Source organism: Pongo abelii, chromosome 6 (assembly GCF_028885655.2).
Source record: "Pongo abelii isolate AG06213 chromosome 6, NHGRI_mPonAbe1-v2.0_pri, whole genome shotgun sequence".
Classification (NCBI taxonomy): Eukaryota; Metazoa; Chordata; class Mammalia; order Primates; family Hominidae; genus Pongo; species Pongo abelii.
In genome coordinates, this window is record NC_071991.2 from 28,735,889 (window position 1) to 28,880,067 (window position 144,179).

Genomic DNA, 144,179 nt, shown 5'->3' on the forward strand with positions numbered 1-144,179 from the left:
ATCCTTTGCAGTGATATGGTGTGACTTTCTGGCCCCACCCAAATCTAATCTCAAATTGTAATTCCCATCCGTGCGCGGTGGCTCACGCCTGTAAACCTAGCACTTTGGGAGGCCGAGGCAGGCAGGTCACTAGTTCAGGAGTTCGAGACAGGCCTGGCAAATATGGTGAAACCCCGTCTCTCCTAAAAATGCAAAAATTAGCTGGGCATGGCTATGTGTGCCTGTAGTCCCAGCTACTCAGGAGGCTGAGGCAGGAGAATTGCTTGAACCCAGGAGGCAGAGGTTGCAGTGAGCCAAGATGGTGCCATTGCACTCCAGCATGGGTGACAGAGAAAGACTTCATCTGAAAGAAAAAAAAAATTGTAATTCCCATTTGTCAGGGCAGGGACTGGGTAGGAGGTGATTGGATCATCGGTGTGGATTATCCTCATGCTGTTCTTGCAGTAGTAAGGGAGCTCTCAAGATACCTAATGGTTTAAAAATGTGGCACGTCCTCCCCGGTTCTCTCTCTTTTTCCACCATTTAAGATGGGCCTTGCTTTCCCTTCACCTTCTGTCATGGTCATGATTTTAAGTTTCCCAAGTATTCTTCAGACATGTAGGACTATGATTCAATTAAACCACTTAAAAAAATTACGCAGCTTGAGGTATTTGTTTGTAGCAGTGTGAAAATGGACTAATACATGCAGGCAGCCTGAGATTTCAAAAGGGAGGCAATCCTCTGCAGTAAAATATGAGCCACATGTAAATTATGAATTTTCTAGTAGCCAAATGTTAAAAAGTAAAAAGAAAAAGGTGGAGCCAGGCACAGTGGCTCATGCCTGTAATCCCAGCACTTTGAGAGGCCAAGGTGGCGAACCACCTGAGGTCAGGAGTTTGAGACCAGCCTGGCTTACATGACGAAACCCCTACTCTACCAAAAATAGAAAAATTAGCTGGGCGTGGTGACAAGCATTTGCAATCCCAGCTACTAAGGAAGCTGAGACAGGAGAATCGCTTGAACCCAGGAGGTAGGGGTTGCAGTGAGCCGAGATCACACCACAGCACTCCAGCCTGGCGACAGAGAAATTATGTCCCAAAATAACAAAGAAAGAAACAGATGGAATAACAGGTGGAATTGATTGCAACAATTTAATCAGCCCAATATATCCACATTATTATTATTTTAATATGTGATTAGCATGTAATGGTTAATAAAGCATATACATTTTTGAAGGTAAGTCTTCGAATGTAACCTTGTATTTTACCTTTCTAGCACATTGCAGTTCAGACCAGCCACATTCCAGCATTCTGTAGCCATGTCAGAGGTGTTTGAACTAGAGCGACTGCATCTAGAATAGGTGCTGGGTAAAATGGGGCTGAGACCTACAGGACTGCTTTTCCATGAGGTCGGGCATTCTAAGTCACAGATAAATAGGAGATTGGCACAAAATGCAGTTCACAAAGACCTTGCTGATAAAACAGTTTGCAGTAAAAAAGCTACAAAAATCCACCAGTACCAAGATGGAAATGAAAGAGACCTCTGATTGTCCTTACAAATCATTACACACTAATTTTAATGCAATAGCATGCTAAAGACATTCCCACCAGTGCCATGACAGTTAACGAATGCCATGGCAACATCAGAAAGTTACCTTACACGGTCTAAAAAGAAGAGAAACACTCAGTTCTGGGAATTGCCCACCCCTTTCTTGTAAAACTCATGAATAATCCACCCCTTGGTTGGCATATAATCAAGAAATAACTGTAAGTATCCTTAGTGGAGCGGCCCACACTGCTGCTCTGCCTACAGAGTAGCTATTCTTTTATTTCTTTACTTTCCTAATAAATTTGCTTTTGCTTTGCACTGCAGACTCACCCAAAATTCTTTCTGTTCTTTTTTTTTTTTGTCTTTGAGACAGTTGTCCTGCTCTGTCGCCCAGGCTGGAGGGCGACAATCTCTGCCTCCTGAGTTCAAGAGATTCTCCTGCCTCAGCCTCTGGAGTAGCTGGGATCAGCACTCCAATCGGCTCACCGCAATCTCTGCCTCCTGAGTTCAAGAGGTTCTCCTGCCTCAGCCTCTGGAGTAGCTGGGATTACAGGCATGTGCCACCATGCCTGGCTAATTTTTGTATTTTTAGTAGAGATGGGGGTTCACCATGTTGGCCAGGCTGGTCTTGGACTCCTGACCTCAAGTGATCCTCCTACCTCTGCCTCCCAAATTGCCAGAGTTACAGGCATAAGCCACTACCCCCAGCTCTAAATTATTTCTTGTATCAGATCCAAGAACCCGATCTTCATTTCTGGATTGGGACCATTTCTGGAAGCTTTTTTTCAGTGAATCACAAAGGGATGATCCTAAGGAAACCCCCAACCCAAAGGAAATAGATTGAATCACCAATTGGCTAACCTTTTGTAAGTGGTGGCGTACCCAGGTAAAGAATGCGATCAGGTTAGTAGCCCAATTTAGTGGAGTTAGAGTGTCTCCTAAGACAGATAAGATAAAAGGTCCCTTTTAATAAAAGGCAAGAACACTTGAAAAACTTGTGTTTGAGGTGCAACTTAGAAAGGTTAGAGTCTTTCCTAAGATTTAGGGGGTTAGAGGCCCCTCTCAGTAAAGTCCCTCTCAGCTAAGATTAGATTTGGCATTACGGAATGTTAACCACTATTGTCTTTGTGTTTGTTTGTTTGTTTGTTTTGAGATGGAGTCTCACTCTAGTCGCCCAGGCTGGAGTGCAATGGCGAGATCTTGGCTCACTGCAACCTCCACCTCCCAGGTTCAAGTGATTCTCCTGCCTCAGCCTCCTGAGTAGCTGGGATTACAGGCGCCCACCACCGCACCTGGCTAATTTTTGTATTTTTAGTAGAGACAGGGTTTCACTGTGTTGGCCAGGCTGGTCTCCAACTCCTGACCTCAGCTAATCCACCAGCCTCAGCCTTCCAAAGTGCTGGGATTAGAGGCATGAGCCACTGCACCCAGCCTTGTATTTGTATTAATTTGCCTTGCACTTTTTGCTAATGGCTGTGGCTGACAGAATTAGGTGAGTACAGAATCATGGAACATGTGGAGCTTTTTCCTCCCTAAAGTGGGAAACTTGAGAGCAGATGGGACTGCAAAAAAGACTCTTTCACAACCAAAAGGTGGCCACCTAAACTTTTGATTCAGTGCAATGCATGGGTCTTTCTCTGGCTTTCCTGAGCTCCTCACCTCTCCTGCCCTGCCATAGGCAATGCTTGTGTGTGTGTGTCTCTCTCTCTCCCTTTCCTATCTTTTCTGTTACTCTGGGCCACCATCTTGCCCAGAGATCACATGTTGAAACTTCTGGTCAGAAGTCCCTGTAACAGGCCAGGCATGGTGATTCACACCTGTAATCTCAGCACTTTGGGATGCCAAGATGGGCGAATCACCTGGGGTCAGGAGTTGAAGACCAGCTTGGCCAACATGGCGAAACCTCATCTCTACAAAAAATACAAAAATTACCCAGGGTTCTGGTGAATGCTGGCAGTTGCAGCTACTCAGGAGGCTGAGGCAGGGAGAATTGCTTGAACCTGGGAGGCAGAGATTGCAGTGGGCTGAGATTGTGCTACTGCACTCCAGCCTGGGAGACAGAGCAAGACTCAGTCTCAAAAAAAAAAAAACCCAAAGAAACAAAAAAGAAGTCCCTGAAACAAACAACAACAACAAAATAATGGATGAAGTTTCCCTCTTGTTTTATGTTCTTGGGAGCTTGACCCTGTAGCCATGTGGCAGTATTCTCTCTAGGTTTCTACCATGCAGCATAGAGAAATTTTGAAATTTATGTTATACTTAACTCTAAAAATGATCTTGAGCAGTTATAAACCTTTACGAGCTCAAAATTGGCTGCTGGAGGCTTCTTCTGGGAGACTCCAATGGAGACTGCTCCATGCTGTAGCTCATGCTCTGTCACTCAGGCTGGAGTGCAGTGGCACATTCTTGGCTCACTGCAACCTCCACCTCCTGCGATCAAGTAATTCTTCTGCCTTAACCTCCTGAGTAGCAGGGATTACAGACACCCACCACCACTCACGGCTAATTTTTGTATTTTTAGTAGAGATGAGGTTTCACCATGTTGGCCAGGCTGGTCTTGAATTCCTGACCTCAATTGATCTGCCTGCCTCTGCCTCCCAAAGTGCCGGGATTACAGGCATGAGCCACCACGTCTGGCCCAAAAGTCGGCTTAATTAATTGCAGATATTCAAGCTCTAACAGCTGGAGGTCCTTGGAAAAAACAGAGGCAGTGCCACGATAGGCATTTTGGGAAAAACATCTGTTTTCTTCATGAAACCCCAGGAACTGGAACTGGATAGATTACTCTCAAAGTCTAAGGCTCTGTTCCATTTTTGCATTGCATTATCTGATGGTTTTTACCTTCCGGGGTATCAGAAATTACTTCACATTATGAGACAATTTAGATATGTAATAAGTAGGTAGGAAATATACATTTAAGGATGGCTAATGGCAGCTATGGGGAGATACTTGGCTTTTTGCATATTTGAATCAGAGAAGTGTGCTCTTGGCCACCTAGAAGGCATGGAAATGTCCCCGCCCCCCACTGACAGGTAAGATGCCAATGGGAGATGGGCTGATTCCCTCTTTTTGGGATCCAGGTTCCAGTATGAAAATAGGAGTCTTAATTTGGGGGGATCTGTTTTGCCTTCCAGCTGTGCCTACTTATTAAGCTGTGGAAACTGCTTAGTTTTTGCTTTCCTGGCCCTGTTTCTCCTATGGATCCATCTTGAAGCCAGTGTGGTAATCCAATTAAGAAACTGACAAATGAAAAATCTTACAGGTACTTGATCCTCTTCCATCTGTGTATTTATATGTGCTGTGTGTGTAATATGAAGGATATTTGATTAATTGGTTTAAAAAAATAAGAGCTCAAATCAAATATTTTATCAGAAAAATAGAAACCATGGTGTATTTTAGTTTATATCACTTTAGTAATCATTGGGAAATAAAAACAGATTCACATGCTAGGTATGTAAAAAAAGTCAAATGTGTTTTTGGTAAAAGATTACAAGAAGTCATGGGAATGTAGATTACTTTTGTCCTAAATTAAAGGGTTAAAGGATTGTTTTAAGTTAGATAAAATAGCGCTGAAGGATTAACCAAGTTGTGAAAGGTTTGTAAAAATTTACATCTGGTAAAAGAAATTCTGTGTGTTAACATATTGGCTAAAGTTAAAGGGGTATTCGGTTTTTTATAAATTGAACACTGGAATAAAAGTACAACTGGTTTTCTTTAGAGCACTAATCTGCTCTTTCACAAAATTATAAAGTATTATAAAAGGGTTATAGGAATCTTACCTTATTGTCAAACTGATTAAGACTAGATAGATTTATCTATAAGGTTTTATTAAGAATTAGGTTTGACATCAATAGTACATTAATGCAAGGGTGAGATTTAGCTTTTTTTCATGAACAAGATTTTCATGTAATATTTAAAAAATGAAATATTTTTGTCTGCCCTTTTGAATAAACTGGAGCAAAAGGAAAGGAAAAAAAGATTGTGTGGAAAGTGAAGTCTTCCCTCTATTAGTGAGTAAAGGTTTTTGTCTTTTTAAAATTTTTGAGTTATCATTTTGGTTAGTAACCTGGGGTTTGATATTTGACAAACCTTTAAAAAATCAAATTATAAATTATGTATTTTTCTTACCTAAATATCTTTTAGATATTAGGTCCTCTAAAATACAAAAATGACATTTGGCTTATTTGGTATAAAAATCAAACAGGAAGAAATGTCAGAAAGCGTTGTCAGGCCGGGTGCAGTGGCTCACACCTGTAATCCCAGCACTTTGGGAGGTCAAGGAGGGTGGATCACCTGAGATCAGGAGTTAGAGACCAGCCTGGACAACATGGTGAAACCCTGTCTCTACTAAAAATACAAAAAAAGTAGCCAGGCGTGGTGGCATGCACCTGTAATCCCAGCTACTCAGGAGGCTGAGGCAGGAGAATCACTTGAACCCAGGAGACGGAGGTTGCAGTAGGCAGAGATTGCAGCATTGCACTCCAGTCTGGGCAACAAGAGTGATACTCTACCTCAAAAAAAAAAAAAAAAAAAAAGGAAAGAAAGAAAGCATTGTCAAATATGAAATGGTGTTTGGTTTTCCTTGGGCTGTATTTGTATAAATATGTTATTTGTATGTGATTCAAAAAAATGGAAGACTCCCATAATTCCAATATGACTTAGTGTATTTTATTAATAGTAATAATTGTTATATAAAATCATTGTATGCAACAGAAGTAACCAAAATTTGTCAATTGTAGCTTTAATAGTGGCTGTCCTAAGACTTCTTTGTCATCCACAGACAATTGTTGTCTTGTTTTAATCCTCTTTGAAAGGTGATTTATAATCAGGTTTACGACATTGACAGGTGCTCTTAAATGCAGATTTCTGATAACTTTGGAAATTTTGGCAATAGAATAAAGAAAAAACTTTCAGGACTCTCATGGAGAGGTGAAATGTTCATCAATATCAAGCAGAACAGGAGATAACTGCATGGAGTGAACTAATGTAAGACTAAAGTAATCTTTTTGACTTTGCTTAAAATATTACTGATCCATTGTTTTGTTTTTCAGAGTCCTGGAAAATTTTATTTTGAGCTATTTACAGCTTTTAGCAATTGAACAAAATATACTTCTGTAAACAACATTTGGAGCACATTTGTTTCTATCTGTTTTCTCCAGAATTTGGAAACTATTTGTGAGTATTCTTAACTTATGGCAATATAATTTGCATAAGTGCAAAATAATGTTTTCTTCTGCAACAGGACACTGTTGGAGAAATTAGTTATTTTGCCAAGGCTTTGGCTGGAATGACGTGCTTTCCTTTAAGGAATCAAACTTGACTTACAGAGCCAATAAAAGCCCCTTGGGAAAACTGGCTTTATGCCTTGTCTACACAGTCCCTATACAGGGTTCCTAACCTGGGGTAAGTAAATAATGTCACTTTTTGACAGGTTCATGAGCCCCAAGTTATCCCGTGATATCAAAAAAGAAATTTATGCAACTCATATTTGAGGGTATAGACTCATGGCTGGCTCAGCTTTAAAAAGTCTTATCTGAGATTCATTTTATGGAACAGTTTCATCAAATCCAATTTTTAAAATCTATGTAAAAATAATTATTCTTGCTGCACTTCTTACAAATAATCAGGCCAAGTATAATAAAGCAACTTGGTCATACCATGATTTGTCTTTAGTAAAATGGCAGATGGGGGAGAGTAAAAAATTATACTTTAAGAACTATGGTACATCTGTTATTAAATTCTAGATTTATCTGTTGTTGTTGAATTTTTTTTGAAAGAAGTTGAATCTTTGAATAAGCCAATAACAAGTTCTAAAATTGAGGCAGTAATAAATAGCCTACTAACCAGAAAAACCCAGGACCAGACGTATTCACAGCCAAATTCTACGAGAGGTACAAAGAGGAGCTGGTACCATTTCTCTTCTGAAAGTATTCCAAACAATTGACAAAGAGGGGCTCCTCCCTAACTCATTTAGTGAGGCCTGCATCATCCTGATACCAAAACCTGTCCCTGGTGGGACTGGTGGTAGTGCAGCATGAGAGGGAGTGGGGATGGGGTTTATCCATGGGCCAGGGGTTAGAGGATTCCCTGGGCAGCACACTGCCTGGCTCCATTCTCTTCATATTAGATATATTTGGAGGGTTCGATACACAGAGAAAGAGGAGACCCATCTCAAAAAGTGTGTGAATGGGGGACTGAAATCAAGGACCAATCTTTGGAGGAGGGCTGCTTGTATCCATCTAACTCTGAAAACAGATTAGGGCAGCATGGGATTGGAGGAGAGGAGGGAGCCTCTTAAGAGAAAGGCCCCAAGAGGCTGGGTCCCTGCTCCCTCCCTTCCCCACAAGGCCCCTTGAGCATCTTCCACGGAGGCCCTGTGAGTATCCTGTCCTTCCCTCTGTGTCTAGAAAATCAAAGTTCTCCAGGAGATGTAGCCACTCCAGGTGGCTGGAAAAAATGACTATTTTCAGCCCAAGGAGCAATTTTGGGTCTGTTTTCAGGCAATGAAGTGGTTAAGTGAGAATGAGAGAAGAGGACCCAGTAAATTAGCAGAAGGGAGGAGAAGACTGACCCAGAGCCTGGAGTTCCACCAGACAATTCTCAAACTAGGGTCTAAAAACTCTTCCTCAAAATGGCTAGTGTTCAATATTTGCAGCTTTGCCAACCCATGTCGATTGCAATGACTCAAATCTGCAGCTGTAGCATGACAGCAGCCTCTCGCAGACAACCCGTGAATGAAGCTGCATGGCTGCAATCTCATAGAACTTTCCTTACAGGCACTGAAAACTCCAATTTCAAAACATCAAGTATGATTCTTCTTTTGGTTTGTTCGACCATTTGGAAATGTAAAATTCATCCTTGGCTCATGGGAGACAGAAAAGCAGGCAGGTACAGGCTGCACTTTGAAAAGCAGGCAGGGACAGGCTGCACTTTGATGACCTCTGGCAGAAATGAAGGTCAGAGGAGGAGATGACAGGAGGGGGCAAGCCCAGCCACCTCACAGCTGAGATTTACCCCAGGAGGGGTCCCTGCCAGCACCACCCTACTTATCCCTCATCTTGGCTTCAAGAGCAGTTCAGGTGAAGAGCAGGGGAACAGAAAATATCTCAGCAATGAAAAGGAAGGAGATGCAGGGTCGGGCAGCCATGTGGATGGATGGCGCTCAACAGTGCATGCTACCACAGCCATTGTTTTTATTTTTTATTTATTTTTTATTTTTTGAGACACAGTCTTACTCTGTCACCCACGCTGGAGTGCAGTGGTGTGATCTTGGCTCACTGCAACCTCCACCTGCTGGGCTCAAGCAATTCTCCTGCCTCAGCCTCCTGAGTAGCTGGGATTACAGGGGTGCACCACCATGCCTGGCTAATTTTGTAATTTTAGTAGAGACGGGGTTTCACCATATTGGCCAGACTGGTCTCAAACTCCCGACCTCGTGCTCCGCCTGCTTTGGCCTCCCAAAGTGCTGGGTTTATAGGCCTGAGCCACTGCACTCAGCCTAATTTTTATATTTTTAGTAGAGATGAGGTTTTGCCATGTTGGCCAGGCTGGTCTTGAACTCCTGATCACAGGTGATCCACTCGCCTTGGCCTCCCAAGTGCTAGGATTACAGGTGTGAGCCACTGCACCCGGCCAACAGCAGCCATTTACACCAAGTTGAGCAAGGTGTGACCATCCCCAGGGGGACCGTGGTGGGGGCTCTGTGTGGTAGAGGACATTCTGTATTCTGCACTTACATGGAAGCTCCACATAGTCGTCATTACAGAAAACACACCGGGTAAAAGGGCAGTATACAAATAGGACACCAGTACTGGCCAGTTGGGTCTCACTGGTCGGTGGGGTAACGAGGTCCAGGTGGGCCCACAAGGTGTGGCTGGTGGTTGGCTTCTGTCTGCAGGAAGCCTGGGACGTGTGTCTAACAGAGGAGGACCCAGGCAGGGGTGAGGAAGCCATCAGAGTCACCGGGTGAGTGGGTCAGAGCTGGAAACAGAGCAGGCGGGGAGCCCTGGCCTCTCCCGGTGAGGGCTGAGAAGCTGGGGTGGGAACACAACCCATGGGCAGATGCACACAAGTGGTCCCTGGGCCCCTGCCGGTGCCCAGTGACTGCCCAGTTCCTAGGGAGCCACTGAGGCCTGAGACCCAGGGACACACCACCCGATCATCACCCCCAGGCCTTTCTGCCAAGACCAGACAATGCCCAGTGCAGGCAGGTGGTCTGGGATTGGGGTCTGGGGCAGGGCTGCATGTTCCTACCTGGCCGGTGCCCTGACCTAGACCTGTCTGAGCTGGCTGCATCATCTCTTGTTATTCTGCCTATGTATGGCCTAGATTCAAAGGTCCAGCTGGCCATTCTGGCCACACCATTCCCTGGCTCCTCTGCCAGGCCCAATTGTGCCTGACCTACCTAAGCCAGCCCTACCTGCCCTGTGATCACCAGAATCCTGCCAGCCAGAAGGACCCCTTTTTCCCCCTGAAATATCCACAGGAGCCTGTCTTTTTTATGCATCTATTTATCAAGACGGAGTCTTGCTCTGTCGCCCAGGCTGGAGTGCAGTGGTATGATCTCGGAGGAGCCTGTCTTTTGCAGGGGCCACAGCTCAGGGCCAGCTTTCTGGAAGCCCCAGAGTCAGATGTACTCCTGTCCTGACTTCCAGCCTTCCAGTACTGGCTATCATGTCTTTTGGGGATCACTCAGCACTGGGAGCTGCCTGAGGCCCCCGCATGGCAGAGAATATGCTGGTCATGACAGCCTCAGCCCAAGACCCTGGCCCAAGAGCAACAACCAGTTGGTTCTAGTGTCTGGATAGTGACAACAGGTGAAGCCATCTGCACAAACACTGCCTTCAATCTGGTCCAGTGACAGACTGGGGGGCCACAGACCAGCCCCCAGGCCAGCCCTGCCCAGTGTCTCCATCAGTGTGCCATGAAAAAAGGACCCTGTACTCAGCCAAAAGCTGAGCCCTGACCTGCCCACCCACCCTGCCCACGAGGGACTCTGACTTCAGGCAGAGGCAGGCAGCAGAGTTGTCAACTTCTGTGATTCTATCCCAGGGCCCACAAGGGCCTCAGGAGACCCAAAATGAGCTGAGCTGAAGGAGTCAGGGAGGGGCCTGCTGAGTGACGGGCAGTGTGGGCCTGGGCATGAGTCGGCACTACGAGCACATGGCCTGGATCCCACTGGAGAGGAGGCAGCAGGGGAGAGTCCTGCAGAGCCCTCACACACTCCACTCACCTCCCAGGTACATACAGGGCCCATAAGCCTCCCAGGAGACCCAGGAATGGATCTTTCTTGATCAAGAAAAGAGGCAACCCCACCCATACCCACACAGGCCCTGATGCCCACACACATCAGAGAACAAAGCTTTTGTGCCCACGGTGGGGCAAAGGGGGAATATCCACTCCTTCCCCCTGTGGATCCCATAACACTTGCTCCAACTGGTGCTCCACCCCCACCCAACAGGGTGCTGACTGCAACCAAAGTGCCCCATGGAAAGAACAGCCCATGGATGGAGCACAAGAGGCGCTATGTCCTGAATGGGCCATGCTGGGTCTAAGGTGATATTTCCCAATCACAGAGTCTCTAACTTTGCCACCCACTGGCCCTGTGCTTCCGCTTCCCTTGGTGGCCCAGGGTAACAATCCCACCCTGAAGGCTGGAGGACCACAGAGGCCACCACCGCCGGTTAAATGTCTGCATTGTGAAAGTGGGGGGCAAGAGACATTCCCCGCCTTGGGTCTCTTGCCTTGGGACTGATGTGCATCAGGCCACGGCCAGCCCAGCCTGCTGGAGAGGGCTGTGCTCCCTGTGCTCTGTGTGGGGAATGGTGCTCACAGTTCTGGGTCACTACCGTTGACTCCCCCAAAACACAGGGCAGATGTGCTCCATTATATAAGCCTTCGGTCAATACCAGAGAATGAGCATCAAATTCACTCCTGTCTGAAGCTGGCTGCCCCAAGGCATTTGGGTTTTGGGGTGAGATAAGGGTCTGGAGTCAGCATCAAAGTGTTCTGGTTTTGGAAACGCAAGAAGTTCTCTGCAGCAATCTGAGGTACAGGACATGGTGCTAGGTCTGTGCTTTAAAAAAGTCTAAGAGGAGGGGGTGCCTGGGAGGAACCCTGAAGCCAAGGGTAAGCGTTTCACCTTTCCTACCTCCCCACCCCACCAGAGACATTCCACAAAGTCTCATGACAAACTCAGAATAGCAAAAAAAAAAAAAAAAAGAGGCAGGATGCAGGAAAGTGGAGGGGAGGGAGGGGGTAATAAGAGATTACAGGGGATCATCTAGCCCAATCCTGAAACACCCCTGCCACATAATGCCCTATCAGTCCTCTCAGACACCTGTGGAATCTGAGGTCTGGAGGAGGCGCCCAGAGCCTGGATAGGCAGCTGGCAGTCTGGAGCCCCCGAGGTCCAGGCAGACACCCTCCAACCCTCAGCCGGAGGTAGCCAGACCCCTAGCTCATTCACTTGGAAATCACTCAAGTTGGCTGGGCCACTGCCCCTCCCTAGACCCTCCCCTTTCACTTATCAGGCAACAGCCTTCCTGCAAAGCTGCCAGGCTAGGGATGAGGATGCCTCGGTCCCCCTAGGAATTGGCTGTCCCCAGGGGGCAGGTGCCCGGCAGCCGCCCACCAGGCCACTGCTCTCTGCTTACTGCCTGGAGCCTGGAGCCCATGTGAGGAGCAGGTGGCTCACGGAGCACTTAGCCTGGCCAGGTACTGTAGGCACTGCATTATGGGTACCATGGTACTCCTGCAGGTTGGGGTTGGCACACCCTTCCCCGGCTGACCCCACAAACCCTTCTCGAAGACCCACCAAGTTCCACCTGACTTTGACAGCCAGGGGCCCCACAGCCCTGGGACACTGGCCCGCTACCCTCCTCCTAGCGTTCAGCACCCCTGGCGGGGAGACCCATTAGCTCGCCAGGTATGAAAGCAGGGTGGGGGCAGTGGTGACACTAGATGGTGTCACCTTGTCGTGCCGAGCACTGGGGGGCTGGACATGAGCTCACACACTCACACCCTCCAAAGTCCAACCTCTTGCTTTGGCCAAAGCTGGCCAGAAACTGGGGCCTGGGGACAGAGGAGATAGACATCTCCGTGCCAGCTTCCTGCAGTGTCCCCATGGTTGGGTGTCAGTTCTGCCGCTGCAGGTGCCACATCAACCGCTGCACCCAGGTGGCTCCAGCCGCCATCTTCAGGAAGCGAGGGCAGCAAAACCGGGCACTGGCCCCACGGTGTCACTCACACCTGGCAACCACTTTCCACGCAGGTGCCTCTTCCGCCTCCTCAAAGCCTCAACCCGCTGAACCCAGGCCTTTGCCTTGTGCTGGCTGAGTCTTTGTTCACCTGCTGCTCTCCAGGAGCTTTGAGGAGGCGCTGGCCACAGGGGTCACAGCCAGGCAGAGCACAATGGCGCAGGCCGAGACGCCCAAGGCGGAGAGGGGACCTTAGCATCTTTAACTGGTGCCCTCCACTACCGGAAGCCATGCTGCCCCCCAGGCCCGTCTATGGCATCCGCAGAAGGAGGGTTATGAGAAGCAGGCTGCTCATTATAACTCCAGTTCTGGGCCCCTTAGACGTGGGATAGAGGGGGACAGGCAGAGCTGGGATGTGACTGTAATGGAGATGGGTCTGTCAAGGGCTGGCTGGGAGCTCCAGCCTCCTCTCTCCTTGGTAGGGGGCCTGAGGCCCATCCGCAGCTCTCTTTGACTCCTTTTATTCTGCAGAACACCCAGACCCCAGCCTTCTCATGGGAATCATAAGACGCATGAGGCCCAGGGTTCTTTCTGCCTCTTCCCAACCATGGTCTTTGTATTTCCCCCAAGGAGTGTCTAACTCCTCGAACAGAATTGAGGCCCAGAGATCTGTATGCTGTAGTCATTGAATTATGCCAAGGTTCTAGAAAAGTAACCACACAAAATGAAGTGCTTAATATTTCTGTGTTAAATGAATGAATCCCAACCAGAACCTTCTTAGATATCTGAGTGGGCACAGGACCCCTTTTCCAGCATGCAGGGACCATGATCTGTCTATATAACTGTTGGCGACTAGCTGGAAAAAAGACAGTCACACTTTCTTTAAAATGGAAAACAGGTTATTAATTTGTCTTGATGAATAAAACAGATTTGCTTTCTATGTGCTATTTTAAATACAGTGTAAAAAACGTGGCAAAGCCTTTATTGTTCACACTTTACTCAACATCAGATAATTCATACTAGAGAAACACTATACATGTAATGGATGTAGAAAGAGTTTGATTTAAAATATAAACCTTAGAAATAACCAGAATTCATACGGAATTCTTCCATAGGGAAACTTTTCAAATGCACTAAATGTGAGGAAGTATTCAAAAATCAAGTCTAAATAAACATCAGAGAATTTCCACGAGAAAGTACAAAGGCATTAAAATTTTAAAACTTCACATTAAACAAGAATATCTAATATAGAGACTAATCTAAAGTCAAAACAATTAGATCATTTATTCGTATGTTTCAATGAAGCAAGGGCTTTGTATTTGGACAGGTATAATTATATTTCAATGGATACTCATTTTGTATTGTCATTATTCGCATTTTTTTTTTTTAGAAACAACTATTATTGATGTAATTCAACTTTCAATTTGGTTGACACTATCCCTACATTCCTAGTGTTTATATGAAAACATGTGACCTATTGTTGCTGCATCAGAGCTGGGAGAGGCCATTCTACATGAATTTCTCCATGGAACCTTCATGGCAAATGTAAAATTAAGAAATAAAAATAAAAATAAAACTGCCAGGCACTGTGGCTCATGCCTGTAATCCCAGAACTTTGGAAGGCCGTGGCAGGTGGATCATCTGAGGCCAGGAGTTCAAGATTAGCCTGGCCAACATAGTGAAACCTCATCTCTACTAAAAATACAAAAAATTAGCCAGAAGTGGTGGCAGGCACTTGTAATCCCAGCTACTTGGGAGGCTGAGTCAGGAGAATTGCTTGAACCCAGGAGGCGGAAGTTGCAGTGAGCAGAGATTGCGCCATTGCACTCTAGCCTGGGCAACAGGAGTGAAACTCTGTCTCAAAAAAAAAAAAAGAAAAAACAAATTTAAGGAGAGATCCTCTTTGTGGTTTACTTAAAGTCTGCATGAGGGAGGTGTTCTGGAAGTTATTCTTCTCTATTAAAGCAAGAGTGAAAAATCCTGAATTTTTGAAATACATAATTTTACCAATCATCTCTCCTTAAAGGATAAAAAAGCTGGCCAGTCTATTAAAATACCAGTGTATTACAGTAAAAATTTAAAGTCTTGAATATTATTCAGTGTGATAATTTTTTAAAAAATTACAGATACCAGAGAAAAGTAAAGACAACACCTCCATGAAAGATTTTAAATGTGTTTTAAATCAATGTTTCCTAAATAATTAACGTTAGTCTTTAAAAATAGAGAAAGGAAGTATCTAAGATAATTACATCAGAGAAAAAATAATGCTTATTCAGTGTTTGTGACTGTATTTTGACCAAGAAGAATACAGTGGATTTTGGAATGCCTTACTTAGACTATGTGTGAACTTAATTTTAATTAATACACTAAATGGTTTTCAATGTTTTCACAGTGATGTGCAATAAATGAAATGTTATCCTGCCACCAATGTTAAACTATTTTCTTTAATCAAGATAACAATATACTATTGGGTAACACAGTGAAATGACTTATTTAGTAATCATTTGTTCAGAGAACTTAAAACAAATAATTTGGTGACTATTATTGTCAAAAGTTTCATTTCTTTTTTTTTAACCTTTTGGTAACTACAGGAAGATTATGCCAGTTATGATAAAGATCATATAGGAATGTGGTCGGCCAGGTGCAGTGGCTCACACCTGTAATCCCAGCACTTTGGGAGGCCAAAGCAGGTGGATCAAGAGGTCAGGAGTTTGAGACCTGCCTGGCCAATATGGTGAAACCCCGTCTCTACTAAATATACAAAAATTAGCCAGGCATGGTGGTGCACACCTGTAGTCCCAGCTACTTGGGATGCTGAGGCAGAAGAATCACTTCAACCCGGGAGATGGAGGTTATAGTGAGCCAAGATAATGCCACTGCACTCCAGCCTGGGTGACAAAGTGAGACTCTGTCTCAAAACAAACAAACAAACAAACAAAAATATAGGAATGTGATTGGAAGCCATAATTTCTGAATTTTAAATTATTATTTATAAAAATTTACTGAATATTGGCTGGGCTCAGTGGCTCATGCCTGTAATCCCAGCACTTTGGGAGGCCGAGGTGTGTGGATCACGAGGTCAGGAGCTCAAGACCATCCTGGCCAAGATGGTGAAACCCTGTCTCCACTAAAGATAAAAAATATTAGCTGGGCGTGGTGGTGTGCCTGTAATCCCAGCTACTTGGGAGGCTGAGGCAGGAGAATCGCTTAAACCCACGCAGCAGAGTTTGCAGTGAGCCGAGATCACACCACTGCACTCCAGCCTGTGTGACAGATCGTGACTCTATCTCAAAAAAAAAAAAAAAATTCTCATCAAAAAGTGGGCAAAGGATATGAACAGACACTTCTCGAAAGAAGTCATTTATGCAGCCAAAAAATATGAAAAATTGCTCATCATTACTGGCCATTAGATAAATGCAATCAAAACCACAATCAGATACCATCTCATGCCATTTAGACTGGTGATCATTAAAAAGTGAGGAAACAGCAGATGCTGGAGAGGACGTGGAGAAATAGGAATGCTTTTACACTGTTGGTGGGAGTGTAAATTAGTTCAACCATTGTGGAAGACAATGTGGCAATTCCTCAAGGATCTAGAACTAGAAATACCATTTGACCCAGCAATCCCATTACTGGGTATATACCCAAAGGATTATAAATCATTCTACTATAAAGACACATGCACATGTATGTTTTTTGAGGCACTGTTCACAATAGCAAAGACTTGGAACCAACCCAAATGCCCAGCAATGATAGACTGGATGAAGAAAATGTGGCATATATACACAATGGAATACTATGCAGCCATAAAAAAGAATGAGTTCATGTCCTTTGCAGGGACGTGGATGAAGCTGGAAACCATCATTCTCAGTAAACTAACACAAGAACAGAAACGAAACATTGCATGTTCTCACTCATAAGTGGGAGCTGAACAATAAGAACACATGAACATAGGGAGGGGAACATCACACACTGGGGCCTGTCAGAGGGGTGGGGGGCTAGGGGAGGGATAGCATTAGGAAAAATACCTAATGTAGGTGACGGGTTGATGGGTGCAGCAAACCACCATGGCACGGGTATACCTATGCAACAAACCTGCACGTTCTTCATCCATGTCCCTGCAAAGGACACAAACTCATTCTTTTTTATGGCTGCATAGTATTTCATGGTGTGTATGTGCCACATTTTCTTTATCCAGTCTATCATTGATGGACATTTGGGTTGGCTACCATTCAGGACATAGGCATTGGCAAAGACTTCATGTCTAAAACACCAAAAGCAATGGCAACAAAAGCCAAAATTGACAAACAGGATCCAAGTATAGGTTTTAAATACCACATTCTGATCACTTAATTGAGGTGAGAGAAATATAATGCAATAGTCCAGAGCATCAGATCAGGCAGTCAGCACTGTGGCAGATGTGGAGACAGATTAAACATGATGATGGTGTCTTTCTTAGAGAGGTAGATGAGGCCTATTCCAAATATATATATAGCAGACACATTTGAAATTTGGGGTAGAAATTGAAGTGAGCTCTCTGTAATCACTCTGAGGTCTTAGGATAGCTAGCTACAAGTGGTGTCATCACGTGAACAAATGTGACAGAGATGAGATGGGGACTTGGGAAATATAAGTTTCTTTTTCTTTTATTTTCTTTCTTTTTTTTTTTTTTTTTTTTTGAGACAGGGTCTTGCTCTGTCACCCAGGCTGGAGTGCAGTGGTATGATCTCGGCTCACTGCAACCTCTGCCTCCCCAGTTCAAGTGATTCTCCTGCCTCAGCCTCCTGAGTAGCTGGGATTACAGGTGTGCACCACCACGCCAGACTAATATTTGTATTTTCAGTAGAGACAGGGTTTCACCATGTTGGCCAGGCTGGTCTCAAACTCCTGACCTCAAGTTATCCACCCACCTCGGCCTCCCAAAGTGCCAGGATTATAGGTTTGAGCCACTGACCCGGCCTAAATTGAGACAGCTTTAGAATGTTAAGCAGTGATAGAGTTTGGATGAGTTTCCCCACCCAAATCTCACATTGAAATGTAATCCCCAATGTTGGTGGTGGCGCCTGGGGGGAAGATTGGATTGTGGGTGCGGATTTCTTCTGAATAGTTTGGCACCATCCCTCCTGGTACTGTCCTCCCAATAGTGAGTGAGTTCTCAGGAGATCTTGTCATTTAAAAGTGTATAGCACCCCCGTTGCCTGCTTTACAAGCTCCTGCTTCCCCTTCCACCATGATTTTAAGCTTCCTGAGGCCTCCCCAGAAGTAGATGCTGGTGTTTTGCTTTCTGTACAGCCTGTAGAACCGTGAGCCAATTAAACAGCTTTTCTAATCAATTACTGAGTTTGAGGTGTTTCTTCATAGCAATACAGGAACGGATTAATAGAGTTTATTTGCACAAACAGCAATTTATGAATCAGAGAGCACTAAGTTATGGTTTCTTTGGGGGCTCCAAGGAGGGTCTCGTAAAAAAGGTTTGTGTAAAGGGCATCAGAAAGAAAACCAAATTCAATATCTGATTGGTTAGTTATATATTGCATTTGCACCCATCAGGTGGAAATGTCTTGGTCATGTAATGAGAGCTTTATTGGCAGCTTGTGCTTGGTTAAGCCTAATTTTTTTTCTCAAAGTTAGTAATTTACAGGAAATTCCTTTGACGTAGTTAGGTTTCCTTAGGAAGAATCCCAGGGCAGCATGGCCACTTCAGTGTAAGTGCCAGCTATTCAATTATTTTAACCCTCCACAGAGGGCCTGGTTTTCCTCACATTTTTCAAATGTATGGCAAGCAGGGTCTCAAATCCATGACTGTTCTCCCAGCCTAACTGTTCTAGGCCCTGTGGAAAATTCTAACTTTCCATTTCCTTTCCCACATTCCCAAATGCCAACCGTTCTTCTCCAAATCACAACATTATCAACTATTAGTCTTTTATTAAGTTTTAAAACAGACACAGCATTTTAATTGTTTATTTTTGTTTCACAGTGTGGTGGATGGCTCTTCTAAAAATATGTGTCTGTTTGTGAACATTTCACATGACAGGGAAGCAAAGGGTAATCACCTGACACTCTGCTGTAACAAGTCTTTGCGCGTCTAATTTTCCCTAGGCACACACACCTTACCAGAATATCTCTGGGTTGAGGTTTCTTTTTGGAACCTTTGCAGGGTGATGTGTCCTCAGCCACTGTCCTGTCTTTTCCTGGTTCTGAATATTACAACCGTCTGGGGATGACCCAAGATACCCACAAGAGCCATGTCTTTTGGAGTGTCCAGTAAATATCAGTCCTTCTGTCATCTTCCAGAGGAGAGTCTGAGATATTGGGTGGAGGCTCTCAGAGAAGCAGCTGGATGTCCTCATGCTGAGAGCAGTTTCCTGATATACCATTCCTCTAAAAAGCTAACTGCTTAAACATTAAAAAAAATTTTCCCTCAGCCCCAGTTTTTATTCCTCGCAGACATATTGGTGGTCAGCCAATCAGGTGCTGGTATTGAAGGGAAAAGGCGCAAATGCATCTTGCCCTCCTGTTTCTCTCAGGTTTGTGAAAGGAGAATATCCCAAAGTAGAAGTAAAATCCACCCTAGTGAGGTAATCTATGAACTTGCAAAGCCAAATACACATCAGACACACAGGGGGCAAGTGCATTGTCTTCCAGGAGGGTGGTGATCAAGTTCTTTAGTGAGCAGGATGTGGGGAGGAGATTCTCTCAAGTGATTGACAAATGAATCCAATATGTCTGTGTTCCAGTGTGGTGATTCCTCAAGGATCTAGAATTAGAAATACCATTTGACCCAACAATCCCATTACTGGATATACACCCAAAGGATTATAAATCATGCTACTCTAAAGACACATGCACACGTATGTTTATTGTGCCACTATTCACAATAGCAAAGACTTGGAACCAGCCCAAATGTCCATCAATGATAGACTGGATAAAGAAAATGTCGCACATATACACCATGGAGTACTATGCAGCCATAAAAAAGGGTGAGTTCATGTCCTTTGCAGGGACATAGATGAAGCTGGAAACCATCATTCTCAGCAAACTATCACAAGGACAGAAAACCAAACACCACATGTTCTCACTTACAGGTGGCAGTTGAACAATGAGAACACTAGGACACAGGGCAGGGAACATCACACACTGGGGCCTGTCAGGGGGTGGGGGGCTGGGGGGAGGGATAGCATTAGGAGAAATACCTAATGTAAATGATGAGTCGATGGGTGCAGCAAACCCACATGGCACATATATACCTATGTAACAAACCTGCATGTTGTGCACATGTACCCTAGAACTTAAAGTATAATAATGAAAAAAAAAAAGTCTGTGTTCCAGTCAGCACCGCCTCTCCAGGTGTTCATCACCTTGAATATATTTGTTCACTTATTTCAACTTCTGCTTTTCATTAACCGTATACTGTATTTTAACATTAGAGCTTGAAAGATAAAAAACACAAATGTTTTCTAAGAGAAAAATAGGTAGATTTCAGAAAAAAAATCATATTCCATTGGTTAAAAATTCTCATGTACTGCTTTTATTTTGCAGAGTGAGTGTAGTAAGATTCTGAGGTCTGTTCTGTTTTAGCATGATTTCAGACAGAATCGCAGGACTTGGTTTTGGGAATGCTACCTTGGAAAAGAAATAGAGAAAATGTCTCTCTCTTTACGCCTGTGTAAAAATAAATACATTTCTACAAGAAAGTGTTACAGATTAACACATGAATTACAAACGTTCATGAAAATGCCAGTTACACTCTTGTGCAGGGTGGAGAATTTGTGACAGTTGGTAATTCATTTTTTTCTAGATGAGTTTCTACTTCATACGGAATATTTATAGATATATGATAAAGAAGTATTTGCCACTACACATACACCTCTTTGCTCAGCTAGCATATAACCTAAAGCAATATGATTGTCTAGTACAAGCTTAGCCAGTGAATCAGTAGCTTTTTTGTTGAGCTACAATGAATACAACAGTTTCATCTGTAATTTTTTCCAAGGTTATAAAAATATTTTAAGTCACGTGTTCATGGGAACAACTCACCAAGGCAAAAGCATTTTTCCAATAAAATGCATACAGCTCTTTTGCTGTATAAAAGCCAAGCAGATAATTAGCAGATTTCCTCCAAATGGAGTCTTCATCTAAAACAGATTGGTGGCCAAGCTTGGGGAAAAGTTTGAGAGAATTTGTCCAGTGCTGGGTTTCTTCAGAGCTGTGTATAAATAGAGGGGTGACCAAATATCCTAAAAGACATTGCCCTTCAACTTAGCAGCACAGGTAGTGGCCAAGAAAACCTAATATGGTTCCTTCCAACAGGTTTGCAGGGTATCTGTTTCTTCATAGAAATCTTGTTTAAAAGAAAAACTCAAATTTTACTATTGTATTTTTGTATGATTAATATTAAAACTAATTTTAAGAAAAACCTTATAAATAGATGTATCTAATCTCAATCAACTTTGACCATACAAGATAAGACTTCTATAAACCTTTTATAACTCTTTTAATTCTTTTCTCTTTTTTTATTCTCTTTCTCCGACTTTTTATATCCATTTAGTTTAGCTCTCTTTTTTATTTTTTGAGACAGAGACTCATTCTGTCATCCAGGATGGAGTACAGTGCACCATCTCAGCTCACTGCAACCTCTGCCTCCCGGATTCAAGTAATTCTTCTGCTTCAGCCTCCCAAGTAGCTGGGACTACAGGCGTGTACCACCATGCCCAGCAAATTTTTTTTTTTTTTTTTTTTTAGTAGAAAACGGGTTTCACCATATTGGCCAGGCTGGTCTCAAACTCCTGGCCTCATGATCCACCTGCCACTGCCTCCCAAAATGCTAGGATTACAGGTGTGAGCCACTGCACCCACTCGAGTTTATCTCATTTTCTTTGGCTTTTATTCTTTCAATTTTATGCAACCTTTAAATAAACTCTAAACTCAGGAAAACTGCCTTTTAAGAAAAAATCACATCCTCATGTCTCCTTTTTAAAATAAATTTTTTCACCAAGAAACACATCTTATTTTCTTTGTACACTCTATGTAGAATTGTTTCTCTTCTTAACAATAGTTTTAGTTATATCTTAACCAGAATTTTAATTCTTAGTAATTTTAACTCATAGTGAAATTCTAAGAAGTAAGCAATTTTAACTATTAGTCATATACTAACAATTTATGAGTACATATTTTATGATTTTTTAGAAACGTAGGATTTTAAATGGAAACATCTTTTTTTTTTTTTTTGAGATGGAGTCTTGCTCTGTTGCCCAGGCTGGAGTGCAGTGGCGCAATCTCGGCTCACTGCAACCTCCACCTCTTGGGCTGAAGTGATTCTCCTGCCTCAGCCTCCCGAGTAGCTGGGATTACAAGCGAGTGCCACCATGCCCAACTAACTTTTCATATTTTTAGTAGAGATGGGGTCTCACCATGTTGGCCAGGCTGGTTTTGAACTCCTGACCTTAAGTGATCTGCCTGCTTTGGCCTCTCAAAGTGCTGGGATTATAGCCGTGAGCCACTGAGCCCAGCAGGAAATATGTTTTAATGTGGAACAGGATGTATTTACTTACAGATCTAAATATCTTTTGTTTTTGTGAAATAAACCTTTAAGAAAACTTTATAAATAGGTGTATCTAATCTCAACCAACTTTGACCATACAAGATAAGATTTCTATAAACCTTTTACAACTCTTTTTCTCTTCTCTTTCTCCAAATTTTTATATCCACTTAGTTTATCTCTCTTTTTTGTTTTTAGAGACAGAGTCTCACTCTGTCACCCAGAATGGAGTGCAGTGCGCCATCTCGGCTCACTGCAACCTCCGTCTCCCGGATTATATATATAAATTTGGGATGGAGTCTCACTCTGTCACCCAGGATGGAGTGCAGTGGCACTATCTCTGCTCACTGCAACCTCCATCTCACGAGTTCAAGTGACTTGCCTGCCTCAGCCTCCTGAGTAGCTGGGATTACAGGTTCCCACCACCACACCTGGGCAATTTTTGTATTTTCAGTAGAGACGGGGTTTCATGATGCTGGCTAGGCTGCTCTCGAACTCCTGACCTCAGGTGATCCACCCACCTCGGCCTCATTTAAGTTAATTTGATATCATGTAGATAATATACAAACACGTAGATAGACATATACATACATGTAGACACAAAATATAGCTTACACATGTATGTATCTAAAAGCCCTAGAGATGCAGGAGTTCATTGTAAAAGAGTAGAGCTTCAGACCTGAGAGCAACCTGTCTACCCACAACTCTTGGGGCTCCATGAGGAAAAATAGAGGTACCCTGCCAAAGACAGAGGAGCCTGTGGTGCTTTATCTGTGTTCTTCAAGGGGTCCAAGGCTGCTAGAAGTTTCCTTTAGGTTCTCTCACATGGTACCAGAAGGTTGCAAAAGGAAGATGAGATAGATAGAAGTAAACAGAAGAGTTAATTCTAGAAAAGGCAGTTTGAGAAGATTTAGGTTTCCAAAAAGCCAGTAAAGTTTTACATCATCCTTGGCAAAAATCATGTCAGCAAGAGAAGAGACAGAGGGAGCACACATAGTTAGCATGAGTTTAGGGAAAGAGGAATTGAGTTGACTGGGAAGCTTATATAAAAAAACCCACAGGTCTCAAATTAATATATACATAAATAGCCTGAATGTCAGTTATAAGTGGACTTTTGACGGTAGAGCTCTTAAATTTTTTAAAATTAAATTTTAGCCAAGTAAATAGCAAACATTACTTGTTTTTTTCTTTCTAAAGTTTACATCAAGATGAAATTTTGGAGGTGGGACATTTCTGTTTACTGGAGGTCTAGGGTAATTACTATTTAAAGCTGTTTGTCTTTGGGAAATGTTTAGTAAATGTTTTCTATCTTCCAAACCACAGTATATGGTTTTATTTATGTCAGGAGAGAAGGTTAAATGAAAAAAACAAAACAAAACGTTTCTGTCACACTCTAAATATGAACCAAAATTTTAAATTAAAGGTATACCTGAACTAGTGACTCAAAACCAACACAAATAAACGTGTGTGAGACCAAATCCAAGAAATCCTGCATAGCTTTAACTAAAGCTCCAAAAAGAGCATAAAAAGTGTAGCTTTTCCATGATTAAAACACCTATTAAAAACAGCTTCCTGCAAATGGGGTGCAATCTACATTTTCAGGCCACATATTCTAGTGTCTCAACTTCTCAGTTTACCATCAACCCACAAAGGCCAGTCAGAAGATGGAAAGCAATGGTCGGTAAAACAGAAGAACAAAAAATTTCTATGGGGTAGAAAAGGTTCCAAATGTGTACTCCAAATGGCCGAGAGTCATACAAATGATAGAAAACAAATAAATTAATCATTATAAATGTTTCTTGCCTAAGCTAGAGGTACTAACCGAGAAGTAAAATTTTGAGGGTGAGTCTAAAAACCTTCAATTTTTTTTTCAATTTGATTTCAGCTGCAATGCTGTTTTTCTAATTACCTGGACGTTAACATTTCAAATACATGGTAAGGTTTACATCTTTGAGGGACTGAGAAAGGCCTGGGAAAGGTTAAAGTATGTGTTGTAAATCCTGCAGCAAAGTCAAGCAGGCAATTTGAGCACGTAAAGGGTTTTCTTGAGGTGGTGAAAGAAGAGCCCTCTGAAAATGTTATGTAGTTATTATACAGTTAATAGTTATTCATCTTGGTCTTAAACTTTTCTGTGGCTGGATATTGTTTATGGGTTACACTCTAATTCACAGTTTCTGATGTCATTTCACAATGTCTAAAAAATATGACCTATTGAATGTCTACTTTCATGAAGTTACTGACATAATTTTGAACCCAAAATTTTAAATTTTTAAGTATTTTTCTATGGAATTTGAAAATAATACGTATGCTCTTTATACTAGTTAATAATGCTATCCATTTGTTCATATGATAACTAATCAAACTGTCTTAAATGTTAATGAACACTCTTTATGTTTACTTATTTGTTGTATCTAAAAACAGTTTATTTTTTGACAGTTTAATGTCACCTAATATTATTTTTAATGTTTCAATTTCTCATTTACATGAATGTTTGTGTTGTTCATTTTAGTCTTACAGGCATTAAAACTGTCTGTGCAAATGCCTTGGAATAGTGTGTAACACATCGTGAATTCTATGTATGTGTTCAGGGCTGTTTCATCACATTTTAATCTGTCATACCCTTCTTCATTTACCGTCATTTTGTGTTTGTCCTTATTCAAATTATGTTTGTGCCCTGAATACATATTCATGGAAGAGAGAAGGTAGACTCAGACTTCCATCCGGATTAAACACAAAGTTAACTAACATATCTTCTTAGTTCACTTTAGATAGAATATTATATTTGTTTTATAATATAAATATGAATTTTAAGTACAGCATGAAGAATAATCTTCCCCATCTTACAAAAGAAGATCATCAGACATTGGATCATTCATGAATTACCCAAAGCTGTATTCTCTCAACAATTCTCTTTATTCTTACATCTTAACCTCCATGAAAATCTAGAGGCATGAAGTGCTAGAAATTAGAAACAAATTTGCAGAAAAGCACAAATTGTCAAAATTAATCCAAGAAGAAAGAGAATATATTAATATACTTATAACAGGTAAAGAGATTGATAAGATTCCTTCCCAGAAAAAAAGGCTCAGATAGCTTCACTGGTAAATTCTACTAAACATTTAATGAATAATTAATACCAATTCTACACAAACACTTGCAAAATATAAAAGGGAAAAGAAAACAATTCATTTGTTGAGGCCGGTATTACCCAGTAAACAAAACCACATGAAAGCATCAAAAAAAAAAAAAAAAGAGAGACCATTATTCTTCATAAATATAGACCCAGAATTTTTTTTTTGAGATGGAGTTTTGCTCTTGTTGCCTAGGCTGCAGTGTCATGGCCCCATCTCAGCTCACTGCACCCTCTGCCTCCTGGGTTCAAGTGATTCTCCTGTCAGCCTCCTGAGTAGCTGGGATTACAGGCACCCGTCACTATGCCTGGCTAATGTTTGGTATTTTTTTTAGTAGAGACGGAGTTTCACCATGTTGGCCAGGCTGGTCTCAAACTCCTGACCTCAGGTGATCCACCTGCCTTTGCCTCCCAAAGTGCTGAGATTACAGGCATGGGCCACCGCACCCAGCCTAGAAGTCTTTAAAAACTCTAGAAAACTGAATTCAGCAACACATAAAATGTTAGACAAAACGACCAAGTGGAATTATCTCACTAATGGAAATATCAGTCAATGTAATATACCATATTAATAGAATAGAGGACAAAACCATAATTATTTCAGTAGACACACAAAAGCATTTGACAAAATCTGTTACTCATTAACAATAAAGCCTCCAGAAATCTAGGAATAGAAAAATCTGCTTAACCTGTCCTACAGAGCATCTATAAATATTTCACACATCCTAGTAAAATATAATAGAGGACATATTGGTATGTCTTACTTTATGGTTTTAAAAATTAACAACACATAATAAAGATAATTTATTTACCTAGAAAACAAACACTTTTCTAAAAACATTTCTATTTCATGTGATAAAATTGGAAATTAAGATAAAAAAGAGTAGTACTGTTGAGAATGACTAAGATTTGGTATCATTAATTTTCTTATTAGCAATTAAAATATTATCAATAATTCTAACAAGACACAGGTGCATTCTCCCCAGCAAAAAGGCACCATCACATAAAATCTTTATGTAATACATAACAAAAAGTATTTTATATTTGAAACATGGTAACATTGTCATAACTACATTCTACTAAAAATGTCACACAATACATACTCCAAAAAATTAGAACTTTCCTTGGGGACGTATGATTTTTCTAAAGATAATTGTGTTCATTATTCTGATAATCAATTCCTCCAAAGGTAAATGTGGCTATCTGGGATTCTGGGAATATCCTGAAAAGTTACATGTTCTAAAAATAGTTCCATTGAAAAAAAACACCATAAAGCCTAGACAATGTAACATGTGCTTAACTGCAGAGTTTAGTTCCAAGTGCTAAAGTAAAAATAAAAGGGCTGGGCATGGTGGCTCACACCTATAATCCAAGAACTCTGGGAGGCTGAGGTGGGCAGATTACTTGAGGTCAGGAGGTCGAAACCAGCCTGAGCAACATGATGAAACCCTATCTGTCCCTAAAAATACAAAAAAAAAAAAAAAATAGCCAGGCATGGTGGTGGGTGCCTGTAATCCCGGCTACTCAGGAGGCTGAGGCAGGAGAATCGCTTGAACCCAGGAGGTGGAGATGCGGTGAGCTGAGATAGTGTCAATGCACTCCAGCCTGGGCAATAGAGTGAGACTCCATCTCAAAAAAATAAAACAAAGAAAGAAGCAGAGCCAGCAGAAAGAAGGGAGGATGAGACAGTCCATCTGGCAGGGTGAGGCTTCCTACAATAGGTTGATAATAAAAGGGGCATCATTTCTTGGGTTTTTACAGCTCTCAGGGGTAGATGTGGTGCCATACTAGAATCAAAGTAAGGGAGATGAACCTGACCAGCCTAACTAAAGCCAAAAGCCTCAAGGTTCTGCAAATCTAAGAAAAGTGAGATAGAATATGCAGCCTGCAGTCAAAGTGAGATAAATAGGGAAGCTAGTCAGTCCCTGCCTTGGCTGATTTGGGAAGGAAGGCCAACTGTACTGATACATTGGGGTTTGAATTGACCCAGAGTTTTTGTAGAGAAAAATTTAATAAGTTAATTTAAATGTTTTCAGGTTCATGTAGAGAAGAAAACAAAAATTCCAAGACAATTTTTTTTTTGAGGAAAAAACCCTCAACCCGAAATACTGAAAATCTTATCAGTTCAGGCTTGTCAAGTATAATCACACAACGTAATTTTTTTAAATATGCAAAATAAAGGACACAAAAATTAATTTTGTTCAAAAATAACAACAATCATTAAACACTTGTACCACTAGACTTCAAGGAATTCCGAAGCAGATGTACAGAAAATATGTAAGCTAGGCCTGGTGGTGCTTGCCTGTAATCCCAGCATTTGGGAGGCCAAGGCAGTAGAATCACTTGAGGCCAGGAGGTTTAGGCTAGCCTGGTCAACATAGCATAACCTAATTTCTATAAAAATACAAAAATAAAAAATATATACATACATAGTTAAAATATTTAGATAAATATAAGGGATATGAGCAAAGTAAAAAATATGAGCTAAAGTATAAGTAAAAGAATGAGCTAACAATGCCAGGTGTGGTGGCTCACACCTGTAATCCCAGCACTTTGGAAGGCCGAGGCAAGCAGATCACGAGGTCAGGAGATGGAGACCATCCTGGCTAACACGATGAAATCCCATCTCTACTACAAACACAAAAAATTAGCTGCGTGTGGTGGCATGTGCCTGTAATCCCAGCTACTTGGGAGGCTGAGGCAGGAGAATTGCTTGAACCCGGGAGGCGGAGGTTGCAGTGAGCCAACCTGGCGCCACTGCACTCAAGCCTGGGCAACAGAGCGAGACTCCGTCAAACAAAACAAAAACTTAGATGTCAGGGCAAGGAGAAAAATGAGTGGAAAATATGCAAGTCAGAATAAGTTAAAAATGAAATAAGAGTGCTACGTCTAATGGTTTGTTGTTGTTGTTGTTTGGTTTTGGTTTGGTTTGGTTTTTGAGGTGGAGTCTCTGTCGCCCAGGCTGGAGTGCAGTGGCACGATCTCGGCTCACTGCAACCTTCGCCTCCCGGGTTCAAGCGATTCTCCTGCCTCAGCCTCCTGAGTAGCTGGGATTACAGGCGCCGGCCACCACAGCCCAGCTGATTTTTGTATTTTTAGTAGAGACGGGGTTTCACCATGTTGGCCAGTCTGGTCTTGAATTCCTGACATCAGGTGATCCACCCGCTTTGGCCTCCGAAAGTGCTAGGATTACAAATGTGAGCTACCGTGCCTGGCCTGGCCTAACGATTTTTTGAACAAAATTGAGAAAATATGGCATGCTTAAACATTTTAAAGAACTAATAAAACATCAACCAAGGAAAGTACAAAAAATATCTAAAAACATCATAATAACTAAAAAGCTTAACACCAAAATGAAGTGATTTAAAATCATTGAAATATAAAATGTGAATCAACTACAAAGCAACAAGAGATTTTTAAACCACATTTGGCATCTTCATAGAATTCACAAATCAATGGATATTATGTTCAAAGTTCTGAGTTAAAATATCTGTCAATTTTGAATTGCATACCTAGTTAAAAATTTTTTAAGATCAAAGATAAAATGTAAAATAATTCATATAAGTAATATAAACTAAGTTTACTTCAATTATTTACATCTTTAATAAACATTAATTACATTAGTCAATACATAAATAAAATGCTGTTTCCTATTGTGAAACATATAATTTGTGAAGCATTATATGTTCAAAATTTTGTCTCCAAAACAGGTAACATTTTGAATGAAGAAAACAAAAATTTAATGATTGGTATAAAAATAAATTTCAGGAAAATGAAAGGTTTGTATGATGACATAATTAACATAATAGAAAGGACAGAAATCTCAATATTTGTTTTTACACATTTTGGAGGGAAAGTAACCCTGAGATATTAAAGTGCAGAAAATAATATTAATTATATTCTTGAGTTTTCAAACCCCTCTTTCCTTGGTACTTACAGAACATCCAGCACAGGCCCAGGATTCCCTGGGTGTTTCTGCCAAGGAGACTGTCCAGTGGAAATAAAGCAGAAAGCCATGTGCACAAAGATGGATGGATGCTCACCTCTAAGAGATCAGTGGGTGCAGGTTGCAGAGGGAGCTGGGTGAGTGCAGTTTGTAGAGGGAGTTGTGTGGGTGCAGGTTGCAGAGGGAGTTGGGTGAGTGCAGTTTGTAGAGGGAGTTGTGTGGGTGCAGGTTGCAGAGGGAGTTGGCCCTTCTTGGAGGTCCAGGGAGGGGCTACAGTCACCATCCTTGAAGTGGGTCCTGGAACTCCACTGAGCCCTCCTGCCTACAGGGGCCTTAGAGGGTCCTGGGGGAGACCAGCCTGGGTGCCCTGTCCTGTCCGTGGCCCCTGAGTCCTACCTCACCCGCTAGCTTTTTTTTTCTTACAGAGGAATCAGGGTGGCAACCCCAAGGCAGCCTTGCTAGCGGAAGGATATCAAAAGTGTCGGGGTGATGGGAATAGCATTAAATCTATGAATTACTTTGGGCAGTACGTCATTTTCACGATATTGATTCTTCTTATCCATAAGCATGGAATATTTTTTCCATTTATTTGTTTGTGTCATCTCTTATTTCCTTGAGCAGTGGTTTGTAGTTCTCCTCGAAGACTTCCTTCATGTCCCTTGTGAATTGTATTCCTAGGTATTTTATTCTCTTTGTAGCGATTGTGAATGGGATTTCATTCATTATTTGGCCCTCTGCTTGTCTATTATTGGCATGTAGGAATGCTTGTGATTGATTTTGTATCCTGAGACTTTGTTGAAGTTGGTTATCAGCCTAAGGAGTTTTGGGGCTGAGACAATGGGGTTTTCTAAATATACAGTCATGTCGTCCGCAAACAGACAATTTGACTTCCTCTCTTCTTATTCGAATACCCTTTATTTCTTTCTCTTCTCTCATTGCCCTGGCGAGAACTTCCAATGCTGTGTTGAATAGGAGTGGTGAAAGAGGGCATAGTATCTGGACTGGATAGCACAGTGTCTCACCACTTCCCTTGGCTGGAGGAGGGAGTTCCCTGGCTCCTTGCACTTCCTGGGTGAGGCGATGCCCCAAACTGCTTCTGCCCTCCATGGGCTGCACCCACTGCCTAACCAGTCCCAATGAGATGAACTGGGTACCTCAGTTGGAAATGCAGAAATCACCCGTTTTCTGCATTGGTCTTGCTGGGAGCTGCAGACTGCAGCTGTTCTAAGCAACCCCACTTTCTCTCTTTTTGCTCCTCAAAGTCACTAAGGTTTTAAGAGCTAACACTGAAGATCAACTTTGTATTTGTATACATGTTTTATTACAGAAAATTTAAAACATATACAAAATAAAACAGTATAATACAACTGTTACCCAGGCTCAACAACCTGTGCCAAGTTTGTTTTATCCATACTTCAACCCATTTTCTTCCCAGACTTTATTATTATTTTTTTCTGAAATAAGATGTGCGCTAATTGAAGGTAAAATCTTGGCTGAGCAAAATGGCTTAAGCCTGTGTAATTCCATCCTTTTGGAATGACAAGACAGGAGGCTCACTTGAGCGTAGGAGTTTGAGAGCAGCCTGGGCAACATAGTGAGACCACATGGCTACTAAGAATACAAAAAATAAATGAGGCATGATGGTGCATGCCTGTATTCCCAGCTACTTGGGATGCTGACATAGCAGGATCCCTTGAGTCTGGGAGGGTGAGGCTTTAGTGAGATGTGATTGGGCAGCTACACACAAGCCTGGGTGACAGAGTGAGACTGTCTCAAAAAAAAAAAAAAAAAAGAAAGAAAGGATTAATCTTACTGTACCTTTTTAAACATCAATACACACATATAAACAATTTTTCTTTTAAGAATAGAAGTACCCAAGTTAATAATCATTAACGTGAACCCATTTGTTACTCAGACTTTATCTTTTAATTAGTTTTTTTTTAAATAAGATGTGAGCTCATTGAAAGGTCCAGTCTTGGCCAGGCATAGTGGTTTGCATTTGTAATTCCATCCCTTTGGGAAGCCAGAGCTCACGAGTTTGAGACCAGCCTGGGCAACATTACAAGACCTCACTTGGGCAACATAGTGAGACCTCATCTCTACAAACATTTTTTAAAAATTAGTTGGGCATGATGGTGCACACTTGTAGTCCCAGCTATTTGGGATGCTGACATGGGAGGATCGCTGGAGCCTGGGAGGTCAAGGCTGCAGTGAGCTGTGATTGCACCACTACACTCCACCTGAAGTGACAGATTGAGACGCTGAGAAAAAAAAAAGGTAGAATCTTAACTGTACCTGTTTGACACATCAATACATCCATATAAACAATCCCCCTCGTAAAAATAAAAGTACACCACTTAACAATATTGATATGCATGGGAATTACCATGCATGGGAATTTTTTATTTCTTTTAGTTTGGGTTTGTATTGAAAGGAAACACCTAGAAACATTACGTAAAATCTAGATTTTGAAAAAAATAGACCTGAACTTGGTTTGAGAATTTCAAAATAGACATGAGTTTTGTCTGAGAATTTGTCTTTCTAACAAAGTACAGATCTTACAGCACATGGTAGATACAAGGTCTCTTTTATCTAAAATAAATAAAATTTGATGAATAAACATTTTAAAATTTGACCTGTGGCTAAAGGATAAATCAAAACACCTGTGCAATGGGTTATCTGTAGAAGTATATTTTAATGACAAACTATTAATAACCAAAAAATGTTATAATAATTTATTAACTAGCATGAGCAAAATTCCTATTATGGTATCTATGAAAATGCTTTCTTAGAGTAAAATATTCTCTTATCTTGCAAGGGCACTGGTTAATAACAGCAAAGATTTGGAAGTCAATGTCTCATAAAGTAAGTAGCAGACCCCTTTCACACCCATAGCTGGCCTTCAGAATTATCGAAAAAATGGTCATTTACACAAGAGCAGATAATTTTCTTAGGTTCTATTAAGTTTATATGTTAATGTACAAAATTTAATTCAGTTTTCTTATAAGATTATCTGACAAAATTTTATATGTTATAATATCACAATATATTATGTAATATAATGTAATATAAAAAAATTTTGTCAGATATGGTGTCATATATATAATTGGTTATTTTATAAAACATATAATATATAAAAAACAAAATTCTGTCATGCTATCACAATGTATTATATCATCTATATTATATATGATTATATATCATGTATTTTATATCATATATATTATATATGATTATATATCATGTATTATATTATGATATCACAATGTATTATGATATATATCATATGTATAATACATGATATTATATCACAATATATTATGACATCATTATATATTATGTCTGACATATATTACAATATATTATATTATATTATATTGCATTATATATTATATTATATTATATAGTCCAGCTAATTGACATGGCCCAGCAGACTGCCCAGGGCGGGAACTACCTCCATGCCAAGAATATCATCCAAGGCGATCTCAAATCTAATAACATTTTTTGACACAAAGATGAGTGACTCTCGTCTGACCACAGTGAAGACACAGTGAAGCAGGGCCCAGCCCTTGGAGAAGCCTTCAGGTTCTGTTTTATGGATCACAGCTGAGGTGACTTTTTTGCAGAACCTGAACCCCTTCAGCTTCCAGTCAGACGTCAATGCCAGTGTGGCTGTGCTCTAAAATCTCATGACTGGCTCACTGCCTTACAGCCACATTGGCAGCTGTGACCAGATTATCTTTATGATGGGCTGTGACTCTTTGTCCCTGGACCTCAGAAAAATCTCCAGCAACTGCTGCAAGCCGTGTGGTACCTGCTGTCTGACTGCCTCAAGTTCCAGTAAAAGGAGTGACTCCTTTTGCCCCAGACTCTGACCACAATTTTTCTGCTTCAAGGGTCGCTCCCCAAGATCGAGGGGAATACCTCTAAACCTTCCTTTTATCAAACCCAAGCTGATGAGTTGCCTTCCTGGCTACTCAGCACAGGCTGTCTTGAGCCTTAGATCTCACTCTCAGCCACTAGGAAGCCAATCTTAGCCCGCCATGCCAAGGACCCCTGCCCACCAACTAATCAATGTTTTATCACTGTCCTGATGTTGCATCAGGATCTCATATCCCCCACCCTGTTAGATGAGGGGGTCCCCATGTGCTTTCCCAGTTCTTCTAAAATTGGAAAACTCTTAAGGATTGAGCCCCTGCCCACCTCCATCATGTTGTTTCTTGGCTTAGGAGATACCTCTAAATTTGGGGAACTCCTTCATCTCTCATGGCTAAAATTTGTAGCAGGGATTTCACTCAGAACCTCTCTGGAGTTTGTGCCTGATGGACTTTGGGGTTCTCAGCACGTCATGTATTTTGGGGGTTCCCTTTTTGTTTTCTTCTCCGTTCAAGGACTGCTGTCTTACTTCACCAAATTACAGAGAATTTTGATGAAAAAAACAATAAAGTGTTTCAAATAAAACCTTCCCAACCTTTGCCTCTGGGGAAAATATACTTTTTATTAAATTATTTATGTATGTGTTTGACCTATGCTCTAAGAAGAGACACTACTCACTTCACACAAGGTTGTTAGTTATTTAAAAACTTCCTTGAAAAGATTGTCCGAACAGAATCTTATATAAGATGTAAAGCAAATTAACCGACAGGTCTGTAAAAATTGTCTCCCAACAGAGTACAACACGCCCTTAAGATACAGAAATATTGGGACAACCAGTATAAAAAAACACTGTGAAGCTTTCTCAAATAATTAAAATAGAATTGCCATATTCTCCAGCAATTTCACTTCCAGATATATAACCAAAGAAGATAAAATTAGTATCTAGAAGAGACATCTGCACTCCTATATTCATTCCGGAATTATTTACAATGACTGAGACATGCAAACAATCTAGGTATCCATTAATAGATGAATGGATAATTATGGAATATTTATATAATGGAATATTATTCACCCATAAAAAAGAGAATTCTGCCATTTGCAACAATATGAATGAAACTAGAGGACATTAGGTCAAGTGAAATAAGCTAGACACAAAATGACAAATACTGTTTGATTTCACTCATATATGAAGCCAAAAAAGTCAAAGTCATAGAAACAGTGTGTCCACATGCAGAACCTGAACCCCTTCAGCTTCCAGTCTGACATCTATGCCAATGTGGTTCCTAGGGGGTGATGGGTGAAAGAAATGAAGACATGTTGACCAAAAGTGGAAAGTTTTAGATATGAAATAAACAAGTTCTGGTGATTTAATGTATAGCATGGATGTTCATGAATGTTGTCTTAGGCTATCCTTAATTCTGTAATAAAATACTTCAGAATAGGTAATTTATACAGAGTCTAAACTTAGTTCTCACAGTTATGGAGGCTGAGAAGTCCAAGACCAGGGCACCAGCAGGTACACATAATCGTACCTGCTAATTACATTAATTGTCAAATTAACTATACATATATATATATATATATATATATATATATCTCAAACACTATATATATATGTATGTATTGGAGCATCACATTTTAACCCTATATTCTTTTTATGAAAACGTTTCTCTTGCACAACTTTATTCTCTCTTTCCCTCCTAGTTTGGGTACTAATGATTAAATCTACATATGTTACAAACACAACAATATGTTTTTATAGTTATCTGCTTATATAATTTTATTTGTTTGAAATAAGCCAAAATAAGAAAAAAGAGCACTTGTATATTTACAGGTTTGTTTTGTTAAACCTCTTATTATTCATTGCATATTTTAATCCTTCAGTTTTACTAATTTTTTTTTAAATCTTTGTGGATACAAGTTATTATCTGGACAGATTTTCTTAGCCCAATATATCTTTTCTTGAACCCACCTTCTTTGTGATGTTATTGGCAAATAAGTTTCTTTATGTTATAGCACTGAAGATCCCATTACAAACAATATTACACAGTTGCTTTTGCCAATCAGTTCATATGAGAAAAAATATTTCTTACATTGCTTTAAATATTTGTTACATTTACTAGTCCTCGTTGTCTTTTTTGGGCATTGAAATTATCTGGAATTACTTACATTCAGCCCGAAAACTTATTTTTATTCTTTCTCAAATGATTTGTCTGCTATAAAAAATTGCCTCAGTTTTTATTTATCTGAAATGTCTTTTTTTTAATTTTTTTAAGTGATAGTTTTTCTGAGGATGAAATTTATAGTGGACAGTTTTTTGTCTTTGAGCACTGAAATATATATATTCTTAGAAGTTGAAAAGCTTTTAAGAAGAAAAAAAATTCAAGACCTGAGAACGTTCAGTGATTTGAGAAATTCAGAAAGGAAGGAAATGCTTCCTAAGGAGTGAGCCACAAGTACTGTATGGGTATAGATAATGTGCACCCTACATAGGTGTGATTGTGGATGTGTGGATGTTTATGTATAACTTATTTGTTGTAAAATAAAATGTTCAGACTATATTTTAAAGAATTTATATGAGACAGTCTGGGTTAATCAAGATAAATGGGTAAAATTAAAATGATAAGGTTGGTAATAATATTGACCACACAATAAATAATACTGATGATAGGATATCTGTTGTTTTTATCAGAAATATAAAATATGATTCCTCTTCACCATTAAGATGACCATGTTTCACTTATGATACTATTAAAAACTGCCCTTTTTTTCCAAGCTGATATTAGACTCATAGCCAACACCTTCCTCCTTTTCTTCTGTATCTTCACACTCCCTCTGGATTGCAGGCCTAAGCCCACTGACATCACCTGTCACCTGGACCTTGTCCACTTAATGATGCTCCTCACTATGAGCTTCTTGGCATCTCCAGACCTGTCTGAGTCACTGTATTTTCCGAATGATTTCAAGTGTAAGGTATTCTTCTACATGCATAGAGGGATGAGGGCTCTCCATCTGCACCACCTGCCTCCGGAGTGTGCTCCAGGCTGTCACCATTACCCCCAGCACCTCCTGGTTGGCAAGAATTAAACAGAAATTCACACTTTGCATCTTTCAATTCTTGGGGTTCTCAGTTTGTCTCTCAGTAGTAACCTGCCCTCCTCCACTGTGGCCTCTTCTAGTGTGACCAAGACCAATGTGCTAAGTATCAGTAAATACTGTTCACTTTCTTACATAAGCCACATCATCAGGAGCCTGTCTCTCATGCTGCCATTGCTTATAGATGTCTTCTTTGTAGCAGTCATGTTGCTCTCAAGGGCGTATGTGGTAATTCTTTTGACCAGACATCAGAGACAATCCCAGTACCTTCCCAGCACCAACCTCTCTGCAAAAGCCTCCTGAGAGAAAAGGGCCACCAGACCATTCCAATGCTGGTTAGTTGCTTTGTGGTCATGTACTGGGTGGACCTTATCGTCTCATCATCCTCAACCCTGTTATGGGCTTATGACTCAGTCATCATGGGTGTCCAGATGCTTATGGGCAATTTCTATCTGTTAGTCCTTTTATGCTAATTAGTTCTGATAATAGAATAGTCAAAATTTTGCATAATGTGTGATATAAATATCATAGGTGATTAATGTTATGAAAATAATTATCTGAAAAACATATTTTGACATCAGATTATTCAAGAAACAGATGATTTGATATATAATTTGATTACACTTTTATTTCATCTAAATACTTTTGAAACCTATGCTGCCAAGAACTTGGTGGTTTCTTTAGTTTAGAGTCCACCATCAGAGTCCTCTGTGTCCATAAGTTTTTTTATATTTTTTTGACTTTCTAAACTTTATATAAGACAACTTTTCTATCTTCTTGAAGTGTACACTTAAGATGCTCCTGTTGGTAAATAAAACTTCTTTTTTTTTTTTTTTTTTTTCTACTTTTGAAGATAATTTAGTTTACCCTTATTTATTAAAAATATGCTAGGTATGTATCCTATCATAGGTCGAACAATAATTTTTCAGCATTTTTTTTTTTTTGGAGATGGAGTCTGGTTCTGTTGCCCAGGCTGGAGTGCAGTGAGTGGCGTGATCTCGGCTCATTGCAAGCTCCGCCTCCCGGGTTCACGCCATTCTCCTGCCTCAGCCTCCTGAGTAGCTGGGACTACAGGCGCCCGCCACCACGCCCGGCTAATTTTTTGTATTTGTAGTGGAGACAGGGTTTCACCGTGTTAGCCAGGATGATCTCGATCTCCTGACCTCGTGATCCGCCCGCCTTGGCCTCACAAACCGCTGGGATTACAGGCGCGAAGCCACCGAGCCCCACCCCAATAATTTTTCAGCACTCTTAATATTTCCTTCTCAGTTTTCTGGCTCTGCCTGGGCTGTGGAGATTTTACTCTCACCTGTGTAGATTCTCTCTCTCATGGCTTTTAATGTTCTTCATTCTCTTTGGTGTTATGCAGTTTGAATTATTGTGTTGGATATTTTTCTTTATTGCTTCTTTTTTTTTTTTTTTTGGAGACGGCGTCTTGCTCTTTCACCCAGGCTGGAGTGTAATGGCGCGATCTTGGCTCACTGCAACCTCCACCTCCAGGGTACAAGCAATTCTCCTGCCTCAGCCTCCAGAGTAGCTGGGATCACAGGCGCTCACCACCACGCCCGGCTATTTTTTTTTGTATTTTTAGTAGAGATGGGGTTTCACCATATTGCCCAGGCTGGTCTCCACCTCCTGACCTCAAATGATCCGCCCACCTTGGCCCAAAGTGCTGGGAATTACAGGCATAAACAAAGTTTATGTGATATCAAATTTCTTCCAACTCGGCCAGGCGCAGTGGCTCACACCTGTATTCCCAGCACTTTGGGAGGCAGAGGCAGGCGGATCACTTGAGTCCAGGAGTTCCAGACCAGCCTGGCCAACATGGTGAAACCCCATCTCTACTAAAAATACAAAAATTAGCTGGGCATGGTGGTGCGTGCCTGTAATCCCAGCTACTCAGGAGGCTGAAGCAGGAGAATCACTTGAACCTGGTAGGCAGAGGTTGCAGTGAGCCGAGATCGCGCCGCTGCACTCCAGCCTGGGCAACAGAGCAAGACTGTCTCAAAAAAAAAATCTTCTAACGCTTTTTCCTCGTACCTTATTTTCTTCTGTGCTTCATACTTGTTATTTACATTTTATTTTTTGCAATAGGGTCCGGTTTATTCTTTTTTGGCAGGGTGATCCTGAGGGTGGTGTGTGTCACCCTCTCCTGGGCGGAGGGAGGGCCGGTGGGCCAGTTAAAACAATGGTGGGAGAAGCGCTGGTGGGGGGCGGGATTTGGTGGTCAGGGGTGTAACCCCGAGAATGCGGTGAAACCAGGCCGAGGCCCAGAGGCAGCTGCGGTAGGCCAAGGCAGGGTGGAAGGCAGTGGACTGGGACCGGGTCAGGGCGACAGTGCCAAGGACCCAGGCCACACGGGCACCCTGGGAGGCAGGGCGCAGTGTCACATGACGCAGAACATGAATCACAGGCCTAGGGCTCACAGTAAGCACATGGACAAGTGGGCACAGACTCACAGGCCAGATGGACCTCCAGCCACGGCCGGGCCAGACGTGTGGACACAGGGGCAGTGTCACATTCAGACCACGGGGAGACATGGCACTAGGGGACGCATGGACTTGATGCCACAATGCACACGGCAGGCCACAGAGCTCGAGGGACGTGGGCAGGGGCCTTCTGGCATTTCTGCACTGGAATCATGTGAGACAAGGGTGGCGGCCCGCTCTGGAGGTGCCTGCAGCGGTCCCCTCACGGCTCCTCCAGGCTTAGTCCGTCTTCCACACTGTTGAGCAGCTTCCCCACCTCATGGTAGAGGATAAACACTGTTACCATTATCCTTGGTAACATCCAGGCAGACCCGGCCCAGGTGGGGGACAGTGCGGTTGGAGAAGGCCTTGAGCCCCTCCTTCCTTAGGATCTGCAGCCACAGGTCCCTGTGTTCCGCTTTTGTGCGCCTCCAGGCCCCGCATCCGGGTCTCGATCCCGGCAGAGGAGCGTTTCCCAAGTCACTGGCTGCGCCTGCAATGGCCCCGAAGACGCCAGCGACCAGCGGGTCCATGGGCTTGCTGGGGTTGTCCCTTCGGTACCAGCGGTGCAGGGAGGTCAGGAGAAGAAGCGGATGGCCTGGTTCCAGCCCTGCTTCAGCGCGGGGGCCGTGAGGCCCCGGTGAGTCCCCTTGTTCCCGCACGGTCTCCCTAACCCGATGGGAGACTTCTCTGCACTGGAGGTCTGGGGAGGTCTGTGCGTTGATGAACTTCACTTTGATGGTGTCCATGGGACATACGACCACCACGGCCTCGGCCACGCGGCGCTCCGGCGCACCGCAGCCTGAGCTGCTATCAGGCCGTCCCTGGACATCCCGCGTGTGGCTGCTGAGGAACTGGAACGTGCGGGACCCGGGGCCGCCTTGGGGACTGAGCGGCAGAGTAGGGAGCGGAGTGCGAGTTGCCGGCGCGGGACACTGTAGCCGCGACTGTGCGCACGCGAGATCCATGCGCGGTGCCTGGCAGGTAAGAAGGCTTGTCTGGCTGCCGCTATGACCGCCCGCGCTCCGTGGGGAACTCACACGGATTTCGATGCCGCGGGCCAGGGCACCTGCTGGGGTCGCCTTCCCCGGAGCCTCCGCTGGGCCTTCTGGGACGCGGCGCGGCCATGGCGGGCGGAAGGCGGGCGCCAGGTGTGGTCTGAGGTCCCAGCCTCCTGAACTCCGTGCTGGGACCTTAATTTGGTTTTAACACAAATAAATATCTCAATAAAAATAAAAAGGGATGTCTTGGCTTCTAATTTTTGATAAAAGCAATAGCATATGTTGTATAGGATAGTGCATTGGGGTAAATGGGTTTTTTATTATTTTTATTTTTTCCTCAGCACACTGACATTGAAAGGGGACAGTTTTTAGGTTATTGATGAGCAGTTTTCCCTCAGATAGGCCTTAGTGTAGGGGTTTCTGGTCATGTAGATGAGAGGTAGGCTGGGATTAAAAGTCGTTATGGCAGTAATAACCTTCTGAGAACCAGAAAATTCAAATCCCTCTCATGATACTTTGCTAATATCTCCCGCGTTTGCTGTGCCTTCCCTTTGTGCCTCTTCCCACATGTGGTTTCTTGCACTTGGCCCAGCTATATTCCACTGTTCTTTTGACTCCATGCTTCTTAACCTGGTGGCAGTGGTGAGGGAGTGAGGAGATCTCTAACGTTCTGAGGAAGCCTCAGACTTAGCACTGTGAACTGGGGTGTGGGGTTACTGACCTTTGAAGAGTTTCCTGCCCCTCCTGTACATGCAATGCCAGGACAAGAGCACATTCCTGTCCCTCCTTGTCCATGGTAGGGGAAACATGCTTCTTCTCCATGCTCTTAACTCCCAGTTGAAGTGGGCCTTGAACAGTGCCCTGTAAATTAATGGTTTCTTTTCTTTATGGGAGATGCTTCTGTGCAGAAATTCGGGTGTTGGCCTTGTTTCTCCATCCTCAGTTCCGTTTCTCCCCAGTGCCCTCTGGCTCAGGTTTGGATGCTCTTTCTCTGCAGATTAGGCCTCGTGTTATATAGAGATGTGAGGGCTGTGTCTCCAGAGTTGTAGCAGTGGATGGGATAGTGGTCCCTCCTTACCCGCACTGTGTGGGAGCATCCTCAGGATTCTACCCCATCTTCCCTGACAGGCCTTGTAGGCTTCCTAGAAAAATTATACACAACGGTGTAAACCCTATGTCTGTAGACTCCAGGGTTTCTCATTCTCCTCACCTACCCACACACAGCCACCAGGAACTAGTTCAAAAGTTCTGGCTTAATTATACCAGTTTACATGGTCTTCAGCGTGCACTTAAAAGCCTGGGACCTGGCTTCTGCATCCCCTGATACTGGGTTTGTAGTCTGTCCTGTGACCTCAGTTCTCTAAAGGGCTCAGGAGAAACCATCCATTCATTTGCAGTTTCTCCAGGGTTTTTGTTTGTTTGTTTAGTGTGTAGGAGCAACTCTTTGTCACATCTCTACATCTACAAACTTAACTCAGAAACTAATGTTTTTAAATATATTTCTTTTCTGTCATACTTTTGGTGCTCCTCTATCTATGCTAATTGTTCTTCAGTATTTTTTTTATATTTGTATGTCTTTATTTTAAAACCAGGTTTAATTCCTTCTTAATCTAATTCGTAACTTTTCTTTCATTTATTTCCACATGTAACTTTCTTTTCGGACATTTAAAGTCTTGTTGTGTGCTTCGAGTGGAGGAGGTCAGATTATAATTGACATTTGTTCTTGACTACTGGACATATCACTTTAGCCCTGATTGCAGTTATACCTGAAGCCAGATCTACCCTTAACATGTATTTATTTTACTATTCAATAAATATTAACTTATCATGAATGGTATATATTGTTAGAGTTGTGGTTTATGGACCTGAATAGACAAGAAAATAAAAACCAAATTACATGGCTTCAGGGGGGTATAATTTTTTATTAAGTTTTTGGTTAATTAAAACATTTTTGTCTTTCTGTGATTTGCAACCTTGAGTGATTGCCTTGAAATAGGAACCAGAGTTAAAACTGAAGTAGTAGGTGTTGGTGAGATTTTGATGGCTAAGAGCATCAGGCTCATTTTGTAACTGAAAGGGAAATAAGAACACATTACCAGTTCCATCTGACCACAATGCATTTGAAATAATCACCATGGCAACCCATGACTTGTATTTCAGAAGAGAAGAATTGGAAATAAAAAGACCAAGCATAAAGCTGACCCAGTCCAACATGGATCTTTGTCTTTAAAACATATCTGCAATACTCATGTAGGCAGTGTGTAAATAACTTGTCAGAAATTAGCTTTTATGCCAATGTTCTTCTTGAATTTTCAGGATTTTGTTTCTCCAGTAGTAAGTGTGTTACTGAGCAAAAGGGGCTTTCTATCCAAAACACTAGAACTCAAAACTGTGACACTGGGTTTTTCTTTTTAAGAAAAAAAAAAGCTTCTTATTATAATTTTTGTTTATATTATAATTATGTAATTGTAATTGTAATTTTATTATGTTTATTATAATTTTATTTCAGTATCATTTAGAGTACAAGTGGTTTTTGGTTACATGGATGACTTATATAGCAGTGAATTCTGAGATTTTAGTGCACCTGTCACCTGAGTAGTTTATATGGTACCAAATAGGTAGTTTTTTCATCTCTCATCCACCTCCCACCCTCTGCTTCTGAGTCTCCAAAGTCCATTATATCACTCTGTATGCCTTTGCATATGTATAGCTTAGCTCCCACTTATAAGTGAAAAATAATAGTATTTGATTTTCCATTCCTGAGCTATTTCACTTAAAATAATGGCCTCACACCCCCTGCTCTGAAATTAACAGCCAGCAGGGGTGTCCTTAGTATCAAAACAAGTGGGCCACACAAAGCCCTCGAGGTCTCCAGGAACCCGGGTCCATGGGGTGAAGCCCTGCAAGGGCCAGATGGGCTGGGTGGAAAAGCTGACCAAGTCTTCCTTCCAGCCAAATCTGGAAGAAAGTCCCCTTGCCTGGAGCAGTGTTCCTGGTACCCACGCCTCTGTGGGCATCCCTCAGCACAAAGACCCTCTCCAAGGGGGATGGCCCAGCCCTTCTAGGGCAACCAGCCCAGCTCCAGAAGCCCATGGGTCATCCCCACCCTCACCTGATTGAGCTGCCCCTGAGGCTAAGGCCCAGCAGCATGAAGGGACTTCCACAGAAACCAGGGCAGTAGGCTGCTCTCTGGCGGCACTGGGGGCTCAGGGTCTGGCTAGCCTGTCCCTGGCTCAGGACACATGCCTGGAAATTAGGGTTTTCTCCTCTGCTCTTAGCATCTCCTGGGTAAACCAATAATTACCCTCCTTCATGTCTCAAAATTCACATCCATGTAAAAGGTGCTGCTGAGGGTGACATTTCCAGGAAGCCACAGCCCATGTCACCCCCCTGCAAAGCTGTGGCCTTGTCCGTGGGCAGGTCAGGCGGCAGAGTTCTCCCAAAAGCGAGTGAACTGGCGCTCTGGCTGGAGAGCGCAGGGCAGCAGCACAATGGACAGCGTCTGGGACCTCAGGCCAGTTACATGGCAGCTTAGGAAAGCCGATGGCTCCCTGGGCTGGAGGAGGCGCGATGCTCTGGAGGGAAACCAAGCTGAACAGCAGGTGGTGGGGTGAGGCTGAGACCCGCCCGATTTGGGCAAAAGCGAGGTGCACTTCGCAGCATCACACCCGCCTCACTGCCCAGCCCAGACCTGCCCCTCAAGTCCCTCTCCGGACTCACTCCCCTTAGTCAGGGGTGGCACAGAATCAGTGGCCAGCATAGGTTTGGAAACAGAGAGGTCCACACGGCTTGCCCCTTCCTCCGGGGATGCGCACCACCACTGAGCCTGGCGCTTGCTGGGACTGTAGGCTGATAGCCCCGCGACGGATGGCCGAAAACGGTTAAGAAACTACTCCTCCCAGAATGCCGGGCGAGGCGCGCTCCCCGCTGCCCCTTCCTCCGGGTATTCGCACCAACCCACCCCTACTCCCGTTGCATGCTGGGATTGTACTTTCGCAGCCCTGCGACAACATCCAGAAGCGGTTAAGAAACTACTCCTCCCAAGGCGGGCGGATCACGAAGTCAGGAGATCGAGACCATCCTGGCTAACACGGTGAAACGTCGTCTCTACTAAAAATACAAAAAATTAGCCAGGCGTGGTGGCGGGCGCCTGTAGTCCCAGCTACTCGGGAGGCTGAAGCAGGAGAATGGTAGGAACCCGGGAGGCGGAGCTTGCAGTCAGCCGAGATCGCGCCACTGCACTCCAGCTTGGGTGACAGAGCGCGAGACTCCGTCTCAAAAAAAAAAAAAGAAAAAGAAAAAACAGAAAAGAAACTACTCCTCCCAGTATGATACCTGGCGAGGCGCGGAACGCGCTACCCCTCCCTCCAGGTATCCTCACCAACCCCACTCCCGTTGTATGCTGGGATTGTAGGCGATCAACGGCCGGAAGCGGCTTAGACTACTCCTGCCAGCATGCCCGGCAGGAGCGCACCGCGCCATGTCTCCCTCCAGGGATCCGCACCGCCCGCAATCCTGTTTCGTGTTGGGATTGTAGTCCTGCAAGCCTACCACTAATAGCTGGGTGAGGATAAGAGACTACAGCTTCCCCCATTCCCAGCAAAGGTCCCTCCTCCACCGAGCTCCTCCAGGCTTCCAGTGCAGTTCCGCCGTGCGGGGGGAAGCTTTGCTATTCACAAACCTCTCCTGCCCGCGAGGAGACCGGCTTGGACGGGGAGGCTGATCTCACCTTGTAATTGTGACACGGTGTCTCCCCAACGTGCCGGCTTCATGACTTGTGCCCAAAGTTTGATTTCCCGTAGACCAGGCCAAGAGTCTCTCACAGCCTCCGCAGCAGGGTTGCCATGGTAACGCTTGTCCGCCTCAGTAGCCGGCTCGACCCCGCCCCTTTCCCCTCTGAGGGGCCGCTCCTTTTAGCCCCGCCCTCCGATTGTCCCTCCCCTGGCCACTCCCGTTCAGACATGCGCAGTGCTGCCCTTTGGTACCTCGCGGGAAGCTCCCTCGTGAGTGTCCGAAACAGTTTACTGCCTCATGTGAAGGTACCCAGTCTCTGGTAACCTGGCACTTCCCTTTTGAAAACCACCTTTTTTTCTGTCTCTCTGGGCTGCCACGAATCCCCCTGTGCTCCCCAGATGCACCTGTTGGACCCCGGGCTGGCTGCATGGCCCACGCCTGGGTCAGGCCTCGGGCAGGGACGCTCCTGCCACTGTGATAAAGATGAGAAAATGTCCCAGGGGAAAGGCCTGACCCTGCTGCATCCAGTCAGGAAACTGCCATGGGGAAGGGACCCCCTAAGCTACTTTGCCAGCCACATCCACCAGTTCTCTGTCCCCCACCCAGGCTGGTTCCCAGGCCTTGGGGTCCTAGTGTGGACCTCCCGGCCGTAATTAACGCAGGTGCAGGGCCAGCGAGGCGCCTTGGTCCCTCCCAACATATAAGGGAAGTTTGCGTGGTGAGGTTTGGATAGTGTCTTTGTTTTTGCCCTGAAATAGGGTGCCTTGGAAAAATGTTTATCCCTTTTTAAATACTCCCTGTGGAACCACTTTTAAGACTTTGCCGGTGGAAGTTAACAGTGATCACTTTTTGAATCCATTTTTCCATTTGCTTTTTTAGATTAACCCGTAAGTACTCTACACTACACGCTTCTGAAACTGGGGTAGGCACAGTGTCAGTTCTGTGCAGGGCGGACGCAGCAGGACAGAATCTCCCTGGGCATACTTCTGGAACATCTATTTTACTGCAAGATTTTGAAGAAACAAATTTAATTGATTTCCAAGGTAAGAAATTAAACCTTGAAAAATAGACTAAAGAGTCATCTGCGCCTGACATATCAGACTTTCGGCAGGAAGAAAACTCTTAAGGAGAGTATATTGTCCATTATTATAAATAGTGAAAATGAGAAATCATAGCAAGTCCCTTGAAAACCCTGCCCTGCCGGTTTTCTAATAGGTCCTTGGTATGGTTTTGAAGTGTGTTCACATTTTGAATACGCAAATTTGGGGTTTTGACCAAGCTTTGCAAGTTTTCAGCTATGAGTTGTTTATTTGTTTTTGTATCATATTTAATTTTTCTGTATCTCCCTCTCCTTCTCGGACTCAGTCATTCCACAGGTCTCCAAGGCTCTTTTCTTTTTCTTCAAACTTATTTCACTCTTCAGATTGGATGACTTCCGTTGCTGTCTTCTGTTTCTGCTCTGTTTATAAACTCAAAGGTCTTTTTAATTTTTCATTTTATTATCTTTCTATTCCATTCTTTTTATCATTTCCATTTCTCTGCTAAGGCTCCACATGAGTTAATTCATTATGAGGATATATTCCTTTACCCCCATGCACATACTTATAATAGCTGCTCTCAAATCCTTGTCTGCTGATTACATCGTCTTGGACATCTTAGAAATAGCTTCTGCTACCTGCCTTTTATCTTGTGTATAGATTACATTTTAACGTTTCTTCACGCATTTCATGAATTTTAATATTGTGTACTAGAAATTATAAATAGTATTTATAGAGACTCTAAATTCTGTTGTATTCTTTTGAAAAGCATTGTTGTTATTTGAAGAGGGGTTAATCTGACTGGATTCATACAGCAATGCCTACCTCCCCTACAGTGGACACAGTTGAAATCCTCATTCAGTTACCACACACACATGCATATATTGTATATAGTTGTTCATTTCCATGTAACTATATATAATATTTAACCAGATTTTATCACTGTTACCTGTGAGAGTGTTCAACAAGCTACTCTAGCATTACTGAAAGTCAGAACCTCAGTTTTGTTTGCTTATTGGATTTTATATAAATGAGATTATATATTATGGATACTTTTACATCTACTTTTCTTTTATGTGTTTTTTTGTGATATTCATCCTTGCTGTTGCAAATACCTATAGTTTGTTCATTCTAAAAAGCATTTTTTACACTGTGGTAAAATATACATAAAATTAACCATTTGCACCATTTTTAAGTATGAAGTATGGAGGAATTAAATACATTCATATTGTTTTTCAATCACCGTCCCAATCCATAGAGAACATTTTTTATCTTGCAAAACTGAGTCTCTGTGCTCATTAAACAATAGTTCCCAGTTGCCCTCCATCTAGCCCCTTGGAACCACTCTTCTACTTTGTTTTCCTATGAGTTTAATTACCCTAAGTACCTCATGTGAGTGGAATCATACAGTATTTATCATTTTGTGACTGGTTTATTTTACTTAGCACAATGTCCTTAAGGTTTATGCATGTTGTACTATGTGTCAGAATTTCTGTACTTTTGCTAAGTGAATAATATTCCACTGTATGTAAAAACCACATTTTGTTTATTTATTCATTGATGTTGATGATTCAAACACTACTTGGGTTGCTTTCTCCTTTTGGCTATCGGGAACAGTGCTGCTAGGAACCTAGGTGTATGTATATCTCTTTGTGTGCCTGCTTTCATATGTTTTGAGTATATTCCAGAAGTGAGATTGCTAGATCATGAGGTAATTGTATGTGTAACGTTTTTAGGGACAACCATACTGTTTTCCATAGCAGATGCAGCATTGTACATGCCCACCTGTAGTTTCCTAGTGTTCTAATCACTCCACATCCTCACCAACACTGTTATTTTCTATTTTTTTGATAGTAACTATCCTAATGGGTGTGAGGTAGTATCTCATTATAGGTAAGATTTGCATTTGCTAATGAGTAGTTGTCTTATCTTTTTATGTTTGTCAGTTTACATCTTCTTTAGAGAAATATCTGTTCAAGTCCTTTGCCCATTTTTGAATCAAGCAGTTTGTTTTTTTATTGTTGAATTATAGGAGTGCTTTATGTAGTGGGATATTAATCTCTTATCAGATATGTGATTTTTGTGATTGCAGATATTTTCACCCAGGCTGTGCACTGCCTTTTGACATTGTTGATACTATCCTTTAATGTGTAAAACTTTTTTTTTCCATAAAGTCCAATTTGTCTATTTTTTCTCTTGTTGCTTGTTGTTTGGTTTTCTATTCCTAAAATCATTGCCAAATCTAATGTTACGTTATTTTCTACCCATAATTTATTCAAAAATTTTATAGTTTAAGCCTTTATGTTTAGGTCTTTTATCCATTTTTATTTTTTACATGTAAGGTAAAGGTCCAACTTCATCCTTTTGCATGTGGATATCCAATTTCCCCAGCACCAATTGTTATAAAGACAGCCCTTTATCCATTGAATGGTCTTTGCATCCCTATGGAAAATCATCTGATAATATAAATGAGCTCTCTATACTGTTTCACTTGTCCATATGTGCGTCTCTATGGCAGTACCACACTATTTTGGAACTTTGTAGTAAGTTTTAGATTGAGTAAGTGGGGTTTTCTTTTTCAAGATTTTTTTGACTCTTCAGGGTCCCTTGAGAGTCCATATGAACTTCAGGCAGGATTTTTCTATTTCTGCAAAAAAGTCATTGGGGTTTTTACCTTCTTGGTTACTCCCCACATATTTTATTCTTTTTGATGCTATTGTAAATGGGTTTGTTTGCTTAGTCTCCTTTTCAGATTATGTATTATTATGATATAGAAACACAAGTGATTTTTGTATGTTGATTTTATACACTGCTACTCTGCTGAAATTAGTTGTAATACTTTTTGTGTGGATTTGTGAAATCTCTAGGTTTTTCTACATAAAATTATATTATCTGTAGGCAGGGGTAATTTTACCTCTGCCTTTCCAATCTGGATACAGTTTGTTTCTTTTTAATTCTTAATTGTTCTGTCTAGAACTTCCATTACTATGTGGAATAGAAGTGGCAAAAGCAGGAACCTTTGCCTTGTTCTTGAGCTTAGAGGAGAATCTTTTCTGTCTTTCGCCCTGGATTATGTTGTTTGCTGTGGGTTTTTAATATGTGGATTTCACAGTGCTGGTGTTCTCATTTTTAAATTCTTAATTTGTTGAGTGTTTTTACCCTGAAAAGATATAGAATTTTATAAAATACTTTTCTTCCTGCATCCATGAGGTAATCATTTTTTCCTTTCATTTTGTTAATGTGTATGCATTGATCAATTTTCATATGTTAAAAATTCATATGCTAAGGCATCCTTGCATTCTAAGAATAAATCCTACTTGGTCATGTTGGGATCATCTTTCTTACATGCTGCTGAATTTGGTTAGCTAGTATTTTGTTGAGTTTTGCATCAGTGTTCATAAGGGATAATTTGTAGTTTCCTGTAGTGTCTTTTTCTGGCTTTGGTATAGGGTAATGCTGGCATCATGGAATAAGTTTGGAACTAATCTCTCCTTTTCGATTTTTTGGAAGAGTTTGAAAAGGATTTCTGTTCTTTCTAAATGTTTGGTAGAATTAACTAGTGAAGCCATCAGGTCAAGGGCTTTTCTTTGTCAGCAGGTTTTTTATTTCTGATGTGATTTCCTCATTCGTTATGGACCTATTGAGATCCATATTCTTTCTATTCTTGGTCAGCAAGTCTTGGCAGTTTTTCAATACCTAAGAATTTGTCCATTTTATCCAGGTTGCCCAGTTTTTTGTCATACGGTTGTTCACAGTACGCTCTTTAAAACATTTTGTTTTTTAGAATCAGTAGTAATGTCCCCATTTCATTTCTCATTCTACTGTTTTGAGTATACTGTCTTTATTTTTCCTTAGTGTGGCTAAAAGTTTGTGAATTTGTTAACCTTTTTGAAGAACCAAGAACCAACTTTTGGTTTTGTTGGTTTTCCCTGTTTTTTTCTGGTCTCTATTTTATTTATCTCTAGTAGGATCTTGATTATTTTCTTCTTTCTGCTTATTTCGTGCATAGCTTATTCTTTTTCTCATTCGTTAGGTCATAAAGTTAGATTATTGATTTGAGACCCTTTTTAAATGTGCTTATAGCTGTAAATTTCTGATCTTGACACTGCTTTTGCTGCATCCCATAACTTTTGGTATGTTATATTTTCATTTTCCATCCTCTCTATTTTTTAATTTCCCTTGAGATCTTTTTCTTTTACTTATTGGTTGTTTAAGAGTGTGTGGTTTATCTTTTACAACTTTGTGAGGGTTTTAGTTTTCCTTCTGTTATTGATTTAATTTGTGACCTAACATAACAGTCCACCCTGGAGAATGCCCATGTGTACTTGAGAAGAGTGTGTATTCTCTTGTTGTTGAGTAGAGTATCCTGTATGTCTATATCTGTTAAATCTAGTTGGTTTGTTGTGTTATTCAAGCCATTTATTTCCTAGCTTATCTTCTGTCTGGTGATTATGTTCATTACAGAGAGTAGAGTATTAACATCTTCAACTATTGTTTTAGATTGTTGACTTCTCTCTTCAATTCTGTTAATTCGTGCTTTATATATTTTAATGGTCTGTTATTAGGTACATGCATGCTTATAATGTTTATATATTCTTGCTAAAGGAACCCTTTTTGAGTACATAATGCCTTTGTTTTCTTTTGTAACATTTTTCAATTCAAAGTCTATTTTGTCCAATATTAATATAGCCAACCCAAATCTCTTCTGCTTATTATTTGCATGAAATATCTGTTTTCCTCTTTTCAATTTCAACCTAGCTGTGTCTTTCAATCTTATGTGAGTGTTGTACAAACATGATACTTGGATCATGTTTTTTAGTCTGTTCTGTTCATCTCTGCCTTTTAATTGGATAGTTCATTTACATTTAAAATAATTATTCATAAGTAGACTTCTGTCATTCTGCTATTTGTTTTCTGTATACCTTATATCTTTTTGTTTTACATTTTCTACAATATTTTCTTCTTTTGTGTTGGGTTGTTTTTTTTAGTGGAACATTTTAACTTTTGATTTTCCTTTGTGTATATTCTATAGCTTCTTTTTGTGATGACCATCATGGTGATGACATTTAACATCTGAATTTATTTAATTGCTGCATAGTACTATATTCAATTACACGAACATAGTATAATTTTTAAATCTCTTCTACTTTTGATAGTCATCATTGGGATATTTAATATAATTTAGTTTTCAGGTAAGTATTGAGTGTACATTGAGTGGAATGTACAGAGTTCCATGTATCCTCTCCCCACACCCAGCTTCTCCTCTATTATTAACACCTTACAGTAAAGTGGCATATTTGTTACTCTTAATGAACTAATATAGAAAAGTTACTATTAACTAAAATCTAAAGTTTGCATTTGAATTCATGTTTTCTGTTTTACATTCTGTGGATTTTGACAAATGCATAATGACATGACACGTATCCATCATTGTGTTATATAGAATAGTTTTATTGTCTTAAAATATCCACTGTACCCCACCTATTCATCTTCCCTTTTTCACCCCAAACTTTTGGAAAGCGCAGATCTGCTTACTGTGTCCATGGTTTTGCCTTTTACAGAATGTTATATAGTTGGAATCCTATAGTATGTAGCCTTTTCAGACTGTCTTCTTTCACAGCCGTATGTATTTAAGGTTCTTCATGTCTTTTCAAGCCTTGACAGCTCATTTTCTTTTATCAGTGAAAAATGTTCTGTTGTATGGTTTCACCACAGCTAGTTTATTTACTTACCTGTTAAGAACATTATTTACCTATTGAAGAACATCTTGGTTGGTTCCATGTTTTGGCAGTTATGTATAAAACTGCTCTAAACAGTTACCTGCAGTGTTTTGTGTGGATGAAAGTTTTCACCTCTTTTGGATTAAGGCTAAAGAGTGTGATTGATGGATTTTATGTAAGTGTATATTTAGCTCTGTAAGAAACCAGCAAACTGTCTTCCAAACTGGTCATAGGACTTTGCATTTTCACTAGCAATAAATGAGAGCTCTTTTTACTCTACATCCTCACCAGGATTTAGTGTAGTCAGTGTTTTGGATTTTAGCCATTCTAATATGTGTGTGGTAGTATGCCATTGTTATTTTCAATTTCCCAATGACATAGCTGTTGAGCACATTTTCATATGCTTATTTGCCATGCTTATATGTTCTTTAGTAAGGTATCTGTATCTTTTGCCATTTTATAATTGGGTTGTTCATTTCTTATTCTTGAATTTTAAGAGTTCTGCGGTTTTTTGCACATTTTTGATAGCAGTCTTTTATCAGTTATGTGTTTTGCAAATATTTTCTCCCATTCTGCGGCAGTTTGTCTTTTTATTTTTTTAAGAGTGTCTTTGGCAGTGCAGAAATGTTATTTTTAATATGGTTCAACTTAGCAATGTTTCCTTTCATGGATCATGTTTTGTTTTGTTTTTGTTTGTTTTTTTTTTTTTTTGAGACGGAGTCTCGCTTTGTTCCCCAGGCTGGAGTGCAGTGGTGTGATCTCAGCTCACACTGCAACCTCCGCCTCCCAGGTTCAAGTGATTCTCCTGCCTCAGCCTCCCAAGTAGCTGAGACTACAGGCACATGCCACCATGTCCAGCTAATTTTTGTATTTTTAGTAGAAACAAGGTTTCACCATGTTGGCCAGGATGGTCTCGCTCTCTTGACCTCATGATCAGCCCACCTTGGCCTCCCAAACTGCTGGGATTACAGGCGTGAGCCACCGTGCCTGCCGTTTTTGGTGTTTTATCAAAGGAGCAAAATCTGAGGTAATTAAGATTCTGCTCTTTGTTATCTTCTAGGAGTTTTGTGGGTTTTCCTCTCACATAGGTCTATGATCCATTCTAAGTAATTTTTGTGAAAGTTGTCGGGTCTGGGTTTAGGGTTTTTTTTCTCTTGCATGTGGATGGTCAATTGTCCCAATACTGTTTGTTGAAAAATTATTCTTTCTCAGTTGAATTGCCTTTGTCTTTCCTCAAAGATAAGCTGACTATATTTTTATGGGTCAATATCTGAGCTTTCTCTTTTGTTTCATTGGTCTGTTTCTCTATAATTTTTTACCAATACCATGTTGTTTTGATTACTGTAGCTTTATAGTAGTACTTACAGTTGGGTAGTGTCATTCCTGTAACTGTTCTTTTAAAATAATTTCTTGGTTCTTCTGAGTCTTTTGCCTTTCCATATAAACTTTAGAATCAGTTTATCAATATCCACAAACTAACTCTGTGGAATTTTGATTGGGATTGCATTGAATATGTAGATGTAGTTGGGAAGTACTGACATTTTAACAATGTTGAATCCTTCTTTTGTTATGTTTGTAACTAAGAATTTCACTGTTATTGGTGCTAGTGTAAATGTCACTGAATTTTTAAATTTCAAATTCTAATTACATTGCTGATATATAGGGCAGTAATTGACATTTGTATATTAATCTTATATTGTGCAAAGTTGCTATAATTGCTCATTAAAATTGGTTATTCTAAGATTCTGTTTTGTCATCTTTTTGTATTTCTCCATAGGCAATTATATCATCTGTGTAAAAAGACAGTTTTATTTCTTCCTTCCCAATCTATGTACCTTTTCTATTCTTGTCCTATTGCATTACCTAGGGCTTTAGTACAATGTTATATAGGAATGGTGAGAGAAGACATCTTTGCCTTGCTCCTGATCTTAGCAGGAAGGAATCTAGTGTTTCAACATTCAGTATGAGGTTAGATGCAGGTTTTTATAGACATTATTTATGAAATTGAGGAAGTTTTTCTCTATTTCCAGTTTGCAGAGAGGTTTTCTCATGAATGGGTTTTGGATATTGTCAAATGATTTTTCTGAATGTATTGATAAGATCTTATCTTTTTTAAACTTAATATGATGAACTAAGATGAACTAATTTTTTTAAAGATAGAGTCTTGCTATAGTTTGCTGAGAATGATGGTTTCCAGCTTCATCCATGTCCCTACAAAGGACAAAAACCAAGCACCACATGTTCTCACTCATAGGTGGGAATTGAACAATGAGAACACTTGGACACAGGAAGGGGAACATCACACACCGGGGCCTGTTGTGAGTTGGGGCAGGGAGAGGGATAGCATTGGGAGATATACCTAATGTAAATGACAAGTTAATGGGTGCAGCACACCAACATGGCACATGTATACATATGTAACAAACCTGCACGTTGTGCACATGTACCCTAAAACTTAAAGTATAATAATAAAAAAAAATAGAGTCTTGCTATGTTGCCTAGGTTTATCTTGAACTCCTGGCCTCAAGTGATCCTCCCTCCTTGGCTTCCTGCTGCATTAGGATTACAGGTATGAGCCACCACACTTAGTCTAATTTATTTTCAAATGTTGAACCAGCCTGGCATGCCCGTAATAAATCTCACCGGGTTGTAGTATATAATTCTTTTATTTTTTACCTTTTTGGACTTAATTTCTTAATATTTGGGTGAGGACTTTTGCATCTTTGTTTATGTGAGATATTGTTCTTTATTTTTTTTTCTTGTCTTGTCTAAATTTGGCATTATGGTAATTCTGGCCCCATGGAATGAGTGAAAATATTCACTCTGCTTCTGTTTTCTGGAGGAGATTGTAGAGAGTTGGAATAATTTCTCTTAAATATTTGCATAAATATACTAGTTATCTCATCTGAGCCTGGTACTTTCTGTTTGGTAAGATTATTTATAATTGACCCAATTTCTTTAATAGATGTAGTACTATTCAAATTATCTATTTCTTATTGTGTGAGTTCTGGTAGGTTTCTTTCAAGGAATTTGTCTGTTTCATTTAGGTTATGAAATTTGTGGGCACAGAGTGGTTTATAATGTTTCTTTATTATTCTTTAATTCTTCATTGGATCAGTAATGATAGATCCTCTTTCATTTCTGGAATTAACACTGTGTCTTCTCTTTTCTTCAACTGAAACTAAAAAGGAACATTTTAAAAAGTGAAAGCTATTTTTGATAAACTATCGAATTTCCCATGAACAAGCATTCTGATAGGAAATCATAGTTTCTTTCCTACAACTGTCCGTGAAAAAATACAATGGTTGGCAGAAAAGAAAAGAAATAGGATAGACCATAAATTTACTGGAGAAGAAAAAAATAATAATTCCCAGAATTAAATTGTCGGCCAGTTTGAAAGCAGGTAAAATGTAGGTGCATTATCCCTACTCTTTCTGAATAATTTTACAACCCTCTGCAACAGGAGCTTCTGTCACTGCAGAACCAGAGTCACCTGTGGAAAGTCCTTGCTGAAGCCATCTCCCTGTCCACCTGTCCCTCAGGCCCAGGGGTCATGAGTCCTTTCTCCAATAAGTCATTCAGTTGGCTGGCAGCAAACCCTGGTAAGATTCTGCATGGCAGCTACTTTTTATCTTAGATGTTAACAGAAACTCATGATGAAAAGTCTTCAAGACCTAAATGCCCAAGTCCCTTACTGTATCATTTTGAGTATTAGGAAATCAGTCGGAGGTCTTTTCAGCATCTATGAAATCACAATGCAAAAATAGCCCCAGCTTCATACGGCTGATTCTTGGTATCTCTGTTCTTCAAAGTAGGGTAAGCAAGATGCCACAAAAGGCAGGCCGAATGCAGCATTATCCTCACTCCAACAACAGAACTATCACTCTTTAAGTAACCCAGCGGGTCTTTAAGATAAAGAAATTATAAAACATAAGGAAAAACTTATCTTGAGAGGAAAAATTTTACAAATCAGAGGAAAATCTTCTAGAACTTTGCATCATATAACAAATAAATTATATGTCCTATTTTCCTCTGAGTACATCATACTTTTAATTTTTAGCTTGAAAACATCAGTTGCTTAAAAAACACAGAGACACAAAACAAAATCCCAGAAACGTAGAATTATTTTTTAAGCTGATAAAGGAGTAACACACCACTGACTTCTCAGGGAAAAGCTTTCAAGCAAAGCAGTCATTTCTGGTGGGGATTATAAGAGGGAGTTCTCATGGTGAAATGGTGGAACTAATCCAGAACAATCCAGATTTTTAGTATTGACAAAGGGATTTAATCAGTTGCCCAGGAATACTCACTTGGAAATCAAACTTCCATCATTATTCTTGGAAGCATTTCTGGAATTTTCCCTTTGGAAACAAGTATTTATCTTCAAAAATACCAGACAATAGAAGAAAAGAAATAAAAAAGGAGGCAGAGGAAGATGAATCTTACTTAGGCAGGGACTGAAAGGGAATTAGTGCCCATAGGCCACCTTTTTCAGAGCCCACTGTGTGACGGCTTTCCCCAGGACCACACGTGTCCCGCTGAACAAGAAGAGTCCGCAGGGACCTTCACCTTATCCCTCCCCAACATCAAAACCAAAATGGAACAACCTACCATAAGAATACAAATATATATCACAACTTGCATTACATTTATAGCATGCAGAATATCTAATTGCAAATTCAAACAGTGGAAAAACAAATCTACTTGCCTCCTGGCTACAGCCTTACTCTTTTAAGAGAATGTGGTCTATGCTTTCTAATCCCATCACCAAGGATAACCACAGGTTAGTGTGGCATAGAACCACCTCCATGCAGAGGTAAATACGCATTTATTTTTATAAAATAAGAATCATACTCTGTACTTTTATACCATAATTTTAGAATATAACAGTTCTGATCATTTTATAATTATTTGAAACAACCTCTGTACCTATATAACATTAAATCAAAAGAACATTTCATAATTTTTCCATTTTCCTATTGGACATTGAGTTTGCTCTCATGAAGTTTATATTTGTGTGATGATTTGGGGAAAGTTTCTCAGCCTCGCTAGATTGAAAACCTTGTGATGGTGGTCACTGTTTTATTCTTTTTTTTTTTTTTTTTTTTGAGACAGAGTCTTGCTCCATTGCCCAGGCTGGAGTTGGTCGGCTCACTGCATCCTCTACCTCCCAGGTTTAAGTGATTCTCCTGCCTCAGCCTCCTGAGAAGCTGGGATTACAGGCACATGCCACTACGCCCAGCTAATTTTTGTATTTTTAGTAGAGACGGGGTTTCACCATGTTGGCCAGGCTGGTCTCGAACTCCTGACCTCAGGTGCTCCACCTGCCTTGGCCTCCCAAAGTGCTAGGATTACAGGCGTGAGCCACCATGCCCAGCCCTATTCTTATTTCATAAAACTACCTGAAACATATCAGGTAGATTGCAGCATCTGTTTGAATGAATGAATCAATCTCTCCTTCAAATCTTGGCTAAAATCCGCCTCATCCACAAAAGTTCCTGACCCTCACTTCAATCATGAACCTCTTTCTCTTCTATAATTTCCCCCGTAGCTGTTTTTTTTGCAACTTCCTGGCAGGAAAAAGAGGAAACATGCTATTTATTGAGCACTATTCTGAGTCAGGTATTTATTGAGCACTATTCTGAGTCAGGGACTGTGGTAAATACATTCAAGAAGAAGGTCAGCATCAGAAGGGCTTTACGTCAGTCTAGACAACGTGCCCCAGAGGGTCCTTGATTGAACATTTGGTGACAGGCATGTTGGACTTGTGCTCTAGTCTGAGGTACAGCTCTTATGGCACAGACTGACCCTGGATCAATTATGGCTCAAGTCCCACCTGGAGATCTCTGTTTCCCATGTCTAGGTTTCTCAAGGAGGACAGAAGCTCAGAGCACCCTGCACTTGGGGATCAGCCATAGGAGCTGCTCCCTGGATGGGGAGATGGGAGCTAGCAGCTCACAATGGGGTCACAAGGTAAGTTCCAAACAGCTCTGTCACAGAGAGTGTCAGCAGATCTTTGTGACATCAATTGCAAAGAAAGGGAGCATGTGAAGGAGAAAGCCCTGAGTGATGTCACAACTCATTTCTGGGCAAAGGGAGAAGAAATTAGCACCCTGAGGCCCTTCTGCCTTATTAACCCATTGCCCATTGCACTTATTCTCAGGGGCTCCTGCCAAAAATAGAGACATTATTCCACCTCCACCTCCTCAAATTATAAGCCAGAAATATGAGTGAGTTATCATTCAAGTTATATCCTTTTCTTCCTCCTTAAATGATATTTTCACCACTAATAAATTTACCAAAATTGTGCTTCACATGTGTAATACAGAAGAAACAGGGCTTCAACACTGAGTTAATGAAAAACAACCTAGGACATTTATTTTTCTTCACACCATAAATTTTGAAGAGCTTTTACATTATGCTGTGTGTGTTACAACATTATATGCTTAAGCAGTCAAGCAAGTATCTCATATCTGAATTCGAAAGCTTTAGAGTGTTGACAAAGAAGATGTACATATGTATGTGATGCTGCTGGCCTAAGACAGGCCACTGCTGCTGCACACAGAGCAATTGTATGTTAACAACTGCTGTGCTAGGGGCGTGTCCCCTGAAATTAGTGTCGCTAGCATAGAGTTTAAAATATTTATGAGTCCCAGACATGGCATCACGGTATTTAACTATTATTACATTAGTTACTTTTAGTCACTGTTTTATTAGAACATTTTAATGTACATTTGTTCACAGTATAAACAAACTAAAGTTTTTTGTTTTGTTTTGTTTTTTGCTTTGTTTCTGTTTTTGTTTTTAACTTTTATGGTTGTGTGTCCATGGACCCCTACAAGGGGTCTCTGTTTGATCTCATTTCTGTGCTGGTGATATCTAGGAGTCTCATAATATGGGGCATGTTATAATATACCTTTTAAAATGAAGAAAAAGTGGTTACATATAGATTCTCCTACATCAAAAAAAGACACAAAACCTGGCAGGTTTCTTTGGGTTATGAGAAACCAATTCCTAGTTTGAGTGATAACCTGGCCCATTCAATGAATGTAATGAAAAGCTGCTACTTTTAAACGGAGCACAGAATAATAGAAGGCCCTGCAAAAAGTCCAGAGTGCAATGCAAGCTACTTTGCCACTTGTGCCATATGACTGCAGATGCAATGGTTTTTGAGGTGTGACTGGGAGACAGGAATGCTGTTGTATCTTTCATAGGTTGGTATACATAAAGCCTGGTGTAGGTCCTTATAATTTTGGAGCAGAGCCTTAAAATCTTCTGCAGATAATTCTTTCTTCTTCTTCTTCTTCTTTTTTTTTTTTGAAACAGTGTCTGGCTCTGTCAACTAGGCTAGAGTTCAGTGGCATAATCATGGGTCACTGCAGCCTCAACTTCCTAAGTGCATGCTATCCTCCAGCCTCAGCCTCTTGAGTAGCTGAGACTACAGGTGCATGCCACCACATTCCATGGATTTTTAAATTTTTTGTACATATGGGGTCTTGCTGTGTGTGCCCAAGCAGGTCTCAAAATCCTTGCCTCAAGCAGTCCTCCTGCCATAACCTCCCAAAGTGGTGGGATTACATTTGTGAGCCAACACAATTAGCATTGCCTTTTGAAACTATTGTAAATGGAATTGTTTCTTCATGTCATGTTGAGATTGTTCATTGCTAGTGTATAGAAATTCTATTAATATTTTTATATTTATTTTAAATCATGCAATCTTACTTAACTCATTTATTATAGTGGGTGTTTGTGAATTTTCTTTTTTTTTTTTTTTTTGAGATGGAGTTTCGCTCTTGTTGCCCAAGCTAGAGTGCAATGGTGTGATCCTGGCTCACTGCAACCTCCGCCTCCTGGGTTCAAGCAATTCTCCTGCCTCAGCCTCCCGAGTAGCTGGGATTATAGGTGTGCATTACCACACCTGGCTAATTTTTTGTATTTTTAGTAGAAACGGGGCTTCACGATGTTAGCCAGGCTGGTCTCGAACTTCTGACCTCAGGTGATCTGCCCGCCCCGGGCCTCCCAAAGTGCTGGGATTATAGGCGTGAGCCACCACACCTGGCCGAATTTTCTAGAAATTTTTATATACAGGATGTCATCTGAATAGGCTTCCAATCTTTATCTGAAGGTCATGAATTTATTTTTGTTCCATGATATTTCTGGCCCAAAACCTCCAGTGTACTGTTAAATAGAAGTGGTAAAAATATATTCTTGTCTTGTTTCCAAACTAATGTTCTCACACCCAGGATTTCAACATTATGCATGATACTATCTGTAGGTTTTTAATAGATGTCTTAAAGCAGGTGTAAAAATTTTGCTTGTGTTTCTAGTCTACTTAGGGTTTTTTCATAAATGGGTACAGATTTGTCAAATGTTCTGTGTTTTTCAGAATGATCATTTTGATATTTTATTGTTTTATTAAGCTGTATTATATTGACTGATTTTTGGATGTTAAATTTGCATTGTGAGATAACCCCTCTTGGTAATGGTGTCCAATAATTTTCATTTGTGACTACATTTATTTTGTCATTATTTTGTGGATTTCTATGTCAATATTGATAAAGGATAATAGTCTATAGTCTTGTGATGATTTTTGCTTGACTTTTGTCTGGGTAATACTGGCCTCATGGAATGAATTGGTAAGTTTCTTCTGTTATTCAGTTTTTTTTTTTGTGGGGGAGTCAACTAAAAGACCTGGTTTTAACTCATTATTAAATATTTGGTCAAATTTACAAGTGAAACTATCTACTGAGCTTTTCTTCATAGAAAAAGTTTAATCTCTTTAATTGTTATGGGTATATTTATGTATTCTACTTATTCTTGAAATTACTGTAATAATGTTTGCATATTATCCAGTAATCAATTTCTAATTTGTAGCATCCCATCTTTTTATATTTTCATTGCAATAAAAAGTAAAAGAAAGAATAATGTGGAAAGACAAAGATTTTGGCAATCCATGTTTCCACAGTGTCTCAAGGCCCTCTGTTGTAGGGAGGAGATTATTGTACTTGTTGCACTTAATATTCACATATGTTAATGAAGTAAATGGGGCCCATCATCTAAAATAAATTAGAGAAATTTGCAAAATGTTTAACCAAAATGAAAGTTTGTGCCTACCTCTCTTTTAATCAATATTTACACTGGACGGGAATATAAATTTGAATAAAAACAAATACAAAATGATGCAGTAAATAAAGAATGGCATGAAAAGATAAAAACCTAATATATCAGAGTTGTTTAGTACAGTGGCACAATCTCGGCTTACTGCAACCTCCCTCCGCCTCCCAGATGCAAGCAATTCTCCTGCCTCAGCCTCCTGAGTAGCTAGGATTACAGGTGCCCGCGACCTTGCCTGGCTAATTTTTTGTATTTTTAGTAGAGACAGGGTTTCACTATGTTGGCCAGGCTGGTCTTGAACTCTTGACCTTGTGATCTGCCCACCTTGGCCTCCCAAAGTGCTGGGATTACAGGCGTGAGCCACCACACCCAGCCTAGAGTTGGTTTAAATTTTTTTAGAGACAGGGTCTCTGTTGCTCAGACTGGAGTGCAGTGGCAAAATTATAGCTCACTGCAACCTCAAACTTCTGGGCTCAAGTAATCCTCCCACCTCAGCCTCCTGAGTAGCTTGGGTCTACAGGCACTTGGCACCATGCCAGGCTAATTTTTAAAATTTTTTCTAGAGATGGGGTCTTGCTATGTTTTCCAGTCTTGTCTTGAACTCTCATGTGCAGTCCCACAGCAGCATCTCAAAGTGTTGGAATTACAGGTGTGAGCCATTGTACTGAGCTCCAGAGTTGTTAATACTTAGGATATATGATGTTTTAGGCACAATTCCAAGCCATTTGTGTGTATATATTTAATAACAAAGAGTTGAATGTATAACCCAAAGTTTCATGTAAGTGAGGAATTTATACCTTTGTAATCATATTAGGTGACATTAAAATCATTTTAGAGGCCAGGCACAGTGGCTCATACTTATAATTCAACAGTTTGGGAAACCAAGGTGAGAGGATAACTTGAAGCCTGGAGTTTGAAACCAGGCTGGGCAATGTCTACAAATTAAAAATTAGACATGGTGGCATGCACCTGTCATCCCAGCTACTTGGGAGGCTGAGATGTGAGGACCGCTTAAACCCAGGTGTTTGAGGTTATAGTGAGCCATGACCATACCATTGCACTCTAGCCTGGGTGACAGAGTGAGATCGTATCTCTAAAACAAACACACAAATATCAGAGAAAGAACTTTTCTTGTAGAAAACAAATAAATGAATACAAAGAGTGTTAAATAACTTTTTATAAGTTGTACTGATCAGGTAGACAAATATTATCTTTAAGCACTCAAAAGAAAATAAAATAATTTTGAAATATCATAGAAGATTATTAAAATCTCAAGAGTTTAGGCTTTAAAATGTACTACTAACTTTATAAAAGCAAAAGTCTTACATGTGATATTTTCTAAGTACCATGAAATGGCAATAGAAATAATCATTTAAAGTGTAACCAACCAAAAAATAAAGAAAAGAAAAAAGTGTAACAAGTAATATATAACCACATAGTAATTTTTTAAAGATCATTTTAAATAACTACTAGAGGAAACAGAATCCAAATGTGGTTACTTTTACAGAGTCAGAGTATTGCTAAGAAGGAGGAATTTTGACTGGAGCCAAATGACTAAATTCAGGTAATTAAATCTAACAATACTATCTTAATATTAAGGAAAAACAGTAATTCTGGCCATAAACATGTATTATTCCTTTCCATGGAGGATTATCTTTTAAAAGTTTCTGCAGTATATAAATATACATTCACGTAATAATAAAAATTACCCTGCACAATAATCCCAGCATATGGTAGATATTGGCGGTGGTGTTCTAAATGAAGAACGTTGAGATTTCCAGTGAGACATTATTCTGCAACAAAATATCAATGTGAAATATTTTACTTATGGATGCATGGTGAATATTTGATGTTTTAGAACAAAAAAGGTATTTACAAATCTAATTTGATGCAAACATCTGGAAATACTCAGAAGTTACAAGAATTCATAAAATACCCACCAAAGCTAATAGAAAACATGGGACCTTCCAGGACGAGAAGTAAATTAAAAGAACCCAGAGGAGAAATCAAAGTGAGAAACCAGTGCCCCCTTCAGGTACTGGATGATCACAGGGACCTCAAGACTGGGGATTATTCAACTACCTTCTTGGAATAAACAAAGAAAGTTCTGATTAAAGTTATTTCATGTAAAATCTCTCAAATACAAAACCAAAATTATTTTCAAATTATAATTTCTCACATACTGTGAAGTACAAAAGAAGCTAAGCTACCAAGATGAAGAGTTAGAAGAAATTAGACATCATACAAAATTCAGATATTGAAAATGTGTTTAAAATGTTTAAGTGAAGTAAATGGTAAAAAATAGAAAATGAAAATAATTTTGGCAAAGTAAGAAACTATAAACTGAACAAGTGTATTTGGAAAAGAACCATGAAGAAGCTGAACAACTGAAAAATAAATTCAATGCACAATGTTTGGGATTAGGCTGAACTGATAAAAATAATAGTGAATTATAATATTTAGAAGAATAAATATCACCAGATAAAGAAAAGGTAATAAAAATATGAGTATAATTATGTGTATTAAAGTAGAATAAAAACAATTAATTCACTAGAATACATAAAATAATCACAGTTGTAAAACAATTTGCTATTTTCTAAAATTGTAAACCAGACATAAATCCTCAAATGTATAATTGTACTATACCAAAAAGATATAAAAATACAACTCAACATAAGTCAACTAAAATACTAAAGATAAGCAGAAAACTTAACAGAAGTGTGAGAAAGAAAAGTGAAACCACCTACAAATGTAAGAGCAAAATGTTGAAAGCCTGTGTAGAGTCAGAAAGCAGAGAAATAGTGCTGAGAAAAATTATTATTGTTCTTATAACTGGATACCTGGCTAAAATATCTTTAATGAATTAGGGTAGCGTAAACAAATGTGTAGAGTAAAACATTGGTAGATTTTATAAATAAGAGGAGCTTCTTAACGATGTAACTCAAGAAGACAGAAAAATTTCCCTGTATAAACTTTACAAAATCAAAATGAAATGTAAGAAACTTCTAAGACATATGGGACATCAGTCAAAGTGGACATCAAACTTAAAAAAACACCCAAGTTCTTGGCAGCATCAGTTTCAAAATTATTTAGATATAATAAAAGTGTACATTTACACCTTTTAGTATTAATTAAAGTAAGTTATCTGCTACTAGAATGATTTAACTGATGGCAGAAGAACCCATTTTTCAGAGAATTGTTTTTATTATTAATTTATTTTAAATCTATGACACTTCTGTTGTATATTTTTCAGAATATTGGTTCTTCTTTTATCTGAACTGAGGAGCACCAAAGGACTGCTCATGGCATAGGCATTGACTACCAGACTCTGAACTTGCTGGTTGATCAGGCCATATGCCCACAACATTGCTGAGGAGAAGGAGATGATGAAATCCACCCAATAGATGACCACAGAGAAACTTGCCAGCAGCAGTATGGTCTGGATGGCCCTTTTCTCAGGGGAAGCTCCTGGGGAAGGACCTTCACCTGGTGAAGGTGGTGGGATCACCTCTGATGCCTGAATAAGAGAGTCAGCATGTATGCACTTGAGAACAGCATTATTCCTACCAGGAAAACATCCCTAAATCTTGTCAGAATAAGAAATGTGGCCCTGATGATTAAGCTCATGGGGAAAATTGAGCAGTACTTACCTATATTCAGCACATTTATCTGGGTCACATTGGAAGCAGCTACAGTGTAGAAGATCCTGTTACTACTGAAAGACAAGTTGAAGAAAACATGGATAATGTAATTTGAAGATTTATGTTTAAACCTTGCCTACCAGGAGGTGCTGGAGCTGATGGTGATGGCCTGGAGCACGCTCAGGAGGCAGATGGTACAGATGGAGAGGCCCCACATCGCCCTGCTCAGGTAGGAAAGTGCCTTACACTTGAAGTCATTCTGGAAGTTCAGTGATGCAAACAGGTGTGGAGACTGCAATAATAGTGCAATGAAGAAGTTCACTATGTGGACGAGGGTCAAGTGACAGATGATCAAGTCAATGGGTTTTAGTCTGTGATCCAGAAGGAGAGTGAAGATGTGGAAAAGGAGGAGAAAAGTATTGGCTGAGATTCCAACAGCAACTTGTAAAACAAAGCAGTGTTTAACGGTAACATAAATGGTACATATGTACATTGTAGTGGCAAAGAGGAAACATATTTGTATATCTGAAAAAAGGTTTAGACATCATCAGTGCTGTTCTATAGTTAAAATTATCACAACTATGATTATGTTTATTTCTCCCAATTATTAACACTTATGATGTGATATAAATTATTAGAAAATAATTCTTCAGCATTATATGTATTTATTTACACAATACTTCAATATGTGTGTGAGACACTATACATATATATGTCAGCATTACATATATATAGAATCAGCATTACTTTTATGCCAAGCAACATATATATAATGTGTTTGTGCATAATAGTTTGTTTTGTTTTATAGAGACAGCATATTTCTCTGTTGCCCAGGCTCGTCTCAAGCCCTGGGCTCAAGTAATCCTTCTGTCTCGGCCTCCAAAAGTGCTAAAATTACAGAAAGTAGCCACCATGCCCAGCCTAGGTACACACATACATATATACATATATACCTAATATATGTATACATATACAGTAAGTGATCACTTAATGTAATCATTAGGTTCCTAAAAACTGACTTTAATCAAAATGATATACTGTGTAATGAAGCCAATGTAACTATAGACTAATAGATATAAACAGGTGCTAAGTTTCTATGGAATAAAAAATACTTTTACACTTAAAATTGCACATTTCCAAAATCTATCAATGATATTAAGTGATGATGTAGTGTATGTAAAACACCAGCATATCCACTATCATGTCTATGTAATGTACTCATTTTCTATGCTCCTGTGGTTCTTGGCCTTACTCTTTAGAAAACTTTGCTTTCCTATTCTATATTTCACTGTTTAATATTCAGCACACACAATGGTGACAGGCATCTATGTGACACAAAAGTGTTTGTATGGCTGAGCTGAAGCAATGGTAAAAGAACCACCATATGCTAATGGTAAAAGAAAAGAACCACCAAAACACGCAACTGGAAAACAAAGAATGTCCAGGTGAGTCTTTGTAACATGACATTCATTTCAGCCTGCATGTTTCTGTTTTCTCCAAATTTGTATGTTAAAAGCAAACCACCAGTGTAATGGTATTAGAAGGTAGGACCTTTGGGAAGTAGTTAGGACATTTTCAACAAAAGCCCTAATAAATGGGATCTGCGCCCTTCTATAAGAGGTTCTAGGGAGCTGGCTCACCTTTCCAGTTGTGTGAGGACACATGTAGAAAGTGCCATCTCTGAACTAGGACACAGGCCCTCACCAGACAGTAAATCTTCCAGTACTTTGCTCTTGAAGTTCTCAGCCTCCACCACTGTGAATAATAAATTTATGTTGTTTATAACCTACCCAGTCTATGATATTTTGTTATAGTATCTTGAATGGACTAATAAGACAGCATCGCTCTGACACTTTCTCTTCTCTATTTCTCTTTCACATTTCAGGACCCTTGTGATTATATTAAGCTCACCCTAGTAATCCAGGATAACCTCCCTGCTTTAAAGTTAAGTGACTATAACCTTTATTCCATCGGCAATGTTATTTCCCATTGCTGCATGACCTAATATATCTGCAGTCTGGGGATTAGGATGTGGACACCGTTGGAAAAGCATTAGTCTGTTTATCACCAATCTTATTCACTATTTTTATTAAATATTATTCTGGCCGTCTTCTAATTTACTTTAAATTTGAGAGATCCATTATATAAACTATTTTCATCTCAGAAGAAAATTGTTAAAATCTAGCTTTCAATTTTTGGAAAGACAGTCACCATATTTCTTCTCATTTTGACATCTGTGAGGTTGTATCGAAATATTTACATGGCGATGCTATTCTTGAGATTTTAATGGAGGGATAGCCTCCCATGCCTTTAAAAATATTTAGATCTTCTATGGAAAAGATTCTTTTTTGAAGTTTAATCAAGATGTTTTCACATTAGAACCTTTTGTAAAATTTCACTGAATAAGTTTGCAATGATATTATCATGTTATTTTTCTAGATGGAGGCATTACTATTTCAACCATATAAATCAATTTAATGCTGAGAACAGTTTAGCTGATGACACCAATAAATAAATAATGGAAAAGTGCATAGGCATTCAGATCGTTTCCCTGAGATGAAAGGAAGTTTACTTATGTTTTCAATGCAGACATTCTGCTAGTGTTCTTGGCTTCAACTCAGAAGGTCATATCTGGTGTAGAATATTGCTCTAAAACTGACTAATATGTAGGAACATATAAAGAAAATATTGTATATTTTGTTAAATTATTATAACACTTTTCCTACATCTTAATCTACTGAAGGAATACATTTATCTTTAATACAAAAACCAAATAACTGATAATTACTACCAACGTATGGAACCATGCTAAGCACAGTTGATTTCTACTGCTATGTGGGAACAAGTGTAAGATTAGTATAAAGGCACAATAATTTCCACATTTTAAGAATCACAGTCCAGTACCAGTAAAATAATATTTGGGCACGAACCACTAATATATGTGTAATCATTTAGTAACTATATATGAATTATTTTACTAATATACTGCATCTATCACAAGTCATATCCCCAAAATAGTAAAATTTATCACATAAAAGAACATAGATAATAATGTTAATATTTTCATTTCTTACCTCACAGGGTATTTAGCTCATGACCACTAACTTTAGCTCCCTCTTTCTAAACATCACATACCACAAAATGAATGTATACATTAGATTTTAAAATGTTGGCTTTCTTGAATGTGACTCTCAAGAGCATTAGTGTTCAGCCTGGACAGGAGAGCACCATGGTTCTGTGAATTAGAGTTCAGAGAATAAAGCACAACACATAGTATTTAAACTTCAGGTAAAAAATGAATAACTACTTCAGTGTATGTATCTCCAAAGTATCACATACAAATATTACATTCAAGTATGCAAAGTATTTCATAGTTATGCTAAAAAGTTACGGTCATCTTTCTGAATTTCAAACTTAACTACAACTTGAATTGTTATTTGGTGAATCTGGAAACCCCACCATGAAAGAATTATGAAATTTAGATAACATGGTTAGTATCATAAAAACAAAATAGAAAAAAACATGAAAGTCATATCGGTCAGAGTATAAAGGAGAATTTGCCTCTAACAGCTGCCTTAAAATACATAAATCTGAATGTACATCTCAGCATTTACTGTTAGCAGTGACAACCAGATTGTTGGCCTGAGCGTGAAGCTCCTGAGCACTCAGATAATGCAGTTAAAGTTCGTTCTTAGTATTATGGCTTCACTGTAGGCTATCTTAATATTGTAAATTCAAAAGCAAGAACATAAGCACAGATAAAGGTGGAGAAAATAGCACCATCAAACAGACTAGGTAAAAAAGTTTTCTAATGTAGACATCCGAAGTAATAGGAAAACATGTTCAAAAGTAAGAAGCTATTTATAATATCCTAAGTGCTATTATGCATAAAAAATATTTTGGAGAAAATAAAATCTGATAAAATCTATTTTCTCATATTTATAGTAATATATTGTCTCATATTTATAGTAATATATAATTTTAGAGTTTTATCATCTTATAAATCATATTATTTAATACAGTTCTTTGTACTCTGCCTTTATGTATGTGTGTGTTTTGCTTTATTATTGTATTAATTAATGGCATTATTTTGTTAGTAAATTTTTCCCACATTCTATGAACAGCATTGCACAACCTATTGCTGTTCTTGGACAGCATAAGTCATAATGAAGTTTTCAGGTGACAAGGCCAGGGTGAGTTTGTTAACCCAATGGCAATATTTGGCAACCTGAGAAACATAGCTGACAGCAGCGGGAAGTAAAACACCTTTCCACCTAGATTAATTCCACAAAATTACCTTTATGAAATGCATAAACGGTGAAGAATAAATATAATAAACATTAGACAGTAGTGAGTAACTGATAAAACAGCTACTATTTTTTCTTGGAATTTGAAATTAGTGTAGGAACAGCTAGAAACACAGTGCTGCTGACAAGGAAATTATAACTTAAAGACATTTAATTCTCAGCTTTCCCAAGGAAAGGAGAAAACAGAATAAAAAAGCAAAAGTAGGAGACAGAAAAACACACAAAATGTTTGACCACAAATCTTGTGTTATAAATTTTGGGAAACCCTATAAACCTGTTTGGAAATATGTTTTTGTAATCAATACAACCTATTCCAGTGAAATATACAATTCTTATGTCAAAATGCTTATGTGGTGTTTTAGTATCAGATATCTGTGCATCACAATAATGAGAAGATCGTAGTCATACCAATTGCATTCAACTGGAGAATTTGGAGGAAAGTGGAGGGCATGCCTTGTGTACCTGAGGTCTCCGATTCAGGAACAGTCAAGGTCCTTCTCTTCCCAGACATTGTCTCCACTATGCATGGAAGCCAGGGGCTTTCAACACAAATTATTTTAAGACAAATTCATTCAAGTTCAGAAATATAGCAATTGTCCACTGAGTATGTTCCTTAATATTTTGATGCCCACATGGACCACAAATTTATTTTATCATCATTTGTTCCTTTCTGTGTTTTACTTATCCTGATTTCATCCTCTCTGTTTTCTATTTTAAAGAAACACACATACTTGATGACGATATGCCTGCTGAATACAGACAATGATTATTCGTGTTTTTAAAAACCAAATTTACTTGTCACATTTTGGACTGTGTTTTATTGAACACATTGCAGTTGGTAGTCTTCAGAGGTATAAGCAGAAATACTAAATCAAGAGGATGTTTTATAATAAGAAAATACCATTGTTTTAAATATTGCAAATTATTTTCTCATCACAAAATAACCTCACCCAAACTAATACACAGAGTACTTTAAAGTTTTGGTTTACTTAGAAACAATACCATACTAAAACAATTTACTTTAGGAAAAGATTTCAAAGCACACTGAGTATCACCTCCTCCCCATTTATACAAGGTAGTAGTTAGCTCAACAGAAATTTAATAAACAGCAGAACATTATATTTTCAGATAGTTTTAATATCACAAGAAAAAATCTCTATTGGCAATTACTATAATGAAATGAAACAAAAGAATCTGGGTATCTGCTAAAATCTTATTACTGTAAAATGTTAGACATATCTTGTGTTTTTAACATCCTAATTTGAAACAGTTCTAAAATATCAGAATTATATAAAGCAGTCTTCAAAGTTTAAAGCAAGAAGTATGACTAAATAATTTTATTAGTTCAGATTTCTGTGTTTACAAATTAACACTTCACATAAATGCAGAAAGTTGTAGTTCAGCTAATTATATTGAGAGTTCAGCTATTATATTGAGAAAAGTCAAATGTATACAAATTCAAGTAGAACATCCCAAAATCTAAATGTTTTTCTACAAATCTATAAATTTATTACTTCATAAGATTAATTATTTTGTATCTGGAAACACCTTCTTATGATAGTTAGAATTCAATGAACCACAGACTGAAATTATTAGGAGCTAATTCTAACAACTAGCTAATAAAATTCTATCTCAATTCACCACTCATCTAGACTTGTGAGCACCCACCGTTAATGAAGCTGAGAAGTAGACACCCAGGTGAGTCTTTGGAGTGAGTCTGTGTATGTGAGATCAGATCCAACAAGCGGTTATAGGGAAGTGATGTTGTCAACTCATCTCCCTCCAGGCCTACAATTGTCATGTCGCCTGTAGAAAAAGGATTAAGAGCAGATGTTGAGATTGGTGGAAAAAGGAGCCACCGAAGGGAAAAGTGAACTTACCTATCTGAGGAGGAGCAGCTGGGTTCCACGCTTTTCGTATCTGAAGATCACTTACACAAGTCAACTTTGCCTGGTGAGTTGGATGATCTCAGTATTTGTCAACAAAACAGGATTCTCCTAATAACACTCCTGTCTAAGTAATGAGAACATCATGTCAGTCTTCCCAGTGTGACTCTGGTGACTTAAGAATGTTTTCATAGTAAATACTGAAGTTTCTTATAGCAGTAGGAAGCCTTGCACCATGATAATTTTCTTTTTTTAATTGGCAAAAGTAATTGTGTATATTTATGTGGTACAATGTAATATTTTGATTTATAGGAAGATGCAGTCAAGCTAATTAATATATCACCTGACCAAATTGCTAACAATCTATTCTTTTAGCAATTCTGAAATATACAATATATTATAAGAACTCTGGTCATCATTCAGTACAATAGATCACTAAAACTTCTTTCCCCAGCCTAACTGAAACCTGTACCCTTTGATCAACATCTTTGCTATACCCATTCCACCCCCACCATAGCCTCTGGTGATCACCTTTCTTCTCTGTTTCTATGAGATCAACTTTTTTAGCTTTCATATATGTGAGATCATACATTATTTGCCTTTCTGTGCCTGGTTTATTTTCACTGAGCATAATGTCCTCCTGTGTCATCCATAGCCGTTCAAATAAAACAATTATTGTAATCCAATGACTTTAGGGTCCCAGCTGGACTATAACTACCTTTTTGAGAAAGAAAAAAAAGTCTCCTCTGACTGACATTCCCAGATATAGTGCTCTGTTCTCTAGGTGACACAGCCCTGCTCCAGGGTACCTGGCATTGGAATTCGAATGCAGGCTGCATTTTAACACTTATTTCCCCCACCTATTTCATCAATTTTCTTTATGGAGGGTAGAAAGGTTCCATCTATTCAAACAACACCAAGGGTTAGGATCGGCACTGTTCTTTGCAATACAGCTTATTTAGACATGGATTTCTAAATGGCCATGCCTCCCATGGTGATGTGTTCTGTCAACCCCAACCTTCAGTTTCCTCGGTTCCTTCTACTCAAGAGCCATTGGATCTCACATATCCAGCAGGAGAACATCCACATTTTAAACACTATTCGGTTTTGATTTTGTGACAACAACTAGCCACATCTTTGTGTAATTAACTCTAACTTTAACCTTAATTGTTGTTATGACTATCATATTTGTGGCCCAGTTTCTTAACCAAACACTATCTTGTGTTAAAGTGATTTCTTTTAACAAACCAATACATTTTTTTACCAGGGTACTAGATCAAACTGTTTAGTTTTATTTTGAAGTATCTCTCTCACATTTCATCTCTAATGCTCAAGCAAACAGTTCCCACACTCAACACCTGCCCTGCAGACTTCAAATGTTTGCAATTATATGTCTTCCTGCTTTCTCCAACCCGGTACACTATAATCAGCTACTATCACTATGTTATCATTGACAAATCCAGCTAACTTATTAGATCTTATTTGTTTGCCTCCTCCTCTCAAAATTCTCTCATTTCAAATAAAATAGATGGTTTCTAGTGCACTTCCCCAACACTTCTGTGTCTTTATTTGTGCCTGACTTTTCTTTCCTTCTTCCAAACTGGCTGGACAGTACATATGTCTGAATAAAGCACTGGGCTGTGGCTTATTTGGAAAGAACCTGGAACTGTGCAATAAATAGATGCTTGTAGTAAAAAAAAAAATCTGAAGCAGATTCTGATGAGTTAAAATGTATGTATTAAATCCTAGACTGACCAGTAATTAAATAACTCAAAGAAAAAAGCCATATAGATATTAAAATATAAGATAAAATGTATTTACTTAATGCAAAAGAAAGCAGTTAAGGAAAGAAAAAAATGAGACATGTAGAAAACAAAATTTAGAAACATTAAATATAAAAGTACTCAACAATCAACATGCAAGAGTTTGCCAACTGGGATGTTAAAATCAAGAACCAACTCTGGCCGGCATGGTGCCTCTTGCCTGTAATCCCAGCACTTGGGGAGGCCGAGGCAGGAGGATCACCTGAGGTCAGGAATTTGAGACCAGCCTGGCTAACATGGTGAAAACCCATCTCTACTAAAAATACAAAAGTTAGCCAGGCATGATAGCACATGGTGGCGATTCTCCTGTCTCAGCCTCCCAAGTAGCTGGGATTACAGGTGTACACCACCATGCTCAGCTGATTTTTGTATTTTTAGTAGAGACAGGGTTTCACCATGTTAGCCAGGCTAGTCTCAAACTCCTGACCTCAGGTGATCCACCCACCGCGCCCTCCCAAAGTGCTGGGATTACACGTGTGAGCCACCGTGCCCAGCCAGAGCATGCTTTTTATCTATCATGCAAGAACTCAGAGGGAAGATGGCTATCTGCAAGCAAGGAAGAGATAGTTCGCTGAGGAACTGAATCAGCTGGCACCTTGATCTTGGACTTTTCAGTCTCCAGAGCTACAAGAAAGAAATACCTATTGTTTAAGCTACTAAGTCTATGGTATTCTACTATAGCATCTAAAGGATACTAATACAGATTTTGATATGGAGAAGTGGGGTCCTGATATAATAAACACCTAAATGTGTAAGCAGCTTTGGAACTGAATGATGTGTGAAGGCATCAAAGAGTTTGGAAGTGCATATTAAAAATATGTAATCAAGCTGAATTGTGATGAGGGCTCAGGAAGAAAATACAACTGCAGAGAAAGTTTTCATCTACTTAGAAAATATGTAAATAATTTTGAAGACAATGTTGGTAAAAATATGGACATTAAAGGCCAATCTAATGAGGTATGAGACAGAAATGAGTAACATTAGAAACTGAAGAAAAAATAGCCACAAATAAAATGAAATACCTAGGAATGTACTTAATCAAAGAAGTAAAATATCTGTATAATGAAAACTATAAAACACTGATTTTTAAAAAATTGAAGAGGACACAAAATTTTTTTTTAAATTTGCTCTTTATAGATTAGAAGAATCAATATTGTTAAAATGTCTATACTGCCAAAGCAATCTCAGTTTCAATGCAATTCCAATCAAAATACCAATGACATTCTTCACAGAAAAAAGAACAAAATTCTAAAATTCATGTGAAACAAGACCCAGAAAAAAACTAAATAAAACAAAAAGAATAAAACTAAGGGAATCACATTACCTGACTTCAAATTATACTACAGAGTTATAGTAACCAAAACAACATGTAATGTGTATATTATTTACTGTACAAAATAACACAGGAGGTAGATTGTTCAGAATTCATATGAGATAAGGTTAATGATGAATAATGAAGATTGTCAAGAATTCATATGAGATAAGGTTAATGATGAATAAATGAGCAAAATAAAAATGATGATGATTGGGATAATGTCAAACAGTTTAGAATGAACATTGATGATGTGAGGTATATTGTTTCTTCCAGACATACAAAAATGTTTCTTCTATGTCATTAAGATGAAAACAATTTTTACTTATGTTGTCATTAACAAGTGCCTTTATTTTTCGAGTTGGCATTGGATTATTCGTCAACACCATTTTTTTTCTTTCAAATCTTTACATTTCTTCTGGATCCCAGGCCTAAGTTCCATGACTTGATCATCTGCCACTTGGTCCTCAGTCATATTCTAATGCTCCTTACTGCAGTGGATTTTTTTCCTCAAGATGTGTTTGAATCACTGAATTTGGGAATGGCTTTAAATGTAAGCTATTATTTTACACAAAAAGGGTGATAAGAGGCGTCTCCCTCTGTCCCCCCTGGCTCTTGAGTGTGCTCCAGGCCATCACCATCAGTCCCAGAAACTCATGGTTGGCAAGGTTTAAACATAAATTTACAAATTACATTACTAATGTTTTCTTCTTTTTTTGGTTCTTCAATTTGTCTTTTAGTAGTAGTCTAATCTTCTTCACTGTGTATTTTTCAAATGTGACTCAGACTGATCTACTGAATGTCAGTAAACACTGCTCACTTTTCCCCATGAACCTCATCATCAGGGAGTGAAATTATCCAGGGATGCCTTCCTTGTCAGAGTTATGCTGCTCTCAAGTGCATTCATGTGGATCCTCTTTTTCAGAAATCAGAAGCAATCCCAGCTCCACAGCACCAGCCTCTCTCCAAGAATCTCCTCAGAGAAAAGGGCCACCCAGACCATCCTGCTGTTATGAGTTGCTTTGTGGTCACGTATCCTATGAACCTTATTTCAACATCCTCAATCCTGTTATAGGTGTATGACCCAGTTGTCCTGAATTTCCGGAGGCTTGTGCTCAATGCATATGCCACTCTTAGTCCACTGGGACAAATTAGTTCTGATTAAAAAAAAAGTATTCTGCAGAATTGTAACTGATGTGCCACCAATTTTAACAAGCTATTGATGAAAAACATTTTCTGAAAAATAGTCACGTGCTATTATTTAAACTGCTCAAGTAGCTCATTTTTTATCTGATTTAACCAATGTGTATAAGATCACCTTTTAAAATTATATATGAATACTTCTGAAGCTGATATTACTAAGGACTTTAGAGCTCGCTAAGTTCAATGTCTACCATAAATTGATATTCTCATATCAAATCTTTTTCTCTTTCATTTTAATTTTAACTTTATATTAGTAAATGTTTCTTTTTTCTTAAAAGGTACTCTTAAGCTCCTATTGGTAATCAAATCTCTCAAAATTTTAGCTTTTGAAAATATTTTAATTTACCCCTACTTTAATAAGTAGGGATATTATGGTATTATGTAGGGGTATTAGGTATTATGACTATTCAATTGTATCTTTAATATCATGCTTCCTCATTAGAATTTTCCTGATTCTGTAAAAATTACGTCAATTTGGATTTTATATTGAAAATCTAGAATTTACTTAAAAGGGTCTAAATAAAATTTGCATGTGGCTAGACATTAGTTTGGTTACACTTAATTTTTCCATTTTAATTGGGATATGATTGACAAATAAAAATTGTATAAGTTGTATCACCTTACATATATGTTCTAATAAAGTTATATATTGTGAAATTATTAATATAATCAAGTGAATTAACATGTCCCTCACACCTCACCTAGTTGCCTTTTCCTGGTGTGGTGAGACTATTTGAGTTTTATTTTCTTAACAAAGTTCAAGTGTACAATACATTATTAATAACTATAGTTATGGAACAAAAGGCAGCAGAAACCTCTGCAGACTTAAATGTCCCTGTCTGACAGCTTTGAAGAGAGTAGTGGTTCCCCCAGCACAGAGTTTGAGATCTGAGAATGGACAGACTGCCTCCTCAAGTGGGTCCCTGACCCCCGAGTAGCCTAACTGGGAGGCACCCCCCAATAGGGGCAGACTGACACCTCACATGGCCGGGTACCCCTCTGAGATGAAGCTTCCAGAGGAACAATCAGGCAGCAACATTTGCTGTTCAGCAATATTCGCTGTTCTGAAACCTCTGCTGCTGATACCCAGGAAAACAGGGTCTGGAGTGGACCTCCAGCAAACTTCAACAGACCTGCAGCTGAGGGTTCTGATTGTTAGAAGGAAAACTTAACAAACAGAAAGGACATCAAAACCCCATCTGTACATCACCATCATCAAAGACCAAAGGTAGATAAAACCACAAAGATGGGGAAAAAACAGAGCAGAAAAGCTGAAAATTCTAAAAATCAGAGTGCCTCTCCCCCTCCAAAGGAACGCAGCTCCTTGCCAGCAACAGAACAAAGCTGGAAGGAGAATGACTTTGACGAGTTGAGAGAAGAAGTTTTCAGACCATCAAACTTCTCTGAGCTAAAGGAGGAAGTTCGAATCCATCACAAAGAAGCTGAAAACCGTGAAAAAAGATTAGACGAATGGCTAACTAGAATAACCAGTTTACAGAAGTCCTTAAATAACCTGATGGAGCTGAAAACCATGGCACAAGAACTACGTGAAGAATGCACAATTCTTCAGTAGCCAATTCGATCAACTGGAAGAAAGGGTATCAGTGATTGAAGATCAAATGAATGAAATGAAGCAAGAAGAGAAGTTTAGAGAAAAAAGAGTAAAAAGAAATGAACAAAGCCTCCAAGAAATATGTATTTGTTTTTATTCAAATTTATATTCCTGTCCCATCTAAATATTGATTAGAAGAGAGGTAGGCACAAACTTTTATTTTGGTTACATTTTGCAAAGTTCTCTAATTTACTTTAGATGATGGGCCCCATTTACTTCATGAACATATGTGAGTATTAAGTACAAGTACAATAATCTCCCTACAACAGAGGACCCTGAGACACTGCAGAAACATGGATTGCCAAAATCTTTGTCTTTCCACATTATTCTTCCTTTTACTTTTTATTTCAATGAAAATATAAAAAGATAGGACGCTACAAATTAGAAATTGATTAGTGGATAATATGCATACATTATTACAGTAAGTTCAAGAATAAGTAGAATATATGAATAGAACCAAAACAATTAAAGAGATTAAACTTTTTCTATGAAGAAAAGCTGAGTAGATAGTTTCACTTGTAAATTTGACCAAATATTTAATAATGAGTTAAAACCAGGTCTTTTAGTTTACTACCCCTGCAAAAAAAATAACTGAATAACAGAAGAAACTTACCAATTCATTCCATGAGGCCAGTATTGCCCAGACAAAAGTCAGGCAAAATCATTACAAGACTATAGACTATTATCCCTTATCAATATTGACATAGAAATCCACAAAAATAATAACAAAATAAATGTAGCCACAAATGAAAATTATTGGACACTATTACCAAGAGGGGTAGCTCACAATACAAATTTAACATTCAAAAATCAGTCAACATAATACAGCTTAATAAAACAATAAAATATCAAAATGATCATTCTGAAAAACACAGAACATTTGACAAATCTAGACCCATTTATGAAAAAACCCTAACTAGACTAGAAACACAAGCAAAATTTTTACACCTGCTATAAGACATCTATTAAAAACCTACAGCTAATATCATGCATAATGTTGAAATCCTGGGTTTGAGAACATTAGTTTGGAAGCAAGACAAGAATATATTTTTACCACTTCTATTTTAACAGTACACTGGAGATTTTGGCCAGAAATATCATGGAACAAAAATAAATTCATGACCTTCAGATAAAGATTGGAAGCCTATTCAGATGACTTCCTGTATATAAAAATTTCTAGAAAATTTGGCCAGGCGTGGTGGCTCACACCTATAATCCCAGCACTTTGGGAGGCCGAGGCGGGGGGATCACCTGAAGTCAGGAGTTCGAGACCAGCCTGGCTAACATGGTGAAACCCCGTTTCTACTAAAAATACAAAAAATTAGCCAGGCGTGGTGGTGTGCGCCTGTAATACCAGCTACTTGGGAGACTGAGGCAGGAGAATTGCTTGAACCCAGGAGGCGGAGGTTGCAGTGAGCCAAGATCACGCCATTGCACTCCAGCTTGGGCAACAAGAGTGAAACTCCGTCTCAAAAAAAAAAAAGAAAAGAAAAGAAAAAAAAATTCACAAATGCTCACTATAATAAATGAGTTAAGATTGCATGATTTAAAATAAATATAAAAATATTAATAAAAATTCTATATACTAGCAATGAACAATCTCAACATGACATGAAGAAACAATTCCATTTACAATAGTTTCAAAAGGTAAGGCTGATTGTGGTGGCTCACAGATGTAATCCTACCACTTTGGGAGGTTATGGCAGGAGGACTGCTTGAGGCAAGGATTTTGAGACCAGCTTGGGCACACACAGCAAGACCCCATATGTACAAAAAAATTTAAAATCCATGGAATGTGGTGGCATGCACCTGTAGTCTCAGGAGGCTGAGACTGGAGGATTGCTTGCACTTAGGAAGTTGAGGCTGCAGTGAACCATGATTATGCCACTGAACTCTAGCCAAGTTGACAGAGCCAGACACTGCCTCAAAAAAAAAAAAAAAAGAAAAAGAAAAAAGAAAGAAAGAAAGAATTAATTATCTGCAGAAGATTTTAAGGCTCTGCTCCAAAATTATAAGGACATACACCAGGCTTTATGTATACCAACCTATGAAAGATACAACAGCATTCCTGTCTCCCAGTCACACCTCAAAAACCATTGCATCTGCAGTCATATGGCACAAGTGGCAAAGTAGCTTGCATTGCACTCTGGACTTTTTGCAGGGCCTTCTATTACTCTGTGCCCAATTTAAAAGTAGCAGCTTTCCATTACATTCATTGAATGGGCCAGGGTATCATACTCAAACTAGGAATGGGTTTCTCATAACCCAAAGAAAGCTGCCAGGTCTTGTGCCTTTTTTTGATGTAGGAGAATCTATACGTAACCACTTTTTCTTCATTTTAAAAGGTATATTATAACATGCCCCATATTATTGGACTCCTAGAAATATCACTAGCACAGAAATGAGATCAAACAGAGACCTCTTGTGGGGGCCCATGGGCACACAACCATAAAAGTTAAAAACAAAAACAGAAACAAAGCAAAAAACAAACAAAAACTTTAGTTTCTTTACACTGTGAACCAATGTACATTAAAATGTTGTAATAAAACAGTGACTAAAAGTAACTAATGTAATAATAGTCAAACACCGTGATGCCATGTCTGAGACTCATAAATATTTTCAATTCCATGCTAGCAACACTAACTTCGGGGGACACGCCCCTAGCACAGCAGTTGTTAACATACAGTTGCTCTGTGTGCAGTAGCAGTGGCCTGTCTTAGGCCAGCAACATCACATACATACATACATCTTCTTTGTCACCACTCTAAAGCTTTCGAATTCAGATATGAGATACTTACTTAACTGCTTAAGCATATAATGTTGTAACACACACAGCATAATGAAAAAGCTCTTCAAAATTTATGGTGTGAAGAAAAATAAATATCCTGAGTTGTTTTTCATTAATTCAGTGTTGAAGCCCTGTTTCTTCTGTATTACACGTGAAGTATAATTTTGATAAATTTATTAGTGGTGAAAAATCATTTAAGGAGGAAAAAATGATATAAGTTGAATGATAACTCACACATTATTTCTGGCTGAGAATTTGAGGAGGTGGAAGTGGAATAATGTCTCTATTTTTGGCAGGAGCCTCTGAGAATAAGTGCAATGGGTTAATAAGGCGGAAGGGCCTCAGGGTGCTAATTTCTTCTCCCTTTGCCCAGAAATGAGCTGTGACATCACTCAGGGCTTTCTCCTTCACATGCTCCCTTTCTTTGCAATTGATGTCACAAAGATCTGCTGACACTCTCTGTGACAGAGCTGTTTGGAACTTACCTTGTGACCCCATTGTGAGCTGCTAGCTCCCATCTCCCCATCCAGAGAGGAGCTCCTATTGCCGATCCCCAAGTGCAGGGTGCTCTGAGCTTCTGTCCTCCTTGACAAACCTAGAAATGGGAAAGAGAGATTTCAGGGTGGGACTTGAGCCATAATTGACCCAGGGTCAGTCTGTGGCATAAGAGCTGCACCTCAGCCTAGAGCACATGCCCAACATGCTCATCACCAAATGTTCAATCAAGGACCCTCTGGGGCACATTGTCTAGGCTGATGTATAGCCCTTTTGATGCTGACTTTCTTCTTGAATGTATTTACCACAGTCCCTGACTCAGAATAGTGCTCAATAAATAGCATGTTTCCTCTTTTTCCTGCCAGGGAGTTAAAAAAAAAACAAAAAAAAAAACAGCTACATGGGAAATTATAGAAGAGAAAGAGGTTTATGATTGAAGTGAGGGTCAGGAACTTTTGTGGATGAGGCAGATTTTAGCCAAGATTTGAAGGACAGATTCATTCATTCATTCAACAGATGCTGCAATATACCTGATATGTTTCAGGTATTTTAATGAAATAAGAATAGGGCTGGGCATGGTGGCTCACGCCTGTAATCCCAGAACTTTGGGAGGCTGAGATGGGGGGATCACCTGAGGTCAGGATTTCAAGACCAGCCTGGCCAACATGACAAAACCTCGTCTCTACTAAAAATACAAAAATGAGCTGGGCGTAGTGGCGTGCACCTGTAATCCCAGCTTCTCAGGAAGCTGAGGCAGGAGAATCGCTTGAACCTGGGAGGTAGAGGTTGCAGTGAGCCGAGATCATGCCACTGCACTCCAGCCTGGGCAACAGAGAAAGACTCTGTCTCAAAAAATAAAAATAAAAAAGAATATAACAGTGACCACCATCACAAGATTTTCAGTCTAGTGAGGCCGAGAAACTTCCCCGAAATCATCACACAAATACAAACTTCATGAGAGCAAACTCAATGTCCAATAGGAAAATGGAAAAATTATGAAATATTCTTTTGATTTAATGTTATATAGCTACTGAAGTTGTTTCAAATAATTATAAAATGATCATAAGAACTGTTATATTCTAAAAGTATGGTATAAAAGTACAGGATAATTCTTATTTTATAAAAAATAAATGCGTATTTACCTCTGCATGGAGGTGGTTCTATGCCACACTAACCTGTGGTTATCCCTGGTGATGATATTAGAAAGCATAGACCACATTCTCTTAAAAGAGTAAGGCTGTAGCCAGGAGGCAAGTAGATTTGTTTTTCCACTGTTTGAATTTGCAATTAGATACTCTGCATGCTTTAAATGTAATGGAAGTTGTGATATATACTCGTATTCTTATGGTAGGTTGTTCCATTTTGGTTTTGATGTTGGGGAAGGATAAGGTGAAGGTCCCTGCGGACTCTTCTTGTTCAGCGGGACACGTGTGGTCCTGGGGAAAGCCGTCACACAGTGGGCTCTGAAAAAGGTGGCCTGTGGGCACTAATTCCCTTTCAGTCCCTGCCTAAGCAAGATTCATCTTCCTCTGCCTGCTTTTTTATTTCTTTTCTTCTATTGTCTGGTATTTTTGAAGATAAAAATTTGTTTCCAAAGGGGAAGTTCCAGAAATTCTTCCAAGAATGATGGAAGTTTGATTTCCTAGTGAGTATTCCTGGGCAACTGATTAAATCCCTTTGTCAATACTAAAAATCTGGATTGTTCTGGATTAGTTCCACCATTTCACCATGAGAACTCCCTCTTCTATAATCCCCACCAGAAATGACTGCTTTGCTTGAAAGCTTTTCCCTGAGAAGTCAGTGGTGTGTTACTCCTTTATCAGCTTAAAAAAATAATTATACATTTCTGGGATTTTGTTTTGTGTCCCTGTGTTTTTTTTTAAGCAACTGCTGTTTTCAAGCTAAAAATCAGAAGTATTACGGAAGTACTGATGATGTACTCAGAGGAAAACAATAAAGCATATGATTTATTTGTTATAAGATGTAAAAGTTCTAGAAGATTTTCCTCTGATTTGTAAATTTTTTCCTCTCAAGAAAGTTTTTCCTTATGTTTTATAATTTCTTTATTTTAAAGACCTGCTGGGTTACTTAAAGTATGATAGTTCTGTTGTTGGAGTGAGGATAATGCTGCATTCAACCTGCCTTTTGTGGCATCTTGCTTACCCTACTTTGCAGAACAGAGATACCAAGAATCGGCCTTATGAAGCTGGGGCTATTTTTGCATTGTGATTTCAGAGATGCTGAAAAGACCTCTGACTGATTTCCTAATACTCAAAATGATACAGTAAGGGACTTGGGAGTTTAGGTCTTAAGACATTTCTTCATGAGTTTCCGTTAAAATCTAAGATAAAAAGTAGCTGCCTGGAAGAATCTTACCAGGGTTTGCTGCCAGCCAACTGAATAACTTATTGGAGAAAGGACTCATGACTCCTGGGCCTGAGGGACAGGCAGACAGGGAGATGGCTTCAGCAAGGACTTTCCACAGGTGACCCTGGTTCTGCAGTGACAGAAGCTCCTGTTGCACAAGGTTGTAAAATTATTCAGAAAGAGTAGGGATAATGCACTTATATTTTACCTGCTTTCAAACTCATTGACAATTTACTTCTGGGAATTATTTTTTCTCTTCTCCAGTAAATTTATAATCTATCTCATTTCTTGTCTTTTCTGCCAACCATTGTATTTTTTTAGGGACAGTTGTGAGAAATAAACTATGATTTCCTATCAGAGTGCTTGTTATAATTCCATTCTACTTTTCTGTGAAAATGTGCAACCTTCCAACTCTCAGTCATCATCTTTCCCCTTTCTCAATTCTTATTTTGCTTCTTGCAAGTGTTTTTCTTTTCTTTTCTCTTTTCTCTTTTTTTTTTTTTTTTTTTTTTTTTTTTTTTTGAGACGGAATTTTGCTCTTGTTGCCCAGGCTGGAGTGCAATGGCATGATCTCTGCTCACTGCAACCTCCACCTCCTGGGTTCAAGCAATTCTCCTGCCTCAGCCTCCCAGGTAGCTGAGACTACAGGCATGCGCCACCGTGCCTGGCTAATTTTGTATTTTTAGTAGACACGATTCTTCTCCATGTTGGTCAGGCTAGTCTCGAACTCCCAACCTCAGGTGATCTTCCTGCCTGGGCCTCCCAAAGTGCTGGGATTACAGGTGTGAGCCACCATGCCTGGCTGCTTCTTGCAAGTTTTTGAACATGTTAGTGAAGAAGCAGTTGAGTCATTTTGTGAAATAAATTTCCATTTACAAACACAGCAAGATGACACATTCATGGACTCCAAACATAGGTAGAACTGTCCCTCCTTATTTCTGCATTCCTGGATTCAACAAATGCGAATCAAAAATATTTTAATAAGGTTTCTGTACTGAAAATTTACAGAATTTTATTTTTCTTTTCACTATTCCCTAAACAATACAGTATAACAACAATTTAGGTATTAAAAGTAATCTAGAGAAGATTTAAAGTATGCAGGAGAATATGCATAGGTTATATGTAAATACTATGCCATTATATATAAAGAACTTGTGTATCCATGCATTTTGGTATACAAGAGGACTCCTAGAACAAATCCTCCAGAAATAGCAAAGAAATATGATAAAGAGTTTACAGTGTTCATAAAACTCTAGCTGCTTACTAGAACAGTCCGATGAAATAAAAGGCAGACTTGAAACTGCCCTTGGCCTGTATGGCTTGGCTGGCAGCCCCTGGCTTGCATGCCCCTTCTAGCAAGATGCACGTTAAGGCCACTATGTGCAGCTGAGGGAGAGTCAGGTGGCTCTTCACCAGGAGCAGATCACATCCTTCTTTTGTCTTCACCAGGAGCAGATCACATCCTTCTTTTGTCTTCACCAGGAGCAGATCACATCCTTCTTTTGTCTTCACCAGGAGCAGATCACATCCTTCTTTTGTCTTCACCAGGAGCAGATCACATCCTTCTTTTGTCTTCACCAGGAGCAGATCACATCCTTCTTTTGTCTTCACCAGGAGCAGATCACATCCTTCTTTTGTCTTCACCAGGAGCAGATCACATCCTTCTTTTGTCTTCACCAGGAGCAGATCACATCCTTCTTTTGTCTTCACCAGGAGCAGATCACATCCTTCTTTTGTCTTCACCAGGAGCAGATCACATCCTTCTTTTGTCTTCACCAGGAGCAGATCACATCCTTCTTTTGTCTTCACCAGGAGCAGATCACATCCTTCTTTTGTCTTCACCAGGAGCAGATCACATCCTTCTTTTGTCTTCACCAGGAGCAGATCACATCCTTCTTTTGTCTTCACCAGGAGCAGATCACATCCTTCTTTTGTCTTCACCAGGAGCAGATCACATCCTTCTTTTGTCACCTTTCTGCCTCTTAAGAGTGTCATGCTGAGAGGCATGCCTTCTTGATGCAGAAAAGAATTTGCTGGCAAGCTCTGCCAAACATCCGTTTCCATGTACTTCCTATGTACCCACAGTTGCAGATCATGGGAAATTAGATAGTTTATCAAAAACAGCTTTCACTTTTTAAAATGTTCCTTTTTAGTTTTGGTTGAAAAAGACAAAAGACACAGTCCTAATTTCAGAAATGAAAGAGGATCTATCATTACTGATCCCATGAAGAATTAAAGAATAATAAAGAAACATTATAAACCACTCTTTGCCCACAAATTTGATAACCCAAATGTAATAGACAAATTCTTTGAAAGAAACAACCTACCAGAACTCACACAATAAGAAACAGACAATTTGAATAGTACTATATTTATTAAAGAAATTGGGTCAATGATAAGTAACCTTACCAAATAGAAAGTACCAGACCCAGATGAGGTAACTAGTATATTTATGCAAATATTTAAGAGAAATTATTCCAACCCTCTACAATCTCCTCCAGAAAACAGAAGCAGAGTGAATACTTTCAAACTATTCAATGGGGCCAGGATTACCATAATGCCAAATTCAGACAGAGACATTACAAGAAAAAAATGCAGGACAATATCTCACATGAAGAAAGATGCAAAAATCCTCACCAAAATATTAAGAAATCAAGTCCAAAAATGTAAAAAATAATTATATACTGCAACCCAGTGAGATTTATTACAGGCATGCCAGGCTGGTTCAACATTTGAAAATAAATTAGGCTAAGTGTGGTGGCTTATACCTGTAATCCTAATGCAGTAGGAAGCCAAGGAGGGAGGATCACTTGAGGCCAGGAGTTCAAACTAAGCCTGGGCAACACAGCAAGACTCTGTCTTTAAAAAAAAATTAGTTCATCATATTAAGTTTTAAAAAGATAAGATTTCATCAATACATTCAGAAAAATCATTTGACAATATTCAAAACCCATTCATGAGAAAAACTCTCTGCAGACTAGAAATAGAGGAAAACTTCCTTAATTTCATAAATAATGTCTATTAAAAAAACCTGCATCTGGCCGGGCACAGTGACTCACGCCTGTAATCCCAGCACTTTGGGAGGCTGAGGTGGGTGCATCATGAGGTCAGGAGATTGAGACCATCCTGGCCAACATGGTGAAACCCCATCTCTACTAAGATACAAAAAAGTAGCCAGGCATGGTGGTGCATGCCTGTTGTCCCAGCTACTTGGGAGGCTGAGGCAAGGAATTGCTTGAACCCGGGAGGCAGAGGTTGCAATGAGCTGAGATCACGCCACTGCACTCTAGCCTGGTGACAGAGCGAGACGACATCTCAAGAAAAAAAAAAAAAAACCTGCATCTAACCACATACTGAATGTAGAAACACTAGATTCCTTCCTGCTAAGATCAGGAGCAAGGCAAAGATGTCTCCTCTCACCATTCCTATATAATATTATACTATAAGCCCTAGGTAATGCAATAAGACAGGAATAGAAAAGGTACATAGACTGGGAAGGAAGAAATAAAACAGTCTTTTTGCACAGATGATATAATTACCTATGGAGAAATACAAAAAGATCACAAAACAAAATCTTAGAATAACCAATTTTAATGAGCAATTATAGCAACTTTGCACAATATAAGATTAATATACAAATGTCAATTACTGTCCTATATATCAGTAATGTAATTAGAATTTGAAATTTAAAAATTCAGTGACATTTATGCTAGCACCAATAACAATGAAATTCTTAGGTACAAATATAACAAAATAAATATAAATATAGAATCTATATGAAGAAAACTACAAAACTGTGAAAACATCAAAGACGATCTAAATAAATGGAGAGATAATCCACATTCAAGTAAAGAAGGATTCAACATTGTTAAAATGTCAGTACTTCCCAACTAGATCTACATATTCAGTGCAATCCCAATCAAAATTCCACAAAGCTAGTTTGTGGATATTGACAAACTGATTCTAAAGTTTATATGGAAAGGTAAAAGACTCAGAAGAACCAAGAAAACAGTTATAGGAATGACACTACCCAACTGTAAGCACTACTGTAAAGCTACAGTAATCAAAACAACACGGTACTGGTAAAAAATAATAGAGAAACAGATCAATCAAACAAAAGATAAAGCTCATAAATTGACCCATAAAATATAGTCAGCTTATCTTTGAGGAAAAAGCAAAGGCAATTCAATTGAGAAAGAATACTTTTTCAACAAACAGTACTGGAACAACTGGACATCCACATGCAAGAGAAAAGAAGAAAAAAACCCCTAAACCCAGACCTGACAACTTTCACAGAAATAGTATACTAAGAATGGATCATAGACCTATATAGAAGGAAAACTCACAAAACTCCTAGAAGATAACAAGGAGCAGAATCTGAATTACCTCAGGTTTTGCTCCTTTGATAAAACACCAAAAACGCTGGGGGCGGTGGCTCATACCTGTAATCCCAGCACTTTAGGAGGCCGAGGTGGGTGGATCATGAGGTCAGGAGATTGAGACCATCCTGGCCAACATGGTGAAACCCCATCTCTACTAAAAATACAAAAATTAGCTGAGTGTGGCAGCGTGTGCCTGTAGTCCCAGCTACTTGGGAGGCTGAGGCAGGAGAATCACTTGAACCTGGGAGGAGGAGGGTGCAGGAGCTGAGATCGGCCACTGCACTCCAGCCTGGGTGACAGGGCGAGACACCATTACAGAGAAATGAAAATTATAAAAAGAATGGGATACAGAGATAATGAAATGAAAAATTAAAAAAGACCTTAGAGTTTATAAACAGTAGAAACAGAAGACAGCAATAGAAATCATCATCATCCAATCTGAAGAGTTAAACAAGTTTGAAGAAAATGAAAAGCTCCTTAGAGACCTGTGGAATGACTGAGTCCGAGAAGAAGGAGAGACAGAACAATTAAATATAATACAAAAGCAAATAAACAACTCATAGCTGAAAACTTGCAAAATTTGGTCAAAACCTCAAATTTGTATATTCAAAAGATGAGCACACTTCAAAAGAAAATATACACAAAACCATACCAAGGCCCTATTAGAAAACTGGCAGGACAGGGTTTTCAAGGGACTTGCTATGTTTTCTCATTTTCACTATTTATAATAATGGACAATATGCTCTCCTTAGAGTTTTCTTCCTGCAGAAAGTCTGATAAGTCAGGCGCAGATGACTCTTTAGTCTATTTTTCAAGGTTTAATTTCTTACCTTGGAAATCAATTAAATTTGTTTCTTCAAAATCTTGCAGTAAAATAGATGTTCTAGAAGTATGCCCAGGGAGATTCTGTCCTGCTGCGTCCGCCCTGCACAGAACTGACACTGTGCCTACCCCAGTTTCAGAAGCGTGTAGTGTGGAGTACTTAAGGGTTAATCTAAAAAAGCAAATGGAAAAATGGATTGAAAAAGTGATCACTGTTAACTTCCACCGGCAAAGTCTTAAAAGTGGTTCCAAAGGGAGTATTTAAAAAGAGGTAAAGATTTTTCCAGGGCACCCTATTCAGAGCAAAAACAAAGACACCGTCCAAACCTCACCACACAAACTTCCTCATGTGTTGGGAGGAACCAAGGCGCTCTCTGGTCCTGCACCTGCGTTAATTACGGCCGGGAGGTCCACACTAGGACCCCAAGGCCTGGGAACCAGCCTGGGTGGGGGACAAAGAAGTGGTGGATGTGGCTCGCAAAGTCGTTTAAGTGGTCCCTTCCCCATGGCAGTTTCCTGACTGGATGCAGCAGGGTCAGGCCTTTCCCTGGGACATTTTCTCATTGTTATTATAGTGGCAGGAGCGTCCCTGTGCGAGGCCTGACCCAGGTGTGGGCCATGCAGCCAGCCCGGGGTCCAACAGGTGCATCTGGGCAGTACAAGGGGATTCGTAGCAGCCCAGACAGAGAGAAAAAGGTGGTTTTCAAAAGGGAAGTGCCAGGTTACCAGAGACTGGGTACCTTCACATGAGGCAGTGAGTGAGCTGATAGTTTCCGGACACTCACGAGGGAGCTTCCGGCGCTGGCCCAAGGGGAGCACTGCGCATGTCTGAAGGGGTGTGGCCAGGGGAGGGACAATAAGAGGACGTGGCTAAAACGAGTGGCCCTTCAGAAGGAAAGAGCGGTGTCGAGCCGGCTACTGGGGGGGGGGGGGGCAAGCGTTACCATAGCAACCCTGCTGTATCGGCTATGAGAGGCTCTTGGCCTCTACCTGGTCTGTGGAAAATCAAACTCTGGGCACAAGTCATGAAGCCGGCACGTTGGGGAGACACCGTGTCACAATTACAAGGTGAGATCAGCCTCCCCGTCCAAGCCGGTCTCCTCGCGGGCAGGAGAGGTTTGTGAACAGCCAAGCTTCCCTCCGCACGGCGGAACTGCACTGGAAGCCTGGAGGAGCTCGGTGGAGGAGGGACCTTTGCTGGGAATGGGGGGAGCTGTAGTCTCTTATCCGCACCCAGCTATTAGTCGTAGGCTCGCAGGACTACAATCCCAGCACTAAACAGGACCGTGAGCGGTGCGGATCCCTGGAGGTAGACATAGCGCGGTGCGCCCCTGCCGGGTATTCAGGCAGGAGTAGTTTTAGCCGCTTCCGGCCGTTGATCGCAGGCGATCAACTACAATCCCAGCATGCAACGGGAGTGGGGGGTGGTGCAAATGCCTGGAGGAAGGGGCCGCGTGGTGCGCGCCTCGCCAGGCATTCTGGGAGGAGTAGTTTCTTAACCGCTTTCGGCTGTTGGTCGCAGGGCTACCGGCCTACAGTCCCAGCAAGCGCCAGGCTCAGTGGTGGTGAGCAGTCCTGGAGGGAGGGGCAAGCCGTGTGGACCTCGCTGCTTCCAAACCTATGCTGGCCACTGATTCTGTGCCATCCCTGGCTAAGGGGAGTGAGTCCGGAGAGGGACTTAAGGGGCAAGTTGGGGCTGGGCAGTGAGAAGGGTGTGACGCTGCGAAGCGCACCTCGTCTTTGCCTAAATCGGGCGGGTCTCAGCCTCACACCACCTCTCGCTGCTCAGCTCGGTTTCCCTCCAGAGCATCACGCCTCCTCCAGCACAGGAGCCGCCTGCTTTCCTAGGCAGCTGTGGAACTGGCCTGAGGTCCCAGACGCTGTCCATTGTGCTGCTGCCCTCCGCGCTCTCCAGGCAGAGCGCCAGTTCACCGGCTTTTGGGAGAAGTCGCCGCCTGACCTGCCCGCGGACAAGGTCACAGCTTTGCAGGGGATTGACATGGGCTGTGGTTTCCTGGAAATGTCACCCTCACCAGCGCCTTTTACATGGATGTGAATTTTGAGACATGAAGGAGGGTAATTATTGGTTTACCCAGGAGATGCTAAGAGCAGAGGAGCAAACCCTAATTTCCAGGCATGTGACCTGAGCCAGGGACAGGCTAGCCAGACCCTGAGCCCCCAGTGCCGCCAGAGAGCAGCCTATTGCCCTGGTTTCTGTGGAAGTCTCTTCATGCTGCTGGGCCTTAGCCTCAGGGACAGCTCAGTCAGGTGAGGGTGGGAATGACCCATGGGCTTCTGGAGCTGGGCTGGTGGTCCTGGAAGGCCGGCCCATGCCCCTTGGAGAGGGTCTTTGTGCTGAGGGATGCCCACAGAGGCCTGGGTACCAGGAACACTGCTCCAGGCAAGAGGCCTTTCTTCCAGATTTGGCTGGAAGGAAGACTTGGTCAGTTTTTCCACCTTGCAGGGCTGCACCCCATAGACCTGGGTTCTTGGAGACCTCGAGGGCTTTGTGTGGCCCACTTGTTTTGATACTGAGGACACCCCTGCTGGCTGTTAATTTCAGGGCAAGGGATGTGAGGCCATTATTTTAAGTGAAATAACTCAGGAATGGAAAATCAAATACTATTATTTTTCACTTATAAGTGGGAGTTAAGCTATGCGTATGCAAAGGCATACACAGTGATGTAATGGACTTTGGAGACTCAGAAGCAGAGGGTGGGAGGTGGATGAGGGATGAAAAAACTACCTATCTGGTACAATATAAACTACTCAGGTGACAGGTGCACTAAAATCTCAGAATTCACTGCTATATAATTCATCCACGTAACCAAAAACCACTTGTACTCTAAATGATACTGAAATAAAAATTATAATAAACAAATTTATAATAAAATTAAAATTATAATTACATAATTATAATATAAACAAAAATTGTAATAAGAAGAAGCTTTTTTTTTTTTTATTCTTAAAAAGAAAAACCCAGTGCCACAGTTTTGGGTTCTAGTGTTTTGGATAGAAAGCCCCTTTTGCTCAGTAACACACTCACTACTGGAGAAGCAAAATCCTGAAAATTCAAGAAGAACCTTGGCATAAATGATATGTCTGACAAGTTATTTATACACTGCCTACATGAGTTTTGCAGATATGTTTTAAAGACAAAGATCCATGTAGACTGGGTCAGCTTTATGCTTGGTCATTTTATTTCCAATTCTTCTCTCCTAAAATACAAGTCATGGGTTGCCATGGTGATTATTCCAAATGCATTGTGATCATATGGAACTGGTGATCTTTTCTAATTTCCCTTTCAGTTACAAAATGAGCCCGATGCTCTTAGCCATCAAAATCTCACCAACACCTACTACTTCAGTTTCAACTCTGGTTCCTTTTTCAAGGCAATCACTCAAAGTTGCAAATCAGAGAAAGGCAAAAATGTTTTAACCAAAAACTTAATAAAAAGTTATACCCTCCTGAAGCCATGTAATTTGGGTTTTATTTATTTTATTGTCTATTCAGGTCCATAAACCTACAACTGTAACAATATATACCATTCAGGATAAGTTAATATTTATTGAATAGTAAAACGAATATATGTTAAGGGTAGATCTGGCTTCAAGTATAACTGCAATCAGGGCTGGTGTGATATGTCCAGTAGTCAAGGACAAATGTCAGTTGTAATCTGACCTCCTCCACTTGAAACACACAGCAATACTTGAAACGTCTGAAAAGAAAGTTACATAGGGAAATAAATGAAAAGTTATTAATTAGATTAAGAAGGAATTAAACCTGATTTTAAAATAGATAAAGACATACAAATATAAAAAATAATGAAGAACAATTAGCCTAGATGGAGGAGCACTAAAAGTATGATAGAAAAGAAATATATTTAAAAATATTAGTTTCTGAGTTAAGTTTGTAGATGTAGGGACCTGACAAAGAGTTGCTCCTACACATTAAACAAACAAACAAAAATGCTGGAGAAACTTCAAATGAATGGATGGTTTCTCCTGAGCCCTTTAGAGAACTGAGGTCACAGGGCAGACTACAAACCCAACATCAGGGGATGCAGAAAGCCTGCAGGTCACACAGGCTCCAGGCTTTTATGTGCACCCTGAAGACCATGTAATCTGGTAAAATTAAGCCAGAACTTTTGAACTAGTTCCTGGTGGCTGTGTGTGGGTGGGTGAGGAGAATGAGAAACCCTGGAGTCTACAGACATAGGGTTTACACCGTTGTGTATGATTTTTCTAGGAAGCCTACAAGGCCTGTCAGGGAAGATGGGGTAGAATCCTGAGGATGCTCCCACACAGTGCTGATGGGGAGGGACCACTATCCCATCCACTGCTGCAACTCTGGAGACACAGCCCTCACATCTCTCCTATATAACATAGGGCCTAATCTGTGGAGAAAGAGCATCCAAACCTGAGCCAGAGGGCACTGGGGAAAAACTCATGGAACTGAGGGTGAAGGAACAAGGCCAACACCCGCATTTCTGCACAGATGCATCTCCCATAAAGAAAAGAAACCATTAATTTACAGGGCACTGTTCAAGGCCCACTTCAACTGGGAGTTAAGAGCATGGAGAAAGAGCATGTTTCCCCTACCATGGACAAGGAGGGACAGGAATATGCTTTTGTCCTGGCATTGCATATACAGGAGGGGCAGGAAACTCTTCAACGGTCAGTAACCCCACACCCCAGTTCACAGTGCTAAGTCTGAGGCTTCCTCAGAACATTAGAGATCTCCTCACTCCCTCACCACTGCCACCAGGCTAAGAAGCATGGAGTCAAAACAGTGGAATATAGCTGGGCCAAGTGCAAGAAACCACATGTGGGAAGAGGCACAAAGGGAAGGCACAGCAAACTCAGGAGATATTAGCAAAGTATCATGAGAGGGATTTGAATTTTCTGGTCCTCAGAAGGTTGTTACTGCCATAACGGCTTTTAACCCCAGCCTACCCTCTTATCAACGTGACCACAAACCCCTACACTAAGGCCTATCTGAGAGAAAACTGCTCGTCAATAACCTAAAAACTATCCCCTTTCAATGTCAGTGGGCTGATGAAAAAATAAAAATAATAAAGATTTACCCCAATGCACTATCCTATACAACATAATGCTATTGCTTTTAACAAAAATTAGAAGCCAAGACATCCCTTTTTATCTTTAGTGAGATCTTTATTTGTGTTAAAACCAAATTAAGGTCCCAGTGCGGAGTTTAGGAGGCTGGGACTTCAGATCACAGCGGGCGCCCGCCTCCCGCCCGCCGTGGCCATGCCGCGCCGAGTCCGGGAAGGCCCAGCGGAGGCTCCGGGGAAGGCGACCCCAGCAGGCGGCCTGGCCGGCGGCATTGAAATGGGCGTCCGCTCCCCACGGAGCGCGGGAGGTCGTAGCTGCAGCAGGACAAGCGCTGGCACCAGCCGGGCACCGCGCATGGAACCCGCGTGCGCACTGTCGCGGTCACGGCGTCCCGGGCCGGCACCGCGGCCTCGGCTCCCTGCTCTGCGGCTCTGTCTCCAGGGCGGCGTTGGGTTCTGAATGTTCCGGTTCCACAGCAGCCAGACGCGCGATGCCCAGGGACTGCCTGACAGCAGCGCTGGCTGCGGTGCGGCCAGGGCGCTGGCGTGGCCGAGGCCATGGTGGTCGTATGTTCCATGGACGCCATCAAGGTGAAGCTCATCCACGGCCAGACCTCCAGTGCAGAGGAGTCTCCCACCAGGTTAGGGAGATTGTGCGAGAACAAGGGGACTCACCGGGGCCTCATGGCACCCACGCTGAAGCAGGGCTGGAACCAGGCCGTCTGCTTCTCCTCCTGACCTCCCTGCACAACTGGTACTGAGGGGACAACCCCAGCAAGCCCATGGACCCGCTGGTCGCTGGGGTCTTCGGAACCATTGTGGGCGCAGCCAGTGTCTTGGGAAACGCTCCTCTGGATGGAATCGAGACCCGGATGCGGGGCCTGGAGCAGCACAAATGCGGAACACACCGGCCTACGGCTGCAGATCCTGAGGAAGGAGGGGCTCAAGGACCTCTACAACGGCACTGTCCCCCGCCTGGGCCGCTGGACCGCGTCTCCCTGGATGTGACCAGGGATAAGGGTAACAGTATTTATCCTCTACCAGGCGGTGGAGAAGCTGCACAACAGTGTGGAGGACGGACTAAGCCCAGAGGGGTCATGAGGGAACCCCCCAGGCACCTCCAGAGCGGCCACCACCCTTGTCTCACATGATTCCAGCGAGAAATGCCAAAAGGCCCCTGCCCACGTCCCTCGAGCTCTGTGGCCTGCCCTGTGCATTGTGGCGTCAAGTCCATTTGTCCCCTAGTGCCATGTCTCCCTGTGGTCTGTATGTGACACTGCCCCTGTGTCCACAAGTCTGGCCCGGCCGTGGCTGGAGGTCCATCTGGCCTGTGAGTCTGTGCCCACTTGTCCATGTGATTATTGTGAGCCCTGGGCCTGTGATTCATTTTCTACGTCATGCGACACTGCGCCCCGCCTCCCGGGGTGCCAGTGTGGCCTGAGTCCTTGGCCCTGTCATCCCGGCCCGGGTCCAGTCCACTGCCTTCCACCCTGCCCTGGCCTACCACAGCTGCCTCTGGGCCTCGGCCTGGTTTCACTGCATTCTTGGGGTTACACCCCTGAACCCCAAATTCCGCCCCTCACCAGCGCTTCTCCTACCATTGGCTTGACTGGCCCACGGCCCCTCCCTCTGCCCGGGAGAGGGTGACACCCACCACTCTGAGGATCACCCTGCCAAGGCAGAATAAACCGGATCCTATTGTAAAAAATAAAAAATAAATAAAAAGTATGAAGCACAGAAGAAAATAAGCTACGAGGAAAAAGGGTTAGAAGATTTTTCTTTCTGAGTCAGAGTCTTGCTCTGTTTTACAGGCTGGAGTGCAGTGGCCGGATCTAGGCTCAATGCAACCTCCGCCTCCCGGGTTCAAGTGATTCCCCTGCCTCAGCCTCCCGAGTAGCTGGGATTACAGGCATGCCTCACCATGCCCAGCTAATTTTTGTATTTTTAGTAGAGATGGGGTCTCACCATGTTCACCAGGCTGGTCTGGAACTCCTGGCCTCAAGTGATCCGATTGCCTCTCCCTCCCAATACAGGCATGAGCCACTGTGCCTGGCCCGGTTGGAAGAAATTTGATATCACATAAACTTTGCATACTGGAAATATACTTATAATATTTTAAATGTAAAAAGTATTATAAATATATTTATATTTGTAAATATTAATATAAAATATTAAATTTAAATATTTTAAATGTTTAGGTAAAAAATGAGGAAAAGATGATATCAAAATAATTTTTGAAAGAGCAGGAAACTATAAACTGAATGAGGAAATTTGGAAAAGAGTCAAATAGAAATGGAATAATTTAAACAAAGAAATTTAATATACGATATGTGAGTTAATTATAAAATTAGACTACGTTGATGAGAGAATTAGTGAACTGGATTAATGAACTGGAATTTTGAGCAGAACGAATATAACCAAATAAAAGAAAGAGAAACAAAATAATAGTAATATGAATTTAATTATACATATGTGAAGAATAGAATGACAAAGAATAAAGCACAATTATTTCACTTGAATTCATACAAATAATAAGTCATACTAATAAATAATTATTTACAAATTTCTAAAAGTAAAAACCAGATATGTGCCTAAAAGAGACACTGTGCCTGAAAGCAAGCAATAAAGACGCTGGGTGTAGTGGCTCACATCTGTAATCACAGCACTTTGCGAGGCCAAGGAGGGCGGGTCACTTGAGGTCAGGAGTTCAAGACCAACCTGGCCAACAAGGTGAAACCCCGTCTCTACTAAAAATACAAAAAAATACAAAAAACTTAGCCGGGCATGGTGTCAGGTGCCTGTAATCCCAGCTACTCTGGAGGTTGAGGCAGGAGAATCGCTTGAACCCGGGAGGTGGAGGTTGCAGTGAGGCAAGACTTCAGCCTGGGTGACAGAGCAAGATTCTGCCACCAAATTCAAAAAAGAAAAAGCAATAAAGAAAGATATCCAACACAATAAGTCAAACTGCATAACACCAAAGAGAATGAAGAAACTTCAAAGCCATGAGAGAGAGAATCTACACATGTGAGAGCAAAATCTCCACAGCCCAGGCAGAGGCAGAAAACTGAGAAAGAAATATTAAGAGTGCTGAAAAATTATTGTTCAACCTATAACTGAATACACAGCTAGCATATATTTAATAAAGAAGGGTAAACTAAATAACCTTCAGAAGTAAAACACATACACACACACAAAGAGAAATTTTATCTACCAACAGGAGCATCTTAAGTGTACACTTCAAGAAGATAGAAAAGTTGTCTTATATAAAACTTAAGGGATCAAAATTAAATATAAGAAACTTGTGGACACAGGGGACTATGATGGTGGACTCTAAACTAAAGAAACCACCAAGTTCTTGGCAGCATAGGTTTCAAAAGTATTTAGATGAAATAAAAGTGTAATAAAATAATATATAAAATCACCTGCTTCTTGAATTATTTGATGTCCAAATCTGTTTTTCAGATAATTATTTTCATAATTTATTATCATCTATGATATTTATATAACACATTATGCAAAATTTTGATTATTCTATTATCAGAACTAATTAGCATAAAAGGGCTAACAGATAGAAGTTGCCCATAAGCATCTGGACACCCATGATGAATGAGTCATAAGCCCATAACAGGGTTGAGGAGGATGAGATGATGAGGCCCACCCAATACATAACCACAAAGCAACTCACCAGCATCAGAATGGTCTGGGTGGCCCTTTTCTCTGGGGAGGCTTTTGCAGAGAGGTTGGTGCTGGGAAGGTACTGGGGTTGTCTCTGATGCCTGGACAAAATAATTACCATGTATACCCTTGAGAGCAACATGACTGCTACAAAGAAGACATCTGCAAGTAGTGGCAGCATGAAAGACAGACTCCTGATGATGTAGCTTATGTAAGAAAGTGAACAGTATTTACTGATACTTAGCACATTGCTATCGGTCACATTAGAAGAGGCCACAGTTGAGGAGGGCAGGTTACTATGGAGAAAGAAACTGAGAACCCCAAGAAGTGAAAGATGCAAAGTGTGAATTTCTGTTTAATTCTTGCCAACCAGGAGGTGCTGGGGGTAATGGTGACAGCCTGGAGCACACTCCGGAGGCAGGTGGTGCAGATGGAGAGCCCTCATCCCTCTATGCATGTAGAAGAATACCTTACACTTGAAGTCATTCTGAAAATACTGTAACTCAAACAGGTCCGGAGATGCCGATAAGCTCACAGTGAGGAGCATCGCTAAGTGGACAAGGGCCAGGTGACAGGTGATGAGGTCAGTGGGCTTAGGACTGCAGTCCAGAGGGAGTGTGAAGATACAGAAGAAAAGGAGGAAGGTGTTGGCTGTGAGTCCAATACCAGCTTGGAAGAAAAGGGCAATTTTTAATAGTATCATAAGTGGAATATGGTCGTCTTAATGGTGAAGAGGAATCATATTTTATATATCTGAAAAAGCAATAGACATCCTATCATCAGTATTATTTATTGCACGGTCAAAATTATTACCAATATTATCATTTTAATTTTACCCGTTTATCTTGATTAGCCTGGAGTATCTCATATAAATTCTTTAAAATGTAGCCTAAGCATTTTATCTTACAACAAATAAGTTATACGTATCTGAAACTTCCATACATCCACAATCACACCTATGTAGGGTGCACATTATCTATACTCATAGAGTACTTCTGGCTCACTCCTCAGAAAGCATTTCCTTCCCTTCTGAATTCCTCAAATCACTGAACATTCTCAGATCAAAACTTTTTTTCTTCTTAAAAGCTTTTCAACTTCTAAGAATATATACATATTTCAATGCTCAAAGATGAAAAAATGTCCACTAAAAATTTTATCCTCAGAAAAACTATCAATTAAAAATAAATAAAAAATAAAGACATTTCAGGTAAATAAAAGCTGAGGCAATTTTTTGATAGCAGACAGATCATTTGAGAAAGAATAAAAATAAGTTTTCAGGCTGAATGCAAGTAATCCCAGATAATTTTAATGCCCCCAAAAGACAAAGAGGACTAGTAAATGTAACAAATATTTAAGGCAATATAAGAAATATTTTTTCTCATATTATCTGATTGTCAAAAGCAACTGTGTAATATTGTTTGTAATGGGATCTTCAGTGCTATAACATAAAGAAATTTAATTTATTTGCTAATTACAGCACAGAGAAAGTGGGTTCAAGAAAAGATATATTGGGCTAAGAAAATCTTTCCAGATAATAACTTGTATCTACAAAGATTTAAAAAAATACATCAGAAAAAGTGAAGGATTAAAATAACATAATGAATAATAAGAAGTTTAACAAAACAAACCTGTAAATACACAAGTGCTCTTTTTTCCTATTTCAGCTTATTTAAAAAAATAAAATTATGTAAGCAGATAACTACAAACTGTTGTTTCTAACATATGTAGATTTAAACATTAGTACCCAAACTAGGAGGGAAAGAGAGAATAAAGTTGTACAGGAGTAACGTTTTCATAAAATGAATATAGGGTTAAAATGTGAAGCTCCAATACATACATACATACATACATACATACATATATATAGTGTAATTATCAAATTAATGTAATTAGCAGGTACTATTATGTGTATCTGCTAGTGCCCTGGTCTTGGACTTCTCAGCCTCTGTAACTGTGAGAAGTAAGTTTAGACTCTATATAAATTACCTGTTCTAAAGTATTTTATTACAGAAATAAGGATAGCCTAAGACAACATTCGTGAACATCCATGCTATGCACTAAATCACCGGAACTTGTTTATTTTATATCTAAAAGTTTTTATCACCGTGTCTTCATTTCTGCCACCCACCACCCCCTAGCAACCACTGTGGACTGTTTCTATGACTTTGACTTTTTTGGCTTCATATATGAGTGAAATCAAACAGTATTTGTCATTCTGTGTCTAGCTTATTTCATTTAACCTAATGTCCTCTAGGTTCATTCATATTGTAGCAAATGGCAGAATTCTCTTTTTTATGGCTGAATAGTATTCCATTATATAAATATTCCATAATTTCTTTAGCCATTCAGCTATTAATGGATACCTAGATTGTTTGCATGTCTCGGTCATTGTAAATAATTCTGCCATGAATACAGAAGGGCAGATGTCTCTTTTAGATACTAATTTTATTTTCTTTGGTTATATATCTGGAAGTGAAATTGCTGGATAACATGGCAATTCTATTTTAATTATTTGAGAAAGCTTCACAATGTTTCTATAATGGTTGTACCAATATTTCTGTATTTTTAAGTGTATATTGTACTCTGTTGGGAGCCAATTTTTATAGACCTGTTGGTTAATTTGTTTTACATCTTATATAAGCTTCCATTTGGACAATCTTTTCAAGGATGTTTTTAAATAACTAACAGCCTTGTGTGAAGTGAGTAGTGTCTCTTTTTAGAGCAGAGGTCAAATACATACATAAATAATTTAATAAAATTATGTTTTCCCCAGAGGCAAAGGTTGGGAAGGTTTTATTTGAAACACTTTATTTTTTTTCAGCAAAATTCTCTGTATTTTCATGAAGTAAGGCAGTAGTCCTTGAATAGAGGAGAGGACAAAAAGGGAACCCCCAAAATACATGATGTGTTGAGAACCCCAAAGTCCAGTGGAAGTCACATCACGCACAAATCCCATAGAGGTTCTGAGTGAAATCCCTGCTACAAATTTTAGCCACGAGAGATGAAGAAGTTCCCCCAATTTAGAGGTATCTTCTCAGCCAAAAAATAAAATGATGGAGGGGGGCAGGGGCTCAATCCTTAAGAGTTTTCCAATTTTAGAGGAACTGGGAAAGCACATCGGGACCCCCTCATCTAACAGGGTGGGGGATATGAGATCCTGATGCAACTTCAGGACGGAGATAAAATATTGATTCATTGGTGGGCAGGGCTCCTTGGCATGGCGGGCTAAGATTGGCCGCCTAGTGGCTGGGAGTAAGGTCAGGCTCAAGACAGCCTGTGTTGAGTAGTCAGAAAGGAAACTCATCAGCTTGGGTTTGATAAAAGGACGATTTAGAGGTATTCCCCCCCATCTTGGGGAGCGACCCTTGCAGCAGAAAAATTGTGGTCAGAGTCTGGGGCAAAAGGAGCCACTCCTTTTACTGGAACATGAAGCGGTCAGACAGCAGGTACCACATGGCTTCAGGCAGTTGCTGGAGATTTTTCTGAGGTCCAGGGATGAAGAGTCACAGCCCACCATGAAGATAATCTGGTCACAGCTGCCAGTGTGGCTGTAAGGCACTGAGCCAGTCATGAGATTTTTAGAGCACGGCCACACTGGCGTAGACGTCTGACTGGAAGCTGAAGGGGTTCAGGTTCTGCATAAAAGTCACCTCAGCTGCGATCCATAAAACAGAACCTGAAGGCTTCTCCAAGGGCTGGGCCCTGCTTCACTGTGTCTTCACTGTGGTCAGACGAGAGTCACTCATCTTTGTGTCGAAAAATGTTATTAGACTTGAGATCGCCTTGGATGATATTCTTGGCATGAAGGCAGTTCATGCCCTGGGCAGTCTGCTGGGCCATGACTATATAATATAATATATAATGCAACATAATATAATATAATATAATATCATATGATATATTGTGATATATGTCAGACATAATATATAATGATGTCATAATATATTGTGATATCATAATATCATGTATTATACATATGATATATATCATAATACATTGTGATATCATAATATAATACATGATATATAATCATATATAATATATATGATATAATACATTGTGATATCATAACATAAAATTTTGTTTTTTTATATATTATATGTTTTATAAAATAACAAATTATATATGTGACACCGTATCTGACAAAATTTTATTATATTACATATTACATATTGTGATATTATAACATATAAAATTCTGTCAGATAATCCTATAAGAAAACTGAGTTAAATTTTGTAACAACATTAAACATATAAACTTAGTAGAACCTAAGAAAATTATCTGCTCTTGTGTAAATGACCATTTTTTTTGATAACTCTGAAGGCCAGCTATGGGTGTGAAAGGGGTCTGCTACTTACTTTATGAGACATTGACTTCCAAATCTTTGCTGTTATTAACCAGTGCCCTTGCAAGATAAGAGAATATTTTACTCTAAGAAAGCATTTTCATAGATACCATAATAGGAATTTTGCTCATGCTAGTTAATAAATTATTATAACATTTTTTGGTTATTAATAGTTTGTCATTAAAATATACTTCTACAGATAACCCATTGCACAGGTGTTTTGATTCATCCTTTAGCCACAGGTCAAATTTTAAAATGTTTATTCATCAAATTTTATTTATTTTAAATAAAAGAGACCTTGTATCTACCACGTGCTGTAAGATCTGTACTTTGTTAGAAAGACAAATTCTCAGACAAAACTCATGTCTATTTTGAAATTCTCAAACCAAGTTCAGGTCTATTTTTTTCAAAATCTAGATTTTACGTAATGTTTCTAGGTGTTTCCTTTCAATAAAAATCCAAACTAAAAGAAATAAAAAATGTATAGGTAATTCCCATGCATATCAATATTGTTAAGCGGGGTACTTTTACTTTTACGAAAGGGATTGTTTATATGGATGTGTCGATGTGTCAAACAGGTACAGTTAAGATTGTACCTTTTTTTTCTCAGCGTCTCAATCTGTCACTCAGGGTGGAGTGTAGTGGTGCAATCACAGCTCACTGCAGCCTTGACCTCCCAGGCTCGAGCGATCCTCCCATGTCAGCATCCCAAATAGCTGGGACTACAAGTGTGCACCATCATGCCCAACTAATTTTTAAAAAATGTCTGTAGAGATGACATCTCACTATGTTGCCCCAGTGAGGTCTTGTTATGTTGCTCAGGCTGGTCTCAAACTCGTGAGTTCTGGCTTCCCAAAGGGATGGAATTACAAATGCAAGCCACTATGCCTGGCCAAAATTGGACCTTTCAATGAGCTCACATCTTATTTAAAAAAAAAAAAACTAATTAAAAGATAAAGTCTGAGTAACAAATGGGTTCACGTTAATGATTATTAACTTGGATACTTCTGTTCTTAAAAGAAAAATTGTTTATATATGTGTACTGATGTTTAAAAAGGTACAGTTAAGATTAAACCTTTCTTTTTTTTTTTTTTTTTGAGACAGTATCACTCTGTCACCCAGGCTTGTGTGTAGCTGTCCAATCACATCTCACTAAAGCCTCACCCTCCCAGACTCAAGGGATCCTGCTATGTCAGCATCCCAAGTAGCTAGGAATACAGGAATGCACTAGCATGCCTCATTTTTTTTTTTTTTGTATTTTTAGTAGGCATGTGGTCTCACTATGTTGCCCAGGCTGCTCTCAAACTCCTACGCTCAAGTGAGCCTCCTGTCTTGTCATTCCAAAAGGATGGAATTACACAGGCTTAAGCCATTGTGCTCAGCCAAGATTTTACCTTCAATTAGCACACATCTTATCTCAGAAAAAAATAATAATAAAGTCTGGGAAGACAATGCATTGAAGCATGGATAAAACAAACTTGGCACAGGTTGTTGAGCCTGGGTAACAGTTGTAATATACTGTTTTATTTTGTATATGTTTTAAATGCTCTGTAATAAAACATGTATACAAATACAAAGTTGATCTTCCGTGTTAGCTCTTAAGACCTTAGTGACTTTGAGGAGCAAAAAGAGAGAAAGTGGGGTTGCTTGGAACAGCTCCAGTCTGCAGCTCCCAGCAAGACCAATGCAGAAAGCGGGTGATTTCTGCATTTCCAACTGAGGTATCCAGTTCATCTCATTAGGACTGGTTAGGCAGTGGATGCAGCCCACGGAGGGCGAGCAGAAGCAGGTTGGGGCATCACCTCACCTGGGAAGTGCAAGGAACCAGGGAACTCCCTCCTCCAGCCAAGGGAAGTGGTGAGACACTGTGCTATCCGGTCCAGATACTATGCTTTTCCCACAGTTTTTGCAATCCACAGAGCAGGAGATTCCCTTGTGTGCCTATACAAACAGGGGCCTGGGTTTCAAGCACAAAACTGGGCAGCTGTTTGGGCAGACACCGAGATAGCTGCAGGAATTTTTTCTTCATACTCCAGTAGCACCTGGAACCCCAGCGAGACAGAACTGTTCACTCCCCTGGAAAGAGGACTGAATCCAGGGAGCCAAGTGGTCTTGATAAGCGGGTCCCACTCCCGTGGAGGCCACCAAGCTAAGAACCACCGGCTTGAAATTCTCACTGCCAGCACAGCAGTCTGAAGTCAACCTGGGATGATTGAGCTTGGTGAGGGAAGGGGTGTCCACCATTACTGAGGCTTCAGTAGTCAGTTTTTCTCTGACAGTGCTAAAGAGGCTGGAAAGTTTGGACTGAGCAGAACGCAACAGAGTGCAGCAAAGCGGTTGTGGCCAGACTGCCATTCTAGATTCCTCCTCACTGGGCAGGGAATCTCTGAAAGAAAGGCAGCAGCCCCAGTCAGGGGGTTATAGATAAAACTCCCATCTCCCTGGGACAGAGCACTTGGGGGAAGGGGCAGCTGTGGGCACAGCCTCAGTGGACTTAAACATTTCTGCTTGCTGGCTCTGAAGAGAGCAGCAAGATCCTGAAAAGCAGGATTCTCTCAGCACAGCACTTGAGCTCTTAGACTGCCTCCTCAAGTGGGTCCCGGATCCCCATGCCTCCTGACTGGGAGAGACCTCCCAGCAGGAGTCAACAGACACCTCATAGAGGAGAGCCCCAGCTGGCATCAGGCCAGTGCCCCCTCTGGGACAAAGCTTCCAGAAGAAGGAGCAGGCAGCAATCTTTGCTGTTCTGCAGCCTCTGTTGGTGACACCCAGGCAGACAGGGTCTGGAGTGGACCTCCAGCAAGCTGCAGCAGACCTGCAGAAGAGGGGCCTGACTGTTAGAAGAAAAACTCACAAACAGAAAGCAACAACATCAAAATCAACAAAAAGGACCCCCACGAAAAACCCGAGCCAAAGGTCATCAGCCTCAAAGATCAAAGGTAGCTAAATCCACAAAATGAGGAAAAAACAGTGTAAAAATACTGAAAATTCCAAAAACCAGGATGCCTCTTCTCCTCTAAATGATCACAACTCCTCTCCAGCAAGGGCACAAAACTGAAAGGAGAATGAGTTTGATGAATTGACAGAAGTAGGCTTCAGAAGTTGGGTAATAACAAAACTCTTCTGAGCTAAAAGACTATGTTCTAACCCAATGCAAGGAAGCTAGGAACCTTGATAAGAGGCTACAGGAACTGCTGTAATAACCAACGGTTATTATAGAGTCACCAGCTTAGAGAAGAACATAAATGACCAGATGGAGCTGAAAAACACAGCATGAGAACTTTGTGAAGCATACACAAGTATCAATAGCCAAATTGATCAAGTGGAAGAAAGGATATCAGAGATTGAAGATCAACTTACTGAAATAAGGTAGGGAGACAAGATTAGAGAAAAAAGAATGAAAAGGAACAAAGCCTCCAAGAAATATAGGACTATGTGAAAAGACCAAACCTACAATTGATTGGTGTACCTGACATTGATGGGGAGAATGGAACCAAGTTGGAAAACACGCTTCAGGATGTTATGCAGGAGAACTTCCCCAACCTAGCAAGACAGGCCAACATTCAAATTCAGGAAATACAGAGAACACCACTAAGATACTCCTCGAGAAGAGCAACCCCAAGACACATAATCATCAGATTATCCAAGGTTGAAACAAAGGAAAAAAAGTTAAGGGCAGCCAGAGAGAAAGGTCAGATTACCTACAAAGAGAAGCCCATCAGACTAACAGTGAATCTCTCTGCAGAAACCCTACAAGCCAGAAGAGAGTGGGGGCCAATATTCAACATTCTTAAAGAAAATAATTTTCAACCCAGAATTTCATATCCAGCCTAACTAAGCTTAATTAGTGAAGGAGAAATAAAATCCTTTCCAGACAAGCAAATGCTGAGGGATTTTGTCACCATCAGGCCTGCCTTACGAGAGCTTCTGAAGGAAGCACTACATATGGAAAGGAAAAATCTGGTACCAGCCACTGCAAAAACACACCAAAATATAAAGACCAACGACACTATGAGGAAACTGCATCAACTAATGTGTGAAATAACCAGCTAGCATCATGATGACAGGATCAAATTCATGCATAACAATATTAACTTTAAATATAAATGGGTTAAATGCCCCCAATTAAAAGACATGGACTGGCAAATTGGACAAAGAGTCAAGACTCATCACTGTGCTGTATTCAGGAGACCCATTTTATATCCAAAGACACACATAGGCTCAAAATAAAGGGATGGAAGAATATTTACCAACCAAATGGAACACACACAAAAAAGCAGGGGTTGCAATCCTAGTCTCTGATAAAACAGACTTTAAACCAACAGAGACCAAAAAAGACAAAGAAGGGCATTATGTGCTGGTAAAGGGATCAATGCAACAAGAAGAACTAACTATCCTAAATATATATGCACCCAATACAGGAGCACCCAGATTCATAAAACAAGTTCTTAGAGACCTACAGAGAGAATTAGACTCCCACACAATAATAGTAGGAGACTTTAACACCCCACTGTCAATATTAGACAGAGCAGTGAGACAGAAAACTAACAAGGATATTCAAGACTTGAACTCAGCTCTGGACCAAGCAGACCAAATAGACATCTATATAACTCCCCACCCCAAATCAACAGAATATACATATTTCTCAGCACCACATAGCACTTATTCTAAAATTGACCACATAATTGGAAGTAAAACATTCCTCAGCAAATGCAAAAAGAATGAAATCATAACAAACAGTCTCTCAGACCACAGTGCAATCAAATTAGAACTCAGGATTAAGAAACTCACTCAAAACTACACAACTACATGGAAACTGAACAATCTGCTCCTGAATGACTACTGGGTAAATAAAAAAATTAAGGCAGAGATAAAGAAGTTCTTTGAAACCAAAGAGAACAAAGACACAATGTACCAAAATCTCTAGCACATAGCTAAAGCAGTGTTAAGAGGGAAATTTATAGCACTAAATGCTCACATCAGAAAGCAGGAAAGATCTAAAATCGATACCCTAATATCACAATTAGAAGCATTAGAGAAGCAAGAGCAAACAAATTCAAAAGCTAGCAAAAGGTAAGAAATAACTAAGATCAGAGCAGAACTAAAGGAGGTAGAGACACGAAAAAAGCCTTAAAAAAAATCAATGAATCCAGGAGCTGGTTTTTTGGAAAGATTAACAAAATAGGTAGACCACTAGCTAGATTAATAAAAAGGAAAAGAGAGAAGAATCAAAGAGACACAATAAAAAGTAATAAATGGGATGTCAACACTGATCCCACAGAAATATGAACTACCATCAGAGAATACTATAAATATTTTTATGAAAATAAGCTAGAAAATCTAGAAGAAATGGATAAATTCCTGGACACATACACCCTCCCGAGACTAAACCAGGAAGAAGTTGAATCTCTAAACAGACCAATAACAAGTTCTGAAATTGAGGGAGTAATTAATAGCCTACCAACCAAAAAAAAAAAAAAAAAAAAAAAAAAGCCCAGGCAGGACCAGACCAATTCAGAGTCGAATTCTACCAGAGGTACAAAGAGGAGCTAGTACCATTCCTTCTGAAATTATTCCAAACAACAGAAAAAGGAGGACTCCTCCCTAACTCATTTTATCAAGCCAGCGTCATCCTGATTCCAAAACCTGGCAGAGACACAACAAACAAAGAAAATTTCAGGCCAATATCCCTGATGAACATTGATGCAAAAATCCTCAATAAAATACTGGCAGACCAAATCCAGTGGCACATTAAAAAGCTTATCCACCACGATCAAGTCAGCTTCATTCCTGAGATGCAAGGCTGGTTTAACATATGCAAATCAATAAATGTAATCCATCAAATTAACAGAACCAATCACAAAAACCACATGATTATCTCAATAAATGCAGAAAAGGCCTTCAATAAAATTCAACACCCCTTCATGCTAAAAACTCTGAATAAACTAGGTATTGAGGGAACATAATTCAAAATAATGAGAGCTATTTATGACAAACGCATAGCCAATATCATACTGAATGGGCAAAAAAGCTGGAAGCATTCCCTTTGAAAACTGGCACAAGACAAGGAAGCCCTCTTTCACCACTCCTATTCAACACAGTATTGGAAGTTCTGGCCAGGGCAATGAGGGAAGAGAAAAAAATAAAGGGTATTCGAATAAGAAGAGAGGAAGTCAAATTGTCTGTTTGCGGGCGACATGATTGTATATTTAGAAAACCCCATTGTCTCAGCCCAAAACCCCATTGTATCAGCCCTTAGGCTGATAACCAACTTCAACAAAGTCTCAGGATACAAAATCAATGTGCAAAAATCACAAGCATTCCTACACACCAATAATAGACAAGCAGAGGGCCAAATAATGAATGAAATCCCATTTACAATTGCTACAAAGAGAATAAAATACCTAGGAATACAATTCACAAGGGACATGAAGGACCTCTTCGAGGAGAACTACAAACCACTGCTCAAGGAAATAAGAGAGGACACAAACAAATGGAAAAAATAGTCCATACTTATGGATAAGAAGAATCAATATCGTGAAAATGACCATACTGCCCAAAGTAATTCATAGATTTAATGCTATTCCCATCACCCTGACACTTTTGATATCCTTCCTCTAGCAAGGCTGCATTGGGGTTGCCACCCTGATTCCTCTGTAAGAAAAAAAAAAAAGCTAGCGGGTGAGGTAGGACTCAGGGGCCACGGACAGGACAGGGCACCCAGGCTGGTCTCCCCCAGGACCCTCTAAGGCCCCTGTAGGCAGGAGGGCTCAGTGGAGTTCCAGGACCCACTTCAAGGATGGTGTCTGTAGCCCCTCCCTGGACTTCCAAGACGGGCCAACTCCCTCTGCAACCTGCACCCACACAACTCCCTCTACAAACTGCACTCACCCAACTCCCTCTGCAACCTGCACCCACACAACTCCCTCTACAAACTGCACTCACCCAACTCCCTCTGCAACCTGCACCCACACAACTCCCTCTACAAACTGCACTCACCCAGCTCCCTCTGCAACCTGCACCCACTGGTCTCTTGGAGGTGAGCATCCATCCATCTTTGTGCACATGGCTTTCTGCTTTATTTCCACTGGACAGTCTCCTTGGCAGAAACACCCAGGGAATCCTGGGCCTGTGCTGGATGTTCTGTAAGTACCAAGGAAAGAGGGGTTTGAAAACTCAAGAATATAATTAATATTATTTTCTGCACTTTAATATCTCAGGGTTACTTTCCCTCCAAAATGTGTAAAAACAAATATTGAGATTTCTGTCCTTTCTATTGTTAATTATGTCATCATACAAACCTTTCATTTTCCTGAAATTTATTTTTATACCAATCATTAAATTTTTGTTTTCTTCATTCAAAATGTTACCTGTTTTAGAGACAAAATTTTGAACATTATATGCTTCACAAATTATATGTTTCACAATAGGAAACAGCATTTTATTTAGGTAATGACTAATGTAATTAATAAGTTTATTAAACAAGTAAATAACTGAAGTAAACTTAGTTTATATTATTTATATGAATTATTTTACATTTTATCTTTGATCTTAAAAAATTTTTAACTAGGGATGCAATTCAAAATTGACAGATATTTTAACTCAGAACTTTGAACATAATATCCATTGATTTGTGAATTCTATGAAGATGCCAAATATGGGTTAAAAATCTCTTGTTGCTTTGAAGTTGATTCACATTTTATATTTCAATGATTTTAAATCACTTCATTTTGGTGTTAAGCTTTTTAGTTATTATGATGTTTTTAGATATTTTTTGTACTTTCCTTGGTTGATGTTTTATTAGTTCTTTAAAATGTTTAAGCATGCCATATTTTCTCAATTTTGTTCAAAAAATCGTTAGACAAGGCCAGGCGCGGTGGTTCACATTTGTAATCCCAGCGCTTTCGGAGGCCAAAGCGGGTGGATCACCTGATGTCAGGAATTCAAGACCAGACTGGCCAACATGGTGAAACCCATTTCTACTAAAAATACAAAAATCAGCTGGGCTGTGGTGGCCGGCACCAACTGAGTACCTGAGTAGCCTCAGCTACTCAGGAGGCTGAGGCAGGAGAATCACTTGAACCCGGGAGGCGGAGGTTGCAGTGAGCCGAGATCGTGCCACTGCACTCCAGCCTGCGTGACAGAGACTCCACCTCAAAAACCAAACCAAACCAAAACCAAACAACAACAACAACAAACCATTAGACATAGCACTCTTATTTCATTTTTAACTTATTCTGACTTGCATATTTTCCACTCATTTTTCTCCTTGCCCTGACATCTAAGATTTTTGTTTGTTTGTTTGACGCAGTCTCGCTCTGTTGCCCAGGCTTGAGTGCAGTGGCGCCAGGTTGGCTCACTGCAACCTCCGCCTCCCGGGTTCAAGCAATTCTCCTGCCTCAGCCTCCCAAGTAGCTGGGATTACAGGCACATGCCACCGCGCCCAGCTAACTTTTTGTGTTTGTAGTAGAGATGGGATTCATCGTGTTAGCCAGGATGGTCTCCATCTCCTGACCTCGTGATCTGCTCGCCTTGGCCTTCCAAAGTGCTGGGATTACAGGCGTGAGCCACCGCACCTGGCACTGTTAGCTCATTCTTTTTCTTATACTTTAGCTCATATTTTTTACTTTGCTCATATCCCTTATATTTATCTAAATATTTTAACTATGTATGTATATATTTTTTATTTTTGTATTTTTATAGAAATTAGGTTATGCTATGTTGACCAGGCCAGCCTAAAACTCCTGGCCTCAAGTGATTCTACTGCCTTGGCCTCCCAAATGCTGGGATTACAGGCAAGCGCCACCAGGCCTAGCTTACATATTTTCTGTACATCTGCTTCGGAATTCCTTGAAGTCTAGTGGTACAAGTGTTTTGTGATTGTTGTTATTTTTGAACAAAATTAATTTTTGTGTCCTTTATTTTGCATATTTAAAAAAATTACGTTGTGTGATTATACTTGACAAGCCTGAACTGATAAGATTTTCAGTATTTTAGGTTGAGGGTTTTTTCCTAAAAAAAAAAAAATTGTCTTGGAATTTTTGTTTTCTTCTCTACATGAATCTGAAAACATTTAAATTAACTTATTAAATTTTTCTCTATAAAAACTCTGGGTCAATTCAAACCCCAACATATCAGTACAGTTGGCCTTCCTTCCCAAATCAGCCAAGGCACGGACTGACCAGCTTCCCTATTTATCTCACTTTGACTGCAGGCTTCATATTCTACCTCATTTTTCTTAGATTTGCAGAACCTTGAGGCTTTTGGCTTTAGTTAGGCTGGTCAGGTTCATCTCCCTTACTTTTATTCTAGTGTGGCACCACATCTACCCCTGAGAGCTGTAAAAACCCAAGAAATGATGCCCCTATTATTATCAACCTATTGTAGGAAGCCTCACCCTGCCAGATGGACTGTCTCATCCTCCCTTCTTTCTGCTGCCTGTGCTTCTTTCTTTGTTTTATTTTTTTGAGATGGAGTCTCACTCTATTGCCCAGGCTGGAGTGCATTTGCACTATCTCGGCTCACTGCAACCTCCACCTCCCAGGTTCAAGCGATTCTCCTGCCTCAGCCTCCTGAGTATCTGGGATTACAGGCACCCACCACCATGCCTGGCTATTTTTTGTTTGTATTTTCAGGGACAGATAGGGTTTCATCATGTTGCCCAGGCTGGTTTCGACCTCCTGACCTCAAGTAATCTGCCCACCTCAGCCTCCCAAAGTGCTTGGATTACAGGTGTGAGCCACCATGCCCAGCCCCTTTATTTTTACTTTAGCACTTAGAACTAAACTCTGCAGTTAAGCACTTGTTACATTGTCTAGGCTTTATGGTGTTTTTTTTTCAGTGGAACTATTTTTAGAACATGTAACTTTTCAGGATATTCCCAGAATCCCAGATAGCCACATTTACCTTTGGAGGAATTGCTTATCAGAATAATGAACACAATTATCTTTAGAAAAATCGTATGTCCCCAAGGAAAGTTCTAATTTTTTGGAGTATGTATTGTGCAACATTTTTAGTAGAATGTAGTTATGACAATGTTGCCATATGTTTCAAATATAAAATACTTTCTGTTATGTATAACATAAGGATTTTATGTGATCCTGCCTTTTTGTTGGGGAGAACTCCTGCAACAACAGTTCTCAAACTTATTTGTCCAGGGGAATCTTTTCTTCCACTGAACGTAATTGGGGAGACACGGCCTTAAGCCTTGAGCAGAGAAAGAGACAAGAAACTGTTGGCTCACTTACAACCAAGTATTGTGTTTATGTTTTTGGTTTTTATGAAACTGAGGTGCTGTTTGAGGTTCTAAATGAAATTGGGTGGTTGAAGAGAGGCTGGTATCCCTGTAGACTTAGCTAGCCATGAGAGGTTGCCTTTTGTTGAAGGAGGTGCTTTACAAAGGGAAATAGGGTGTCTCCTGGGCATCACATTAGCACTTAAATACATTTATCACTGAAATGAAATGAAATGATGAAATGATGAAATGAAATGAAATGATGAAATGAAATGATGAGATGAAATGATGAAATGAAATAATGAAATGAAAGGATGAAATGATGAGATGAAATGATGAAATGACGAAATGAAATGAAATGATGAAATGGAATGATGAAATGAAATGATGAAATGACGAACTGAAATGGTGAAATGAAATCAGGAAATGAAATGATGAAGTGAAATGATGGAATGAAATGAAATGATGAAATGAAATGAAAAGATCAAATCATGAAATGAAGAAATGATATGAAATGATGAAATGAAACGAAATGATGAAATGAAGTGAAATGATTCAATGATGAAATAATGAAATGAAATGATGAAATGATGATGAAATGAAATGATGAAATTAAATGACGAGATGAAAAGACGAAATGAGATGAAATGAAATCATGAGATGAAATGAAATCGTGATGAAATGATGAGATGAAGTGAAATGATGAAATAAAATGATGAAATGATGAAATGACAAAATGCAATGATGAGATGAAGTGATGAAATGAAATAATGAAATGAAAGGATGAAATGAGATGAAATGATGAAACGATGAAATGAAATGAAATGATGAAATGAAATAATGAAATGAGGAAATGAAATGATGAAGTGAAATGATGAAATGATGAAATGAAATTAAATGATGAAATGAAATAATGAAATGAAATGAAATGATGAAATGAAATGATGAAATGATATGAAATGATGAAATGAAATGATGAAATAAATGAAATGAAATGATGAATTGAAATGAAATGAAATGAGATGAAAAGATGAAATGAAATGAAATGATGAAATGAAATGACGAGATGAAAAGGTGAAATGATGAGATGAAGTGAAATCATGAAATGAACTGAAATGTTGAGATGAAATGATGAAATGAAATGATGAAATGAAATGAAAGAATGAAATGAAATGATGAGATGAAATGATGAAATGATGAAATGAAAGGATTAAATGAAACGAAATGATGAAATGAGGAAATGAAATGAAATGATGAAATGAAATGAAATGATGAAATAGATGAACCAAAAATACTTATTCATTTTTTTTCTTGGCATCCTTGTAAGAGCATTTTAGTGAGGTTAATTTCTAAACCTAAATTGCTGTTCAATGGCTATAGAGTTGGCCTTTGCACCACAGGGGTTTCAACTGTGCAGGTCCACTTAGCAAAACCAACAATTCTACATCCTTCTCCACACCCTGCCCATGAAAAGGGTGAGGAGGAAGACCTGTTTGATCATCTACTTCCATTTAATAACTAGTAAATATATTTTCCTTATGATTTTCTTTTTGTTTTCTCTGGCATGTTTGTTAAGAATACAGTATATAAGACATATAACATATTAAATATGTGTTAATTGACTGCTTGTGTTATTTGTAAGGCTTAAAGTAGGCTATTAGTAGTTAAGTTTTGGGGGAGTCAAAGTTATAGTGGATTTTCTACTGTGCAGGGGGGCCAGCACCCCAACCTCCGTGTTGCTTAAGGGTCAACTGTACATGTTATTTCCTTTCCTGTAAGAGAAAAATGATGAGACGGTCTTTTCTCCAATAAGTGTATTCAAAATGTAGCAGACTTGAAATGTGTTGGCGCCACCATTTTGCGTCTCACTTTGAAAACTTATTATTAAAAATCTTACTAAAGCCTACCTTACTCTTCCAACCTTAGAAAAAATGTTACAAAGAAAAGGGGTGAAACCATGCTAGTTTGCCCTGAAATTTGAAATTATCTTTTAAAAATATATTTTTACATTAATTACTTCCAAAATAGAGATCGGTTGCATACAAATGGCAGGTCACCCTAATCCACCCTATGACTGCACTTAGATTCATGAGGAATTGTGCCATCTAGAAAGGGCAGAGAAGAGGAGCCACATGCTTTGATTCTGTTGTCACTGTGTACTTACTGCAAGGAAGAGGGCATGTTTGTCTATTTTTATGCTAATTATTATCCAAGTTGTTAATGATTTAGGCTTTCAGAACCATATAAAGATTTTTTTCCTTTCAGATATAAACTATCTTGCATTGTTCTTCTGATCATATGAGGGATAAATTTGCCTAAATATTCTTCAGACCATAATATTATGTCCATATAAATGCCGGTAGCAAGAGTAGAATCAACCACAACTGCCTTTGTAATTATTTAAAGCATGTGTGCCTATAAGTAATTGGCATTTTATATAATCAAGAATCTTTGATATAATAATCTCTCAACTATTTGAAACATGGCTCACATATATTAATTTTGTATGCAAATATATATATAATATCATTGTATATGAAACTAAATTTTGGACTTCAGAACAGCTTCTTAGAATCTTGACTTAAATGTCCACAGTAATATTTGACTTAAAAAAATTTAGCACACTGTCACTATGATGAAAAAAATTACTATATGAGTATTTAAAAAATTTTTCCACGCTAACATTTAGAATATTCTCACATTTGTGGTTAAAACCTATTGTGATTGTTCTTAGAATTTAGAAAACAAATGTTCCAGAAAGTTTGAAGAGAAGCACTTTAGTCAATTTGTATTTGTTGAAGCATGAAGAAATGGCATTTCATTGACATTTTAAAAACTATTCAGATTCCCTCTTTGAATTCAAGTGTTTCAAAGATATCTTATTTTAAAATACCAAAATAAGAATAGAACATGAAGGGCTGGTTATGAGTAATATGATACACTTTTATGAGAGGATGAGATTACAATAAGAATACCTCCTCTCATAGAATAGCCAGCAAGTCTCCACTAAATAACAGTGCCTTGATTTTATAGATGTTTAATCATGGATATTGAGTTAATGTGAACCATTTGTAGACACAGGAGTTTATTAAAGAATTATATAATATCTTTCAAGTATTTAGAATAGTGTTGAAATTAAGCCTGCATCCCCACGATTTTCAGAGGTGCTGATGCCTAGTAAACTCTACCCATTGCATGCCAAAATTGGCTTAAAGCCCATCCATTACCCAAGCTACACTTCAAGCATCAAGGCTCAAAAATCTAATTTTAAATATGCAAGAGTTTGAGGAATTCACTACTCACACTTTCTTGAACAGTCTATCCAAGTGCATCAAGCAAAATGTGAGTAAAGAAATTTTGACCAAAGGATTGATAGTAATGTTGAATACATTTAATAGTAGATCTAAGATTAAAAGGTGAGAGTGAGGGTGAGAAGAGTGTATGAATGCTTCGTGTTCTGACAAAGAGAATGTAGCACCCATGTCCTACCTGCTCGGTTGCATTGCCAGTGCCCACGGTAGGCTATTTTATCCAGGTTTGATCCAGGTTTTTAGGGTTTTTTTGTTTTGTTTTGTTTTTTTCTTTTCAGGAGAGTTAGTCCAAGACCAATAACTCCATAACTGCTAGATTTGGAAGACTTCAATAGTGCTTAACATTTTGTACATAGATTTATAACAGTTTTCTTTTCCTTTTTTTCTGAGAGATTCTTTTCAATATACCCCATCATGGTTGAACTCAAAGTCATTGCTTATTTAAAATCTACAACTGCTGACGTTTTGTATCCTTCGCATTCCAGGTAATTGTTTTTTTGTGCATTTTGTGTATTTTTCTCCGTCAGTCTACCTAGATATTTCTTAGATTTAATATTTTAATATTTTTCTGAAAAAGTGAGCTTTTGCATTTTTAAATATATAGTCAGTTGCTTTACTTCTGCTTTTTCATGTACTATTTCCTCCTTTTGTTTTTAGTCGGAGTCTTGCTCTGTTGCACAAGCTGGAGTGTAGTGGCGTACTCTCAACTCACTGCAACCTCCAGCCCCCACGTTCAAGCAATTCTCCCACCTCAGCCTCCCGAGTAGCTGGGATTACAGGTGCATGCCACCATGCCAGGCTAATTTTTGTATATTTAGTAGAGAGTGGGTTTCACCATGTTGGACCAGGCTAGTCTCGAACTCCTCACCTCAGGTGATCCACCTGCCTCGGCCTCCCAAAGTGCTGGGATTACAGGCGTGAACCATGGCGCCTGGCTATTTCCTTCATTCTTTATGTTTATTTTACTGGTTTTATATCTCTCTCTCTCACCGTTTCTCTCCTCACATTCACTTTGCAGTTGTCAAATAGCCCAGGTGATGTTACAGATTTACTCCTTATAAAAGGAGGCATTACACATTACACATGCATCTTAGTGGCCTTTCAAAAGTGTTCATTTGTATTGACTATTCACCTTTAAAATATTTCAATATTCATTAAAATAGCTTCCAACCAATATTATTAGACTTATGTTTCTAGCTTTCTTTTTTGTATTGATATCTACCTTCATTGCTGTTTGTTTAGGAAATACATTCTGTGTCACGTTATTTCCGTGAAAATTGTTTGAATTTGTGGTATGGTCTAGAAAATGTTAATTTTTGTAAGTATTCTGTATGAACATGAAAATGACATGAATTATAATATTCATGTTCCTTATATAACATTTGCCTTTTTAAAATCCACTAGCTTCTTTTAAAACTTACTCTTTTAATTTTTTCTTGTATCTATTACTGAAAGATGTGTGTTTGAAATGTCTATATTGATTTGGGGGCTTATCCATTTCTACTATCTGATATTTTTGCTTTATATAATTTGACTCTCTCTCTAAATACGTGTGTGTGTGTGTGAGAGAGAGTGTGTAGTGTGTGTGTATATATGTATATATGTATCAGGCTAATGCACATTTAAGTCATCACATCTTCTTAATAACTTAAAACTTTTATCACACTGGTTAGACTAACTTATTTTAATAAATGTTTCTAACTTACATTCTATTTTGTCTACATAGCGACTTTTTAAAAAATTGTATTCACGTGGTATGTTTGTATGTATATCATATATACATACTATCTATATTGTTTGAACTTCAAAGTTTCTGAAAATTTATGTATTAGTTGCCTCTCTTGTAAGTATGATAGAGACGGATTTTTTAATTTTGCTAATCTTTGTATTTTAACAAAAACATTATCTACTTAGGTTTAAGTTAATCTTTGATCATTTATACTTAATTTGTTTTATTAATTTGTTGTGTGTATATATATATATATAATGCCTCATTTTCTCCTATCAGTTTCTGTCTTCTTGTTTTTAAATTATGACTTTTATTTTTATTGTTTTCATAGCTACAACAGAGAAATGCATAATGTCCAGTGAATTTATTAAAGTTCCAAAGTCGGTCGCGCGCAGTGGCTCACGCCTGTAATCTCAACACTTCGGGAGGCCGAGGCGTGTGGATCACGAGGTCAGGAGTTGGAGACTAGCCTGACCAACATGGTGAAACCCTGTCTCTACTGAAAATACAAAAATTAGCCAGGCATGGTGGCACGCGGCTGTAATCCCCGCTACTCAGGAGGCTGAGGCAGGAGAATTGCTTGAACCTGGGAGGCAGGGGTTGCAGTGAGCCGAGATGGCGCCACTGCACTCCAGCCTGGGCGAAACAGTGAGTGAGACTTCTTCTCAAAAAAAAAAAAAAAAAAGTTGCAAAGTCATACTCACCTTTCTCCTCTTGTCAGACAATTAAGGGGTCTTTGAATACTTCAGCCCTAATAATTTGCTTCCTAACATACATATTGCAGTGCTTATCTAATTTTAAATATCTTTTTGTTTCGACACCTAATTTTTTATTTAATCTATCTGTATGTTTACAATATATTTTGCTCTGTGTTCATTCTTTGATTTCAGAACTTCAACCTCTCTGAAGCATGTTTTCAGAGATTCTCTTTAGTTTCTTTAGTGGAATTCTGCTGGTGGCGTGTTTTTTTTGTCTCTAAATATGTTATTTATCCATAGGTTGATGAATATTTTTCTTGGTTGAGAATTTCAGAATGGCATTATTATTCTTAACAAATAATATTGTTTATTTTACCTTTCATTCTTTCAGATTTCAATATGATTAAAGGTAATTTGATTTTTCTAGTGCTAATTGAAATATTTTTCCCTTCCTGATTATTTACTATTTCTCTAGGAGATACGTAGGTGTAGGTTTATCTCCAATGTAGCTTGCTTAGCATGCATGGAATTTTTGAACATGCGGATTAGTGTCTTACAAAAGTCTAGAGAACTTTCAGCCAAATACCATCACATATTGTCCCTTCCCAGTTCCCTTCTTCTATGAGAACACTCACTAAACACATGCTACACTTTCTTACTGTATCTTCCATGTCTCTTCATGATTCTGTCCACATTTTGCATTTTTAAAAATTTTTTGTAATGCATTCTGAAATATTTATGAACTCTCACCATGGCCGTGTCTAATCTGATGAGTTCATTTTTGAGTTTTTAATTTAAAATACTATATTTTTATACAAACTACTTTTCAAATTTGCTACATCAATTTTTTAGTCTCCTACAAATATATTCATTTTATTTTAAATTTTTTTAAAGCAAATGTGCTTTATAATCTAACTGATATTTCTACTAATGAACCTTTGTGGATCTGTTTGTACTCTTTTTCTGCTTTCCTTTCAAATGATGGAATATCATTTCCTTGCGTACTTAGATGCCTTTGAATGACAAATATTTATTTTTCTCTGAAAATTATTTTTGTGCACTTTTGTGGATTAGTAAGAAGAAAATTTGCCAAAGAGAATTTGAATTTTTTTGTGAGTCTACTAAAGGCACCACCATTCTGGGACCACATTATGTTAATTGTTGGCCTAAAGGTGTTTGGACGTATGTTTGGACTGCACATTTAAACAATTTTTAAATTAATTTCTGTAAATCATTAATGATTGAGTTTCTTTAAATCTGTCCAATCTCAAGTCATTTTTATTTGCCGTTTTCAGGGAATGTGAAATGGGATTAATTTACCTCTGATTCTTCTTTATACTGGGGATAGAAATTTTGGTTCTAGCTTTAGGGAGGAGCTCCTGTGTGATGCCCTATCTTGGGAAAAACTATGTATTTCTTTACTGTCCTATGTGATGTATGGCAGTAGGAATCTGCACTCATTCATTTTGGTACATGTCCATAGGGCAAAATCAGTTTCGGTGTTTAGGTATATTTTGTCTGCTCCCTGCATTCCCATGGTTTTGACCTTGTATTTTACTTTTTTTTGTGAACATACCAATGCTTCCATTTTTTTCCAGTAATATAATCAACTATATTATGAGAAACAGAAAAATTTTTATAAAACACAAATTTCATGTTTTCCTACTCTAATTGGCTTTTAAGTAAAAATACAGGTAAAATTTTTTTGTGCTTTTTTGCTATTTCTGTTTTGCTATTCTCTGTTTGTCTATGTCTTCTCCACATAGACACAATTAGGGAATTTTGTACACTCTTGTGCCAACTGCTTTGATAGTAACAAAATGTATTTGTCGAACTCCTAGGTATAAAACTCAAGTATCCACAATTTAAATTCTTTTTCCCTCACTTCTATTATGTTTCCAGTCTCAATAGAAATCGATGCCAATCCAGAAATACAAGCATTATTCCAATACTTCTCACACATTACAGATATAGATTAAATTTTCTAGATCTCCTTAAATACTATCATTTTTCACTACTTGTATCTTAACTGTTAAGTTCAACATTTTCTATAATATTAATATATTGTGAAAATTTCCTGACTTTCTTATTTGTCCCAGGTTCAATATTTTGCAGTCTGTACCTCACCCTGTGAAGCATAAACATTGTACATGCTGTACAAATAATACATAGTTCATGTGCTTAGAGATTGCACAATTTTTATTTGGTTGACAATAGCTAATGTTTTCTTCATTTTCTATTTCCTGATTTTTCTTTATTTAGTATATACTACCTTATCATAAAAATAAGAGCGTTTTAGAAACTAAAGCAAAAGCAACCCTAGGAATAAAATGCACAAATAAAATATATAAACGTACAGTTAGATGTACCACGTACCCTTCTAATTTATTTAGACATTTAATTTTAGTACAATTTTAATTAAAGTCTGTGTATTATCTGTCATCGTCTTAGTATTTTTTATGTAACAAATTTTGTAAATCAAAAAGTCTCAATGTCATTATAAACTATCTTGGCAGAGGTTGATCTCCAAGGAATAATTTCTTTCCCAAATTATGCCAATCAGAATTTCACTCTACCATGATTCTTTTAATCAGTTTCAGAGGAATAATAAATTTCAAAATTGTTCAAGGTACTTGTTGTAGTTCAAGTACATTTTGACAGGTGTAAAACTGTAGACAGACTGATACAAACATATTCTAATTGACTCAAAAGTATATGGGACCTATTTTAAAATCTAGATTTTAAAATGTCGTGTCAATATACACATGTTCTCCTTGTGAAATAATTGCTTTTTATACTCTGGATAGAATAATTTAATCTTTCAACCTTCAATTCACTGTTAAAAATAAAATATTACATAACGATATGCTTATAAAAATAATTCACAACTAGCTTTTCAATTCAGAAATGTATGTGAAAAATCATCAAGCATCTAATGGATTTCAAGGAGAAATGGGTTAGTAATTTATTCCATATGTCTCCATTTTTCCTAGACTCAAGGCTTCCTTTAAAATAATTGTAGGCATTTAAGAAACCATGTAAACTAAAAAGAAGAAATTGTGACACTGCCGTTTAGGTTTTTTAAATCTTTGGACATGAATCAATATATTTTTTAATTTTATCTTAATTAGACACTGTGAGTTCACCATCTTCCTGTCAGTATAGCATCTAAGCTGATTATCATAGATTACAAGTTCAACTATCAACTGTGTTCTGAGAGTCTAAAAAAATAAATGAATGTATTCGTTTGGGTATTCTTAAAGCAGGAGTGAGGACAGTGAAAGTGAGACAAGGAAGAGAGAATAAAATAAAACAGGAAAGACAGAAAAGCCAATACCACACATGTTAAGAGGCAAGTTCCTGTGTTAGATATCTGGGCTTAATTCTATGGGAAGCTATGTGGAACATGCCTCAGGATTACGTCACTGAATCCAGGGAGATTCTTCTTAGTTACCCTCACCTTTTCTTCCCAGTTAATGCCCAGTAACGAGCTCCCGTGCTGCTGGAGAAAGTCCTCAGCTAGAAACAGGTGCAAATTCTGGAGATGAGACCTTGTAGAGTGTTAAGAATGGTTTTCTTCCCAGCAGCTACAGGTAAGGAATAGGGGCTCGGCTATTAATACATCCGCTACAAATCAATAAAGCCTTTATGCTCCTTTTGGTGATCGACAATGTATTTAAAAATATTAGATGATCAAGAAGGGCTGCAGAAAGGAGGAAACAGAAACAAGCAGCTCACCTCTTGGTTTATTTTTATTCATCAGTTTCAAGGAAAATGTGTTGGGAGTTCCTGGCATAGAGAATGTCACAAAGACATGTTTCAATAGTGGTGCTATCCCTAGGGCAGAGAAGACCCAGAGAAAGCCCAAGTGGCTGCTGGAACAAAGTCAGACACCGTGCCACCTGTCCACACTCCTTGGCTCTGCCATCATGCTAAAGATCGGTTTAAAGGACTGGCTTCCCTCTCCCCAAAATTAAAAGAGCACAAACTGAGAAACTGAATGTAGGAGACGGCAGTGGATTAGGCTGTTCTCAGGGGTCACCTCAGGTTTGGAAGCATTCTTTCAGATTAATCCATCTCAGGCCATCTGCAGAGAAGAAAGGTGGTACCTAACTTTTTTTCTTGTCAGCATTTGGTAGGGGTGTTTTATTGACCAAATATGTTCCCACAACTTAGTTTTTTGTAACTAACTAAATATAGTAGATTTTTAAATTTTATTATCAAAATCTATAGACAATTTCTGATTAAAATAGACTCTACATCTATGTCCTGCTTTTCTTCTTATTATTAATTACATTGCTGTATAAAAGAACAAGACTTCAGAATCAAGAATATCTTATCTCTTGGCACTGAATTTATACAAGGTGCTCTTTCTTTAATGCTGTCTCAAAGGACATATTTTTACTCATTAAAAAGGAAGATCGGAATCTAGTTGTATGCACTGCTCCGACATATTAATAATTAAAATTAGGAGGTAAATGTGGTCAAAGCTATAGAAAGACTTGAGATGTCATTTATATTGATTACTGTATAGCACTCTACAAACAGAAATTGTTAAATAATAGTTTATATAAATATTTTGTAGCATTTCAAATATTTGAGTGCCTGAAGTTTCTCCTCTTATACAGTTCAGATTATCAGTTTGAAGACTTACTCCACTAGTTAAAATGTTTTTAGTCTCGTTTGAGTATTATATAAAAGCAATTTTCAGTTAAATGTGTTCTGCTTACATAAAACATTACAAATTAGTATTTAATTACATTTTCATGTTCCTGTAATGTCTTTAGAAGATTTTCATATTATTATCTATCAATATATGTATGCTTTGTCAAAGAAAAATCAAACATATATATCATTGAAATTGAAACTTTTGAAAAGTACTTATTAATTCTATTGAAAAACCACATCCATAGGAACAATTACAATATAATATTGTGAACATGTAAGTATATATCCTATGTCTATTTTATATATAAGCATACATGATTAAAAATATAGTTAAGAATTTTTAAACCTAGTAATATAAAGTAAAAATTAGTTAAACTTCTGATGATTATTTGTTAATTAATATAAAATTATTTGGATATGGGTGATTTTAAATAAACAAAAATATTAAATTACATGACAAAAATTCTTTATGTTTATGATTTTTATATTGGTTTTGTCACTTTATTGCACTATTTTATTTTAAGATGACCTGCCTTGTTTAAAACACTGTATTCATCTTAATTAAATTAAATTCCATTTGTAAAAAAATTAACAAACGATTTGCTCTATTATACAGTGTGGTTATAAACGGAGTCAGTATCTCAAGATTTATCCCCATTATCGTCATCTGTGGCCCCATTTGTTTTATAAATGTATTGTCTTTTTCCATGCCTGTCACATCTCTATTGCTCATTCATTTTTCTCTTTGTCCCTTATAGGGAACATTGCCTATCTCTAGATTAAGCAAAAGTTGCATCTTAACAAACCACCATAACCTGCTCAAACTTTCTCACACAGAGAAATGTTTGTTAAGTAATTAAAGCGTAGATGATGATACAAAGAGCTTGATTAAGTTAGATGCCAAAGTACCCTTGCGATTCAGAATATGAATGGTATTTAATTTCTTTGAAATCAATAATTGCTGAGTGACATTAATTAATGCCAATATTTCAGAAGTTGTTCCAGTTAGTGAAATGTATACAACATGCAAAAGTTTCAGAACTCTGAGGGCAACATTATTCTATAATTAAGAATTAAGAATTAATTCACTTTAATTATTGGGGAGAAATAATTATTAAGAATTAACGACTGAGAAAATGTTTTCATTTTTTATTTAGAAAATTATTTTGTGCGTGAGCATTACTGCAAGTTTTGCAAGAAACATAAATTTAAAGAAACAACTATGTGCACAGATGAATTTAATAACATCTTGATATTTTCCACGATTACAGTTTTATTTGGTAAATCATTAAATGCACATCATCTAAAGATAATAAATGAATCTTGGAAATCTTGTAGGTAAGGGTAAATATTAGGATGCATCCAATTACATTTACACACACATACAATTACATTTACACACACATACATGCACACACACTCACTGATACACATGTGTGTATATATATACATGAATTTACTAATTGATTTTAACTAATATTTATAAGAGCCAGGAGGATTGATATATATTGTTGAACCTGAAAAATGTTTATTATATACATGTTTAAAATACACACAGAAATAAATAGTAATTGCACTAGGCATTTGGAACTGTACTAAAAAATAACCTGTGAACATTTTGTGATCACTACAAATTCTTACACTGAATACATATTTTTATTTTTATAATATTAATATGTTTGATACATGTGTACATTTTTTACAATGTATTATTTTATTTTTATCATAGAGTCATGTCATACATAATAAAATTTCAGTCAAAGATGGATTACATATGCAAAAGTGGTCCCATGAGATGATAATACATATTTTTACATACTTTTCTATGTTTAAGTAGGTTTAGATACATAAACTCTTATCACTGTGTTCTTATTTCCTGCAGTATTCAGTATAGTAATGTAGCATACAGGTTTGTAGCCTAGGAGAGAGAGGCTATACCATATAACCTAGACGTGGTAGGCTGTACAATCTAGGTGTTTGTAATATTCTCTGTGATGTTTGCAAAATGATGAAATTGCCTATGGATGCATCTGTTAGAAAGTATCCCTATCATTCAGTGATGTGTGACTGTACTAAAATGCTCAATCTAAGTTTCAATGCCCTCCATAAAATTGTTGTACTGTGAAATACAAATCTCTCACCCATGGCCTGAATATGTTCACAAACTAAGCAGATCATGGGGAGGAGAATGTGCTGGCATCGCTAGGATGATTTTCTCACACTACATGAATAATATCTCCAGACTTCGCGAATAGGAGCCACTTTCACAGAGTTAAAGTAGACATCTCTTTGCTGGGAAATTTACCAAATGGGAGTATGAAGTGTTTTTAAAAGAAACTTGTTTATTTGTAGCCGGTAGGCCTACAGTGGCTCATGGCAATGGTTGAGGTTGCTAAGATTTGGTGGAAGGAGGCAAAATGAAATGGCCACTTATATGGTATATGGATCACTTGTTTCTGTTGAGTTACAGATTCAGCTGGCTATTTCTCCCAATGTTAGTTATTTGGAGAAAAAAAACATGATGGTAATTTTGGAGTAACAAATAAAATATTTGATGAAAGCAAATTTATTAAGGGTTAGACAAACTACAAGATAATTTAGGCTGCAAAGTCAACACGAGACTTCTGGCCCAAATTGTGCAGAGTTTGGGTCCAGCTGCAAAGTTCAAAGGAAGAGGCCATATAAGACGATTCTCACTTTTGACACCAACTGCCAGTTCAGGGGTTTCCCCAGAACACCCTCAGTTTCAAGAATTTACTAGAAAGACTCACAGAACTCATTGAATGCCATTGTACTCATGGTTTATAATAGAGAAAGGGTAGAAATTAGGACCAATCAAAGGAAGAGACATATCACACAAGGTGGAATCTAGGAGGATTTTGAATGTTAAGTTTCCATTGTCTTCAGGACATATTACCTGTCATTGTTGTACAGCAATAAACATGGAGTACTACCAACCTGGGGAGCTCACCTGATGCTAAAAAGACACTATTTAGAAAATGAAAAAACAAAGGAAAGGATGAGATAAGATGACCTTCCACATTAAGGCCCTGGAAAAAATAGCAAACTCAACCTAAAGCAAGCAGAAGGAAGAAAATAAAAATTAGAGAAATTAATAATTTATAATATTAATCATATTTGTTTGTATTGACTAATATTAATTCTTGACTAACTTTTTAAAAAGAGAAATATTCACTTCCCAATTTATTCTGTGGGGCCAGTGTTACCTTGATACAAAAGTTAGTCCAAATAGCATAGAAAATAAAACTACTGTAAGTACAAATGCAAAATTCCTCAAAAAACACTAACAAATCAAATCTAGCAACATATAGAAGAATTATACACTATGACAAAGTGAGATTTATACTAGTAATCCCAGGTTGGTTTAACAGCCCAAAATCCATTATGGTAATACATCTTATCCATAGAATAAGAAACAAGAATTGCGTGATCATCTCGATAGATTCAGAAAAGACATTTAACAAAATCCAAATGCTTTAATGATTACAAATAAAAATAAAAACTCAATGAACCAGGAATAGAGAACTTTCTACACCAGATACATGGCACCCGTGAAAAGCCAACAGCAAACATTCAACTTAGTGGTGAAAGAAAAGATACTTTCCCGCAATGGTCCGAGATAAGAATAAGATATATACTTTGACCTGTTCTAGTCAACATTGTACTAAAGATTTTATGCAGGGCAAATCGGCAAGTAAAGAAATAAAAGTCACCCATATTGAACAGGAAGAAATAAAACTTTATTTGCAAATAACATTCTTGTATATAGAAAATTTTAAGGAATCCACTGAATGATAGAACTAGTAAATTCTTTCAGCAATATTACAGCATTCAAGATAAATATACAAAAATCAATTGCAGACATCTACAATGAAAACCTCAAAATGAAATTAAGAAAACATTTCAATTTACAATAGCATCAAAAAAAGAAATAATAATTAATTTGGAAAATGTGATACAATATTTTACTCTGAAAATTAAAAATTATTGTTTAAAGAAGATCTAAATAATTAGCAAACATCTTACAGCCATGAATTGGAAGATTTAATATTGTAGTACTTTACAATTTGAACTACAGATATGATGAAATCCCTGCAGGTATCCCAACAGACTTCTGTCTAGAAACTGACAAGCTGATTCTAAAATACACATGGAATTGTAAGGGACTCAAAATAGCCCAAATAGTCTTGAAAAAAGAAAACATATTAGGATAATTCACACCCCCATGCTCCAAACCTTACTGCAAAGCATCAGTAATGAGGACAACACAATACAGATGAAGGAAAAATATATAGATTGATGGAAGAGAATTGAGAGTCCATATATAAAACTATGTATCTATAGTCAATGGAGTCTTACAGTGGTGCCATGTGCAATTCAATGAGGAAGAGACAGTCTTTGAAGAAACTGGGTCAACAACGTACATGTACACGTATTATTTTGCAACATCACCACTTGCAAAATAATAAATTCGAACCCTTACCCCAAAGCATACAAAAATATTAACTCAAATGAATTAAAGACATACATGCCAGAGCTAGAATAAAGCATATGGGAAAATCTTCAGGATTTTGGATCTAGCAAAGAAATGGCTGTAACACCAAAAACATGAGCAACAAAATAAAAATTAGATATTTAAAATTTCTTAAAAATTAAAGACATTGATGTTTCAAAGGACAACCAAGCAACTCAAAAGGCAGCTCAAAAATTGCGAGAAGATATTTGAAAAACACATATCTCTATGTCTGTATATATATGTATCTTGAATATAGAAAAATTGTTTTAACTCAGTAACAAATATCCCAACTCAAAACTGATAAATGATAGGAATAGATGTGTTTCCCAAGAAGATACACGAACGGTCAATAATCCCATAAAAAGATACTCAATAGCATCACTCATCAGGCAACTACAAATCAAAACCACAGTTAGATACTCTATGGCTAGAACTGGCCACTTTGGAAAATAGTTTGATGGCTTCTAAATATATTAAACATAGAATTGTCATATGACCCAGAAATTTATTCCTAGGTATACACCTAGATTATTGGAAAGAGGTGTTCAAACACAAATTGTACACAAGTATTTTTAGCAGCAGTATTTAAAATAGCCAAAGGCTGAACACAACTCAAATGTCAATAAAAATATTATTAAACAAAATGTTATATCCATGAAATTGAATATTATACAGTTATAAAAAGAAATAAAGTACCAATACGTACATGAATCTTGATAGCATTTTGCCAACTGAAAGAAGCCAGGCACAAAAGGCCACCTATTGTATGATTCTATTTAGATGAAAATAGAATAGGAAAATCTATAGAGACAGAAAACAGATTTGTGGTTGCTTAGGATTGAGTAGGGGATGGGGGCATAGGAGGTTAACAGCTAAAGAAGGTGGGGTTTCTTTTTGAAGTGATGAAAATGCTCTAAAATTCATTATGATGATGGCTGCACTTACCTGTGCATATACTAAAAGCCATTGACTTGTAGACATTAATGTGTGCACTCTACACTATGTAAATTATATCTCAATAAATCCTTTCAAAAACACACAGAAGAGTAAGGAGTTTTGGAGTGTTGAGGATGGGAGGCAGTTTGAAATACTGAATAGGTCTCATTGAGAATGTGAGGTTTCACTAAAGACTTGAGGAAGTTGAATGAGCTGATCAATGGATATACGGAGGGCTATCTTTCCAAGCCAAGAAATTACCTAGAGTCTTGGTCATAAGACAGCAGCATGTTGGCATGTCCAGAGGACAGTGAGGTGGCCAGGACCACTGGTAAGATCAAGGGTGAAGACATAAAAGGATTTTGGCGGTTAACATGGGGCAGATCATGATGGGCTTGCAGACCATTGTAAGAATTGTGGCTTTTAGTGTAAATGAAATGGGGAGACAAATCATTATCCCATTATCAATATTTTAGTAAATTGGATCCATGAACCAAATCCAATGAGATTAAATCAATTAGTAATAATATGCAAATTTGTATGAAAACTACAAGAATTGAGGGAGGAGCCAAGATGGCCAAATAGGAACCGCTCCGGTCTACAGCTCCCAGCGTGAGCGACGCAAAAGACCGGTGATTTCTGCATTTCCATCTGAGGTACTGGGTTCATCTCACTAGGGAGTGCCAGACAGTGGGCACAGGTCAGTGGGTGCAGCCCACCATGCGAGAGCAGAAGCAGGGCGAGGCATTGCCTCACTCAGGAAGTGCAAGGGGTCAGGGAGTTCCCTTTCCTAGTCAAAGAAAGGGGTTACAGACGGCACCTGGAAAATCAGGTCACTCCCACCAGAATACTGCACTTTTCCGAAGGGCTTAAAAAACGGTGCAACAGGAGATTTTATCCTGCACCTGGCTCGGAGGGTCCTACGCCCACGGAGTCTCGCTGATTGCTAGCACAGCAGTCTGAGATCAAACTGCAAGGCGGCAGCGAGGCTGGGGGAGGGGTGCCCGCCATTGCCCAGGCTTGGTTAGCTAAACAAAGCAGCCAGGAAGCTCGAACTGGGTGGAGCCCACCACAGCTCAAGTAGGCCTGCCTGCCTCTGTAGGCTCCACCTCTGGGGGCAGGGCACAGACAAACAAAAAGACAGCAGTAACCTCTGCAGATTTAAATGTCCCTGTCTGACAGCTTTGAAGAGAGCAGTGGTTCTCCCAGCACGCAGCTGGAGATCTGAGAACGGGCAGATTGCCTCCTCAAGTGGATCCCTGACCCCTGAGCAGCCTAACTGGGAGGCACGCCCCAGTAGGGACAGACTGACACCTCACTCGGCTGGGTAGTCCTCTGAGACTTCACGTCTAAAACACCAAAAGCTATGGCAACAAAAGCCAAAATTGACAAATGGGATCTAATTAAACTAAAGAGCTTCTGCTCAGCAAAAGAAACTACCATCAGAGTGAACAGGCAACCTATAAAATGGGAGAAAATTTTCGCAACCTACTCATCTGACAAAGGGCTAATATCCAGAATCTACAATGAACTGAAACAAATTTACAAGAGAAAAACAAACCCCATCAAAAAGTGGGCGAAGGACACGAACAGACACTTCTCAAAAGAAGACATTTATGCAGCCAAAAAAACACATGAAAAAATGCTCATCATCACTGGCCATCAGAGAAATGCAAATCAAAACCACAATGAGATACCATCTCACACCAGTTAGAATGGCGATCATTAAAAAATCAGGAAACAACAGGTGCTGGAGAGGATGTGCAGAAACAGGAACACTTTTACACTGTTGGTGGGACTGTAAACTAGTTCAACCATTGTGGAAGTCAGTGTGGCGATTCCTCAGGGATCTAGAACTAGAAATACCATTTGACCCAGCCATCCCATTACTGGGTATATACACAAAGGACTATAAATCATGCTGCTATAAAGACACATGCACACCTATGTTTATTGCAGCAGTATTCACAATAGCAAAGACTTGGAACCAACCCAAATGTCCAACAATGATAGACTGGATTAAGAAAATGTGGCACATATACACCGTGGAATACTATGAAGCCATAAAAAATGATGAGTTCATGTCCTTTGTAGGGACATGGATGAAACTGGAAATCATCATTCTCAGTAAACTATTGCAAGGACAAAAAACCAAACACTGCATGGTCTCACTCATAAGTGGGAATTGAACAATGAGAACACATGGACACAGGAAGGGGAACATCACACTTTGGGGACTGTTGTGGGGTGGGGGGAGGGGGGAGGGCTAGCATTAGGAGATATACCTAATGCTAAATGACGTTAATGGGTGTGGTACACCAACATGGCACATATATACATATGTAACAAACCTGCACATTGTGCACATGTATTCCATAACTTAAAGTATAATAATAAAATAAAATAAAATAAAAAAACAAAATATACACTAATACAAATTAACCAACTAAAAAAAAATGTAGAGAAAGGTCATTTAAAAAATATAAAGGATACAGTAATAATCTAACACGTTGAAATCTAAGAAGGAGAAAACAGCTGGTCTGAACATCATTTTAAGTGGCAATGTTGGAGGTTTTATCAAAATTGACCAATAATATTAAACCACAGGTTCAGGAGGCTTTGCAAAGCAAAGGAAAACACACACAGAGGACACATCTAGAAACATAATAGGACAATTTCTGAAAAGTAAAAGAAAAATGTAAAGAGCACTTGACGAAAAAATTGGGCTAACTACAAAGAGAAAGAGTTGACTGACAACAACCTTCTCAAATGAAATAATGAAAGCCAACAAGTGAGGTATTGATATCTTTCAGCTCCTGAAATAAAATAAGTGCCGACCTAGAACTGTCTACTTGGTGGACATATCCATCAAAAGCAAAGAGACAATAAAGAATTTCTCCCAAGCAAACCCACAGGAAAGGAAATACTAAAGATGATTCTTCAGGTAGAAGAGCCATGATGCCTGATGAAAGTTTGCAGTTAGAAGAACGATTTATTTTAATGAAAGAAATAAACATGGAGAGAAATTTAATTGGATATCGACTGTATAATGGAGTGCTATCTCATAAAGTTTAAAATTTATCTTCCATACAATAGCAGAAGCATATAAGTTGTGAGTTGGATAAATTAATTTTAAAATATTGTCAAGTTTTTTTTTTGCAAACAGACAAATGGACCAATTATATTAGACCCTGAAGTCAAGAAAGCACGTTGTAATAAACCAGTTAAAACATAATCAGACCAGATTTTTTTTAAATGGACTCTCTTAAAGTTTTTATAATTTATATTTATATTTCACAGATGTTGAAAGTAAATAATGGAAAAGCATGCGATGGAAATCTTAAGCAAAATATAGCTTTAGTTGTACTTATATTCACATTTAAAAAGTTGGACACAGTTAAGTCTCAGTGATTTTTTTACACAACAGAGGCAAGCTGTGCAGTTATAACTAGTATTATATTATGCTCTTGGCCTGATTACAGAAGGGAAAGGGGCGATCATACCAGACAATGGCAGAATGAAGCAACAAGGAGTAGAGTTACAGAACATGATGCTGTAACTGGGACAGGAGTTACTCTTTTAGAGTTAAAGAATAGTAAACTGGACAAAATATATGAAACAGTTTTTTGAAGTACTGAACATCAGGCAGCACAGGACTGTGCTCTGCAAGAGAAGAGAAGGAACCAGAATGAGTCCTGCTTTATTCCCAGGTTCTCTGTGACAGCAGTAGAGAGGAATCCCAGAGAGAGCAGACATTGTCATTGCACTGAGGAACCAGATAAAAATCAAAAAAGGTTGAGCAGCTGGAATGTGTAGTAGAAGAGAACGTTTACAGAAAAAGGAACCAAGAATCAGCCTAAGGTTTCTTCCAAGTCCCTAAGCCAAATGTACATAGGATGAAATTCTAAGGAGCTCAGCAAAGGACTCTACCAGGGAGTTGGAAGAAGACTTCCCTGGCATCACGTGACAGGAAGACATATTAGCTCTGACCAGCCAGAGAAGGGAATCCCCTCTGTACCTCCAGGATATCCAGTAAAGACCACTGGAGGTTCATGCCCTAGTGACAGTGCTCATTTAGCTCCAAATTACAGATGGCTCTAGACTAACTCAACAAAGTTTAAAGAGAAGATTTAAAACAACAACAGAAAAATACTCATCCTGAAGTTACTGAACTGCCTGCCACAACATTGTTCAAAGGTAGCCAATAAAATCTAGATATTCAATAGCATAACATCAAGTACCCAAAAAAAAAAAACCTCTGACATGCAAAGAAGCCGGAAGAATATATTATTAAGATATATATTAACATGATAAAAATAAGTCATTTATAAATGACAGAGAAGAAGGAATTTTCAAGGTCCTTAAAGTAAATATATTGTATAAGTACATATAGATAAATACATATATATGTCAAATTACTTAAATGAAAATTGAACATAGGAGAAAAATAGAAGTTATAAAATGAAAAATGTGACATATATAGATGAAAAATAAATATTTGAAATAAAAATTCCATGAGATAGAATAAGTAATGGATTTTACCCTAACATCAGAAAATTTATAGAAAAAAATAGAAGCTTTACAAACTAAAGGACAAAGGGTAAACTAAAATAAGAAAGCCAGAAACTCACTGATACGTGAGACAATATGCAGCAGTGTAACATACATGTAATTAATATCTCAAAAAGGATGGGTGGGGGAATTATAGTTGAATAAAGAATGGTACACTCATTCCTGAGGGCACCGAAGAGGGAGGATAGCTTGAGATTCCTAAGGGAGGGTATTATCCATTCATGAAGGTCCAACCCCATGACCCAACACCTCCCAGTAATCCCCACCTGCAACATTGGGGATCAAATTTTAACATGAGATTTGGAAGGGGCAAGCATTCAAACCATAGCAAGAGTTACATTTCCTTTTTAAAAAAATCGCTGATATGATTCCATTTCGCCATAGACAAAAACTAATATTTCAGTCTACCATTGAGTGTACTTATAGCTAACCAAAAGGGCACTCTGTCTCGGGAATACAGATTTGCCTAGAGGTATCCTATTGCAGTCAAAGAAAGAGCAATGAGGGATAGAAAAGGTTAGTGATGGAGACACCAACGCTGCATTTTACAACAAACAATGTAAAATCTTTACGGATTGCCTCTGCTAACTTACTACAGTTTACATTCCTCTCAGGTGGGAGAATTGTTGAGTTTTTTCTTAAGATAGAAAAGCAATTCAGATTCTCTGAAATCTCCACAAGAAGGATAAGAAGCACAGCAGAAACTATTCTAGGCAGGAAGTCAATCCTTTCAACTGTCTGTGCTCCTTAGAAACAATTGTCTGCACTGGGAGTCATATGCAGTACAGACAACAGCCAGACCTCTGATCCTCTCATTAGTGATTTCAGAAGAAATTACCAGTCAAGTGAGTAATTAACTGAGTAAAGTAAACATTTGGCACTGAAAGAGGTTAGACGAATAACTATTTGTATCACCATATTCATGAAGCTGGAATATTTTCCATTACTGGTATCACATCCGAATGGAAGATGTTAAAAGTTCTGTCATCTTGTAAGATGGCTATGAAAGAACATTTTCTGAGAAATGAAATTATTAACACACCTGCGAGGTGGATGGAAGAGAAAAAAAAGAATAATCAGCTTGAGTTCTTTTCCTTGATAAGACAACTCACTAAAAACATAAAGAGAAAAATACAAGTTTAAAATAATTAACCAGAAGAAGACAACTCTAGAGTTTTTAAATTGCTGATAAGATTTTAATTTTCTCCAAGTTGAAAATAACTATATTGCTTGTGTTTTAAGGCACATAATGAGCAATTATATCACACATGATAGATTCAGCAGTAAAATATTATCCGTTAACAGCTGGAACTCATAAAAGCATAGCACAATGTGAAGATGGAATTTGCTAAAATAAACCATCTGCTGAAAAATACTATTCTGCAAATTTAAAAATAAAGTTTAAATGTTATTTGTCTTATTTAATAGGTCTGTGAAAAAAATGAGATATTTGAAAAGTAGGTGCTACCTTAATTAGTTCTTTATATTAGTCAGTTGGTTACAGTAATGCACAGTAAGGTGCTACATACAAATATTGCTAAATTTTTGGCATATACTATGTATTTAGCTTAAATTATTTGAAATTTTATAGTTAAAGTAACAAATGTGTATTTAAATGTTTTGACACAAATTGCAAATATACCTTTAAAAATCGTCTTACACTCTAAATATTATTTGTCACATATATATTTGTCTTTTCTCTATAGGAAAGTTTAAATTTTTCCCTTGAAGCTTTAATTATTTGAGTCCATAAAACAAACTGATAATGTACAAATTAACAGGAAAAAAAGGTTTACAGATATAATTATGTGCACAGGTATGCACTTGGAGTTTACATAATATATATAAATATATATATACAAATATTTGTACATTATAAATAGATATAGGAATACATACTATATATATAAAAACTCCAGGAAAGGCAAGGTAGTCAACACGCCTATGCTGTCTTGAGGTCACAGAAAACACAGAGCTGTACGTTGGCAAATCAGGCTTTGCGGAAGACAGGAGATGACAAGGAAGAAAGAGGAGCCTGGCAGCAGAGGTGGTCTTGTTACATGGATGAAACCTCACAGGGAGCAGCCCTCCTCTTGGGAAGTATAGATAGGAAATGGTTTTTAAAAATGTAAACGTGCCAGACTCGGTTAATCTTTCCTAAACCCAGACAAGGGAGTATCTCAGGGAAAGCCTGTCTATATCAATGCAGATTTGCTCTACAAATGCAAATCTCCCCAACAAACACAGCTTTTCAGCTATTCTTCTAGAAGAAGCTATTTCCAGTCTTCCGAGTAGCCATCTTGAAATATGTCAAAAAGTTGGCCAGGTGCACGCCTGTAATCCCAGCACTTTGGGAGGCTGAAGTGGGTAGATCACCTGAAGTCAGGAGTTCAATACCAGCCTGACCAACTTGGTGAAACCCCATCTCTACTAAATACAAAAAAATTAGCCAAGTGTGGTGGCACATGCCTGTAATCTCAGCTACTTGGGAGGCTGAGATAGGAGGATTACTTGACCCTGGGAGTCTGAGGTTGCAGTAGCCAAGATTGTGCCATTGCACTCCAGCCTGGGCAACAAAAGCAAAACTCCATCTCAAAAAAAAAAAAAGTATTTTAGGGTAATAGTTTGAGTATCTTTATCTCCATATGTACAATAAATATTATTGTGATTTTTAATCATTACTCTTCTGTGGAGAAAACACAGGTGTGATTTCTAGTGTAGCTGAACATCACATTTATTTGACAATATTGCACTTTTGTGTGGGTGTGTGTGTTTGTGTGTAGCTACTCTTTACCTTTGTTCTCACTTAATGATTAGATATTAACAATTAATTCAGTAAAATGTATGTTTTGCAATATTTCTCCATGTTATTATGCTTTAAATTAGTTTAATCCTGCCCCTATAATGTGTACATTTTAACCTTTGACTATAGGTCTCAATCTTACTTTGGTTCCTGTATTTGAATTTATGCTAATAAAGTCCTACAGCTAAAAAGGATTATATAAACTTATCTACATTTTTACTAGTATTCTGGTGTCATTTTAAATTATGTAATTAAATCAAATTTTAATTTGGATTATTGTTATCTGAGTTAAGGATCTAAATTTTTAATTTTCTTATAAATATTACATAATTATTTCTGAACCATATATTGACTAATCTGCCCTTTATATGATGTGCATTATAAGAGCTTGGGATTGTTTCATTTGCAAACATGAATGCTTGAGAAGTAGATATTTAATCATAACATGTCAAAATCTACTGGATAACCTAGAATTGAAAAATAGCCCATAGGTTGAAAAACTCCTGTAGTGAAGAAAGAAGATAACTAATATATAGTGACAATATAAATATTATAAGTATTTATTTTATTATCGCCCTGAAATTTGATAATACAAACATGTAATATCTACATATCACCCATATATCAGGTCATAAAAAATCAATACATTCTTCAAAAATTTAGTATAACAGAAAATGCACTCTCTCTCCTTGATGGAATTAAGTTACAAATAAAAGTGAAAATAAGTAGATAAGTAGATGGAAGTAGATGTTTAAAAACAAAGAAAAATATTTGTTTTGGATAACATAAAAATTCAATTGACAATTCCAATATTTCAAGAACGTTGGCTGTCTACTGGTGGAGAGTTTTCCCCAGGAGACATTTGTCAATGTCTAGGGTTATTGTGGGGATGTCAAGACTGGTGGAGTAGTGAAATTTAGAGGTCAAACAAAACACCTAGCATTGCTAGGGCAGCCTCCCACAACAAAGAATCCTCTGGTCCTAAAGGTAAGTAGCACCAAGGTTTAGAAACCATAATCTAGAAAGTAAACACTATGTAGCTATTCCAAGTGCTCAGGAAAACACATCAATGCCCTCGAGGGGAAAAGCATAAACATTTTAATTGCTGTACATGGTGACACAAATCCATGTTGTTAATCTAAGTGGAAGAGGCTGAAGCACAAAACGTAATTCAAAGAGTTTACTTGAGCCAAAATGAGGACAGCTGCCTGGAAGAAACAGACCCAAGTATCCTTGGATATGAACTCCATTTGGAGCTTTGCAACAAGCAGTTTCTTAAAGGCAAAAAAGGGACAAGAAGTGGGATGATACAAAGAGGTTTGTCACAAATTCTCATTGGCTTATGGAAATAACATTGATTAGTGACTGGCTATACACTGTTAAGCTATTATTGGGTGTGGATTATAGTCTCTGGTGTGGCATTATTGGTTAATTTATAGCTACTGTGGGAACAGCAAGCAGCCTAGATGAACACACAGCTCAAAGAGGAGCAAGACAAAACTGCTGTCTCATTTGAATATCTCTCTGGGCCTGATTATTTAAAAGGACTTGCATTTCTCATATGAAAGTTATTTTCTTTTCTCAATGTCAATAAATGAGAATAAATAGACATAAAATAGATCTTTTCAAGGATGAAGTAAATGGAATAAAAAACAAAACCCAAGCTGACCAGGAATCACAGAGGAAAGAAAAGGTTATAAATATATGGATTTTTCAAAGTGATTTTAAGCTATTAGGAATCAGTTAAATGTTGGGGGATTTTGTCTGAGTATGGGCTAAAGGAGAATGTCCCTTTTGCCTTCTGAAGTTTCCCTGAAAATCACTAATAGGAGGCAGATAAATAGTAGAAAAGGCATACAGGTTTCTGCAATGTGTGTACACTGGAGCCCTTAGAATGGAGACCCAGAGACACGATGGGTACAGAAGCTTATCTACCACATGAAGTTTACAGAAAGAATGGGGTCTTGGATCACAGGGAAAAAAAAAAAAAAAAAGTTATGTGAGAAAAGGACCCTAGCTACCAACAGTGGACTTATTACGTCGGTGAAACCTCACTGGGAGCAGTCCTCAGAGAGAATAGACAGAAAATGTTTCTTTCAGACCTTTGGAGACCTCAGACTCTCAGTTAACCTTTCCTAGATCCAGACAAGGGGGCAGACCTCAGAGAAAGCCTGGCTGCATCAAGGCAGATTCTCTACTGATGCAAATCTCCCCAAGACAGCTTTGCAGCTGTGTTTGCATTTCCAGCCCTTCTGAATAGCCATTTTGAAATATATCAAGGAAATATATTTTGGGGTAAAATATATTAGTTTCCTTCCTACAGCTATGAAACATAACAGGAATAATTTTTGTCAATGTCTACTACAAATCCAATATAGCAGTAATTATAAAACCCACCAGATACTGAAGAAAAAATAAGTAGAGTTCATCACTTACAAATATTGACACTAAAATGCCAAATAAAATAAAAATAATATCCAACAATATTTGAAACAGTAAGACAAGAAATTGACAAAAAAATAAAACAAATATCCACCTTGGGGATGAAAGTGTGATTCTAAATTTGGTAATCCAATAATATTAATAATCGTATTGATTAGCCCAAATAAAAAATAAATAGGGGATTCTCAGTACATGCTAAAATATATTTGTTGAAAGGTAATATTCATGTCTTTAAAGATTTTAAATGCTATAAAGAGTCTGATATTCTATATGCAAACATGTGTATGTCCATTAGAAGAAGAGAGGCCTAATTTTCATATGTTACTACATAGGGATAGAGAAGTGGATAGATTAATTGCATGGAGAAACCATAAAATAGAAATTTACTATCATACTTAAAGGAATTTAAATTCAACAATAAAATAATTCAAAGGTAAAATTTTAAATATTTTTAACAGTTCCATTATTAATATTAGATATTTATAATAATTGTGAAAATATTCAATGCTAAAATAAGATAGAATGTCTAAACCTCAGTATTAAAACTAGTATAAATATTTGCTTGTTTATACAAGGAAAATTCAAACTCAACCTAAAATTATATAGGAAATAAAAGAAAAATTTTAAGGGAGCTCTTTAATAACACAAACATATATATATACACACACATATAAAATGTATATATGTTATATGGGATAGATATAGATTTAATATGTTATATCTACATTTCTATCTATAACTACAGCTGTATGTATCTACATTTCTATATATTTACTCAGTGATATAAATATAGACGAATAAATATAAAGGCACATATGATTCTTGGATAAAAAGGATTTAGTATCATAAAGACAAATTCTTTCCAAATTCACCTATGAATTCACAACAATATACAGTTTCATTAGTATAATTTAAAATTTTTAAATAAATTCCAAGATTCATTTAAAGGAATATGCATGTATATCAGCGGTAAAGAAAGAAGCAAGAGTGCACTAAACTAACTTGCTATTAAAATACATTTTTAAACTTAGTAACTAAAACTGAGCAGTACTGATTTGGAGTACTGGAATTTAGGTATATGGGATCTCAAAAGCATAGAGCTCAAAGGAGACCCCTGTATGCATGAGAGCTTAGGATGTGCTTTAGAAGGCATTACCAAACCACGGGCAAAGTTACTTTAGTGTCTTAGTCTTACTAGGTTTGAAAAGCCAGAGAAAAGACTCAAGGCCACCATATAAGAGCAAAACAAAAGGACAGGGAGAGAATGTGAAGATACTGTAACATTTTACATAAAGTTGTATAAAACATACTTTAAAGAAAATGTAAAGTTTAGGATATACATCAAAATCAGCAGAACCACTAAATAAATAAATAGGCATTGTAAAATAGCAAGAGAAAATTTAAATGGATTTCTAAAAAATATTGACACCTATGATTTTTAAAATATGTTTAAGAAATCCCGTATTTCACAGGGCAGCCTTTCACAACATAGATATATTAGGACATAAAGGCCCTTGTGTTTTTAATTTACTAGTGTTTATAGGGTTAAAAATGTCTTCTACCCTTGTCTTTTGTCTGATGGTGCAAAAAATTTTCATAAGCATGTAATTCTGAATGCCTGATGGATTGACATACACAATATGCTGCTAGTATTAAAATATGTGACAGAAAACGCATCCTATCTTCTCACTGTTTACATAAATTCTAGGTTTCTCCTATTTACCTCAAGCACGTATAGAGCAAATTCTTACCTTTTAATATTGCCGTGGCATTCACATTGAACATAAGTTGAACTCTCTCATATGGTAGCTGGGTTCAGATTCCCTTGACAATTTCCAGTTCTAACCCTCACAGTTCCTCAGTGTGGCTGGCCCAGATACTGACCCTACACAGTTGCCTCCTCCTGGTGAGTACCCACTATGGAACCGTTGGATACAACCTACCTGACTCACCCTACAGACCTCACAGCCCACATGGACAGCCCCCACACGCCAGAGTGACCTGCTCAATTGCAGCGGGAGCCAAGAAATGTGCCTGCTGGCACTCACCCCACCGACTAGATCCCCGTGGAAAACTTATTTGGGTATTGTTCTGGGCCCAGTAATGGCTGGAGTCCCACAGACCCCTTTTCTCTCTCTGGCTCCCCACTCATCTTCCCCATTTTGTTCAGCCCTATGAGGTGTGCTACTGCATTAGTCCATTTTCACACCGCCGGTAAAGACATGCCCAAGACTGGGTAATTTCCAGAAGAAAGAGGTTTAATAGACAGTTCCACATGGCTGGGTAGGCCTCACAATCATGGTGGAAGGTGAAAGGCACGTCTCACATGGCAGCAGACAAGAGAGTTTGTGCAGGGAAACTCCCCTGTATAAAACCATCAGATCTTGTGAGACTTATTCACCATCAGAAGAACAGCATGGGAAAGACCTGCCCCCATGATTCAATTACCTCCCACCTGTTCCCTCCCACAACATGTGGGAATTCAAGATGAGATTTGGCTGGGGACACAGCTAAACCCTCTTCTCAGCTACCCTCTACTCTCTGGATCTGTGAGTAATAAAACTACTTCTGTGATTTCCCATGTTTGGTCCTGTGGCCACACCTAACTCTGCTCCTGGCCAGGGTCTCTGAGAGTGGCTCTTGTCAGAAATACACAGGACACAGGTCAGGCAACAGCCACCAGGCCTCTCCTAGTCTCAACAGATGTTCTGTGAGAGGGAGGCCTGGTCGTGGGATGCACACCTGGCCACTGCTGTGTAAGGAAGTGTCCTGTGAATGGCACATATTAAGCATCCACAACCCCCTGCCCAGAACCCCAGAAAGGCAGGGCTCCAACTGACAGCCACTATCCAGAGACAAACCTCAAGCCCTAACTGGAGGAAAATAAAACAATGTAAAAATTTGAATTTATCTTACTATTTCAATGATCCAGTAAAGACATTCTATGCCTGTACACCACATATTTTCTTTGATTGTGGATATATTTTAGATAGAATTTTATGTCTGGCTTTCACTTTAGCCTGGTCCCTACCTCAAGCATAAGGTAAAGATTTTCCATGGGTTCTTTTCTGGTACTACTACCTGCCAGTGTGGGGTCATGTCCTAGACTATATTGAGGGAACCCCCCTATTCATTATTGTCAGAGTGAGACTGTTAAGTCTTGATTTCCCTGGACAACTTCATTGCATGACTTTTAATATGAATTTTAAATATACCCTTTACTGGACAATAAATTATATAGTTATCTGAGTAAGAGATATGGTCAGGAAGAGGCATTGCCTCATTCAGCTTTTCTGTTTGGTGAACTCGCGTATGTTCTCCTCACCCACCAGTCACCTCTAAACCGTATTGTTCCAAGACAGCAAACAGAACTGGAGTGTGTCTTTCACCACTGGATTTGTCTTTGCTCCATAAAGCTTAATGCTTAATAGGGTTTTTGTTAGCATTTTCTCTATTTATTTTCCCATAAAATATCACAGGCGTTCTTAATATGGAATTATGGGTGATTTCCTTCAATCTGCATCATATCAAGTTGAGGTTCATGTTGATGGAAAGTAAAACATACGTTTAAAATATCAGTAATGATGTTTTCCCCTCCTTTTTATTTAGCACATGTGCTTGTGAGAGTCATTGTAATACAATTCTAGTCTCATGCTTTGATCATTCCTAAGATGAAAATAACATTTTTAGATAACATATCTGAGTTTTATGAGGCCTTTAGTATATGATGTGATGGAATGTCAGAAGACCATACTTTTTTCTAGTTTTCCATGCAATTCTATCATTGTTTCATCTTTACTCCTACCACAGTAATTTTCCAAAATAGAAATCTTGTCATTCTTCCTGTTGTTATCAGTAAATAAGTGAAATGAAAAGCTAGATTATATAATTTATCTAGAACAAGAAAGTAGAATTGAATCTATATTCATTAATGAGACTAACCAGTCAATTACACAGACAGGCATTTTACATTTTGAAGATCATATGGACCCATTGTCAGATATATTATTCTTTATGTCTATATGGGCATCACCTGTGCATATTTATGTAGAAATCAATGAGAGCTGATTTTTATTTTTATTATATATATTTTTTTGAGATAAGGTCTTGCTTTGTTGCCCAGGCTGGAGTGCAGTGGTGCAGTCACTGCTCACTGCAGCCTCAACCTCCCAAGCTCAAGCAATCCTTCCACCTTGGACTCCCAAATAGCTAGGACAACAGGTGCACATCACCATGCCCACCTTTTTTTTTTTTTTTTTAACTTTTGATAGAGACTGGGTCTTGCTATGTTGCCCAGGTTGCTCTTGAACTCCTGGGCTCAAAGAATCCTCTCATTTCAGCCTCTTCAACTGCTGGTATTACAGGCACGAGCCACCATAAGGGCTGGAAGCTGATTTTTAAAATACTGAGATCATATAGATGACAGCACCTGAAAAATAGAGAACACCAAGCTTTATGTTAAAAGGTGTGAGGGTATCAATATTGTTGTGGCTATTGGGGCGGAAACATTAGTAAAACCAGTGAGTTAAGGCTGTTGCTTTAAACTTTGGCTTTTATTTAACAAATGTTCTCTGGGGCGACAGTATGTACGTAACCATGCTATGCCCATTCACAGATGCAGTAGAGGGAAGAATTTCTCAAAGACAACTGTTCTAAGATTGAAATTAAACCATACTGGGTTTGAAAAGAGAAAGTCCAGGAATTACCCAATATTTTAGATATCAGATAAAAGAGAATGCCAGGTATGCAGTGATAATCAGCAATGGTTGTTCACACAATACATCAAATCAGTATTTGAATTAGCTTTTGAATTACAAGGACAAATGGATCAAGTCTTGACTCTTTTGTAGATAAATCTTATTAGGCTGAGATGTGTTTTCCCCTGTTTTTCCACAAGAAGATTACAAATTTGCAAACCTCAGCTGCTCTCATTTTATGCTCTCACCAAGCCAAAAGCTGAAGTTCATCAATCAATGTGTCTAAGCGTTCACTAGTTATATACCATTTTGTAGTTTAAGCTATCTTTCCAACTTCCTAAATCATCACCCTCATTTGATCTTGTTTTTTTCCACTATCACTTCTTTATTGACCATATAAAGAATATATGCAAGTTCTTATTTTGTTATTGTTCATTTTAGTCTAATTTCATCAAAATATCACAACCCTTTAATTTCATTTTAATTTCAAAGGTTAAATGAAACCTACATAGAAATGAGTGTAAGATTTGCATTTGCGTTATTTTGGCATCAATTTGCTATCCTCCCTCATACACATAGAGATCATTTCCATGTACGTGATTTCAAACATCCAAGTGCAGTATTAAAAGCAGTTGTAAATTATGGTTCTCATTTTCATGATACAATTACTATATAAACTTCCTCTTGCTGCTGTAACCAATTACCACAAACTTCATATCTTACAATAAAGTGACTGTTAAGCCTAAAGTACTGGAGCTCAGAAGCCTTAAATGAGACTTACAGGGCTAACATCAAGTTTTGGGCAGGGCTGCAGTCTTTCTGAGGGCTATGTGGCAGAATCTATGTACTTGATATTTTTCAGCATCCAGACGCCACCTTTATTCCTTGGAACATGACCTCATTCTTATATCTTTTTTTTTTGAGATGGAGTCTCCTTCTGTCACCCAGGCTGGAGTGCAGTGGCACGATCTCAGCTCACTGCAACCTCTGCCTCCGGGGTTCAAGCGATTCTCCTGCCTCAGCTTCCTGAGTAGCTTGGACTAAAGGCACGTACCACCATGTCCAGTTAATTTTTTGTATTTTTAGTAGGGGTGGGGTTTCACCATGTTAGCCAGGATGGTCTCGATCTCCTGACCTCGTGATCCACCCACCCCGGCCTCCCAAAGTGCTGGGATTAGGCGTGAGCCACCGCGCTGGGTCCTCATTCTTGTATCTTAAAAGTCAGTGACACTGAGTAATTTCACATGCCACCACCTCCATGGTTGCCTTTCTTCTGCCGCCTTCTTTCACTTATAAGGAAGCTTGTGATTTCATTGATCCCACCCACTTAAGATAATCTCTCCATCATTTTATTGCAACCTCAATTTCACTTGAAATCTAATTTCCCACTGCCATGCTTAGACTCTGGGAATTAGGACATGAACAGTTTTGGGAGGCCATTCTTTTGTCTACAGCAGACATAATCTATTTACCCGCAGATTGAAGTGTTCTTTATTTTTCTGCCTCCATCTCTTAATTTTTTTAGAATAATATGAATTGTAGTAAAGAGAAAGAAAGAAAAGAAAAGAAAGTAAAAAGAAGGAAGGAAGGAAAGAAAGAAGAAAGAAGGAGGAAATGAGAGAAGGAAGGAAGGGAGGGAGGGAGGAAGGGAGAAAGGCAGGAAGGGAGAAAAAAGAAAGCAAGAACACAAGAAAGAAATAAAAAAGAAAGAAAGAAAGAAAAAAAGAAAGAAAGAAAGAGAAAGAAAGTGAGAAAGAAAGAAAGGAAGGAGGAAGGGAGGGAGGAAAGGAGGAAGAGAAAATGGTAAAAGGGAGGAAGGCAAAGAAACAAAGAAAATAAAGAGGAGAAGGAAGGAAGTAAGGAAGGAAGGAAAAAGGAGGGAAGGGAGGGAGGAAGGAAGAAAAGGAGGGAGGGAGGAAGGAAGAAAAAAGGAAAGAAAGCAAGAAAGTGAGAAAGAAAGAATAAGAGAAAAGAAGGAAGAAAAGAAGGGAGGGAGAAAGGAAGGGAGGGAGGAGGGAAGGAAGAATCAGAGGAAAGAAAGAAGGAAGGAAAGAAGGAAGGAGAAAAAAGAAGAAAAGAAAGAGGAAAAGGAAAAGGAAAAGAAAAGAAAGAGGAAAAGAAGAAAGAAAGGAAGAAGGCAAGGGAAGGGAAGAGAAGAGAAAGGAAGATGGAAAGAAGGAAGGAAGACCACAAATATTAGAAGTTCTAGGTTTGTTAGAGAATATGCCATACTGGTTTTTTTTTTTCCACTTGAAAGGAAAGAGTATCTACCATTGAAGATTGGATGTCTTGTTGGTGATATTGTTGTTCTTATCTTCCATATGATTACTGAGTTTCTGCCTAGTCTGTCCATTACTAAGACAAAAGAGTTGAAGTCTGCAAATATAATTTTGGATTTTTCTAGTTCACCTTTGATTTCTTTCATGTTTTACCTCACATATTTGGAGGTTCTGTTGTTAACTGCATACCCAAATTAGTAGGATGTTTACATCTTCTTGATAACTGATTATTATATTATCTCTCATCTCTGATACTATTTCTTGCTCTGAACTCTGTTGTGTCTAATATCAATGTAGTCCTTCCACAGCTTTATTTCAGTGTTTCCATGATATGGCTTTCTCCATATCTTGATGATAACCTATTTATATCTCTATATATTTGGAGCAAGATATAAAATTTAGAGTTGATTTTTTAAAGATTTTTCAAGATGTAATTCTTATTTATTTTTGTTCTATTTGACATTCTCTGAGTTTCCTATATCTGAAGTTTGATTTTCTGTCACTTCTTTTAGAATGTTTTTGGCAGTTATTTTGAAAAATATTTCTTTTCTCCATTATTTTTTCCTCTTTTCTTTTTGGGATTTCAATTATAACTAGGGTAGGTAATTTCATCTCAGTCTTATGCAGGTGCTTTTTCTCAGAGTCCCAGGAATGTAGCCTTCTCACACTTCTGTTCTTTTCCTGGCTGTGTTAGTGAGCTCAGTGATATTCCTCCTTCACCTTCAAGAGCAGTTTTGTTTTGCTTTTCCCGTTTTCATACTCCCAGCATCAGGAGTATTCTAAGTGTGGCAGTTTTTGTTGCCTTCCCCTACATATTAAGTGGAATACCTTGGTCTATTTGGACTCTTATAACGAAATAACATGAACTGGGTGACTAAAAAACAACAGATATTTCTTTTTTCACACTTCTTGAGGCTGTAAGATCTCAGGTCAAGATGCTCACGAATTCAGTGTTGATGAGAGCCCATTTCATGGTTCATAGATGGTGCCTTCTTTCTATGTCCTCACAGAGCGGAAGGCACACAAGAACTCCACTGAGCTTCTTTTATAAAGGTACTAATCCCATTCATAAGGGCTCGGCCCCCAAGACCTGGTCACCTCCCAAGTGTTCTGCTGTCTCTGATATGTATCATATACAGACTCTCTTGGATTC

The 144,179-nt window shown here is 38.9% G+C and overlaps 4 protein-coding genes, 1 long non-coding RNA gene and 5 pseudogenes across 35 annotated transcripts; 5 read left to right on the forward strand and 5 right to left on the reverse strand.

Annotated features, from left to right (window-relative positions):
• On the forward strand, positions 35,961–36,831 carry PONPYGV1R-PS1848 (vomeronasal 1 receptor ponPygV1R-ps1848 pseudogene; annotated as a pseudogene).
• LOC100448431 (tricarboxylate transport protein, mitochondrial-like) lies at positions 39,023–39,832 on the reverse strand (annotated as a pseudogene).
• A 1,853-nt stretch (positions 39,833–41,685) lies between these two features.
• Positions 41,686–44,676, reverse strand: LOC129060659 (uncharacterized). Its single transcript, XR_008527508.2, has 2 exons — positions 44,513–44,676; positions 41,686–41,853 (listed from the first exon to the last, which is right to left on the reverse strand). It is a non-coding gene; the product is annotated as an uncharacterized LOC129060659 (long non-coding RNA).
• LOC134761678 (uncharacterized) lies at positions 43,765–74,420 on the forward strand. Of its 26 annotated transcripts, none has more exons than XR_010140711.1 (12): positions 44,703–44,822; positions 45,397–45,560; positions 53,431–53,592; positions 53,757–53,843; positions 54,738–54,876; positions 57,138–57,247; positions 61,896–61,952; positions 63,642–64,258; positions 65,333–65,474; positions 69,989–70,034; positions 70,123–70,289; positions 74,283–74,420. XR_010140711.1 is itself a non-coding variant. In XM_063725725.1 (7 exons), exons 3-7 carry the CDS (start codon positions 53,458–53,460, stop codon positions 63,663–63,665), a joined length of 495 nt encoding a protein of 164 aa, XP_063581795.1. In that variant the 5' UTR covers positions 44,703–44,822; positions 45,397–45,560; positions 53,431–53,457; the 3' UTR covers positions 63,666–64,226. The 26 variants fall into 26 exon arrangements, 1 of the variants encoding a protein (XP_063581795.1); XR_010140708.1 differs by having other exon boundaries at positions 53,529–53,592; positions 53,777–53,843; XR_010140707.1 differs by lacking the exon at positions 53,431–53,592 and adding an exon at positions 65,915–65,973 and having other exon boundaries at positions 53,777–53,843.
• Positions 62,000–88,429, reverse strand: LOC129060657 (uncharacterized). 6 transcript variants are annotated; one of them, XR_008527505.1, is made up of 9 exons: positions 87,767–87,928; positions 87,035–87,198; positions 79,446–79,555; positions 70,217–70,349; positions 70,005–70,142; positions 67,104–67,264; positions 65,670–65,784; positions 64,170–64,400; positions 62,000–62,181 (listed from the first exon to the last, which is right to left on the reverse strand). XR_008527505.1 is itself a non-coding variant. In XM_063725724.1 (4 exons), the coding sequence occupies exon 4, from the start codon at positions 83,884–83,886 to the stop codon at positions 83,086–83,088; it is 801 nt and encodes a 266-aa protein (XP_063581794.1). In that variant the 5' UTR covers positions 83,887–84,005; positions 84,591–84,681; positions 87,035–87,198; positions 87,767–87,928; the 3' UTR covers positions 80,655–83,085. The 6 variants fall into 6 exon arrangements, 4 of the variants coding, with proteins under 4 accessions (XP_063581794.1, XP_063581793.1, XP_063581792.1 ...); XR_008527504.1 differs by lacking the exon at positions 67,104–67,264 and having other exon boundaries at positions 64,170–64,321; XM_063725724.1 differs by lacking the exons at positions 62,000–62,181; positions 64,170–64,400; positions 65,670–65,784; ... (2 more) ...; positions 70,217–70,349; positions 79,446–79,555 and adding exons at positions 80,655–84,005; positions 84,591–84,681.
• PONPYGV1R-PS1952 (vomeronasal 1 receptor ponPygV1R-ps1952 pseudogene) lies at positions 63,597–64,503 on the reverse strand (annotated as a pseudogene).
• On the forward strand, positions 73,911–74,522 carry PONPYGV1R-PS1951 (vomeronasal 1 receptor ponPygV1R-ps1951 pseudogene; annotated as a pseudogene).
• On the forward strand, positions 87,995–90,496 carry LOC100446249 (uncharacterized). Its single transcript, XM_054560761.1, has 3 exons — positions 87,995–88,060; positions 88,246–89,102; positions 90,335–90,496. Exons 1-2 carry the CDS (start codon positions 87,995–87,997, stop codon positions 89,080–89,082), a joined length of 903 nt encoding a protein of 300 aa, XP_054416736.1. The 3' UTR covers positions 89,083–89,102; positions 90,335–90,496.
• A 2,386-nt stretch (positions 90,497–92,882) lies between these two features.
• LOC129060658 (tricarboxylate transport protein A, mitochondrial-like) lies at positions 92,883–93,251 on the forward strand. Its single transcript, XM_054560553.1, has one exon. It carries the CDS (start codon positions 92,883–92,885, stop codon positions 93,249–93,251), a length of 369 nt encoding a protein of 122 aa, XP_054416528.1.
• On the reverse strand, positions 95,586–96,478 carry PONPYGV1R-PS1950 (vomeronasal 1 receptor ponPygV1R-ps1950 pseudogene; annotated as a pseudogene).

Bases quoted from the DNA above. Each gene is read 5' to 3' on its own strand.
- LOC134761678 (XM_063725725.1), top strand. From the start codon at position 53,458: ATGATGGTTTCCAGCTTCATCCATGTCCCTACAAAGGACAAAAACCAA. The intron at 53,593-53,756 runs GTGAGTTGGGGC...AAAAAAAAATAG, and splicing joins ATCACACACCGGGGCCTGTT to AGTCTTGCTATGTTGCCTAG. The intron at 53,844-54,737 runs GTATGAGCCACC...CCTCTGCAACAG, and splicing joins CTGCTGCATTAGGATTACAG to GAGCTTCTGTCACTGCAGAA.
- LOC129060657 (XM_063725723.1), bottom strand. From the start codon at position 83,886: ATGGAAACGGATGTTTGGCAGAGCTTGCCAGCAAATTCTTTTCTGCAT.
- LOC100446249 (XM_054560761.1), top strand. From the start codon at position 87,995: ATGAGAGGCTCTTGGCCTCTACCTGGTCTGTGGAAAATCAAACTCTGG. The intron at 88,061-88,245 runs GCACGTTGGGGA...GGGGAGCTGTAG, and splicing joins GGGCACAAGTCATGAAGCCG to TCTCTTATCCGCACCCAGCT.
- LOC129060658 (XM_054560553.1), top strand. From the start codon at position 92,883: ATGGACCCGCTGGTCGCTGGGGTCTTCGGAACCATTGTGGGCGCAGCC.